Source organism: Eurytemora carolleeae, unplaced genomic scaffold, assembly GCF_000591075.1.
Source record: "Eurytemora carolleeae unplaced genomic scaffold, Eaff_2.0 scaffold145, whole genome shotgun sequence".
Taxonomy (NCBI): domain Eukaryota; kingdom Metazoa; phylum Arthropoda; class Copepoda; order Calanoida; family Temoridae; genus Eurytemora; species Eurytemora carolleeae.
Window position 1 is genome coordinate 184,774 of NW_019396195.1, and position 144,179 is coordinate 328,952.

The 144,179-nt window shown below is 31.6% G+C and overlaps 8 protein-coding genes across 18 annotated transcripts in view; 5 read left to right on the forward strand and 3 right to left on the reverse strand.

Annotated features, from left to right (window-relative positions):
* The first annotated feature begins 15,227 nt into the window (after nt 1-15,227).
* On the forward strand, nt 15,228-20,978 carry LOC111697834 (uncharacterized). Of its 3 annotated transcripts, XM_023467962.1 has the most exons (5): nt 15,229-15,351; nt 16,235-16,332; nt 17,659-17,718; nt 20,688-20,818; nt 20,962-20,978. In XM_023467962.1, the coding sequence occupies exons 1-4, from the start codon at nt 15,322-15,324 to the stop codon at nt 20,800-20,802; spliced, it is 303 nt and encodes a 100-aa protein (XP_023323730.1). In that variant the 5' UTR covers nt 15,229-15,321; the 3' UTR covers nt 20,803-20,818; nt 20,962-20,978. The 3 variants fall into 3 exon arrangements, with proteins under 3 accessions (XP_023323731.1, XP_023323730.1, XP_023323728.1); XM_023467963.1 differs by lacking the exon at nt 20,962-20,978 and having other exon boundaries at nt 15,228-15,351; nt 16,241-16,332; nt 20,688-20,876; XM_023467960.1 differs by lacking the exon at nt 20,962-20,978 and having other exon boundaries at nt 20,688-20,876.
* Nucleotides 20,979-22,531: 1,553 nt separating this feature from the next.
* Nucleotides 22,532-29,901, reverse strand: LOC111697846 (uncharacterized). Of its 3 annotated transcripts, XM_023467978.1 has the most exons (10): nt 29,752-29,901; nt 27,538-27,634; nt 27,362-27,474; nt 27,005-27,076; nt 26,247-26,360; nt 25,521-26,021; nt 24,448-25,125; nt 24,132-24,184; nt 23,615-23,868; nt 22,532-22,824 (listed from the first exon to the last, which is right to left on the reverse strand). In XM_023467978.1, exons 1-10 carry the CDS (start codon nt 29,863-29,865, stop codon nt 22,607-22,609), a joined length of 2,214 nt encoding a protein of 737 aa, XP_023323746.1. In that variant the 5' UTR covers nt 29,866-29,901; the 3' UTR covers nt 22,532-22,606. The 3 variants fall into 3 exon arrangements, with proteins under 3 accessions (XP_023323746.1, XP_023323745.1, XP_023323747.1); XM_023467977.1 differs by having other exon boundaries at nt 27,362-27,634; XM_023467979.1 differs by having other exon boundaries at nt 22,712-22,824; nt 23,568-23,868; nt 27,362-27,634; nt 29,752-29,900.
* A 4,982-nt stretch (nt 29,902-34,883) lies between these two features.
* On the reverse strand, nt 34,884-42,897 carry LOC111697856 (uncharacterized). Of its 2 annotated transcripts, none has more exons than XR_002764394.1 (5): nt 42,806-42,897; nt 40,102-40,211; nt 38,062-38,127; nt 37,297-37,491; nt 34,884-35,360 (listed from the first exon to the last, which is right to left on the reverse strand). XR_002764394.1 is itself a non-coding variant. In XM_023467991.1 (5 exons), the coding sequence occupies exons 1-5, from the start codon at nt 42,812-42,814 to the stop codon at nt 35,316-35,318; spliced, it is 429 nt and encodes a 142-aa protein (XP_023323759.1). In that variant the 5' UTR covers nt 42,815-42,897; the 3' UTR covers nt 34,884-35,315. The 2 variants fall into 2 exon arrangements, 1 of the variants encoding a protein (XP_023323759.1); XM_023467991.1 differs by having other exon boundaries at nt 38,062-38,131.
* A 3,336-nt stretch (nt 42,898-46,233) lies between these two features.
* On the forward strand, nt 46,234-50,707 carry LOC111697838 (nucleoporin GLE1). The gene is made up of 5 exons (XM_023467967.1): nt 46,234-46,343; nt 47,720-47,783; nt 47,947-48,036; nt 48,445-48,864; nt 50,642-50,707. Exons 1-5 carry the CDS (start codon nt 46,237-46,239, stop codon nt 50,705-50,707), a joined length of 747 nt encoding a protein of 248 aa, XP_023323735.1. The 5' UTR covers nt 46,234-46,236.
* A 3,847-nt stretch (nt 50,708-54,554) lies between these two features.
* On the forward strand, nt 54,555-66,221 carry LOC111697851 (cuticle protein 19.8). Of its 3 annotated transcripts, XM_023467987.1 has the most exons (11): nt 54,555-54,742; nt 55,642-55,670; nt 60,506-60,584; nt 61,460-61,522; nt 62,019-62,050; nt 63,539-63,645; nt 64,003-64,107; nt 64,288-64,347; nt 64,869-64,940; nt 65,240-65,631; nt 66,062-66,221. In XM_023467987.1, exons 2-10 carry the CDS (start codon nt 55,658-55,660, stop codon nt 65,315-65,317), a joined length of 609 nt encoding a protein of 202 aa, XP_023323755.1. In that variant the 5' UTR covers nt 54,555-54,742; nt 55,642-55,657; the 3' UTR covers nt 65,318-65,631; nt 66,062-66,221. The 3 variants fall into 3 exon arrangements, with proteins under 3 accessions (XP_023323755.1, XP_023323754.1, XP_023323753.1); XM_023467986.1 differs by lacking the exons at nt 54,555-54,742; nt 61,460-61,522; nt 62,019-62,050; ... (4 more) ...; nt 65,240-65,631; nt 66,062-66,221 and adding exons at nt 58,480-59,364; nt 61,073-61,106; XM_023467985.1 differs by lacking the exons at nt 54,555-54,742; nt 60,506-60,584; nt 61,460-61,522; ... (5 more) ...; nt 65,240-65,631; nt 66,062-66,221 and adding an exon at nt 58,480-59,444.
* A 1,742-nt stretch (nt 66,222-67,963) lies between these two features.
* On the forward strand, nt 67,964-106,800 carry LOC111697845 (synaptotagmin 1). Its single transcript, XM_023467976.1, has 14 exons — nt 67,964-68,048; nt 72,901-72,986; nt 74,287-74,414; nt 78,995-79,094; nt 80,404-80,490; nt 85,093-85,146; nt 88,402-88,494; nt 89,238-89,333; nt 96,379-96,513; nt 98,114-98,209; nt 100,856-100,963; nt 102,270-102,352; nt 102,811-102,889; nt 106,052-106,800. The coding sequence occupies exons 2-14, from the start codon at nt 72,912-72,914 to the stop codon at nt 106,178-106,180; spliced, it is 1,263 nt and encodes a 420-aa protein (XP_023323744.1). The 5' UTR covers nt 67,964-68,048; nt 72,901-72,911; the 3' UTR covers nt 106,181-106,800.
* A 5,126-nt stretch (nt 106,801-111,926) lies between these two features.
* Nucleotides 111,927-120,775, reverse strand: LOC111697853 (myb-like protein X). 3 transcript variants are annotated; one of them, XM_023467990.1, is made up of 7 exons: nt 120,630-120,775; nt 118,978-120,048; nt 118,403-118,461; nt 115,447-115,547; nt 114,336-114,540; nt 112,485-113,735; nt 111,927-112,078 (listed from the first exon to the last, which is right to left on the reverse strand). In XM_023467990.1, the coding sequence occupies exons 1-7, from the start codon at nt 120,680-120,682 to the stop codon at nt 111,978-111,980; spliced, it is 2,841 nt and encodes a 946-aa protein (XP_023323758.1). In that variant the 5' UTR covers nt 120,683-120,775; the 3' UTR covers nt 111,927-111,977. The 3 variants fall into 3 exon arrangements, with proteins under 3 accessions (XP_023323758.1, XP_023323756.1, XP_023323757.1); XM_023467988.1 differs by having other exon boundaries at nt 118,978-120,053; nt 120,629-120,775; XM_023467989.1 differs by having other exon boundaries at nt 120,624-120,775.
* Nucleotides 120,776-135,436: 14,661 nt separating this feature from the next.
* Nucleotides 135,437-144,179, forward strand: part of LOC111697843 (uncharacterized) — a 9,127-nt gene continuing 384 nt past the window's right edge. Inside the window, exons 1-10 of one of the 2 annotated variants that reach the window (XM_023467972.1) lie at nt 135,437-135,863; nt 136,412-136,483; nt 136,616-136,816; nt 137,151-137,183; nt 137,745-137,836; nt 138,347-138,416; nt 142,221-142,325; nt 143,016-143,123; nt 143,374-143,699; nt 143,908-144,179. The exon at nt 143,908-144,179 is cut by the window's right edge and continues 384 nt beyond it. In XM_023467972.1, the coding sequence (XP_023323740.1) occupies nt 135,459-135,863; nt 136,412-136,483; nt 136,616-136,816; nt 137,151-137,183; nt 137,745-137,836; nt 138,347-138,416; nt 142,221-142,325; nt 143,016-143,123; nt 143,374-143,699; nt 143,908-144,179 (1,684 nt within the window). In that variant the 5' untranslated portion in view covers nt 135,437-135,458. The remainder of the gene's footprint in view (nt 135,864-136,411; nt 136,484-136,615; nt 136,817-137,150; nt 137,184-137,744; nt 137,837-138,346; nt 138,417-142,220; nt 142,326-143,015; nt 143,124-143,373; nt 143,700-143,907) is intronic. The other variant, XM_023467973.1, reaches the window with a different exon arrangement.

Consider the following 144,179-nt stretch of genomic DNA (forward strand, 5'->3'; position numbering starts at 1 on the left):
TGGGAACTTTAGAATGGATTACCTTTAATCCCAACGGCGCCATGACAAACTCCGGAAAGACAAACTCCGGAAAGACAAACTCCTGACGAGACAAACTCCTGACGAGACAAACTTCTGACTAGACAAACTCCTGAAAATAAAATCTTCTGAAATACAAACTCCATAATATCAAATTTAAAAAAATGTTTCACAATTTATATTTAATCTAGCCGCAGCGCTCGGCCCAGAAAGTGTCTTAACTTAACCTAACCCTAAATTATAAAAAATAAATAATAATAAATTTGCTGGTTATTCTGATCATTGTAATACTTTGCTGCTTGAAGCATATTCAAATTACTAAAGATTAAGAATTTTTTCTAGGATATTTGCGGATTTTGTCTCCTAAAGTTTATGAATTTTATCATATTTCATTCAGAGAAAAATTTCATAATTTCAGGAGTTTGTCTTTCAAGAGTTTGTACTTTCAGGAGTTTGTCTCGTTAGGAGTTTGTCTTTCCGGAGTTTGTCTTTCCGGAGTTTGTCATGGCACCAATCCCAACTGCTTAATCCGAATATCCACTTTAGAAACTTTTAATTTTAGTCCTTAATCCACTCTTTTTCTCTCTCTTCGGATATCCGTACATTGTTTTCTCCCATGAGAGTGCAGGAATATAGTTCGTAAATTGTATTGACCAATGTGCAGCCTTAAAAATAAATTCTATCCCATGAGAGAAATACGCAATTTCTAACAAATAAAGAATTTGCTGTCGGCCATTTTGTAAATTAATCGATGAAGAAAAATATTTAATAATACGTTTGAGATTCTTTTTTAACCAATTTATCTAATGAAGTAATAAATAAATGGGTGAGAAATTAAGTGGAGGCCCTTCCAGTCAAGAAAACGAACAAATCTGGCGTTCATAGATTCAAATTTGTTGATCTAAATATTTAATCTGGAGACTGACATAATCTCGAGATTATGTTAATCTCGAGATTAGCAAAAAAAAGAGGATTAAGCATTAATCCTGAAATCCACCATTCTAAAGTTCCCAGCTCTGAACTCACAGAACACCTACATCCCGAACTTACAACATGGATTCAAGAAAACCCACTCTACTGTTTCTGCTCTCAATGACCTTAGTCAAGACATCACCACCAGAGGCTTCAATCGGAAAAAACCCTGCTAATAGAACTGCCCTTCTCCAAATTGACCTCTCAAAACCCTTCGACATGGTATCTCATGATAAACTCCTTAATGACCTGAACATGTCTACTCTCCCCTTTGTAAAACGCTGGTTAAGCAGCTACCTGAGAGGTAGACAATCCAAGGTTGATTTTAGGAACAAGCAGTCCAAATCAAGGAACGGCAGAACAGGTGTTCTTCAAGGAGTGGTAATCTCACCTATCCTCTTTAATTTCTCAAATAGATCTGCCCTCCCCCCCTCCAGGTATTAAAGTCATTCAATATGCGGATGCCATATCCATTTACTCATCTGGAAAAAAAGTCATAGATTATTTTTTATTCGTTTCAGTTAATATTTCATAATATTTGTTATTTTTTATATGTAATGCACATAAAACGACTTTTTGGGTTTGTATCGTCATTTAGAAATTGATGTTGCAGTATTGCAGATATACAGATATAATCATATGTTCCTAACAGTGCACTTCGTATTCTCCTTACCCCCCCCCCCCCACACTTTTGAAACCATTTGTTACCCATTTGCTTGATTATTCCAGTAATGTAAACATAACAATTATCAGAGAATGATAACAATCTTTACATTCAATGAAACAATAATAGATGCACTTGTACAAAAGCGAGCAGAGCTGGGAACTTAAGAATGCTGGATATCAGGATTAATGCTTAATCCTCTCTTTTTGCTAATCTCGAGACTAACATAATCTAGTCTCGAGATAAATTATTTAGGTCAACAAATTTGATTTTAGGAACGTCAGATTTGTTCGTTTTCTTGACTGGAAGGGCCTTCACTTAATTTCTCACACATATATTTATTAATTTATTAGTTAAAATTAGTTAAAAAGAATCTCAAATGAATTATTAGATATTTTTCTTAACCCATTAATTTACAAAATTGCGGAAGTCTCTCATTCAATAGAAATTATTTTCAAGTCTGTCATTGGTCAATACAATTTATGAACTATATTCCTGTACTCTCATTGGAGAAAACAATGTACGGATATTCAAAGAGAGAGAAAATGAGTGGATTAAGGACTAAAATTAAAAGTTTCCACAATGGATATTCGGATTAAGAAGTCGGGATTAAAGGTTATCCATTCTAAAGTTCCCAGCTCAATTCTCAACCATATCCCTTCTGGCGTTCTCCTCTACCTAAAATATCCTTTCTTTTAAAAACTTTAGTTTTAAAGAGTTAAATACAATCTTGAAATTCAACGATTGTGGGACTACATAAAGATTTAGTCTGGAATAGGTAAAATAAGGTATTCAAGCAGTTAAACCCCAACCTTTTATCCTGTAGAGTGAGGCTTATGTGTTTATTAGAAAAATCTACAAATTTGAACAGCCTTAGATCAATTCTTTTCGATATATTTAAGTCTTAAACCAGTCATGAGGAATGGGGGTTCCCTGTCCCAGGCCCTCACCCCGGGTATTAATAGAATTAAAGGACTCAAGAAAAATTGCCCGAATACCGGGCTTCGCACCCATCCTCTATTTTAACTTTTTATTGTGGCTCTATCTGTGTTTTGTACAGTATAAAACAACAAAAAAAGGATTTTAAATACTTTTTCGCACATTTTAAAATTTCACAAAAATTAATAGCTTTTGCATACGAATTTTTTTACGTTCTTCTGTCTGAGCATCGTTTAACATTCCTTGGGGTCATGCGAGATCCTACACAAAACTTTGGCCCGATCGGTTGACTTGAGCGTTTTGACGTTTATTGGATACTGCAAACAAGCAGACAAACAGAAGGACACCCAGACAAACAAAGTATACATATTCGTGAATGGATCTCACCAAAAAGGTGCCGCGGTGTCTTTGTATAATTGAGTCACTTTTGCCACAAACTCTAGTTTTAACATCTCTATATCTACACAACCGAAATGTCATAGACCTTAGATATTTGAAACTATAAATTCTATTAGTTCAAAGTTTTACAGCATTATATTGCCACAAGATATAGAAAATAGAAATGTTGTGTTTGTGGCACAGACTCTTAATTTCTTAGCATTACTCCGTCAATGAAACCACGAATTGAAGAAATAAAACTAAAAAAACTTGAAGAGTCGCCTCGACATGCATTAAAGTCTAAAGTGTCAACTTCTACCAGATTCTGATATCTGGATCATTGTACGATGTATTTTCATTTCTATCTTGAATCTTCTGCCAGAGATGGATTAATGAAGATTGTTACTTGTCATTCCTCACACTTACAGATAGATAGATAGATAGATAGATAGATAGATAGATAGATAGATAGATAGATAGATAGATAGATAGATAGATAGATAGATAGATAGATTTATAATGATTCAAAACGTACTTTTATATCCCCACTCCGTTTCTTTTTTCGATCATTATTAAAAATAAAATGAATAAGCGTTGTCAAATGTATTATTAGACTCTAACAAAATTCATTAATAAGACAAACTGTGCTCCCTTTTAGTTTGTTTAATCATTTCTGAAAACTCTATTTGAAAAGGCTAGAAGGTGTCCTCGATCTCTAGTTTCGCTCCACATTTTTCATGGAAGGGGGGGGGGGCGTTAACAACTCAATTACAGGCAAGCATGTAATGCAAGGAAAGTTAATTGCAGTAGCGTATACTCATATTGAAACTAGTTCTCTTTGGGCGGAATTTGCAAACAAGAATAGATGCCTTAGTGTTCGTTTAGTATCCGAGGAGGTTAAAAGCATTGAATTTTGATAATTTTGATAATTCACATAATAGTTTCCTATGACCAGAATATTTCATTGATTATTTATTTGAAAGATTGATCCCATGTCAGACTTCGACACCCGTCTTTTGTTTACATTACCGCCCAGTGACAGTACACTGCAGTACAAAAGATGCATACACCTCTGAAATAACTTTCCTTGCATCATATCCTTAATTACAGGTAAAGTATGAAGGAATTGAGTCTTTGCCACAAATCCCAATTTTCTAATACCTATATCTCTAAAACCAGATGGGGTAAACCTTTGATATTTCAAACTTTGATTATTTGATCCATCAGAATTCATAGTTTGAAATATCTAAGGTCTGCAACATTTGGTTGTAGAGGTAAAGGGATTAAGAAATCAGAGTTTGTGGCAATGACTCAATTCCTTTAAAGCAAAAATAATTACTAGAGTGACCAGGCCTGGTTTCTGTATAATTCCCTTCCAAATTGTTAAGGTTAGGAGGGGATAAAGATGCAAAAAGAATAAAAAGTATTGGACAGAAGATTGGCTTGTGTATGGATCTAGGTATAACTATAGGCCAACTTTTATACTTAGAAACAATACGTCTTTTCAATACTTTACTCATATCATATATGATAATATAATATATTTACAAAAATACAATACAATTGCGTTGTTCAAAACAATAACAGAGACCTCTATAAAAATAATGGTAAAACTGGTGAATATAGAATATGGTAAACCTGGTAAACCTGTTGAATATAGGATATGGTAAACCTGCTACACATGGTGAATATAGGATAGGGTAAACCTGGTAAACCTTGTAAACCTGGTGAATATATGATATAGTAAACCTGGTAAACCTAGTAAATATAGGATATGGTAAACCGGGTAACCCTGGTGAATATAGGACATGGTAAACCAGGTAAACCTGGTGAATATAATATATGGTAAGCCTAGTAAACCTGGTAAACCTGGTGAATATAGCATATGTTAAACCTGGTAAACCTGGTGAATATAGAATATGGTAAACCTGGTAAACCTTGTGAACATAGGATATTGTAAACCTGGTAAACCTGGTGAATATAGGATATGTTAAACATGGTAAACCTGGTGAATATAGGAAATGGTAAACCTGGTAAACCTGTTGAATATAAGATATGTTAAATTTGGTAAACCTGGTGAATATAAGATATGGTAAATCTGGAAAGGATATGTTAAACCTGGTAAGCCTGGTAAATCTAGGATATGATAAACCTGGTAAACCTGGTGAATATAGGATATGGTAAACCTGGTAAACCTAGTGAATATCAAATATGGTAAACCTGGTGAAAATATGATATGTAAACCTGGTAACCCTGTTAAATATGAGATATAGTAAACCTGGTGAATATAAGATACTAGGCTTTTAGGGCGCTTCGCGCCCATCTTCTATTTAAATTGTGAACATGTTCTTTTTGTTTACGATTTAAAACAAAGAAGAAAAAAATTTTGCGGATTTTTAAAAAAAATTTGCGGATTTTCAAGAATTTAAATTTTTTTACAAAATTAAAAACCTTTAAAACACATTTTTTTTATATCCCACACAAAATTTGGGCCCGATCGTTTCAGCCGTTTTGACGTTTATTGGTTACAAACAGACAGCCAAGCCAAATTTATACATAGATGGTAAACCTGGTGATTATAAGATATGGTAAATCTGGTGAATATAGGATATGGTAAACCTGAAAAACCTGGTGAACTTAGAATATGGTAAACCTGGTAAACCTGTTGAATACAGGATATGGAAAACCTGTTAAGCCTGGTGAATAGAAAATAAGATAAACCTGGTGAATATAGGACATTGTAAACTTGGTGAATATAGGATGTGGTAAACCTGGTAAACCTGATGAATAGAAGATATTGTTAAACGTGGCAAACCTGGTAAATATAGGATATTGTAAACCTGATGGACCTCTGGTGAGTATAGAATATGTTAAACCTGGAAAACCTGGTGATTATAGGATATGGTAAACCTAGTAAACCTGGTGAATATAGGATATGGTAAAACTGGTAAACCTCAAGTAAATATAGGATATGGTAAACCTGGTAAACCTGGTAAGCCTGGTGAATCTATGATATGGTAAAGACTGGTAAACCTGGTAAATCTGGTGAATATAGGATATTGTAACCTGATAAACCTGGTGAATATAGGATATTGTAACCTGATAAACTTGGTGAATATAGGATATTGTAAACCTGGTGAATATAGGATATGGTAAAAACTGGTAAACCTGGTGAATATAGGATATGGTAAAGACTGATAAACCTGGTAAACCTGGTGAATATAGGATATGGTAAAGACTGGTAAACCTGGTAAACCTGGTGAATATAGGATATGGTAAAGACTGATAAACCTGGTAAATCTGGTAAATATAGGATATTGTAAATTTGGTAAACAAGGTGAATATAGGATATGGTAAACCTGGTGAATATAAGATATGGTAAACCTGGGGAATAAGATATAGTAAACCTGGTGAATATAGGATATGTTAAACCTGGTAAACCTGGTGAATATAAGCTATGGTAAACCTGGTAAACCTGGTGGATATAGCATATGTTAAACCTGGTAAACCTGGTAAATATAGGATATTGTAAACCTGGTAAACAATGGAAACCTCTGGTGAATATGGGATATGTTAAACCTGGTAAACCTGGTGAATATAGCATATGTTAAACCTGGTAAACCTGGTAAATATAGAATATTGTAAACCTGGTAAACATTGGAAGCCTCTGGTGAATATGGGATATGTTAAACCTGGTAAACCTGGTGAATATAGCGTAAGTTAAACCTGGTAAATATAGGATATTGTAAACCTGGTAAACATTGGAAGCCTCTGGTGAATATGGGATATGTTAAACCTGGTAAACCTGGTGAATATAGCATATGTTAAACCTGGTAAACCTGGTAAATATAGGATACTGTAAACCTGGTAAACATTGGAAGCCTCTGGTGAATATGGGATATGTTAAACCTGGTAAACCTAGTGAAATGATTTATTTCTGACATCTCACTGCTCTCTGCTCAGTTTCTTCTTCTTGGTACGAGATATTTTTACAGAAGTATATTCTTTCAATCTTTTCCTTTTTATTGGCCTTACACTATTATTTCTTTTTTATTGTTATATTTTCTTTCATACTGTTATTTTGATTTCACGTTTTCTCTTCTGCTTTTTCATTTTTGTCTTTATTGTTTTTGTTCCTTATTTTTCATTTTCATATTTTTTCTACTTATTATAAGCCCCATTTTAACTTGTGAAGTGATTTTTATTGTGTATGTGGTAGAGGGTGAAATTCCCAAAAGAGGATTATAAAATCCGCAAATCAGTTGCGTCATGGATTCTGGACCCAGAGAAGACCTACTCGTCTTCCTTTCCTTTTATACACTCTGTATTCATCATGTATTTACATCTAGAGGCAATAAATAAACTTCTGAAAATGTGACTCCTCAGGGCCCAGACAGCAAATGAACCATGGCTGAAAATGCAGCCTCCTGATCAGAAACAGCTCAAGAATTGGACCAAGATGACAATCTCAAACTTTAACTTCTTAATCATAAATTCACTTTTCCTTCATCCTACAATCAGCTACTCCTGGAGCTAATAAGCTAAACCTCAGCTACTCCTGGAGCTACTAAGCTAAACCTTAGCTACTCCTGGAGCTAATAAGCTAAACCTCAGCTACTTCTGGAGCTAATAAGTTAAACCTCAGCTACTCCTGGAGCTAATAAGCTAAACCTCAGCTACTCCTGGAGCTAATAAGCTAAACCTAAGCTACGCCATGGAGACAATAGGCTAATCCTCAGCTACTCCTAGAGCTAATTAGACAAATTCTAAAAAGGGTTTCTGTTGTGAATCGAACTTGTTATGGAGGGTTGCCTAAAATTACGTCTACAGTCCCTTTAATAACGAGGACATAGAACCTTTTACAATAATCTGACGGCGAAACTTTTAATTAAGAAATCGCTTAGGTTAGGCGACTGAACTTTTGAATTAACGGTTTTAATCTTATTTCCATTGACTTAAAGAGGTATTTAGCATCTTAGACCAGTTAATTCGTTTGATGGAGTCTGGGAAGATATAGCATCATCAATGGAGACCCTATACTTTTCATCGGAGACACCAAACATTTCATTAGAGATTTCAGATATTCATTGGAGACCCCAAATTTTCATCGGAGACCGCCAAATATTAGTTCTTGGGGTATCCCATAAATATCAGGTGTCTCCGATGAAAATTCGGGAGTCTCCGAAGAAAATCTCCAATGAGATAGTCATAAGGGTCTCCGATAGTACTCCAATTGATGATGATTTCTTCCAAGACTCCGTTTGATGAAGATTAGAAACTGTCTACAGCGAATTCTGGAATAAAAGGAAATAATTCTTTTTAAAATATTTTTCTGATTGTAAAACTAATATTTATATAGCTGCTCTGTGAAAATATATGTTAAGGGGGAGAGAAGATAATATTTGTTCAAGATTCTTCAATTCAATAGATATCTCATTTACTTGTTCATATTAGATACAAGAGATAGAACATATATACTTGCCTTGTCTGTCTGTTTGTATCCAAGAAACGTCAAAACGGCTGAACCGATCGGGCCCAATTTTTTTGTGAAACCTTGCGTGACCCCAGTGAAGGTTTATGGATGATCGAACGAATTTTCAAAAATTTGCCTCTAAAGAAATCCAAAGAACCTGTCAAATCATTCGTTGGGATGTTTAGAAAGATGAAAATTTCCCTGTATGATAATTGAAGGACTGCAGTATGGTTTTGGTGAATTATATTGGCGTACAAAGCCTAGGGGTGTCAGAAATGATTTTTTTGCATATTTTTAAAAACTTCTATAAAACTTTTTAAGTTTAATTTTTGATACAATATAATTCACCAAAACCATACTGCAGTCCTTCAATTATCATACAGGGAAATTTTCATCTTTCTAAACATCCCAACGAATGATTTGACAGGTTCTTTGTGAAAATTTTGAAAATCCACGACATATAAAATCCGCGATTTTTTGTTTTTGTTTTACAATGTACACAAAGAGAACATATGTTCACAATTGAAATAAAAGATGGGCGCGACTAGTATTCAATTAAAATATATAACATTAGAAAAATTAGGAAACAGATAAAATACTTAAAATGTTATTTATATAGAAGACAAAAATTGAAAAAAAAGGATTTGAATGAAATTAGATATTTTAATGAAATAAGATAATCAAGAAATTATTCAACCAGAGCTGAAAACTTTAGAATGAAATATCCAGATATCCGATCGGTTAACTTTTCTGGAGTTTAAATTCATGTGGAGAACAAGCAATATTTAAACTGGATATTAAGAAACTCTCCTTAATCCTGATTATCCACCATTCTAAAGTTTTCAGCTCTGGGCTGATTGGATTGGACTAATATCCGATTGAACCAAAGTCAGCTGTTCACAAGCGGGCTTTTAGACCATTTAAACAAATATAAACTTATAATCATGTTAATATGAACTTATTAAAAAACATATTTTATCACATTTGAGGACTATAGTCATTTTGAACGTTAGTCTTAATAAAAATTAATCCAAAACTTACGTTCGTTCAATCAATCTTTAGTTCAATTGATATGACACCATCAACACCAAAAATGCGCAAAAAATAAAAACCGGTTTTTCAAAAGTTAAAAAGCGCATCTTAACATGACACGCTAATTGGTTGAATTTTAACCTTTTTTCTTGGATATCGAATGTGTATTAACCAAATCTCGGGTTTAGTAAAACCAGGAGATCAAGCATTGATCTCGATATCCACCATTCTACAGTTTTCAGCTCTGCTTAATTTTAATTTACTTGTTCCCAAAAAATTCAAAAAAAATAAAAAATTTGTTCAAAATTTTTTTATATCAAAACCATAAAAAGCTTAGTGAGTATTATACAAGCATAACAAATGTTAATCTTATTTTTAAAATTCCATTAATATTCCTATGAGTTGCTTTTTAAAGATCAGTTTATCATGCACAATGCACATTATTATAAGTCGTTTTTGCAAGTTTTAATTTACAATGCAGAATGTTATAGTCACATTTTGGCATAAAGAAGATTCATTCTTGCAACATATTAGAAGGAACGTTGGGAGAATATAAATCGGAGTGGAAGATGGAAGAAAACAGAAGAAAGAGAGAGGGGGAGGATAAAAATAACAATATTAGGGGTGATAACTTATAAATAACAAAATAAATCCGCAATTACCATAATTGTAGTACGATTTTTGTAAAGATGATTTCAATGTAAGGTTTACTGTCTCGCATTTCAACAAAATTAAAATTTTATTAAATTAACTATCTTCCATGTAAATATATGTTTATAATAATTTATTTTCTCTGCTCTTTCTGTGAATTGGAAAGATTCATAATTTTTCAGAGCTGTGTTGGTGAATACTCTTCCATTCTTCTCCCCATTTCTGTGACAAGCAAATATACTCACTAAAATCACAGTAACACATTCTTTATCTCTCTCCTCCTTTCCTTATTTCTTTGCTTCACATTTGTTGCCATTTTTTATGTAGGACCTGAAAATAAAAACAGCTTTTATCGGCTAGATAAGTCGTGACTATATAATGTATTGTATGTATGTATATAATAGTTTAAAAACATGTTTTCACTATTCATTGGTGTGAAAAAAGTAAGAAACAAAACATGAAATCACGATTTTATTTGTATAATAATACAAGACATTCATATATATGTTGCATTTAGCCGGCCGAACGGCTGGACCGATGAGGCTGACATTTTTTGTGGACACTCAGGGGTGGCCGGGGGATGTTTTAGGCTAAAAAATTTGACATTTTTTCTTTAATCATTTTTTTCAAATTTTTTTTGCTCCACGGGTAACGCCAGGCCCTTAAGCTAGTTTTTTATAAACATGGAATGTAAAAACTTATAGTTTCTTCCTAGTTTTTGGAATTTGCAGTTCATTTTCATAAACTTTATTTTCTACAGAACGATGCCCAGAGTTTTTTTTGTGTATTCAAGTTAGTTTAGTCGAACACTTTATATAGCTCAGACCTTGTGATACATATTTTTATATTTTTTTTTGAAAATTTATTATCATATTTTGTATTGTTCTTAAAGCGTATTAGTTAAATAACAATTAAGTCAATACGTCCAACAATTTCTTCATTTTCTTTTATTCTGTAAAGGATGAATCTATATTTTTTGCACAAAACGTTCTAAAGTTTTAGATTTTTTAATGTGGTCAATTTTTTATTATAACCTATTTACAAAATACAAAATAAAATTCAGTTATCAGGTAAGAAACCTGTTAGTGCTCGAAGGGTCAAACACACAGGACGACTTGTGAAGTTGTGTTACACGTGAGTCTATGTAAGAAAGTCCCATGAAACAAATTTATGGGGAAAAAACATGGAATTACAAACTTTGGTAAAATTGTCTCAATTTCCTAAAGTCCTAAGCCAAAATGTAACTTTAAATAAAGTCTTTGGTTTCGGATTTCTACTTTATTTCCTAAGACCTTTCATTTGGGGACTTTTTTCAACAGGAATTTCTTTGCGGTTATCGTTAAACGTACACATTCGGATAAAACATGCATCTTCCCTCCTTTATTTCTCATCTTCTATTTTAATCTCATAATTTCCACAGTCCCAACAAAAACAACAATAGTTTTTTCAAGAATTAATTTTCTTGAATTAAAATGATTTCTCTTTAAATTACGCGGAACTAACAGCAGAAACTTTCATCATAATGAAAACTTTTCCCATTTCAGGGGATATTAGTTCCAAACCTAACACTTGGCCTATTTCTAACACTGAGTGTTAGAAATGGGCCAAATCTGCACAGTTATCTTTTTCAAGTGTATATATCTTTAAAACCAAGACGAGTAGAACAAAATTACACCATATATTTATATTTTCATTTTCGAACATATTCCCATTTTGAAACAATTACCGGATTTCAGCTCATGTCGCGTTTTCCGAACATGTCCTGGTTTTGAGACAATTACCAGAATTCATATAAATGTCAATTTTTAAGCATTTACGCACTTACGTAACAAAACAAGATTTTTTCATAAGGTAAAATATAAACAAAGTAGAAAATAAAAACAAACTGTTCTTTTATAATTAAAAAATCATTACTGCATTGAGAAATCAGAATATTAATATCATTGTTCTTACACTTTAGATTTTACTAGAAATGTGGGTAATTGTTTGTTTAAATTGCTTGAAAATAATTTTTGTTTTCATTGATTGTTTTTGTAAGTTATTAAAGTAAGTTTTGATTTGACTTGCGCATTATACTCAAAAACGGGAAAGTGGGTTTTGTCTCGAAAAGGCGACAATGTTTGAAATTCAGGATATGTTCGAAAATGGAAAACCTGACATTGTCTAGAGAACGTTAAAGAGATTTAACATACTAAGAACTCCTATTATAGTTTTGATTTAAAAAAACGTTTAAAATTGGGAATTGTTGTTATAGCTCGTCATGTTTAATAAAATGTTGGTTATAGTTTTTATCATCGACTTTTAATCTGGATAGGGCCGGGATCCCAAAAACCCAGTCTTTCAATTTTTGCCCATTTCTAACACTCAGTGTTAGAAGTGGGCCAAGTGTTAATTTGGGAACTAACGTCCCCTGAATTCTTTCTTGCTAGAACTGGCAACTCATTTTTTTTCTTCTATTCTTCTATTCTTCTATTCTTCTATTCTTCATTCTTCTATTCTTCTATTTTTCTACTCTTCTATTCTTCTGTTCTTCTATTCTTCTTTTCTTCTCTTCTGCTCTTCTTCTATTCTTCAATTCTTCTATTCTTCTATTCTTTTATTCTTCCATTCTTCTATTCTTCTATTCTTCTATTCTTCTATTCTTCTATTCTTCTTTTCTTCTATTCTTCTATTCTTCTTTTAATCTATTATCCTATTCTTCTATTCTTCTATTCTTCTATTCTTTTACTCATCTTTTTTTCTGTTTTTCTATTCTTCTATTTTTCTATTCTTCTATACTTCTATTGTTTTTTTTTATTAGTTTTATATTTTTATATTCTTCTATAATTTTTCTATTTTTCTATTATTCTTTCATTTTTTCTTTTTGACGGTTTTTGTTAATTTAATTTGTCTCTAGCTGAAGCCGGTTTCTTTATTTATTTTAATCTAATATTTGTTTTAGTTTACTCAGAACAGAAACCCCTTACGTTCCTAGAACTTCTAGTTTAGCATATATTTATTGAGTTGTGTCCAAATGTCGTCTTCTCATATTCTTCTTTTTCCCCGAGATTACAGCTTTAACTAAAGGGTGTCCCACGAGACTTGACACTAGGTAAATACTTTTGTCTTCTTCCATACTCTTTATAAGATATTAAAGACTTTTTGCAGTTTATTTTATTTCAAAAATCATTTACTCAAACATGTTTTACTTTGAAATCAATTTTACTATAATCTGACAACCATATAATATTTTTCATTATTTTATTGGTATCAAAAAAATTAACAAATTCAGGAGGAAGACATTATAAAATATTCAGCAACTGTCATGTTTCGTGGGACACTTTGTAGTATTCATTCCGCCAGCTTTTCTTTTTTTGAGTGTTTAGTGCTCAAGGACGTAAATAAGGATTTTCTAGGGGTGGGTAAATTTTAACGTTCCCCTCCCCTGACCATTCATGATTTAAAAATCGATTTTTTGGTAAAATTTACCTGTGTTACTTTGTTTAAGTTGATTGAGTAAAATGATCTGCGCGCGAAGCGCCAAAAAGTTTATATTTTTCCTCTTCCTGATAATCATGGACATGGAGAATGCCAATGGAGATCAAGTTTCTAAACGGGGATATTTATGTCCCAAAGAATCTTAAGGGATAGGGGACTCCCAAAATTCTAGGGGGGGGGGGTAATCCCCAGGATTTTAAGGGGGGGGTACTTTACCCACAATAACCCCCCTTTTTTACGCCTCTGTTATTATTATTATCTACGAAGCAGTGTTCTGAATAAGAATGTACAGCATATTGTGAATAATGAATTCTTTAATCAAAACACTTATTAAATACAGGAAGTTCTGGCATTTCCAAAATGTGGTCTGCTTTTTTGTGATTTTCAAATTACTTGAGAATTTAGTTGCGGGGAGGGGATATCCTGCATTAGGAAGTTCAAAGCTGGAGTTTGTAAACATCTAAATATCAAGTAAACAATTAATTTAAAAATTTCATGCATTACAAATTGTACCATTTCTTTGAAAAACCCTATGTTTGTAAAGTGTATAGCTGTTGTAATTATTGTAAAATGAAAGATAATTGAAAAGTTCTTGATATTTGCAAAATGAAATAATAAAACCATAAATCCAATTTCAGAAATATTCATTGTTTTTTTATATTTCGACATCATCATGACGAAATTGACAAGTTGCAAGAGTTTGTTTGTTTACACAGCATATAGTTCCATGATGCGTGTTGACTGATCAGACTAAAATCTAATCTATCTGACGTAAATCGTAAATTAAAAATTAATTTCCTTTTTTAAAGTTTTTTTTTTGTCAAGAAATCAAATTAAAGGAATTGGTATATTCCTAGAGAACGATTTTTGGACCCCCCCCCTCCTATCAATTTTGTACATGGGTCTGACAGGAAGTGTTTTAACTTAACCTAACCCTTGGCCGCAGCGCTCGGCCCCCTAGCCTGTCCTAGCCGCAGCGCTCGGCCCAGAAAGTGTCTTAACTAACCTAACCCGTGGCCGCAGCGCTCGCCCCCTTAGCCCATCCTAGCCGCAGCGCTCGGCCCAGAAAGTGTCTTAACCTAACCTAACCCTAAATAAACTCTGAGAGTTTTTGTTTGTTTATCTTTATAAGAATAAGACTAATAAAATAACGGTTGAATCGTGTCTAAAAGGGTATTCTACAATTTAAAAGACGTGTTAAGCGTAGAAAGCTTTGACTCATTAAATATCAAAAATATGTTTTAAAAAATTTAACTTATCTTTGTGGACTTACATTTTTTTTTTGAGGGGTCGAGAGTATTCAACCCCACCCCCTTTCCAACGAATCCAACCCCACCAATTGCAAAAAGACAATTAATAATTTAAAACTATTGAAAATTTTGTAAGGATTCGTGAAAAATCTTTTAAGTTAGATTTCCCTGAAAATTGCCCTCAATATTGAATCATGAATTTCTAATCTTTATTAGTATTAGCAAACATATTTTCAAGAATCTACGAGATAACGATTATGAATAAAGGAAATAAAATCTGGATTTTGGGAAGAATAGAATTGCATTTTAGCATTTATTTGGTGACAAATCTTTAAATACATTATTTAATCATAATTCAGATTTTTGTGGTAACTATTAAACCCTGGAGCATTTTTTTCAGAAGAATACTAAAACTTGCATCAGTTGTAAACAAACTAAAGCGAGTTTAGTGAAATAAAACGAATAAAATGGGAGGAAAGGTTTCGTATGAACTGGAGGTAGTGTTAAGAAACTTAATTTTATTTCTTTTTTTACATTCCAGGATTTTAGACTTGTGTGTACATGGCTTTATAAAATTTAAAATTTCTTTCTCATCAGTTTCTTATTATTGCTTTTTGAAAATCTTGCCTCTGACAAAAGATATCGACATTAGACAAACCGGAATGAAAACACCAATATCGACTGTTCGGTAACAACTATGAAATATGAGAAGGAATGGATCGCTTTCACTTTTTTTTTAACTGATCGTTTCGTTTTGTTAACGACGTAGAAAAAACGATCGTTAAAGACCCTCTATAAAAAAAACCATGTCAGACGACAATCTTTAAAATTTCTTACTGTAAAAAAATGAAGTTAAAGTCGAAAACCCTTGGGTAATCGAAAAAATTACGTTCATTTCCCTCAACAAAAAACAAGTGAAAAAAATTGAAATTTTAAGTAAAAAACTCATATTAATGACAATATATTAAACGATAGTTTTTTCAAGAAAATGATCGTTTCGTTTTACGTTTATTTAATGTTTAAAACAAATGGTTCGTTCATTGTGACCCAACGTTTTTTAAAAAACGCCACGATCGTTATGAGAAAAAACTTTAAACTATCGTTTTTTCAAACTCTGTAAATATGAGACAAGATTTTAGTGAACGTGTACTACAAACAAAGAAACTGATGAAGTTTTATACTCCTTATAATTATCCTCTTATACACCTACGATATTTAAACCTTAGACTATTTAAAGTCTACGAAATCCATGGTTGCAAAAATATAAATAAAAAATCGGAATTTATGACAAAAACTCATTTTCTTTCTAAAGCCGATATTCTTAATCTTGTAATTGAACGCAAAATAAAAAAAATATAATGCTTAACACTATACCTGAAGCAACAGAAGAATGTAGAGACCGACGAAACTGAAGTTGAGGTTATTGAGTCAAATGGGTTTAAGTCAAAGACAAAAATCACTCGAAATCTGAGCTACAGGTGAGAAAGAACTGAAAGAGAAGCCAAAACAATTCTTCCCCCGAGCCACTTTCTTCTCAATATTTAATCCGAACCACCGCCTAGCGATATTCTTCTTATAAAGTAAACTGAATTCATAAGTTTTTAAGCTCTATTTAAAAAATCTGGTCACGTTACGATTATATTTATAAAAGGCATGAATATAAAAATTGATCTAAATATCATCCTTTAAATTATGTGTTCTCCTTAATTAGGCTTATACTACAGTAATGTTCTAAATAACCAGGAATAATATGAATTGATAACTTTAGAGTCATCTTTGACCTTAGAAATATTTTACAGCATTCATTGTAAATAACTAGATTTTATAAGTAATATTTTTTATAAAATAGTCTTAATCCTGCCATTTCTAAAATGTAGTCTGGCTCTCAAAAATACCAGAGATATCAAGAACTTTGTTTAAATTTCAATTTATTGAATAAAACCATGAAAAAACCTTTATTTAGAACGAAATCATTCCTATCTTTGCTAATTATAAAAGCACAAAAATGGCAGGATTAGTGTTATTTTGTGATTATTGTTAAAAAAAATATTGCTGAATCAGGAAGAATGCCGTAGACTATTTCTAAGATCAAAGACGACTCTAAAGTTATCAATCAATTAATATTATTCCTGGTTATTTAGAAAAACTGAGGGAATTTTTTAAACCCATAATTATAGATACATCCGTATTTCTGGTTACAATACATATACCATGGTTAACCTTACCAATAATTAACCCTAAATTAACCATACATCGAAAGAATTCATCAAATGTCGTATTCTTCACTTTCTGATAATGGAATGCTGCAGATATTTAGTTTTTAATAAATAATTATATGGAGCTCTTTAAAACTGTTCCCGCATATTCATCCCTATTTATTTATTTTCGCAAATATTGAGATTTACGTAAAATAGTATAAAGCCCATTGAAAAATTGTTAAGACGACATTTGATAAATTCTCTCGATGTATGGCTCATTTAGGGTTTAACTGTTCTTCAGAGACGATGCAGGGAATTTATACTGTCTGTTTTCTTGTATTACTGATTTCCTGCAAGTTGCAACTATATAACCGTCTTTCTTTCTTTGTTAAAACCCTTAAATAAACTCTTTAAATACATACACGGCCTAATTAGGGGGAAGATTATAATTAAAATGGAGATCTTGTTTCCGGGAAATTTTTTTCATCGTTAAACCTTTTCTGGGGTAATGTCACTGTAAGTTACCGCAAAAATAGGTTCAGTTGTATTGACGTTCTTTGGATACAAGTAAACAAACAACACCAAAACAGACATATATATATATAGATGTGGTGCTGGACGTGAGAGCTGGGGGGCAGGATTCAAGGATCCCAGTTTTAAATCCAGGTATAGGGTTAACAATATTTAAATCCAGGTATTGGGCTAACAATATTCAAATCCAGGTATAGGGTTAACAATATTTAAATCCAGGCATAGGGTTTACAATATTCAAGTCCAGGTATAGGGTTAACTATATTTAAATCCAGGTATAGGGTTAACAATATTCAAATCCAGGTATAGGGTTAACAATATTTAAATCCAGGTATAGAGTTAACAATATTTAAATCCAGGTATAGGGTTAACAATAATAATTTTGCATATTTTTTCTCTTTTCTTTTGGAAACCTGTATTTTCAAAAAAAATTATTTAAACAAATTTTAACTACACCATTTATATATGTATTTATATCTTTGTGTGTGAATAAATCTTTATAATAATAATAATATTTAAATCCAGGTATAGGGTTAACAATATTTAAATCCAGGTATAAGGTTAACAAAATTCAAATCCAGGTAGAGGGTAACTATATTTAAATCCAGGTATAGGGTTAACAATATTTAAATCCAGGTATAGGGTTAACGAAATTCAAATCCAGGTATAGGGTTAACAATATTTAAATCCAGGTATAGGGTTAACAATATTTATATCCAGGTATAGGGTTAGCAATATTTAAATCCAGGTAAAGGGTTAACAATATTTAAATCCAGGTATAGGGTTAACAATATTTAAATCCAGGTATAGGGTTAACAATATTTAAATCCAGGTATAAGGTTAACAAAATTCAAATCCAGGTAGAGGGTTAACTATATTTAAATCCAGGTAGAGGGTTAACTATATTTAAATCCAGGTATAGGGTTAGCAATATTCAAATCCAGGTATAGGGTTAACAATATTTAAATCCAGGTATAGGGTTAGCAATATTCAAATCCAGGTAGAGGGTTAACAAAATTCAAATCCAGGTAGAGGGTTAACAATATTTAAATCCAGGTATAAGGTTAACAATATTTAAATCCAGGTATAGGGTTAACAATATTCAAATCCAGGTATAGGGTTAACAATATTTAAATCCAGGTATAGGGTTAAAAAAATTCAAATCCAGGTAGAGGGTTAACAATATTTAAATCCAGGTATAGGGTTAGCAATATTCAAATCCAGGTATAGGGTTAACAAAATTCAAATCCAGGTATAGGGTTAACAATATTTAAATCCAGGTATAGGGTTAACAATATTTAAATCCAGGTATAAGGTTAACAATATTTAAATCCAGGTATAGGGTTAACAATATTTAAATCCAGATATAGAGTTAACAATATTCAAATCCAGGTATAAGGTTAACAATATTTAAATCCAGGTTTAGTGTTAACAAATTCAAATCCAGGTAGAGGGTTAACAATATTCAAATCCAGGTAGAGGGTTAACAATATTTAAATCCAGGTATAGGGTAACAATATTTTAAAATATGGGGGAAAAAAAAGAAAATATGGAGAATTTTTAAAATATCTCCGTCAATTTTCTAAATGGCAATTGAGAAATGACTGTTTAGAAATTTCAAGTTACCCTTCTTTTAAAGAAACCTTTTAAATTTTGTCTGATTAAGAATAACTTATAGTTCTGACATATTTATCTGCCAAAAACGCATTAATAGATAATTTTGTACGCAAAATGTTAATGTTTTAGTTATGTTATTATTTAATGTTACAGAGAAAAAATTAAAAAATTTTATTTGAATTTTTTCAATTCTCTTAGTTATAGTACAGGGTGTCCCACGAAACATGTCAGTTGGTGGATAATTTTGAATGTCATCTTCCACATACTTTATTAGATATTAAAGACATTTTTGCAGTTTATTTCTTTAAAAAAATGTTTAACTCATATTTATTTTACTGTGAAATCAATTCTACTATGATGTAACTGTCATAAAAAAAATGTTATTAGTCTCTTTAGCATTAAAGGGAGTGACCGGCTATGTACGGTAGTTGAACTGAGGACGCAGTGTTGTGGAAAACTTCTTTAGGATTCATTTGAGACATATTTCACTTTTTAAAAGTCTGTAAATCCTGAGAATCAGCGCAAATTCGACGTTCAAAACTCCTGATTTGGGGGTGGATACGCTTTCAGAATTAGTTTTTTTTAAATTATTAATTAACGACGACATACAATGTAAAAATATTCAACAATAAACTACAGACGTCATGTTTAGGAACATTTTGAGAAAATAAAAATTAATCTTATCATCGAAAATAAGTAATCTTATTCAATTATTAGTTTCTATTATCTCATTATTCTAGTTTCTCGTTATTCACAAAGATGTTCGCAGCTTTTCTATAATTATTATTGAAAAGACGACATTTAAAGAATTTGAAGAAATCTGCGAATAAATTCAACGAAAATTAGAAATTAAATTTAATAATGAAAACGAAATAATCGATTTTAGCATTGATTTATTGACAAATTTCTTTTGTGAAATATGTTCCTAGCCATCTAATTAGATTACGGTATAATTTTTACTTTATTTTTCGTTGTCGTTATTTAAAAATAAAAAAAAACTATTTCTGAAAGCGTATCCACCCCCAAATCAGGAGTTTTGAACGTCGAATTTGCGCTCAAACTCAGAATTTACAGATCTTTAAAAAGTGAAATATGTCTCTCAAATGAATCCAAAAGAAGTTTTCGACAACACTGCATACTCAGTTCAATTACCTTACATAGCCGGTCACTCCCTTTAAAAAACTTATCCGATTATGGAATAAGACATTTTAAACTATTCACAAACTGTCATGTTTCCTGGGACACCCTGTAGTACTGACATCTGGGAATACTTGACATAAGTTCACACTGAAATTTGAACTGTGTAAACTAAAGTAAACTCCAGTAAAAGCATGGATGCACCTATTTTTTAACGAGAAAATATTAGATTTCTCCAGTTTCTTTTCAACATTTTAAGGTCATTTTGTTTTAACATTTTGGAATCGTAATACTCTTAATAATATATCTGAGAAACCGAATAATATTTTATCTAAAAAATGTGTTTATAGAGGATTCGGAGACATTGATAAAAAAGAAATAAACCTGACAATTGAGATTCCTCCAGAAGCCGAGGGAACGGCGGGCAGAAAAGGAACTTTTGTTAGAAAAGAATATGTCTTGTAAAATAAATAATTTAGAAATATCGTATTTACTATTGTAAAACCATTCTGATTTAAAAATAAACATTTGAAGTCAAATTACTGATAATAATTCAAACTTACAACACTTCATTTTTTTTACAATAATGCTTGTTTTTTCACAAACATTTTAACATAATTTGAAATATAATTTTCTGTTGACAAAACCTAAGCAAAACAGCTTAAATGATAATTGTTCTTAAAGGGAGTGTTAGCGAAAAATGAAAGGGGGCTTACGGCGATAATTAATCGCTTCTGATCGATACTAATCTTACTTCTATCTGTTGGGTCTATAAGAAGAAAATTGTTACATACATTGTTTTTCGACGCATTTGTATATAGTTGATATTTCATAATATTTTTTTATTTTAGGTTTTTTAAAATTAATATTTCGCTTACAAATATTATGAAATATCAACTATATACGAATACGTCGAAATATAATCGATGACTATAGGTTGTAATATCTGAATGCTTTGTTTGGAATTAAATATCGATTTTCTTACGATCCGAGTTGTATGTTGCAACTTTTTCAATTTGTAAGGAATCTACGTTCTTCGCTACAAGATGTTTTTAACCATTTTCTCCTGACGCAACAGATAGAAGTAAGATTAGTAGCGATCAAAAGCGCTTCTTTTTCGCCGTAAGCCTATATTCACTTTCATTTTTTGCGAACACTTCATTGGACCCTTAAACTGCCCCTGCTGTTAGCACTCCTATCGCTTTGACTTTTTAAGAGTATCATTTGTATTTTTTACTTTGATTGTGTTGTGTACCTTTTTAAGCTGTGCAAAATGCGGTCTTCCTTCTCGTTGTATCTTTAAGACTGATGGAGATAACAAACATTTGAAATTTTTATTAATATTTAAAAAATTGAAATGGGGACACAATCCTCATAGATCGCAATCAATCTTAAAAGGACTGTAATTGGGTAATTTCAAGCGGCCATCTTGCTAATAAAAAGAAATGAAGAAACTCAAAGAAATAAACACTTTTCGAGTAAGAAAAACGACGGTATCTTCCACATTTTCGATCAGATTAAATTTTCAATGGTACCAATGTAAATCCGGCATTGCCATCTTTGCATAGAAGATCACTTGAAATTGCGCTTACATTCCCTTTAAAGGTGGAAAAATGGCACTTTTTGGAAATCCAGAGACTCCAGTGCAGTTAAGTGCTTTAAATAAAATACTTCTAAACAAAAATGTTGCTCATTGAACTAATTTCGTGTTGAACAAAGACTATGTTGTACAGTATAGAAGTAGTCACTAAATTCCTTTGTTTATTGGAACATAGAGTAAAAAATTTAAATCCATTTTCAAAACTCATTGAAAGTACAGCCAGTGTTTTTATCTGAAATTTTGTGTTATTTTTCGAGTTAAGAGGTTATTAATTTTCTGTAATGAAAACTCTGCATTCATTAAAAATCGGAAATCGAAGATTATGTTCATAAAGTCTCTTAATTCTTATGTTTTTTAAACCACATTTAAGAAAATCTCTAGTTTTAAACTATGCTTTTTCTCAGTATTCTTCCTACATTGGTGATATTATTACAGGGTTACACAAAAAAAGTAAAATTCAGAAAAGACTGATTTTGATGTTTCCGAATAGATTTAGATTTTGCTTTTTTATCAGGTTTCACGTAGTCTTTAAATTCTAGATTAAGTTGTTACACTAGAAATGACATATATGTGTATCGAAGAAAAACAATTATAAAAAAAATTATTAACAAGTTTTATGTACAATATAAATCTATATATACACAATAAACAATGTAATGGGCATTCCAATCATTTTACCGAACAAGAGATATCAATTAATAGTATATGATAGATGAGAAAACAGTTTAGAAATAATAGACTCCAGGATATGTTCTCCAGGTTCCAATATTCTACAACTCTCTGTGCACCAGGTAACCCTGGAGAGGCTCTAATGAGCAGAGAACCTGGAGCACCAGGATCTTCGGAACTCTTCTTTACTCTCGTCTTTGCGTTTATAGATCTCTTATCTGAAACAGTAATTTGAATAACTGCGGTATTAGTGTAAGAATTACTTTCCATTACTAAAGCCGATTAAATTAGCTAAATATACTTTGGTTGTATCAACATCGTTACGGCTAAACCTATAAGGACAAACAAAATTTTAGGCAGCTCGCACGACCCCAAGGAAGGTTTATGGAGGGGAAAGATGACACATTTTTTCCGCAAAAAGACTCGACATTTATCATTTTGAAAATGCACAAATTTTAACAGAATAACGACTTACAAAGAAAAACGGCAGCTTGAAATGCCCTAAAGGACAAGTTAAATCTTATTTAAAAAATCATAAATTAATACTGCTTTCGTAAGTCTGAGGCCGAAGTTGAAGAATTTGAGCCGCGGCTCAAATATAGTTGGTTCCACTTAAAATTTTATTCAATGTTTCAAGATTTAAGTCCCGGCGCTCAATTGAAACTGTTTTAGCGGATTTGAGACGCGGCTCAAATTTATTAATTTCGGACTCTGGACATATAAAAAGATGTAGTTTTGGCGTTATTTTTTTTGGATTAAGATATTAAACTTTAAAAGGGTACTTCAGTTCACTCTATAAACTTAATTCAATAGAATGCATGATTGCTATTTATATTCCACAGGATCAAACGTGAGAACTTTTTATAGAAATAAATTAGTTGAACTTTTTCCGTCCATTTAAAAATTGTTGGATTTTAGGTTAATCTATCTTCTATGTTTTTAAAATTGTTTTTGTCTAAACCTTTGAATATGATCGGGGAGAAGATTTAGAAGAATACGGTCTGGAACCTGAGTTTGAAGTCCCAATTCTAGTCCCTAAACCAGCTGTTAAAGTCCCTATCCTGGTTCCTAGACCGGAAGATGAAGTCCCTATCCTGTTCCCTGGACCAGAGGATGATGTCCCTATCCTCGTTCCTGAACCGGAGGATAAAGTCCCTATCCATGGACCTGCTCCTAAGGGTAAAGATGACCCTATCCTAGCTCCTAAACGCCGACGAGCAAATCTTTGTTCTGCATTAGATCTTGCCTTTTCTCGTACACAACTAGAAATAGAAATATTTAAAACTTTAAGGTTCAAGGAAACAAATTTAAATTTTTTAAATGTTTTTTTAATCATAACATTCAGCAGCAAGAAGTATTATTTGTATTTTATATAATTGGGGGAAGTTTATAAATATGTAATTTAAAGAAATGAACCAAAGGGTCCAACACATATATAGTCTGAGAACAAATTATAAATTGCGTGTGTGTCCAATTTTATTTCTAATTCATTAAACCATGTGAATTTATTGTTAAAAATGCTTACTTATATGCTGCTCTCCACAATACAAACTGGTGTAACCCATTCTTTTTAGCAACCTAGAACATAGGGCTTACTTTAGTTTATTTTGCATTAATGCTAAACCTGAGAATACATCAAGTAAGACGACTATAAGACTTCGAAAAATAATATAAATGTCGTCTTCTATAGATACGATTCTGTAATAAAAGTAGAATATTATTCTAGCGTAATTTGCTGAACAAAGCACAAGAAGATTTGGAAAGTAAAAAGTAAAAAGCAGTATTGAGGGGAGGGGAGGGGGGTTGCAACGTTTAATGATTGTTTTCTCTTTTGTCTTTACCTTTCTTTTTTTCTCTAGTAGTCTAAGCACCCTGCAAGGTTCAGCCAATTCAAACTTTCGAACTAGAGCCTGGTCTTTCACTCCAAGGATCGGAACTTCAGGAACCAGGAAATTGTTAAACTTTTCAGGAATTGGAACCTGCTCTTGTATTTCAGGAACCAGAACCTGAACCCCTCCTTCAGAAACCAGAATCTGCTCCTCTCCTCCAGGAACCAGAACCTGCTCCTCTCCTCCAGGAACCAGAACCTGCTCCTCCCCTTCAGAAACCAGAACCTGCTCCTCTCCTTTAAAAACCAGAACCTGCTCCTCTCCTTTAGAAACCAGAACCTGCTCCTCTCCTTTAGAAATCAGAACCTGCTCCGCTCCTTTAGAACCCAGAACCTGCTCCTCTCCTTCAGAAACCAGAACCTGCTCCTCTCCTTTAGAAACCAGGACCTGCTCCTCTCCTTTAGAAACCAGAACCTGCTCCTCTCCTTTAAAAACCAGAACCTGATCCTCTCCTTCAGAAATCAGAACCTGCTCCTCCCCTTTAGAAACTAGAACCTGCTCCTCTTCTCCAGGAACCAGAACCTGCTCCTGCTCCTCTCCTTCAGAAACCAGAACCTGCTCCTCTCCTTCAGAAACCAGAACCTGCTCCAGTACTCCAAGAACCAGAACCTGTTCTTGTTCCTGACAGGCCTGAACACAGTCAATTTTAAGAAAATTTGATTACAGAGATTGTTTTTCGCAGTTTTTTCCCGTTTTAAATGGTAAATTTCCAAAATCAAAATCAAATTGATTTTGAGATTAGATGTTCTTAAGTTGACCAGCCATAATTACCTCCCCTGAGGTTCATCATCATTTGAGTTGCCACAAAACATTTGACGGTTGTAAATCAAAAAGCAAGTTTAATTGCAATTTCTTACAAGATAAGTAAGTTTGGTATACTTGGTCTTACATTATTTCTAGTTTCAAACATCATTTCTACAATATTTGTTAATGTGATGTTTGTAAAATTTTATGTGTTTTTAAAGGTTTATAGTTATCCTTACTGTTTGTATTTGAAGAAATGAAAATATATTAGTAGTTTATACCTTAGTGATGTTATTTTCGCTCTTGGTTTGCAATAACAGCCATTTGGAGGGGATGTCACTGGAGTTGGTCGAGGAGGTGTTCATTGACATAATGGAGGGAGTCAATGGAACTGAAAAAGATCTCAATGACCTTCCAACCGACTTCTCTGGTGGAATATTTCGGAGAAACTTTGTACGAATCCGCTTTTTCTGTTGAACATTAAATCCAGTTCCAGGATTTAAATAACGTTTTCTAGATTTAAAAACAATCTCTCCCCGTTCCAATTGTTTTATCGGCATCTGTTCCAAAGCAGGTGGGACTATTTTGGCACATTTTACAATTCTGTCAGGTTCCATGTAATCTTTATCAACTGTTAACCCTGGAACAATGTCTAATCTGGAAGTAAAACTAGAACTTTTTGATAATGGTTTAGGGAACTCTGTTTGGTTGGATTCCATTTTGCTTCTGAAGGTTTTAAGATGTAATTCCAGACATCTTTTCTTAACTATACATCCTAATTTCTTAAATAAAACAGATGGAATAAAATATTAAACAAATTTGAACATATTATTAAAAGTATAAAAATGTGTATAAATAAAAGATGAATTAGATAAATTAAGAAATACATATATTTGCTGTCATTGTTTAAAAATTTTCTGATTTATTTTACAAATTACCCTTAATTACCCTTAATTACCCTTAATTACCCTTAATTTTGTAATATAAAAAATATTCAAGTTTTTTACCTTAATAAATGCAACGATATATTCGACCGCCTCGAAAAGTAAACTCTGAACATTTAAACAAGTTTTCGCCAGATTAACACTTCTCTCACTAGGCTCAATCTGTTCCTCCTCCAGCTTAATAAATAATAATAGTTAACTAGGTGTATTTTAGATTAACCAAAATGTTGTAGGGCAAATCTTTCTAGAAGTGACAATTTCAAAATGTGGTCTGTCATTTTTGTGTTTTCAAAATTACCCAAAGATAAACAGATTTTAATTTATTGAATAAACCCAAAATTTTCAAATTCTGAACAAAATCATTTTTATCTTTTGGAAAAGAACGGGACTAGGGTACGTTACTTTGTGATTATTGCTTCTAAAATTAGGTTTCAAAATGATCGCAAACTTTTTCAAGGATAAAAAACGCCTTTCAAGTCTTCTTTCAATTGTAAGAAATTCTGTTTTTTAAAGAATATCGCAGTCGTAAAATAAAAGATAAAAAATTTAAGGTAAAAAATGTAGGATGATAAATTTAAGATGAAAAATTTAAGATTGAAAACTTATAATAAAAAAATTAAAGTTGAAAAATGTGGGATGGAAAAAAGATGACAAATTTAAGTTGAAAAATGTAGGTTGAAAAGTTTAAGATAAAACATTTGAAATAAAAAATTTAAGTTGAAAAATTTAGACAAATTGTAAGATGAAAAATGTAAAAAAAAAATTAAGATAAACATACATATTAAGATGAAAAATTCAATTTTCTGTGAGCAGGTATTTACCTTGGTTCTAAATGTTTGAATTTCTTCCACAAGTTTAGAGACATCTTTACCAGAATTCTCAGCGAGATGAGACTGAAAAACATCAAAATAAATTTCAATTAAACAGAGTTTGAGGGGTATAGATGTGTGAGATATCTCTAACATTCTGCTCATAATTTCGGACAAAATGTTGGTTATTTCGAAGTGCCTTCTGTACTAGTTCGATATTATGAAGAGAATGTTAGGATTGATTCAACAGTGAACTTTTTGAACCGTTATGGAATTATTACAGTGTAATTTTGGAAACTTCCCTGATGATAATTGATTTTCCAGTATTTATAAAATGTAAAGATGATAATTTTGATAAAATATTTTTACTTGAAAATGTTTCTGAATAGATCTGATATTTTCAATAAGTTCCTTTTCTTTAGAACTTCCACTTCTCCAGTCTTGAGTAGGATACAAAGACTCTTGAGTAGGATACAGACAATCTTGAGAAGGATACAAACACTCTTGAGTAGGATACAAAGACTCTTGAGTAGGATACAGACAATCTTGAGAAGGATACAAACACTCTTGAGTAGGATACAAACACTCTTGAGTAGGATACAAACCACTTCGTTTTCTTCTATTCCCCCGAAGTTCCAGTCTCTAAACAAATTGTAAAATTAATTGTTCTGGGGTCGAAACTTTTGTAAGAAAAAGCGCTAATCTACAACGCTAGATCTCGTCATTAACTATGGCAGCTTTAAAATTTGAAAGATAAGGGCTTGATACCTCAACGTTAGTTGTCCCTACAGGGTTCCGGGAGATAAAGGATAAATAAAATTAACCACAAAAAAATGATTAACAGTACAAAAGTTCTAACCTCAGAGCCGTTCTTTCCCTAACAACGTATGAACAGAGCCCGTTCTTTCCCTAACAACGTTTGAACAGAGCCCGTTCTTTCCCTAACAACGTTTGAACAGAGCCCATTCTTTCCCTAACAATGTCTGGACAGAGCCCATTTTTCCCTAACAACGTATGAACAGAGCCCGTTCTTTCCCTAACAATGTGTGAACAGAGCCCGTTCTTTCCCTAACAACGTATGAACAGAGCCCGTTCTTTCTCTAACAACGTTTGAACAGAGCCCTTTCTTTCACTAACAACGTATGAACAGAGCCCGTTCTTTCCCTAACAACGTATGAACAGAGCTCGTTCTTTCCCTAACAACGTTTGAACAGAGCCCGTTCTTTCCCTAACAACGTATGAACAGAGCCCATTCTTTCCCTAACAATGCATGAACAGAGTCCATTCTTTCCCTAACAATGTCTGGACAGAGCCCATTTTTCCCTAACTACATATGAACAGAGCCCATTCTTTCCCTAACAATGTGTGAACAGAGCCCGTTCTTTTCCTAACAACGTATGAACAGAGCCTGTTCTTTCCCTAACAACGTATGAACAGAGCCCGTTCTTTCCCTAACAATGCACGAACAGAACCCATCCTAAAGACGTTCTTTGGGGGACGATAGTTTGATCGCTATAGTTAGAGACATAACGGGTTATGAACTTGATGAGAGTGTAAGAAATTTTTTGTTGAAAATTAATAGAAATATATTTACGTTCAAGTCACAGGAAAGAGATTAAATAAGTAGGGAAGGTGGAGGAAGGTTGGCTTGTTGAGCACTAATATTTTGATCCACAAATGATTCCAATTTCCAAATATAATCTATATATAAATTTGGCTTGTCTGTTTGTCTGTTTGTTTGTTTGTTTGTATCCAATAAACGTCAAAACGGCTGAACCGATCGGGCCCAAATTTTTTGTGTGACATCTAGGGACCCCAGGGAAGGTTTATGAAAAATCAAAATTTCAAATATTTGTCTCTATCAAAATTCGATCGTCATTAAATTTTTAAAAATTTTGAAAATCCGCGAAATTTTTTGTAAAAATCCGCGAATTATTTTTGTTTTGTTTTACGATGTACACAAAGAGAACATGTTCACAACTAATTTGGAAGATGGGCGCGAAGCGCCCTCTAAGGCTAGAAAGAAGGGCGCGAAGCGCCTTGAATTTCTAGTTTATTAAATTTGTTCATGCTACAAGAGCCGGAGGATATAAGTATAAAAAAAGAAAACTCTAGATTTAAAATTATAAACTCTTGAAAAAAGACCAAAATTAATCAAAATTTTTAAAATTTACAAATTTATAAAATGTCATTTTATTTCATATAAAGTATTTTTCTTCCAGATATCTAAGAACAGCCCAATAAAATGTACAACAAGAAAAAATGTAGGAAATGTTTCAGACAGCCCATAGTCTCCAGAAAGACAATTACCATTTTTTTTGGACAAAATGTAGAAATACGAAACTCATACAGGACAAAACTCTTGAAGGGATAAACTAATGAAAGACAAAACTCATGAAGGACAAACTTATGAAAAAAAAACTCTAAAGGACAAAACTCATTGAATACAAAACTCATAAGGGACAAACTTATGAAAAAAATTATTAAGGACAAAAGTCATTAAATACAAAACTCATGAAAGACAAAACTAATAAATGGCCAAAAATCATGTAGGACAAAACTTATAAAGGACACAACTCATATGGGACAAAATTCATGATGGAAAAAACTTATGAGCGACAAGACTCACAAGAAAATTCTCAAGAATCCTGCAGTAAAGATTCAACTTTAAAGATGGTTTTTTTATCTTTCCAATAGTTTTCATGGCATATTTTTAAGGTTCCATGAGAAATATTCAATCAAACATTGTTGCTTAACACCTGATTTAATGAAAAGACGACATCAATGAGACAAGCTACTGCAGTATCTAGACACTCAGATTTATTAGGCAGGTTTCTGGGTACTCCCATTATAAGTTCAGATTTCATCGCCATTTTAGAGATAATTTTTCTAGAGATAATTTTCTGTTATTGCTATAATTGAAACTGTGCAGTTGCAATCTATTTCAACAATGCAATTGTCCAAAACCCTCAAGTGGTAAACCCTGAATTGATAGGAGTTTCCGTAAATTTCTAATGCAGTTTTTAAAAGATTTATTGTTTAGTTTCAATAAAATTTTTAGGAGGGTTTCACAAAATTTGTCGCATTCGCGGGGTTTTAAGTTAAATTTTAAACAACATTTTCGGGTAGTTTTCACAAATTCACCTTGTAGTTTTAAGTTTTACTTAAACAACATTAAATTTTCGGGTAGTTTTCACAAATTCACCTTGTAGTTTTAAGTTTTACTTAAACAACATTAAATTTTCGGGTAGTTTTCATCAAATTGTTGTCTCGAAGAAAAAAATTAAAACCTATACTTTTAGAGAATTATGACTTCGATCAAAATTATTGAAAAAAACAGAAAAGTACTATTATTGGCCAGGAACATTTTGATTCTTCTTAATCTTTTTTATTGTTTTGTTTTGAATTTTGAGTTTTAAATTTCATACGGAACACAATTGTACGCAAAGTTCAGTTTAGAATGTCTACAATATACCCCTATGAAGTACAAAGATCAAAAAGTATCTGAAATATTTTCTGCAGTGTTCTATCTCTGGGCGGTAATGTAAACACAAGATGGATGTCGAAGCCTGACATGGGATCCATCTTTCACATAAATAATCAATGAAATATTCTGGTCATAGGAAACCATTATGTGAATTATCAAAATTATCAAAATTAATGCTTTTAACCTACTCGGATACTAAACGAACACTGAGGCATCTATTCTTGTTTACAAATTCCGCCCAGAGAGAACTGGTTTCAATATGTACGCAGAGTATACGCAACTTGGATTAACTTTCCTTGCATTACATTCTTGTCTCCAACTATCTCCGTGTACTGCATACTATTTTGAACTAGTTTTGGTTACTGTCCGTACCTCTTCAACTATCTCCGTGTACTGCATACTATTTTAAACAAGTTTTGAATTTGAAGTATACAGTTTCCCTTCCCACAGGCCACAAAGGATGAGACTGTAAAGACGACCTAACACTTTTGAAATATTTTTCAATAGGACTCCGTAATTGAACAACTCGGCTTTTATAATATAAAAATGGAAAAACCATGTTGTTATAGTAAGCTGTATGTACATTATAGTTTTACCTATTAATTCAGTTTTTCTGACAAGTATTTTCTAACTACATGTTAGTGTGACATGTATTAAGTAACTACCCCTCTACAACCGGGAGATCCACTCAAGACGGGTTAGCGGTCAATTTATCCGTCGGTCAAGTGAACCCAGATAAAGGAAACATATCGCGCATTTATCAGCATTCGTCAAAAACCTATCTTTCAAATAACATCCAAGAAACGTTCAAGAAAGCGAGGGTCTATACATCAGAGATTTAGAGAGTAGCAGAGATCAATTGAAACCTATGATATGCGATATTTTCAACAGCAGGTTCTTTTGTACACGACCAATCAGCAGATATCTGTATTCTGGGATCTTATTCCTTTGGATACGAAATACAAAATCTTCAAAAATAGACTATATTCATACATTTTATCTTTCATGTTAAAAATTGGAGTATTTCTTTAAAAGTTGTAAAACTTAACCCCTGAATGTGTATTATATGCAACAAGTGGCCGTTATATGGCAGTCAAAAACCTTGCATGAAACTGTAGCATGGCGTGCCGGTACACTTAAGGCCTGCTTATACTATCAAGGTAGAGCATATGTGCAGTCTCGTTAGTCTGTGGTTTACATAGTTAATAAAAATGGACCAAATTCGATAGCAACTTACGATTATCAATTGTGTATGCTCAGTGAGAACCGTATAAAACTCCGGAAGAGAAAGAAGAGTTTTAAACTCTATTTGTAACTTTATTTAGTCAAATAAACATGAGACCCACAGGTTAAACAGATTCATTTTACTTAAAGAGACTGATAGGAAAAATGAGAGGGTGGATAGTCTGAAACCTGAGAATCGATCAGAAGTTGATTGAGACCTATAAGAGTTCTATGTATTCCTGTCTCGAGAAATTGATATAAAACTGTGTCAAAATTATACCAAAACGTGTATATGTAAGATTTTGTATCAGAATCGTAGTATTTAATAATTTTTCATTTTTAATAGATATAATTGTTAATATTATTAACACGTCCGGAACATGGGACCAGAGGCCGTTCCTTCCATAAACTACATTGGTCGACAACTTGACGTCTCCTATATTGGTCGTCTATTGTACGGAGAAATATCTACCTATCACATACGAATTAAGCACTAGATTTAGAGTTCTAGCGGCCACCAGATCGTTCCAAAATTACGTGAACTACACGACCACTTTCAATGGAGAGAACGGGCTCAGAACTCCAACCGATGGCAGTGCAAAATTATTGTCACTTGTGTTGGTATAATTTTGACACAGTTTAATGTCAATTTCTCGAGACAGGAATATCAGATAGATGTCGTGTATAAGGTCCCGGCTCCTGAGTTTCTCAGGTTTCAGCCTAGACCCCCTTTCATTTTTTCTCTACATTCCCTTTAAGTAAATAATTTAATAAGTCACGAGCGTAAAACTGTTTTTTAACAACGTCAAATACAGTAATGCGTAAAATGTCGTCTTTTTATTCCACAGTTTTCTGGTTCTCACTGCAAGAACTAAAGTGACAAGCTGAAGATGTAATTTTAAGTGACATGTCCATGTCTATAGAGTTATACGTCTGATTTACATTGAAACCCTAAAAGGTTTGTATGATCAAGTACAGGGTGTCCCAAAAACATGGGAATTCATTGACGAATTGGATATCGTCTTTGTTATGAATTAGCATTGTAATACCTAATTTCAAAAGCCATATTATCATGTCTGCTAGAGTTTATTTTATGAAAAGGGGAAAAGAGTGTAAAGATGTGTCTATAATGTCTCCGCAAGATGAAAAGATGAACAGTGAAGACGGAAAAGTTTACTCTGTTTGTATATTGTAATTTTCTTGTTTTCCTAAGTACAACCGTATGCAGTTAAAACATAAACAAACAAAATGTGAACATAGCAGACGAAACTCTTACAGATTACAGCTTTCTCAGTAGGTATTACTATACTAAATCAAAGAATTATCTTAAAAGACGATATCGAATTCGTCACTGAATTCCCATGTTTATTGGGACACCCTATACAATAATACATGAGATATACCATCACCGTATTCTCTTTGAAAACTAGGCAATAAAGTGCCATTGGGAATTTGGCGTCAGCAACATTGGTGTAAATTGTTAGAATTAAACACTTTTCAAGCTCATTTCCACATTCTAATTGAAAAGATATAAATCGATATTATTTTTCTTTCTAAATTATAAAAATTATATCTTTACACTATCTGGACTATCTTTGACACTGCTGATAAATGGTGTACGGTTTAAATGAAAGTTATTGGTAATCAGTTGAAAAATACACTAATATCCGATCTATGATGTTCATCACTACGTCTTGGGAGTCAATTGGTTGTTACAAGTATTTGTAAAAAAAAACTTAGCCTCATATAAAGCATTTTATCTTAATATTAAGAAGACTATGCAGATCATTTGTAACCTATTCCGCAACTTTTAATTTTTTCTTTTTTGTAATTATTAAAACATTTTCCAACTAACTTTAAGCTATTTTGTTTTTAACTACAAATAGTTTCGAGTCTAAACTATGTTTAGAGCCCAAATAGTAGTATGTAGTATTATATGTCCATTATTCATAACCTTACTCGTAGCTCTTCCAGGATGTCCCAATAAACATGGGAATTCAGTGACGAATTCGATATAGTCTTTTTTAATTTTTTGATTTAGTATAGCGATACCTAATGAGAAAGCTGTAATCTGTGAGAGTTTCGTCTGCTATGTTTACATTTTGTTTGTTTATGTTTTAACTGCATACGGTTGTACTTAGTAAAACAAGAAAATTGCAGTATACAAACAGAGTAAACTTGTCCGCCTTCACTTTTCATCTTGTGGAGACATTATAGACACATCTTTACAGCCATTTACTGTTTTCATAAAATAAACTCTAGCAGACATAATAGTATTATGGCTTTTGAAATTAGGTATTACAATACTAATTCATAACAAAGACGATAACGAATTCGTCTCTGAGTTCCCATGTTTTTTAGATATCTTTAGTCTTTTATTGTTTCAGAGAAAACTAACTTTTCCTTTATTAAAATGCTCAACTTCGCTACTACTACTAGTTATTTGAAAACCAAACTTATAAACAATTTTTGTCATTTTCAGCCTAACGTGATCAGGACCTTTTCAGTCTAACGTGACCAGGACCTTTTCAGCCTACCGTGACAGGACCTTTTCAGCCTACCGTGACCAGGACCTTTTCAGTCTAACGTGACAGGACCTTTTCAGCCTAACGTGACAGGACCTTTTCAGCCTACCGTGACAGGACCTTTTTAGCCTAACGTGACAGGACCTTTTCAGCCTAACGTGACAGGACCTTTTCAGCCTACCGTGACCAGGACCTTTTCAGCCTACCGTGACATTACCTTTTCAGCCTACCGTGACCAGGACCATTTCAGTCTAACGTGACAGGACCTTTTCAGCCTAACGTGACAGGACCTTTTCAGCCTAACGTGACAGGACCTTTTCAGCCTACCCTGACAGGACCTTTTCAGCCTACCGTGACCAAGACCTTTTCATCCTACCGAGACCAGGACCTTTTCAGCCTACCGTGACCAGGACCTTTTCAGTCTAACGTGACGGGACCTTTTCAGCCTAACGTGACAGGACCTTTTCAGCCTAACGTGACAGGACCTTTTCAGCCTACCGTGACAGGAACTTTTCAGCCTAACGTGACAGGACCTTTTTAGCCTACCGTGACCAGGACCTTTTTTTACAGCAATTCGATAGGAAAAACTAATTGTTAATATTATTTCATAAATGTTGAATCACGACATAAATTACATCTAAAAATTGATAAGTCATTAGTTAAACATATATATTATAAGACATATTTAAAAATAGAGTCAATATACATTACATTCATTACATGTTATTATATAATTAAAGCATTTTAAGGACTTATGTATTACTTTTGTTATCATTATTCTGTAGATATTCAAAGATCTAAGAAGAGAAAATTCATCAAGAAAGTTATGGATGATTAAATAACTGAAGCAGATTACACTGACAATGTCCTGCAAAATCCGGATTTGGCAGCATAAAAAACATAAAATTTGGACTTTGATCACTTAACAGCTGATCTCTGAACAGCTAAGCACTGAAACACTGATCTCTGAACAGCTGATCACTAAAATACTGATCAAATAACAGCTGATCTTGAATAGCTAACAAAGTTGTTATTTATTGATTCATAAATCCTCACTAATGAAAAAAAGTCCTTTGAAAGGATGGTGTTAGAAAAACTTTTTGGTCCATAAAGAGTAAACTTCAAAAAGGTCCTGAAATTAAAGAATTATGATTAGCTAACATAAAGTTATTTGATAATAAGGTGAATGTCGTCTTTTTTCTAATATATAATATGGGAATCTTGGTTAGTTTTGTTAGTCAGTTTTTATATCCAACTAGGAACTGCCCTACGACCAAATAAACAATAAACTTTTCAGGTTTAAAAGAACGATGGAAGTAATTTTAAGTGTCCATTCATCTAGAGAGTTGCATGTCAGATCCATTAGGTTAGTTTTGCCTCATCAAAAATGAGAAGATATCCATGATTTTTGAAAATTGATTATTTTTATTTTCACTTGCTAGAATTTTGACACTTATGACCGATTTCTCCTGCAGAAGAACCGAGAAAAATTGTCCGAATTAAACCATTTAAGCAAGGTAAACAACAAAAGACAACATGGTCTAAATTATTAATCAGAAAATGGTAAAAATTGTAGCACTGGGAATACGGCATGCCTCTTTTTGAAATGAAGGGTTCCATACAAGGGCAGTCCTTTAAGGCCTTCAGAAATTATCAAAATTATACAATAAAATTGATTGGTAACATTATATGTACACTATTAAATTAACTCCAGTAATATCAAGAATGTAATGCAAGGAAAGTTAATTGCAGTTGCGTATACTCTACGCGGAATTTGTAAACAATGCATAAGTGTTCGTTTAATATCCGAAGAGGTTAAAAGCATTGAATTTTGATAATTTTGATAATGCACATAATAATGTCCTATAACCAGAATATTTCATTGATTATTTATGTGAAAGATGGATCCCATGTCAGGCTTCGACATCCGCCTTGTGTTTACATTACCGCCCAGTGACAGTACACTGCAGTACAAAAGATGCGTACACTTCTGAATTAACTTTCCTTGCATTAAATCCTTGAGCAATATAGTCAATGGTCAAGTGTGTGTACAAATGAGAATAAGATATCCAATTATTTTTAACAAATAAATCTGGGAAATCTCAACAGAATTATATTTATTATGAGAATACACGGAAATTTTGTTGTTGTTAAAAACATCGCTGTAGAACAAAAAAAATAAAATTCTTTAAAATTAATTAAAAATGTTGACCTCAAAACCAGCAAGTTTTAGAAAACTGTTTAATTGGCTCACCCAGTCACTTCACGCGTGTACACGTGTACATGTTATAGAATGATCTTGATAAATTTGAGTTCACAAAGAAATCGAAAAATTTTACACCTTTATTTAAACATTTTGGAGATGTTAATAATGGATGTTTTTGCTAGTGCCTTCACATACACATTTCTTTGGTTAACGTCAACGAACAGTTTTTTTTTCGTTGGCTTACATCTTCTACCAGGGCTAAACCATTACATTTTAAAATGTTTTTGATTTTACTTGGTTTTTGTAGAATTCTGGAAACCCTTGGTTATTATAGCATGCTACCATCAAAAACTGAAAAACTGAATAAAAAGGATTCCCAGCACTAATCTTGGCGAGGTTTATAATCATTAAAATATAAAAGAACTTCTCCCTCACATCAAATTTTCTATTTTCTATTTTCTAATCTCTCTATCTTGGCAACCTGATACTGTAAACTTTTGATTTTTCAAACATTATTTGATCACACTTTATTCATAGTTCTGAGTGTCAAAAGTCTCCGGCACCTGGTTTCAGGATATAAAATACAGAATTGTTTAGATTAGGGTCTCCAGCGAAACAAAAATTTCGGAAAAAAATTAAAAATGCGAAATTTCGCAATAATTATCTTTTTTCCCGTTTTGCAAACCTTTTCGTGAAAATTCATTTTGCGAAAGAAACTATACTAAATTTTGTGAGAAAAAAAGTACGAGACAATTTTGCGAAAAAACTGCGAAATTATTGAGAAAAATGCGAAATTTTCGCGATACCATTGCCCTATTTCGCTGAAAATCCTAGTTCAGATTGTTTGATTAGTTTTCTAGACCTGAATAACTGCCTCCACGATAATTACATCCTGAACGAGTAGCTCCCTGCCCAGGATCCAGGTTATCACGTCCAGGGGGATCAAGATGGAGAACCAGCTGACCAGCAGCTGCAGGATCTTTATTGCTCCGGTCACTGCTATACCTTTACCCAGCAGAGCTGTGGTTAGTCCGTTCACTACAGCATCAGCTAGATCCTAGACCAATAAACAAACATGAGAATGAGGAGATTACTTTTAATCGTCTTTGATACACGCAGCACACCATAAAACTTTTGTTTTATCACCAACAGAAAAAGTCTTAAGATTTCCAAAGGGTGGTCTCCCATTTGATTCCATTCAATGTGATTTTTTTACAGTTTACGGTTTAATTTCATTTGGAAAAATCGTTAGGACAGTTCAGTCACGGAATTAATCCGGAAAAAAAGTTTTCCCAAAACTGAAATCAAATTTGAGAAAAAAAAAATCATGAATCTAATAAAAAAGGGAAAGGAAAAGTGTCTCAAACTGCTTATACAATTATTTTAAACCCTCTCATTTTAAAGAACAGGATAGAAATAAAAATAACCAAATAATTCATTTCAGAAAGCACAGAATTTTTTCTTTAATTTGAAGAAAAATAATTCATCAAACATTTCGATTTTTTTTTGGCAATTTTCTTCCTTTTTTCCATTCTTTTGTTTCCTACTTTCCATTTTCTTTCTTTGTCTTAGACAATTTGCCCCCAAAACCCCTGGAAAAAAACTGTAAATCCAAATTACAAATCACCTGGACTGTTGCCTTCTCCTGTAGATTATTGTTTAGGTATTTATGAAGATAATCCGCCGGTAAATCCTTCCTCAAGTAATTATTGTATTATTGTTTCGGATTTTTATAGAAATAATAAAACTGAAAAGGGGATTTTTGTAAAAAACCGACTAAAAGGGAGTAATTCTTTAAAAATCTGACTAAAAGGGAGTAATTCTTTAAAAATCTGACTAAAGAGGAAGGAATTCTTTAAAAATCTGACTAAAGAGGAAGGAATTCTTAAAAAATCAGACTAAAGAGGAAGTAATTCTTAAATCAGACTGAAGAGGAAGGAATTCTTTAAAAATCTGACTAAAGATGAAGGAATTCTTTAAAAATCTGACTAAAGAGGAAGGAATTCTTAAAAAATCAGACTAAAGAGGAAGTAATTCTTAAATCAGACTGAAGAGGAAGTTATTCTTTAAAAATCGGATTAAAGAGGAAGGAATTCTTAAAAAATCAGACTAAAGAGGAAGGAATTCTAAAAATTCAGATTAAAGAGGATTTCTTTAAAAATCAGACCAAAGAGGAAGGAATTCTTTAAAAATCAGACTAAAGAGAAAGGAATTCTTTGAAAAAGAGGAAGTAATTCTTTAAAAATCGGATTAAAGAGGAAGGAATTCTTGAAAAATCAGACTAAAGAGGAAGGAATTCCCTAAAAATCGGATTAAAGAGGAAGGTATTCTTAAAAAATCAGACTAAAGAGGAAGAAATTCTTTAAAATTCGGATAAAAGGGGAAGGAATTCTTTAAAAATCAGACTAAAGAGGAAGGAATTTTTAAAAAATCAGACTAAAGAGGAAGGAATTTTTAAAAAATCAGACTGAAGAGAAAGGAATTCTTTAAAAATCGGATTAAAGAGGAAGGAATTCTTTGAAAATCAGACTAAAGATGAAGGAATTCTTAAATCAGACTATAGAGAAAGGAATTCTTTAAAAATTGGACTAAAGAGGAAGGAATTCTTAAACAATCAGATTAAAGAGGAATTCTTTAAAAATCTGACTAAAGAGAAAGGATTCTTAAAAAATCAGACAAAACAACGAGTATTTGTAAATATCAGAAAAACCCGGAATTATAATTACGAATAAAACAAAGGACTGAACAATCTAATTATATATATTTGATTAATGAAACCATAATCAATCAATACAAACTTTGGTTCTACCTTTTTTGAGAAAATAAAATTGCCAGAGATATATTTTAAATTCGCCTGATAAACTGTCAATTCATTTCGGATTTTTCGGATTATGACTGTATAGTTTTGGACAATGTTAGTCATATAAAATGACTGAATACGTTGCAGGAAGAGATTAAATGCATAAATTAAATAATTCTATTTTTATTTCTCCAATTAAATGAATATTTTTAATAATAATATTGAAAGAAGACCTAAGCGGAAAACGAGAAAACATCCAACAATAAAGTGTTGTAAAGAATTAGCTTTTTCTATTAACAATGTACAGTAATCCCCATATAGTTGTGAAATAGGAAGACGACATAAACACTCAACTTCCCATTCCACAGTTTGATGGGTCGCATTGTAGATGTGCTTAAGTTTAAAACATACTAAATATATTCAAGACAGTAATTGCATTCATCACATTTTCACCCAACTTTTAAAATATACTCTTGGTATATGTACTGCTACAGTAAGAACCAGAAAACAGTAGTATAGGAAGACGACATTAAAACAATGTTTTTGATGTTGTCCAAGCAAGTTGTTGTACCAGTCGCTAAAAAATCAATGTTTTTTATCAAATTGGTCTGTGTGCACTGCACAATTGATGTGTTTCATGTTTATTTGTATCACAACTTTAGTTCTACAATCACCCTCCTATTCAACAGTTTTAAGTATTTCACTGTATAAGAGTTAAACAATTTGTATGGAAATTATCAGTTATAAATCTGAAATAAAATGGTAACAGTTACAAATATAATGAAATAAAATGTTATATTTCAAACTCTTTGAATACTCTTAAAATTAGGTTATTTGATATCAATTTTGATTTGACAAAAAGCTCACCTCGTCTCAATTGCATCTTTAAGTTCTTGAGCTTTCTGTGGCGTCGTAACAGCAAGTATAGAGGCAGCAAACGCTTCATTTAGAACACACAGATATATCAGTATACAGATCTAAACATAGTATATACAGATATATCAGTATACAGATCTAAACATAGTACATACAGATATATCAGTGTACAGATCTAAAAACATAGTATACATAGATATACCTATACAGATCTAAACAAAGTATACACAGATATATCAGTATACAGATCTAAACATAGTACATACAGATATATCAGTATACAGATATAAACATAGTATACACAGATATACGTATACAGATATAAACATAGTATACACAGATATATCAGTATACAGATCTAAACACAGTACATACAGATATATCAGTATACAGATCTAAACATAGTACATACAGATAAATCAGTTTACAGATCTAAACATAGTATACACAGATATAAACACAGTATACCCAGATGTATCAGTATACAGATCTAAGAATAGTACATACAGATGTATCAGTAAACAAATCTAAACATAATGCATACAGATATATCAGTATACAGATCTAAACATAGTACATACAGATAAACCAGTATACAGATCTAAACATAGTACATACAGATTTATCTGTTTACAGATCTAAACATAGTATTGTTAAAATAAATTCGAAATATAAGGAAGACGATTTTTCCGACTCAAATGCCGACGTTAATTCTCAATGTTTGTGTACACAGGAAGCAAGCACACCACATGTGTCAAATCCCCGCTCACCTTAGATCCCCGCTTCAACCGGCAGTCAGTTACGAACACTCATATTCACAACTCCATCTCTACCCTGGCTCCTCCATGATGATGATGCAGATACTCAGCGCAACGCACCTGTAGATCTGCCCCACCAACATGAAGCTCTACATCACCCCCCCTGACTCCTCCATGATGATGATGCAGATACTCAGCGCAACGCACCTGTAGATCTGCCCCACCAACATGAAGCTCTACATCACCCCCCCTGACTCCTCCATGATGATGATGCAGATACTCAGCGCAACGCACCTGTAGATCTGCCCCACCAACATGAAGCTCTACATCACCCCGCCNAAACATAGTACATACAGATACATCAGTATACAGATCTAAACAAAGTACATACACATATATCAGTATACAGATCTAAACATAGTACATACAGATAAATAAGTTTACAGATCTAAAAATAGTATTCACAGATATACCAGTATACAGATCTATACATATTATACACAGATATGCCAGTATACAGATTTAAACATAGTATACACAGATATCAGTATACAGTTCTAAACATAGTATACACAGATATATCAGTATACAGATCTAAACATCTAAACAGATATATATACAGACCTAAACATAATTTGCATAGATATACCAGTATACAGATCTAAACATAGTACATACAGATAAATCAGTTTACATGATCTAAAAATAGTATTTACAGATATACCAGTATACAATAAAGGTGATCAATATTGGAATCAAGCCAACTGCCCGCCAGGGGTTGCTGAGTTTTCACTTAAAAATTATTGCAATCTAAAAAAAATTCCAAATCGTCGTTACGTTGCGAATTGACGATTTGATATTGGAGAAATCCCCGTAAACCCCCCAAAAAATAGTTTGAAAAATTTCATATTATACATCATTTACCTAGACATTTTATGCTAAATAAAAATCTAAAACGTGCTTTTAAAAATATTAAAAATTAAAGAACTAAATAACGGTCAAAAAATCTGTTTTATAACTTTTGAACGTTTTTGAGGAATTTTCCACCTCTAACTCATTCATTGTTTATTTTTAAAGCACAATTTACAAATTGGAATTCAGCATAAAATTTCCAAGAAAATTTCAAAATATTTTTTTGAGGCCTTTTCGGTTATTTCTCCGATATTAGATCATCAATTTGCAAACGTATGGATGATTTTTAAATAATCTTTTTTATGCCAATTTTTTTTAAGTGAAAACGCAGCAACCTCTGGTGGGCGGTGAGCTGATTTCTCAAAAAATCACAAATCAATCATATCAATGAAATCAATACAGATCTAAAACATACACATGAAGAAATTCATCTCTAATTTTGTTTCCTAACCCTTCACAACCTGATGGTGTAAACCATTCATATTTCAAACTTAATTCATAATCAACTTAATATCCCAAGGTCTCAGGATGTAAAGACTACGTGAAAAAAAATATCGGATTTGGTCAACTCTGCTCTGGATAATTGCTCTTTGACTCTTGGGGATGGAACTGATAAGCCAATGTGCAGAACTGGCTTAAAAATGACAAAGAAAGTGTGAAGTGTTTATATTATTTTATTTGGGCTTTAAAAGTTAGGATACATATTTTAAGGAATAAATGGTTGGGTCTGTACTATAAAACGATTTTTGGACCCCCCCCCCCTCCTATCAGTTTTGTACCTGACCACTTTTTGTTTCAGTAAAATATTATTATTTATTATTTATCATTTTAGAGTTTGGTTAGGCTAGGCTAGGGCTAGGCTAGGGGACCAGGACAGGCTATCCATGTGTTACATATGAGATCCATGTCCAGGGGGTGGGTCCAAAAATCGTTCTCCAGGAAATTACCAAATGGTTTGATTAATATTTCACAAAATTACACTGTTTGTATTTTAAAAACCATAGAATGAAAAAATTCCCACCTACCTTAAACATGTTTAAATCACTTTATTCAATACAGTCCAGCCCCGCGTCTTTTGATTAACTGTGATGGGTTTGTTTACATTTTAGAACCAGTTTCTAATAATTCATACTGCAAGATGACATAATAATTTCTAATCATATTTTAGAAAATAAAGATAATTAGAAGATTTCCACATTTTCTCGTTTTTGGTTACGAAAAAAATGCTTGGGATTGATACAGAGTGTCTGATTAAAACTGTAAAAGAAGACTGAAAATCGTCGTAAACTTTATGATACGTACTTAATTTAAAAGCCAACGAAGTATTTATAGTTTGTGGATTAATTAGACGTGTTAGAGTCTTTACTAGAGATTTTCTCTTAATGTGTATGTTTATTTGGACACCCTGTGTACTTGCAACCCCTATGTGGAAAAGACATTATATTACACCACAAAATGTAGAGGAAATGTTAGGAAGGGGTTTCCTTAACCCTATCCCTGCTGGGGTACTTGAAAACCAGGATATTCTGGGGGGGGAGGGTTAAACTTGAAAAGAAGTCTCCATCAAATTTGTCCAGCTTGCACAGTGCACACTGTTCGTCCTTAATTTTCCTGGGGGGACGACCCCTCCCTTTACCCGCCACTAAATAAAAAATTTGATATTTTAATTTTATTCCGTTTTCCCCTTTTCTTGCACCGATTCTTTTAGTTCTTATAATTCCTTCTCTAGTTCGTTTGATCAATACTCCTCCGTACTAAGTATATTGCTTGATTCAACACTTACTTCAGTAATAGTTGTTCGTGCTGAATACCGTGATAATTTTCAGAGTAGATTTTGGTTGATATTTTCTTTTAAGAGATAAGGAATTGAGTCTTTGCCACAAACTCAAATTTTCAAATCCCTATATCTATGGAACCTGATTTTGGGGACTTTTGATATTTCAAATTTGATGCCACAAAATTCACAGTTTGAAATATCTAAGGTCTACGACATTTGGTTGCACAATTATTGGTATGAATTCTAACTTGATTTTGGAAACATGATTTGTAGATTTTATTCATCACATCTTCTATCTAAATTCTTTGCTTTTCTATGTATATACGTATATTTATATATATTTATATCGGACACAAACTGTTTTGTGTGACCTCTGGGAATAATAAAAAATTTGTCTCTAAAATTTTTTATTTTTATAAAATTTTTAAAATCCACGTAAAACATTATTAAATCCGCAAACTTTTTTGTCATTGTTTTATATTGAAAAAGAGAAGATGGGCGTGAAGCGCCCTACAAGCCTAGTTTGGTATATTTTAAGGTGAAAAAAGGTATACTTATTTAACTCTATCCATGTCAATAACGAAATTTCTTACAAAGCTTATGTAATACGGAGATTTTCTTCTTATTTGAATTTTTAAAAAAAATGTTATATAATAAATATGTTTCTAAATATTGTGAATTTTCACAAATATTAAGTTTAATTTAATGAATAGTGAGCAGTAGTAGTTGAATTTAAAAGACCTTGGCGAACCTCTCTTGTGCGCTAGTTTAAGTTGAAAAGAAGTGGTTCAACTAAGCCTACGGAGTTCAACTAATTTTCTCTCGTTGTTTATTGAATTTGATCAAAAATTAAAAAAAAACAATCTTTTAATAACTATATTTGACAATTTACAGATAACTGGAATAAATATTTTGAATACTATATTTAATAATTAACAATGTTTGGTATTTTTGAAGATAAGAATGTAAAAATATTTTAGTACAAACTCAGTACAAGATTTCTTTCTAAATATTAATAATACAAACTCAGTGCAAGATTTTAAATCAATTTCTTTCTAAATATTAATAGTACAAACTCCGTACAAGATTTTAAATTAATTTCTTTCTAAATATTAATAGTACAAACTAAGTACAAGATTTTATATTTCTTTCTAAATATTAAGAGTACAAACTAAGTACAAGATTTTATATTTCTTTCTAAATATTAAGAGTACAAACTAAGTACGAGATTTTATATTTCTTTCTAAATATTAAGAGTACAAAATAAGTACAAGATTTTATATTTCTTTCTATAAGTACAAGATTTTATATTTCTTTCTAAATATTAAGAGTACAAACTAAGTACAAGATTTTATATTTCTTTCTAAATATTAAGAGTTCAAACTAAGTACATAGGGTTTCCACGAAATGGCTATATTTTTTGCGCGAAATTTGCGCTATTTTCGCACAAATGTTTTTCTGGCGAACTTTTGCGCAATTTTTGCGCATGAAAGACAATGAGTTTTGCGCTATTTTGCGCAATTTTTATTGTACAAATTGCGCAAAACCGCAAATATTTTTTTGCGAATTTTTTCGTATGAAACGAAAAGAGTTTTAAGCATTTTTTTTGCGCAATTTGCGCAAAACCGAAAATATTACGCAAAACGTAACTTTTTAAACAAATTGACGAAATTTGAAATTTTATGCACAGAATTAAACAACTTAAGAGTTATTCAACTATTACATACAAAAAAATGATTAACAAAAAAGTATGCTTAAAATACACTCAATTGGTTACTTCATTTTACAAAGTTTAAATTATTCAAATAGAAATTGAGAGACTGAGAAACTTGGCAATATTTAAATCCTATTAAATTAATTTCAAGTGACCCTAAATGCAAAGATGACAATTCACAACGGTACCCTTAAAAACATTGCCTGATCAAGTATGAATTGTATTCTTAAATTTCTGAAATCTTTTTAATCCCATATAAAATATGCAAGAAAGTAACCAGTGCCTGAAGAATCAACTTTAAAGAAGTAGGCGTGGCCAAAGCTAAAATTGTCCAGACTTTTGGGTTGCCAGGTTTGAAAAGGCTAAATTGAGGATTCTTAAAGGCAACTTTTAGTTCTCTTACTTTTTGATGCTTGAATTTACAGTTTATTTCCCAAGTAATACTAATTTTAATACTAATTTGATGCATTTATTTTAATACAAATTTAGTACTAATATCACTTATATCACATATTGAATGTACAACAAATAAAAATTGAACTATTAAGTTTTTTATTTAAATTAAATATTAAATATTATTTGTTGATTATATATCAAGCTAGTAATGTATATTACTAGGTTTATTATACATTAAATCTTTTCTTTGTACAATATAACAACAATGAAAAGGTCGCCGTCTTAATAATATTTTTTCTAGAGGATTTTCAAAATTTTACAAAAATCAAAAACTTTTGGATATACATTTTGTAATTTTGAGCATCAACAAACCTTCCCTGAGGTCACTAGAGTTGCATCAAAACATTTGGGTCCGATCGGTTCAGCCGTTTTGACGTTTATTGGAAACAAACGGACAGACAAACACACGATTAAGCAAAGTATATATATATATTTCATAGAACTTAGAAGATAAATTAATAACCTTAATAAACTTTCAATAATAAACCAAACTATGCAGGAACCCGAGAATGCCCGGACACCCTATTCTGTCCCCTCCTGATCTATCTACGGAGAAGTGGAATTTTCTATCTTTAGATCAGGAAATCGAGAGAACGGGGAAAAAGAAGACTTTTCGGTAAATATTGTTTGAAATGAAATTGTTTATGTTATTTTTATAAAATTATGGTCCTTTGCTCCACCTCTCAAATACAATCTTTTATAACAATGTCGTTGATTTGTAGAGTAACAATATAAATTTATTTATATAGGTCGCAAGATCTTTTTAAATATATTGGTTTTCATTATGACTAGAGATGGGCATCGTTTTTTAAACAAAATTTTTAAGATCGAACGAAATTTTTCGTTAAAAGGGGTGTCGTTGAGAAAAAACGAACGATGGATGAGCAAAATGGATTGTTCAGAAAAATGAAAAAAAATGAAAATTTTATAATAATATCGAACGAAAAAAAAAACAATTAAAAATTGTTCGAACGAACAAAAGATTTGTTTTTACTGGACTTAACAAACGATTTAATTGAACTATTTTTCAGGGAAAAAACAAACAAAATAGATGGAAAATTAACGATAATTTTGAGAACGAATGAAATCAATTTTTCTAAACGATTGAAAAAAACGAACGAAACGGGTCGTTCACAAACCATGAACGAACAATATTAGGCCCATCCCTAATCGTGACAGGCTATAACCCACAAAAATGAGACTTTATAGAGACGACTGTACACAATTTATTTCATTCATGGTTCCCTACAGCTGTTTGTTAATTTATCTATTTCTTTGCTAAATTATGATTTTCATATCATTAAAAGAAAATAAATGGTTCGTAATATTATTAGAGTTTTAGGGGTCAAATAAAATCTCATGGTTTGACACTTGTGAGTAGCTAACCATGTAGTTAGTGATGGGTATCAATAATTTGTTTTTTCCCCTAACACTTGTATGAGTTTTTGACTTTTAAAAGGCACCACGCAGGCACAAACATTGGGAGCTTGTGAAGGTTCCAACATTTCAAAACTGTATTCTGTAAAAGTTTCCTTTTTTAATTATCTCAAATTATAAGGAAAAAACACGAATTATAAAAATATAGTTTTTGATTAGCATTTATTTTCTCTCGGAAAGTAAATGTCTAAAATAACTAATTTTGAGTAAAACTTCTAGGCTATTCTGAAACCTATATGTGGAATTTTGAGTAAAACTTCTAGGCTATTCTGTAACCTATATGGAATTTTGAGTAAAACTTCTAGGCTATTGTAACCTATGTGGAGTTTTGAGTAAAACTTCTAGGCTATTCTGTAACCTATGTGGAATTTTGAGTAAAACTTCTAGGTTAATTTTGTAAACTATGTGGAATTTTGAGTAAAACTTCTAGGCTATTCTGTAAACTATGTGGACAAAGGAGTCCAACTTTTTTTTTAAAAACGAACCAAGTAATTAACTATGAAGTCTAAATTGAGAAAAAGAAAAGAGTATTGATAAACCTGTAGAATTATTTAGAGCAGTCATTCGTCAGATTGTTACATCAAAGAAGCTTAGCTATGGAATAGTGGCAACACTTAAGGTGATCCTAAAGGGACTGAGTCCAAATCTTAAGACAACACATCATTTTTTTTTATTTTTAAGTAAATTCGATGTTTTTTCAAAAAATATCGTTTAAATTTTTATAATTCTTTTTTTTTGTTTTCCTTTAATTTAAACTTTTCAAAATTCGTTTTTTTCTTCAGGGAAAGCTTTTACTAAAAACAGATCTTCCGAGAGAGCTGACTGAACAAGTTGGACAAGTTCTAGATTGGAGTTTACCTGAACCTAAACAGGTAGATTTTATACATCGTCGTTTTATCATATTCTAAATATTATTTAAAGGGACTGTTGGTCAAATGTAGAGTGATCAATTATTCATAAAGTGGAATTATCGATTTACAACTTTACTTTATCAGCTTTATCTGATCATGAATGAAAATGTAATCATGTTTTTCTTTTTTGAAAACTGATTGCTCTCAATTATCAATTGTGACTGGCAGATTTGTGCTGCAGAATGGAGGAATTGTCAGAATTAAACACTTTTCAGTCAAAAAACCCAATATATTTTCCAAATCATTGATTAGATAAGAATTGCAAGGGTACCGTTGTAAACCGGACATGCCCGTTTATTTCTTTTTAATGGAGTGTTGCCTAAACAATTAATTTAATTTTAGATTCTCTAAATGACTTTTTTTTTTTAGAGTATATTTGATCTAGAACTTATAAAACGAGAACAAGCTGATAAGGAGGGAAAAAATGAAGAAAAAAGAAAAAGAGAGAATCGCAAGAAGAACAAACAAACTAAAACTGAAAACAATGAAAAACTGGAAAAAGATTTATCCCCTGGAAATGGCGGGAAGGAAAGAAGAAAAGATAACGCGGAAACAAACGAGGAAAATATTGAAATAGAAAAGGATGGAAAAGGAGAGAAAGATGATAAAAAGAAGAATTTAAAGATTATCTTGAAGAAAGAGACTCCGGAAGCAGAACCCAAAAACCAGGAAGGAATTAGAAGTACAGAAGAGATCAGTTCTAATGAGAACATGGAAAACAGACCTAAACTAAAACATAAAGAAGAAACAACATTGAGAGAGAATTTGTATCAAGATTTCTTATCTAAGGTGACAGTAGGCCCCATAAAACTGTAAAAAAGTAAAGAAAATTTAAGCAATCTAATGTGTATTTTGTATTATTATTTTAAAAAAATGGTTTTACCAGTAACTCGAAACACATTTGCCTTTTTTTCGGTGTTAGGTACTTTCCCAAAGGAATTTACCCAAGGGTAACTTCCCAAGTGACAATTTTCCAAGTGGCAACTTCCCAAATGTGCAATTTCCCGAGCAGCAACTTGCCAAATGTACATTTTCCCAAATGACAATTTCCCAAGTGGCAACTTCTCCATGAAGGAAAAACGGCTTTTTATTTTAGAAAATACGTAAGTTTAAAAAAATTCTTTCAGTTTCTTGCAGTTAGTTAAGGCAAGAACATGTTGTTGGCCTACACCCTTTCTTCAAATGGTAAAAATTAAGCGATCCTTATTATTATTTACGGTTAGGTTAAGCCTTCTGAGGCTAGGATGGGACAGGGGGCCGAGCGCTGCAGCGATTACTTGTTAGAAAAATAAAGTACATTATTTAAGATTAAGTTAGGCGTCTGATCCGCCGCAGGCTACAATGAGGGACCGAGCGCTGCTGCTAGGATGGGCTGTGGGGGCCTAGCGCTGCGGCTAGGATGGGCGAGGGGGCCGATCGCTGCGGCTATTCCTTGGTTTAAAGAAAATATAGTAAATTATTTAAGGAAATTGTTACTTGGGAAGTACATTTGGGAAGTTGCCACTTTTCCTTCATGGGGAAGTTGCCATTTGGAAAATTGTCATTTGGAAAAATGTACATTTGACACGTTGCCGCTTGGGAAATTGCACATTTGGGAAGTTGCCACTTAGGAAAATATCCTTGGGAAGTTGACGAAAGGACTTTGGGTTAAGTCCCTAACAGCTTTTTTTCTTTATATTTATATTTGACTATTTAATTTCATAATTTAATTCTATCAATCGTCATTCAAATCCCATAGTTTTATGGGTCTCACTGTAACTAATGACTATTGCTTTTTAAGTGTGATTTCGTTTTTATTTATATTTTTATGAATTAGTTAAATCACCATTTTAACTATTCGATTTCGGTTTCCAATTTAAATCTCTATTTTCAGCATTAAATACTTTTTATGGCATGTCAGCGAACCGTATAACGCTTGATCTCGATAGCCACTGTTGCAACTTTTAAATTTGAGAAAATAAAAATATGCTTGATCCCAAAATTGATATTTATTCCTTCTGATTTCCGACCACCGGACAATCTAGAGAAATTGTTCCAATTATTAATAGACGAAAGAAGATACGGATACGGATAACTCCTTAATCAATTAAGGAAATAACAAAAGAAAAGTTTTGACCTGAATAAATATGATAACGGCATAATAATATCTAAAATGTCTATAAAGGGACTGTAAACGTGATTTTAAGTGACCTGCAACATGCAAAGATGGCAATACCCGATTTACAACGGTACCCTGGAATGCTTTGTCTGATCAAGTATGAAATAGATATCAATGTTTTAGTTTCTTAAGACTATTTATTTTCATTTGCGGTTTCTCTGTAAAAGTGACTCACAGAAGTAAACACTTTTCAAATCAGAAAACTGACGGTAACTACCAAAATTTGAGGAGATAAATGTTTCAAGGTTTCAAGGTTTCAAGGTTACCGTTTCAAATCAGACATTTCCATCTTTGTATAGAAGGTCACTTGATATTACGACTTCAGTCCCTTTAAGCACATATTCTTTGTGTATTACCTGTACGATCTATGTTAAAAAATACTTTTATGAGATTATTTCTTTATTTAAGGTGGAAGGTGTAGCGGTAGCTGGAGATGAACATGAATCAGATAAACTTATGTCTGGTCTTAGGTAAATACATATTTACATCTTGCAAAGTTGCACACATCCTATTAACTTACTGAACAAGTTATAGAATCACATCTGGGTTCCATCAAAACCCTGACACAAAGGAATTGAGTTTTTGCAACAAACTCTGATTTTCTAATCCTTACATTGTCCCAACCAAATGTCGTAGACCTTTGATATTTAAAACCATGAATTCTGTTAGCTCAACTTATCTAAGTTTGAAATATCAAATGTGTACAACATTAGGTCGCTAAGATATTGGAATTCGAACATTTAAGTTTGTGCCAAAAACTCAATTCCTTTAGTTTTTGTTCTAAAGAAATCGCAAAACTTTTACCAGAGATGGAATTTAAAGAATTTGAGCCGCGGTTTAAATCCGCCATGCAAAACCCGGTTTAAATTAAGAGCCGGCTTCAATCTTGAAACATTTGATACAATTTTAAGTGGAACCAACCATATTTAAACCGCGGCTTAAATTTAAACCGCCGCTCAAATTCTTTAAGTTTGGCCACTGGCCTAAGGCAATTTAGGAAAAAACATCATCCTGTGTCCGAATTTAATGAATTAAAGCCGCGTCTCAAATCCCCCAAAAACCGGTTTCAATTGAGCGCCGGCTTAAATCTTGAAAAATTTAATACAATTTTAAGTGGAACCAACCATATTTGAGCCGAGGCTTAGATTTAAGCCGCGCCTCAAATTCCTTAAATTCAGCCTCAGGTCTCAGGTTATTTTGGAGGGAAAAAAAAACTCTTAGGTTATCTCGAAGAAAACCCCAATTGGCAGTTAGACTCTCATCCAGCAAACTCACTCGTAGACGAAATGAATTGTATTAACAAACATTGCAAATTATAGCCGTTAATAAGATTAAAATAAGACAGAGTTTGTCGAATTTTAAAAAAAGATTTTGAAAAATCTTTTTTTTAAGATCTAGATATTTATTTATGTATCGGCATTTTATAAAAATTTTAAAAATTGTTTAACAGAAAAAAATCTATTTTACGATAGTTATCATGTACATTCATTTGTAACATAATTAAGGAGACAACTATTAGTTTTACGATACATTTTTTTCGTTTTTCCGTTTTTTTTGGACGGCATAAGTTCAGAAGTAAAGAAAAAAAACTACATTGTATAAAATAATTTAACATTCTTGCATGAATATAAACATTACTTTGTGAAGTAAACATTTGAAATACAGAGCATAAGTTCAAGTGAAAAAAACTGCATTATAAATTAGAGGGTAGCGTACTTTAGAGTTATTTGACAGTGTCTGTCGTTTCATAAATATAGAATGTTACAAGTAACAGTGTGCATGCCTTCGCATAAGGCATGCACACTAAAAAAAATGAAAAATCTTAATTTATAGTTAATATGCAGGGATTTGAGATATGATGTATTTATGTTACATGTAGCTGACCGAACTGTAACAATTGGAGAAATGAAACAAATAAAAAATCTAAAATTTTCTCCACACATAGTAAACATTTCGACGCAGACCGTTTTCTAAAATTCTACGGGCAAAGCCGGGTACAATAATCATGTTCTTGATTTAAACTATTTAAAAGATCAAGGTTAATCGCACACTTTTTGAAATGCTAATAACTTAGAACAAGTACAGATAGATGCAAAAATACTAAATGCATGCGAACTATATTCTCATAAACATTTCAAGCTTGTGTGCAAGACTTGTTTTTTTATCTTATTTCACGTAGGTTGAAAGAATTAGATGGTGGTCAGTTTTATCTAAAGCTGTTTTAAATTTTGCTTTGAGGGGTGGGGGAGGGTACGATTGCATACTTTAGAAAATTATATAGGTTTTATAATAGGTATTGTATACAAACACATAAGTTAGACATTTACAACTGTACTGTAGGAATAATTTGAGGAAAATTTGATAAGTTTGAGGAGGGCTTTTGACGTTTCGGAAAAATAAGCCAATGACAATCATGAAAAATGAGATGGGGGGGGGGGGGATAAGATATAGGCCAAATGAAGTCGGCCAGGGTAGTCGTTTTATTTTGGGATCGGTGGCAACCTAGAAACATTAGCAAGCTTCTATAGAGTGTCCGAGTAAACATGGGAATTGAGCAAAAATTTCAAAATGGTCTTTTTGTAAATGACTTTTAATTTAATACCTTTAACCCTTTTCATAATAAAACTTTAGCAGACATTCTCATATAATGACTTTAGAAATCAGGTATTAAACTGATCCTTCTTAACAAAGACGATCTCGTATTCTTCACTCAATTCTCATGTTTATTGGGACACCCTGTATATAATCTAGTGTGCAAATATGTTAAGAGTTTGAAGCATTGACAAATTAAACGTGTTGTCAGGAAAATATTTAAACACCTTGAAAAGCCGGTAATCACAAACTCAATCTAAAGTGTATTCAATGCAAATAAAATGGTGCAAATTATTCTTGACTCCGTTTATCTATGTTTTTAAAGTAGACAAAACAAAACATGAATTAGTGAAATAGTAGAAATGAATTTTTCAGGATTTATTCGGATGATACTAGAAAACCATATTAGTCATAAAACCATTATTACTTAAGCTCTTTAATCTTGAGAGGGGGATTGGGTGGTGAGTAAAACTAACTACAATGAAGTTATCGGAATATTCTTCGTCACTGAAGCCCAATAAAAAAGTATAGAATAGCAGAAACGAAAAATTTACATTTAAGGAGTGAACATGGCCGGGTTCTAAAGATAACTTTTAATCAGGACCTCTAGTTTATCGTGTGGGGGGATTTGATTGAAAATACGGGAAAGATGAATATTTTTGAATAAAGATTATCTGAAATGCATTTCTGAAGACTATCAGCTGCTGACAAATGCATTTTAGAGAAATATTACCTAAGAGGATTAGAATTACAAAGTTTGCAGCAACATCTGCTTAACCATTTTATTAACAGTGATAATAGGAATAGGAATGGGAATAATACCAAGTTCTTCCTTCAGATATTTATAAAGTTTTATCCACGAAAGATCAGACTGTAAATGCGACCAGAAACTCTTTAACAGTTTCAAGATTAAAATAAGTTTTTGCCTTGAATAAAGCTAGTGTTTTTTCATAGCTTTTTTATTGATTTTGCGAAAAAAGTAAGAAGCTTAAAGTAGCGGGGAATTATAAATGTAAAGAAACAGGCAGTTGATATTCCATTGCTGCCTTCACTAAAGTCTCATCCTTTGAGGGTAACCCTGTACTTCTTGGGGAAATATCCGCCTTTGAGTGTAACCATTGATGGTAATAGCTATGAATAGCTAATTATCAATAATTATCCATTACCCATATTTTTACTCTGAGGGGGGGGGGAAATTAGAAGTTTAAGCACTAAAGTATTCAACCTACGCTATTATACATTAAAAACCTAAGTATGCCATTTTGCAAATAGGCATCAGATAAGATTTCTCGTTGGAACAATTCTAAATTTGCAAATCCACACGTCGACATTGAAATGTCTCTTTGTTCCTGTTTGATTCTATCATAAACTTGTTTCACAGATATCCAGACTGCTATGAAAATTTGCTCCAATTTTCAAGACTGGGTCGAACTTAAAGTGTCGCATCACCTTGGTCTTTGAGATTACCTCACAACTCACTTATACTTTTTGACGGGCGAGACATTTACAATTTAAAACTATTAAACATTTTATCTCTAGTTGTAAAGAACCAATTGGAAAATTTCTCATCAATTTTTACGTAAAATCTCGACACCTTTAGGTCGGCGCTACGACATCTTCTCTATTTTCATTTGCTCTATAGCCATTTGCTCTAGTTCCATTTGCTCTATCAAGTCATTTGCTCTATACGTCATTTGCTCTATATTCAATCTGTTCTATACCTCATTTGCTCTATGACTAAACACGTCATTTGCTCTATAACCTAAAAATACACTATAAATTAGCGTTTATTGGAATTCCTGAGCGTAACTTGACTATGAAATACGGGAATTTTTTTGTTGGAAAATTCGCAAATTGCAGTTTTAATCAGTTCTTCAAAGTTCATCATGACAGAGAGACTACTCAATAATAAGAGGGGTAAAAAACCTAATATGTGGTGAAAACTACATTTATTCTACTCTAAAACAAACAGGCTGTCTATCCGTACTGGAGATGTCTTGAATATAGAAGGCAGAATTGTTCTGCCGTGGTTAAAACCTTCATAATAATAAAATAAAATCTCCAGGAAGTTGGCGGAAAAATGAAACTGTAGGAAGAATTGTAATATGTAAAATTGTAAAAATATGTTTATGGAGCAAATGACGTGCTTACTCATAGAGCAAATGTTGAGTAAAGCATTTAAACCATCACAGTCATAAAAATGTATATAGAGCAAATGACGTGTTATGTCATAGATCAATTGACGTATAGAGCAGATGACATATAGAGCAAACGTCGTAATCTATGAGCTATAGAGCAAATGGTTAATAGAGCAAATGGAACTAGAGCAAATGGCCATAGAGCAAATGGAATTAGAGCAGATGTCGTAGCGTCCTTTAGGTCACCATGATTTTACTTTGTTTTGAGATTTCCATGAAAACAGAGATAATTCATGTTGAACCGGAAAGTACTATTTTCTAAATGGGGTTCTTGGAGTACAACTTCCAAATATATAAATACACACAGACATATTTCTACGCATAAGAAAGCCAGACTACTATACTTACTACAAAACTACTGAAATTTACTTTTCTCTTCTTCCTTTTCCTAATCAAAGCAAGGAATAAACTGGATAATCATTTCTAATTTTTGTTGCCAATGATATTTTTTCCTCCATCAGAACAGTTTCATGTACATCCTGGTTTTGTAAAAATAATCTAAGTTATCTGTGATCAAATTTTGTCGTTTTCCTCCTTTCAAGAAAAATATCTTATTTAACCATTTAATCATTAAATTATTTATTTATTTAATTATTTAATATTTTTTATATTTTTCAGAAAAGCAGAAGAGAACATGAATAGAATAGGTGAGATAAATAAAGAAAAAGTTTTTAAAATATTAAATAATTAAACTGGACCCTGGAGGATCAAATAAGAAAATATTCTTATTTTGTTTTAAGGAAAACAAATATAAAGTTTCTTCTTAGTATACAGTGAGAATTAGAAAATTCTGGAAAAGGAGGAGAAATTTTATTATAGTGATTTTTATAAATAGACCCTAAAAGTGTTACACAACAATTTTGCAATGTAAAATCATTTTACTTAAAAAGTAATTTACTTACTGACTAATACAACAAATGTCGTCTTTCCATTCAGACATCTTTTGTTTCTCACTGAATATACACTAAAATACAGGCCTTTAGCAACATAATTCAGTACAGTTTGAATAGTAATTATAGGATAAAGATATGTATATTTGTTGAAACTTAGCGGGGCGTCGACAATTAGGTTGGCTAGTTAGTTAATTGATTACGTGGGGGGGGGGGGGTTAGAAGGTAGATTTATGGTCAACAATATTATTTACGTTTTTCAAGAAAAATTCAAATAATATAAAATAATTTAAAAGATAAAAAGGGGTAAACTGCAAAATAAACACTATCTTTTTATTTAACATTTTTTTAAAGCTACCACAACAAACAAACAAAAAATATTTGGTTATAAAAGTTTTTCTCCAGTTTTTCAGTTTTTATTTGTTGAAAATAATAAATGATTGCATCATTTTAGTCTGAAGGATGAAACTTTGTGGCTGCAACTGAAGCGGAATTTTTCTGTAATTCTTTTTCTTTCATTTTAGGTTCCCTCCAACTGTTGACCTTTATTTCAATCAATTGGTGAACCTTTACTCGATCAGAAATACTTGGTTTAAATAGATTACTAAATTCAATCCTTAAATCGTCATGTTCAATTCAATTCAATTCAATATAAGTTATATATTTCTGAAGGAAAATTAGTATAACAATTTTTACGATAACATATATAACATCATATAATAGCTCCTTCAGCAGGAGAGCTCAATAGCTCGGAGCTTCAACTTTCAGAACTGTTCAAAGGCTCGTCCTTTGTAGGTTACCCTGTATGATAGTAAACTACAAGGTACCACTGCAAACCACACAGAAGGGAAAGAAAAATGTATGCCATATCACTTTGTGACCTCGTAGCTCCTCTAGTTTCGTTCTTTTCCACAATTATGAGAAAAGCATATTTATTCGGTTACATTTAACAAATTAAAAACGTTATTGTTCTGTTAAAAACTCTTCAATTAAAGAAATTACTCGTAGTCGGCGTGGAACAGACGATCTCTTTGAGCCTGTTCTACGTTGACTACGCGTAACTCTTTTGGGCTTCTGTCTCAGGGTTATTGTGAACGAAGCACACATAAATCCTAAAAAGCCGACATCTAGTGTTCGGTCTGTTATTTTCATCTATGGTGTCCAACATTGGATTGCAAGCTATATTTTGATGGCATTGATTAAAAAAGTCGTTTTTTTAAAGCCTGCACACATCCAAAAAGATTTCAAAATATAAGTATTTTAGATTTTAGATTAAATCATTGTCCTTCATAAAAATTGCAATAAAAGTATTTCCTACTTTAGAACTATAGAGCTTATAAACAGTGTATGCAGGTGTAGGAGATAAATTACTCACTTAACCAGGAAACTGAGAAGGATATGTATGTGTAGATGCCATGTATTAATCTCAAGTGATATGTCTATATATCTATCTATCTATCTATTTCCATTCCAGACTCATTAAGCTTATCTATAAAAACTAATTCACGTCTACAGTATGAAGGATAAAATATAAAAATGAATGAATTTTTTATAACGATTAACCGGAATTGAATTATTGCAATCCCATTACCCCCCGCCCCAAAAACCTGTAGTTTCTATATTATTAGTCATTCTATGATTTTTAAACTCGAAGTACGTTTATTAAAGAGGAACAAGATTTGATATACAGAGTGTCCGGGAAAAAACGTTGTTAACGGTACAGGTTACTGCACAGCTTGGTTTTTATATTCTGGGATATCTTTATTTTAGAAATCTTTAAGTTCTGGCAGTATAAAGTGACAGTTTGGCTGAGTAAAGTTTGTAAATAGCTAAATTCGTAAATGTTTGTATGTCGACCATGTTGACAGTGCAGACCAAGATGTGCACCCTCTCATGCAAAATTCTAGCAGTATTTTGCCAGCTTCTAATTTAAACTTAAGCTTGAGAAAAGGCTAAAAAAAATATAAGTAAGTTGATAATGTTAAACCAAAGGCCAAGGAGTTGCGACACTTTAAAGTCCAACTTTTAATGTTGTCTATATTTCAGTGAATTTGATATCTTTAAAGTCTTAACAGAGTAAAATTCTTTAAAAATATCTAAATCCCAGTATAATTATACTAGAAAACCTAGAGAATCTGCTAAAGAGTAATATTGGATATATATTATAGAGTGAGAACCAGAAAATTGTAATGTAGGAAGACGACATTTAAGCATAAACGGAGAGCATTTGAATATAATAGAAGAAATAGACCTGTTTACACTGTACGTTTGCTAAGCCTCATGTTAATTAAACCATTTACAGTCATAACTTGAGTCTAAAAGTCTACTTCAGAGTTTTCTGGTTATCAGCTGAGTTAATGAAAAGTTTCCATTGACCTGAAGTGTTGCGTACATTTTGAAACTCTCCGAAAATATAAACCCAAATATTATCGGGAAATAACTAACAGTCCCTTTAAAGTATAAAGGTGTGACACCCTGTGTTGGCAAAGTGTTTAATTTAGAATTGCATTAGAGCGCCTTGAACTAGAAATTCCAGATTATTCTATAAATATCTCCATCTTTTCAGTTGTTGACCAGTGCCTGTTCACCAACCAACAATTAAACATGAATACAATGTTATCCTTGACTCTACTTTTTGGAGTAGTTTCTCAGTTACATGCAGCTCCTCAATATGCTGCTCCCCAGTATGCTGCTGCTGAATATCCTGATGAAAAACCGTTGTATCGTTATGAATACTCGGTAAACGATAATGAGAACGGACCACTGACCTTCAACGCTGTAGAGAACAGGGATGGGACAGATGCCTCCGGATCCTACTCCGTCTTACTTCCTGACTCCAGGATACAAACTGTAACCTATACAGTAGATCCTGTTAATGGGTTTCTAGCTCAAGTTACTTACTCCGGAGAAGCAAGATTTGATCCTGTCCCAGTATATAAACCAGCTGCTTCCTATTCTCCACCTCCGTCATATTCTGCAGCTCCGTCTTATCCCGCTGCTCCTTCTTATTCTTCTGCTCGTACTTATTCTGCTGCTCCTTCTTACACTTCAGCTCATTCCAATTTTGTTAGATCCTCATATTCCGCTGCTCCTACTTATTTAGCTGCTTCTGTTTATAAATCTAACATTGCTTATGCAACTCCTGAATCTGTTGAATCTCCTGCTCCTGAGGAGGTTGATTCTTCTGTAAATGTTGAATCTCTAGCTCCTGTCGAAGCTCCTGCTCCTACCGAAGCTCCTGCTGATGCCCCTGTTTCTGAATATCCCTCTGATCCAACCCAATTCTTAGAAAACATCCTATACAGAGAGAATTAGAGAGGAGATGTCATTCCTAGAAGATTTTATGTATGATTTAGTACTCCATTTCAACAGTTCAATAACACCGTATACAGTACAGCTGTTTGACATACTGTACCAGTCGGTAAGAAGAATAGTTCAGCTATACAACTATGTAAGATGTAATTTTTATTTATTTATTTATTTATTTATTTATTTATTCAGTCATTTATGTTTTTAATATTGTAAAAAAGTTACCATTTCAATAAAAATCCTTTTTCAAATTTTCAATTTTGTGACATAATTTATATTCATAAAGTCTTAGTATATCTGTTTGTTTGTTTGGTTGTCCGATCATAACTCATGATATCCCTCAGTCTGATTTTGAAATTCAATTAGTGGATTGACTTGTTTAAGTTGTAGAAAGAGAAGTCAAGACAAAGCTAGGTTCCCAAGATATTGTCTAAATAAACTTTAAGTTACTTCATAACATAATAACATCGGGCACAAGAATTAGATTCAACTTGTTTTATAGGTCTCACTGCAACATTATTTGTGCACTTAACCTGACACCATCACCGTGAATTTTTGTTTGCTTTTCATGAATAGTAATTTAAAGGATTTTTTGTCAACATTTTTTTTAAAATTTATTTGGTAGAATACAGGGCGAAAAAAAGTCTGGTATGTGAAAAAAAAATCTAAAATAGCCCATGAACACTTGTCACAAACTCTAATTTTAAAATCCCGACAGGAATTGATAAAAAATATATACATATACTATCTTTGGTTATTTTAAAACCAACCAGCTGTCTGACCGTTCTCTACGAAACTTTTTACGAAATTTTGTTTGTTAAATTTGTTCACAGCTAACGAAAAAGAATGGAGTGTGGATAAATTTTCAAGTGACACGCCATTTATATGTCCGATTTACGATGATATTCGTCAGAGTTTTCTTTGATCCAGAATAAATAAAATATCCTTGAGATATTAAAGATTAATAATTTCCAACTGTGTCTTTCGCAATTCTGTACAGAAACTGTGGGGAAAATTGTTAAAATTGAACACTTTCCCTAACCGCATGCAACTTCAAAAATTGTGTAATTACCCAAGCGGTAAGTCTTGGCCGAACCGCTTGGCCCTCATTGCAGCATGCAACGCCTCAGAAGGCCTTACCAACCTTTGATATGTTGCCGCTTGGTAAATTGTACATTTGGGAAGTTGCCGCTTGGTATATTGTCACTTTGGAATTCACCCTTTGGAAAATACTTTTGGGAAAATACCAAATGACTTTGAATATGATTTACAAAATGTTTAAGCTGGAGAGTTCTGTTCCTGGCTCCGTGAACTACCTGGAGAAGATCGAACTGTAAACAATATTGGAGAAGCACACCTTAGGTTGGTCAGATCAATACTTTAGAAATACAAGGACAGTCCCTTTAAAGGGAGTGTTTTCAACAAATGAAAGGGGATTGGCTGAATCTGAATAAAATTTGAATTTGATTGTTATTTATTTTGATACACTACACTTCTCTATTGCAGGGGATTATTTGATACAGCGCAATGTTCTAATCCTATAATTTAGGGGATTATTTGATACAGCATAATCTTCTAATCCTATAATTTAGGGGATTATGTGATACCGCGCAATCTTCTAATTCTATATTTTAGTGGATTATTTGATACCGCACAATGTTCTAATCCTATATTTTAGGGGATTATTTGATACAGTACAATCTTCTAATCCTATATTTTAGGGGATAATTTGATACAGCGCAATGTTCTAATCCTATAATTTAGGGGATTATTTGATACAACATAATCTTCTAATTCTATATTTTAGGGGATTATTTGATACCACGCAATCTTACAATTCTATATTTTAGGGGATTATTTGATACAGCACAATCTTCTAATCCTATATTTTAGGGGATTATTTGATACAGTACAATCTTCTAATCCTATATTTTAGGGGATTATTTGATACAGCACAATCTTCTAATCCTATATTTTAGGGGATTATTTGATACAGTACAAACTTCTAATCCTATATTTTAGGGGATTATTTGATACAGCGCAATCTTCTAATCCTATATTTTAGGGGATTATTTGATACAGTACAAACTTCTAATCCTATATTTTAGGGGATTATTTGATACAGCGCAATCTTCTAATCCTTTATTTTAGGGGATTATTTGATACAGCACAATCTTCTAATCCTATATTTTAGGGGATTATTTGATACAGTACAATCTTCTAATCCTCTATTTTAGGGGATTATTTGATACAGCACAATCTTCTAATCCTGGTCGAACCAAGCTAGCTGAAGGTCTTAGGTTAGCGGAAAAAATCAAAATATTTTCTTTATCTATGGTAAAAGTGTTTTTCTCAAGACTAGTATTCTAATAACATTATTTCTATCTTTTAATATCTTTAATAGTCAGTATTTTTTTTAAATTTTTATATAGCTTCAATCTACGAAATTTAAAAATGTATCTTTAATGAAAAAAAAAGAATGAAATGCGTTAAAAAATGTCTCATCTATAAATTTTTTTTATGAAAATTTCAATCAATTTTAAATCTCAAATAAATGAATTTAGTTCTGTCTCTGCAATGTTTTCTCTATGATTTTGTTTTCTATGAAATTTTGAACTTTACTATACTACACGACGACGACGACTTTCATTGCGTTTTTTACTAAATATGTCTGTAATTAAATGCTCATACGTTAAACCTTAAATATTCCAGTTCTATCATTTGCACAATCCTCATTACTTTAGATATCTTAATTTAAAAATAATTTACAATTTTATCAAATATATTTTTTCTTAGAGCTTGGGCCAAGTTCGGAGCAACTGTCACAGGTAAAATAAATTTTTAAAGAGTTAAACAACTTTATAAGGGGGCAATTTTTAACCTTGAACAGACGACGGTTTAACTAAATATCAGGAATGTCACTTCATGGAGGGGCACTTGAAAATACCTTTAAGTTTGTTTGTATATTTATGAATAGATAATAAGGAAGATTAAGAACTATTGGATTGGCAAAAACTTAAAGGTATTTTCAAGTGCCCCTCCATGAAGTGACATTCCTGATATTTAGTTAAACCGTCGTCTGTTCAAGGTTAAAAATTGCCCCCTTATAAAGTTGTTTAACTCTTTAAAAATGACTGGTTTAAGCTAATTACAGAAACAATGAGGAAAATAAACAGAATTCGACCCCTTGATAGCAAAACGTCGATATCTTTCTCGTTGTTATTCAGTCTAAGATTTCCAGGGTACTGCTGTGAATTAGACATGACACTTATGGTTAAATGGTTACTTAAGTTTCGTATTCTGCCCCTTTTTTTACACTGACCTACCATTTTTTACACTGACCTACCTTGTTTACACTGCACCTACCTTTTTAACACTGACCTACCTTTTTTACACTGACCTACCTTTTTACACTGACCTACCTTTTTTACACTGACCTACCTTTTTTACACTGACCTACCTTTTTTACACTGACCTACCTTATTTACACTGACCTACCTTTTTTCCACTGACCTACCTTTTTACACTGACCTACCTTTTTACACTTACCTACCTTTTTTACAATAACCTACCTTTTTACACTGACCTACTTTTTTACACCGACCTACCTTTTTACACTGACCTACCTTTTTACACTGACCTACCTTTTCACACTAACCTACCTTTTTTACACTAACCTATCTTTTTACACTGACCTATCTTTTTTACACTGACCTATCTTTTTTACACCGACCTACCTTTTTATACCGACCTGTTTTACACTGACCTACCTTTTTACACTGACCTAACTTTTTCACACTGACCTAACTTTTTACACTTGCCTACCTTTTAACATTGTCCTACTTTTTTTAAAATGACCTACCTTTTCACACTAACCTACCTTTTTTACACTAACCTACCTTTTTACACTGACCTACCTTTTAACATTGACCTACCTTTTTACATTAACCTACCTTTTTACATTGACCTACCTTTTTACATTGACCTACCTTTTTACATTGACCTACCTTTTTACATTGACCCACCTTTTTACATTGACCTACCTTTTTACATCAACCTACCTTTTTACATTGACCTACCTTTTTACATTGACCTACCTTTTTACATTGACCTACCTTTTTACACTGACCTACCTATGAACCTTGCCCTGCCCTATCCAATTAATCAAAAAAAATACTTCGAGGCGATAGTGTTAAAAAATAAGTATTCTAGGGCAAACAACTAGAGGGGTGTCAAACATCCACCTCCTCCCCCCCCCCTCCAGTCTGTTTAGGGATATGGTAGGTCTACTGCAACCTTGTCCCTGACTTGTTTAGGAGGAGGTGGTCCAGGAATAGCTGAGACAGTGTTGCCTCTGATAAACCAGAAAAGGTTTGCAGAGAAGATTCTAGGACGAAAAACTGGAAGTCTCTCAAGTAGAAAGGTATTGCACAATTTTTCAGATTAAAAAAATTTTTCAGATTAAAAAAACTTTTCAGATTAAAAAAAAATGAGTTTTTTTCGACAAGCTATACTTTTATAATATCTAAATCTTTACAACCAGAAGTGGTAAACCTTGATGTTTCAAACTCATGAATTCTGCTACATAAAAGTCTAATTTTGATATTTCAAAGTTTTACTTCATCAGACTGCAGGGATATATGGATTAGAACATTTGAGTTCGTAGCTAAAACAACGGAGTTTAGTTGTTTAAATGCAGAAAAGGGGAGGGGGCGAGTGCCTTTGAGGTTGTTTCCCCCCCACCCCCACCCTCCTGAAAAATTAATTTATCGTCAAACAGGCAGAAACAGGAGGCGGAGCAAGAAAACTAAAACGCAGGAAGGAAAGTAAAAGATCTCGAAGACTTCAGTATGGAATCTGGTATCTTCATCCGCAAAAATGGCAGGTTAGTTTATTCTATATTTTTAAAAGTGCTTTTTTGGTATCTTGAATCATTTTTATCCAGAGCTGGATTCTTTGAAGGATTATTGAGAAAATAAGTTGAACTCATTCTGTCAATTCAAAAGTTTCAGGCTCTTTTTATTGTCTTTCACACTATATACATAGAGTTGTTTCTTGTTTTAAGGAACGACACGTAAGGTTGATTGCTACCAGAGGAGGACTGAATATACAAGATAAATCAAAGGTATAATTAGTTATAGTTGTTAGTTATATTGGTTAAAATTCATCATGGACATTTTCATGTAAACAGATTTTATCAAAAGAATATTTCTATCCAAGACCTGCACCCAATCTATTTATTTTTCATTTTCAATAACTAAAAAACTTATGTATATTTGTATAAAAAAGGGAGGAATGAAGCTGTTAATGATAACTTGCCAAAATCTCTTATTTTCTAATCCCATTATCTTTTCTGCCTGTTGCAATAAACCTTTTATAAAATTTAGACTTTGTCCTGCAGCATTTTTGAAATTTTAATCCATAACATCAGGTTGCTTAGAAAGAAGAATATGAAAATCTGAGTTTTTGAGGAGTTCCTTTAAAAATAAAGTATCACAGGAGATGTATGTACTTTTATGTACTATCCTTTTTATCTCCTGAAATTTAAAGATAACCTCCCATCACTCGTGCAAGCCAATCCAACCCTTGTCATTTAATTAAATCCTTGTACCTACATTTAATGTTATACCTTTCTTAATCATTCAGATTGGCTTAAGAGCCTGTCTTCCTGGACCTGTTGATATGTTGGGAGGTACACAACCTGTACACCAACTACAGGTGAAGTACATTACAGTACAGTAAAGTACAGTACGGTAAAGAACAGTACAGTACAGTACAGTACAGTACAGTACAGTACAGTACAGTACAGTACAGTACAGTACCGTACAGTACAGTACAGTACAGTACAGTACAGTACAGTACAATAAAGTACAGTACAGTACAGTACATAAATATACGTTACTAGGAGGTGGAAGGTCATCAATAACTTCTTTATCTGATACAATCCGTGTTGTTTTTAACATTTGAGATATTGAGCCTACTATGATTGATTTTGGTTAAAATTAAACATTGTTTAGGCAACTGTTGCGTTTGGAGAATTCCTTGGGTTGAGAGGCATTCGGAAACCTAGATTTGTTCAGCATATTCTACAGTAATATGTGTTCGGAAACCTAGATATATTCTGCATATTTTATAGTAATATGTGTCCAGAAACCTAGATTGTTCAACATATTCTACAACTATGTTCAGAAACCTAAATTTGTTCAGGATATTCTATAGTAAAATGTTTTAAGAAACCTAAATTTGTTCAGCATATTCTACAGTAATATGTGTTCAGAAACCTAGATTGTTCAACATACTCTACAAATATGTTCAGAAGCCTAAATTTGTTCAGGATATTCTAAAGTAAAATGTTTTAAGAAACCTAAATTTGTTTAGCATTTTCTACAGTAATATATAAAGAACCAAAGTAGCAGAACAAAAACAATAATTGTCTAGTCCTACATAGAACTAAAGTAGCAGAACAAAAACAATAATTGTCTAGTCCTATATAGAACTAAAGTAGCAGAACAAAAACAACAATTGTCTAGTCCTATATAACTAAAGTAGCAGAACAAAAACAACAATTGTCTAGTCCTATATAGAACTAAAGTAGCAGAACAAAAACAATAATTGTCTAGTCCTACATAGAACAAAAATAATAATTGTCTAGTCCTATATATAGAACTAAAGTAGCAGAAGAAAAACAATAATTGTCAAGTCATATAATGATCTAAAGTAGCAGAACCAAAAACAATAATTGTCTAGCCTTATATATAACTAAAGTAGCAGAACAAAAACAATAATTGTCTAGTCTTATATAGAACTAAAGTAGCAGAACAAAACCAATAATTGTTTAGTCCTACATATAACTAAAGAGACAACTGTACAGAATTTATTCAGTTTTTTACTTTATCATAGTTTTCCGCAATTTCACACCACTTTTACTCTATGTAAAAACATTTGATGGACCATTTGTTTAACCTGTAAGTCGTCACATGAAATAAACTTAGATCGTCATTAAGTCTATAGTCCTTTCTGGGTATCCGTGTATGAATTATTTTGTGGTTTTAGAGAGAACTTATATCTAATATATATCCAATATATATCCAATATATATCCAATATATATCCAATATATATCCAATATATATCCAATATATATCCAATATATATCCAATATATATCCAATAAATATCTAATTTATATCCAATATATCCAGTAGAAATTTTAAGTTATTTAAAAAGGAAATAGAAAATTTCTGACATAAACATTTTAGTAAAAACCATTCTGTTTAACTGAAACACACGAAAAACTGTTTCAGCAGCAAAATGTTTTGTCCGTTCAATATATTGAATACTTCTCTTTTTCTAAGCTCCTTCAAGCATGTATACCATGTAAAACTTTTGAAGGATTGAAATAAACTGTTGTTGCTAATAGAATTTTAATTTTTTTATTAAATAAGTTTAAAAATAAAATAAGTATCTACGAAATTATGATTAAAATTGTTTTAACTACCTCGCATATGCGTGTTCTGCCGAAATAGCTGCATACTTCAGTATGCCCATTGACTACGGGTTTTCAGCAAAAGCAAAATTTTGCGCAAAAATGCGCAAATAAATTGAATCTTTGCAACAAACTCGAATGTTCTATTACTCATATCTGTGCAACCCAATATTGCAGACCTTTGATACAATTCAAACTATGAATTCTGTTAGATCAGATAATCTAAGTTTGAAATATCTGGATGCAAAGATTTAGGGATTCTAAATTTTGAGTTTGTGGCAAAACCTCAATTCTTTTAGTTTTACCATTTTGATAATTCTGCTGATATGGGACCATTTAGCATTAGAAGTTGTATTATATTAATATATTATTATATATTGATATAATAATAATTCTATGTTGATACCGACCTAGCACTAAATTTTTCTTGTTTGGAATTTTATTTTATTTTTACATACAAATATTTTTGCATTTTATCATTTTATAAATTAGCGATAAACATGAACCCTGCAAAAAATGGATTTTTGTAAAACAATGTTTAGCGCGGTTTTTTATATAAATAACCTTCATCTCAACTGAGCTGGGAACTATTGTACTGTGGGTATTGAGATCAGTGTTAATTTTCGATCTTTAGTTAATCTGCAGATTAATTTAATCTTTAATCGATATCCCGCATGGTAATTGAATTCAGTCGGGGGTTGATAGGAGCTTTGAGTTTATAAATAAGAATCCATAGTTTTTCATGCATAATTTTGATCCTCAAATTAAAACTGACCAAAATGGATATCGAGTTTAAGCTCTGATCTTCTTAAGTTATAACCCCGTCCCTCTTATTGAAATAATTGTGATAATTATAGCTATGCCTTACTGCTTTTGAATTTTTAATTCATAATTTTAAAATTTTGTTTCTATTCCTCAATTCTTCTTTCTTTCTAAAACCTCATCAGTTTTGTGTCTAAGTATTTTTCTTAGTGGATTCTTTACCCTTTTGTTTCTGCATCACCAATAAAAAGATTAATTGCATATGAAAATTCTGAATTCTTGTACAGTATGTCATAAGACCTGATTTTAGTCACGAGTGTAGAAACATAGATGAACGGAAGCTAAAGTGAAAGATAGTTTACAAGTGGATAGATAGATGAGGATAGATCGATAAATATACAGTGATAGATAGATAAATAGATGATGATAGATAGATAGGGGAGGATGGGAAAGATCCCGTGGTCTCGAGACCATCCCACGGACTCCGAACCTTGGACGGGACGGGTTGGTTCCGGTGGGACGGTTTAGTTCCCAATTCCTCGACAGAGGGGACACAGGTCGTCTGTACTGAAACGCACAGGTGATACATCTAAACAAAGATGGCCGACCATAATTAAAAACAAAATGCGACAGAGTTAATTACTTTATAACTTTATAAAATCAAAAATTTATTAAATTAACATTTGATTAACAAATTGTCTGAGCATCATTAAATGTAAGATTCACGTGAATATCTTGTTCTCAGATTAATATTAATATTAATAAATCGATATAGAGTTTTCTCGTTTATTATTAATCATACAGTACAGTAGACTTAATATTTTTATGTACTAGGCTTCCAGGGCGCTTCGTATCCATCTTTAATTTCGAGTGTGAACATGTTCTCTTTGTGTATCTAAATTGTAAAATATAAACAAACAAAAAAGTTCGTGAATTAAAAAATTTGGATATTTAAATCAAAGTCGAATTTTGTCGGAGGCTAATTTTTAAACTTTTGATCATCCATAAACCTTCCCTGGGGTCACGTGAGGTCCCACACAAAATTCGGGTCTGATCGATTTAGCCGTTTTGACGATTATTGGATACAAATAAACAAACGAACAAACAGACAAGCAAAGTATAAAGAGATTTGACTTGCTTGTAGGTTTGTCTGTCTTTCTATAGTCAGTAAACCTTAAAACGCCTGAACCAAACTCAAATATGTTGTTGTATCTCATATCAAGACAAGGTTTATGATTTGTATATTCAATTTTTCATAGCTCATAAATTAAACAGTTAACTTTTAAAGAGGAATATTAGTTTCCAGACAAAGTTGGGTTCCCAAGCTAGCATACACATATTTGGCTTTTATGTTGGGTTCTGAACCAAGTACAAAGCGCAAAGCGCCAAGGAAGCTTTTTAAAAAAATGTAATAATGGAAATTATTAAACCAAATGAAATAATCTTGATGTATTCTTTAACATAATTTTATAAAAGTAATCAATCATTGAATTTAAAGATTAGTTTATATTGGTAACCCTTTATCCTTCAATGCGTCTTTTCAATCAAGAAAATTAAATTTATTCTTATTTGATTTACGACACCGAACCCCCCATCTTGTTACATCACAACATGTATTCACCCTTTTTAAAACAGTGATATTCTAAATAATCAGAAATACAGTAAACTGATTGATGACTTCAAAGTCGTCTTTGACTTTAGAATTATATTGCGGCATTCGACATTGGTAACCTGATTTTACCAATATTTTCTTCATGAAACAATAATTACAGATTAGACCTATTTCTGCTATTTCCAAAATGCAGTCTGTCATTTTTTTGGTTTTCTGATTCCCGGAGATATTAAGGATTTTGTTCAGAATGAGACATTTCATGGTTTTATTTAGTTAATTGAAATTTGAAATTATTATTTATCTTTTTTATTTTTATTGAACATAAACTTTGTTAAAAATTCTATTGATCGAATATCTTCCTTTGTACTAAAAATTAATAACTTTATCAAATAAGTTTAATCAAAAATATTTATAATTTATTACCCTGTAAAGTTAAATTTTAAACATTTTTCTATTTCCCAAAAAGATATTTACAATTAAAAGGACAAATTAGTTTTTTTTCTCTAGATTTTGTACAATCATGAAATCAATTAAACTTTCGATTTTGTAATATTTTTAAAAATAATTTCTTTTATTATTTCTAAGTTTTTGTTGTCGCATGTTTTGGATTTTTTAACTCTTATATCTGGCTTTAATCTACTTAAATATAAATATCATTCAAATATTACACAAAACGTAATTTTAAAAAATATAATATCCTTGTTTGCATCTTCCTTATCTTCATTTGATCTTAAAATAATGACAATATAGGACATGCAAGTATTTAACATTACATCTTTTTTCTCTAAAAATACATGAGACCTTTTATATTTGGCTACGTCAAAATATAAACAATCAATTGTTTTTTTTCAGTTAATGTCAAAATCAAACAATTTATAATTTTATCCCGTACGTACTCTTATTTCCAATTATCATTATTCCTGGGATAACATTTTTTTTCTAGTTAAATTTTGCGGATTGGCATTATCGCGTTTGTCATCATAAACTACAGAACAATATGTTTTCACTACTTAGTTTGTCATCATACATAGAAACTTGATTATTTATGTTGTAACTTGAAAAAGAAGTTTTATAACATATTATTTAAATAAAATATATTGGAAATCTTAGTATGGCTTCGGAGGTACAAAACTTAGCTAATAGAATTATAATAAACACTTGAAAAAGAAAATTGAAGTACAGAAAAACCAATAAAAATTAATAACATTATAATAATCAGTTTGAAAATGCCATATCATTGGTTTATGTTTCCACTGAACAGAGCTTTTTTATAGGTTTTAACCCAGTTTTTGTAACAAACTGAATCGTTATCTTCCCTATATCTTTGCAACCTGATGGTGCAAACCTTTTATTTTAAAAAATAAGACCATTTGATCTAACTGAATATAACTAGTTTGAAATAGTAAAGGTATACAACATCGGGTTGCAAATATGTAAAGGTTATAAAATAAGAGTTTTTGCAAAACACCCTGGATCGGACTAAATCTTTTAAATTTAAGGATTATGTCGTTTTATACTTTTTCATTTAAAAAGTAAATGCAAACAAAAAAGGAAAAAAAGTATGTTTAAAAGATAACATTTCTCTTGATCCGGCCAACAGGCTGACCCAAGACCGGATTTTAAGAATTTGAGCCAGGTATAGACCTGGCTGAACTGCCTACCGCTGGTTCACCGATTTCCTTAATTTTTAACTTTATATCGGTACGTGGTTCAAATTTGAAACGGCAGACAGAATTTGTGTTGCTTACGAGTTGATGTTGGTCCAACCAGCAATAAAGTAAACAAAGCAAATCTTAATATTTTATTTTGAAAATATATTTATGACTGGTTTGACATACGAAGCTGAAAAGCAATATAAGATTAGAAAAGAAACAAACTCAAATCATGATATCCAAAAAAATTTCAATTTACTATTCAGCAAACAGAACTGTTATTAAAGTTGACTTTAAAAGTCGGATTTAATTACTAATCATGAACGTGTGGCATCCACAAATCGATAATAAAAAAATTGGTAGAAAAAGTGCTGGCCAAGTTTGAATTAGTTATAAACTTGAAACAAAAAGTCTACTTTTGCTTGCTGTGTAATTAAAGAATATTTAAAATTTACAAATACTGTTCTTTGAAACCTGTTTCTGTCATGAAGATTCAGAACGAACTATTTAAGTTTATGAATAAAAAGTAGGGTCTTGTTAACGAACTGATTTTCCAACAGATTAATAAAAAAACATTTGTCTTCTTTTTAAACGTTTTTTTTCCAAAGTAATTTTTTTAACAATATGTATAAAATAAAATAGATCATGGTCGAAGCAATTAACCAGGGTGCTCACACGTCTGCAGGCAGCCTGTCACAGTTCTTGCTTTACATCCTTTTCTCCACTACACTTCTTGTTCTCCAATTGTCTTCCTTGTGGTGCAATTTCCAACATACTTGGATTTCCTATAATAACCAAAATATTTCCTAGAATTTTGTTTGGACATATTTTTCCTAGTTCTAGTTTTGCACACATGGCTTGGTTTTATATTTCTATGAATTTTGTTTACATTTTGTCCTCTTTAACCCCCAAATATTGTATTCTGGTTTCTTACCAACAGTAAGCAGTTCTTGACCTAGCATGCAATAAAGAAATTAATACAAAACTTCTAGGAAAAAATGACATAATAAATATGTTTGGCAACTTTTCTTTTTCAGTTTAATTTAGTGAAAAAATAAAGTTCAAACGTTTTTCTAGATTAAAGTGGAATATAAATATTTTATCCTGGTATTGTTGAAAACCAGATTTTTATAGTTTTTCGATAACATTTAAAGAAAACAAAACCGTAATCATGCTTTTTCTCCTCAATATTTTGAACAAACAAAGTTGTCAATTAAAAAGAATATGATTCAAGAAAATATTATAAAACATAAAATATTTTTTAATCTAAAATACTAATTTTTCCAGTTTAAAATAAATAAATAAAAAATCTTGTAAAATCGGGCCTTTCCAGAGTTACTTGGGATCGAGCATTGATCTCCATGAAAGAAAATAGAATATATATTAGAGTGGAATTTACTAGAAAAAAGTGTAAAACGGCCATTTTGTTGTACTGTTTCCATACTGCAGGTGTACTTCACATATTTGTGCTATATAACCTTTTGGGCCCTGGAATATCATTTTATAGAAAATCTAAAATTAATGTTAAAAGAAAACCAAATTATGAATTCATAATTGACCAATGATCATTTCACATAGACTCTATGCCTTTTACTTTACAAACGATGATTTTCCGTTATAACTATAAATCAAATGATGTTTTTTATTCACAACAGCTTTAAAAACAGCTTTAAAAAATTCCAAATTGAAATGGATAGTCTAGGGAACATGCTGTATTAATGTACTCTACTGCATATAATTTGTGAACATTTACATGATTTGTACACTTTGAACTCCCTTTCAGGCTGAAAGGGACTGACAAAATTAATACCGAGGGATTTTCTAAATTAACTCTAATATATATTCTATTCTCTTTGATCTCCATATTATTGATGTAATTCATGTACGGCCTGGTTGTCATGCCCGGCCCTGCAGAGGAAACTTAAATGAAGGGATTAAACATCGATCTTCATTTTTAAAAGAGCCCATTTTAGATATCGATATCAAGCGTTCGAGATTAACAATACTCCAAACAAAAGTTCAGACATCAAGACTTCAAAATTATTAAAAAGTTTTTTATCTAAAGCTTTAATCAGATATATCTACAAACTTTTATTTAAAGAAGAGCGTGAAGAACCTGTGCACTTGTGCTTCAAATTCTAGTTTTTAAATACATAAAATGTGAACAGGTTGACCCAGGATGGGGGCTGAATCTATTCTGAGAGAGCGTCAACGTAGGAGCGACGAAAGTGTTCTCGCTAAAATAGAACATGAGGTTTGTAAATATTTGAAAATGTGCTTATGTACCAATATTAGAAACTAAAGATAAATGTACATTAAAATAGAACATGAGGTTTGTAAATATTTGAAAATGTGCTGATGTACCAATATTAGAAACTTAGATAAAATGTACATTAAAATAGAACATGAGGTTTGTAAATATTTAAGAATGTGCTGATGTACCAATATTAGAAACTTAGATAAAATGTACATTAAAATAGAACATGAGGTTTGTAAATATTTAAGAATGTGCTGATGTACCAATATTAGAAACTTAAGATAAAATGTACATTAAAATAGAACATGAGGTTTGTAAATATTTGAAAATGTGCTTATGTACCAATATTAGAAACTTAAGATAAATGTACATTAAAATAGAACATGAGGTTTGTAAATATTTGAAGATGTGCTTATGTACCAATATTAGAAACTTAAGATAAATGTACATTAAAATGAAACTGTAGATTTTATTTCTAAAGACTTTTTCTAAAGAAACTAATTCACATTATACGCTTATATTAAAATTTACTATTCTAATTGAGTTTCTCTATGAAAATGAAAATGATTTATCCATCAGACGGGCAAGATGAAAGTTGTTAGAATTAAACACTTTTCAAAGGAAAAAAAAATACGATATCTCACTTTTAATTGCTCGGATAAAGTTTTAAATTGTACCGTAGCGACTCTGACCTTTAACTATGTAAATGGTGGGTAACTTTATATTAAATCTACAGAAGGGACAATGCTCTCCGTGCTTTGGTTGTGTGCGGGATATGTGCGCCTAAATATTAAAAGAACATCGAAAAATGAATATTCCAAAATATTTTAAAAGACGAACTATTTGAAGAAAACAAAATTGATGAAACATATGTCACTCTTAAGACCGAAAAAAAGATCCTGCTGTTTTTTTGTGTAGAAAATTTAGCGTCCTGTAAAAACTCGTTTTTTGGCTTTAACTGAAAATAAATAAGAATAAACGTGGAAAGTATTCAGCGGCTTGAAATGCATCTTTTGAGAACTATATCGATATATGTTGGAAAATTCGATCCTACTAGTGATTTTTTTGATACATTCTTTCCTTAAATGACTTTCATTACTTTTTTTTTGCGAAGTTCTTAAAATATATAAACTCAGGTGTATCTCTAGGACCCTAAGGTTGGTTTCAAAATTGACCCTCCCTAAATTTTACAGTCACTCTGAGCTGTGCTAGATTTGTATAATAATTATATGCTTCTTAATTAAAAAATCTTTTTTTTCCAAAAAACAAATTTTATAATTAAAAACCCTGTGTCTAGGTTAAGAAGGACATCAAGCTGATGTCGAAGGAGACTGGGTTAAAACCCTGGATGATCATGTCAATCATTGGGTTGGTCGTCGTCGTTGCTGCAGCCGCCGCAGCCTTCTGTGTCTGGAGGTTTCTCAGGTATTATTATCATCTTTGTTATTGTTATCATCATTATTACTATACTTTAATTATTACTATTATCAATGTAATTAATTTTACTGTCATTATTATTTGTAAGAGTGCTAGAAATAGTATAGTATTATTATTTTAATTATTTATATCATTATTAATCAGTAATTTTAGTAATTAGAGTAGCATTTTTCTTGTTGAGATCAATATTTTTGTACAGAAGAACACTTTCTTCACATTTTTTAATAGTTTGAGTTAAACTCTGATCTCTGAAATCTGAACCTGTATTAATTCTTGACTAATAAGAAGCTCCGTCCTTATAAAGGTTATCATGCAGCGTTGGCGACAAATGAATTGAGTATTTGCCATAAACTCAAATTTTCTTATTCTTATTTCTGTGTAACTTACATTATTTGTTCTAACAATATTCATATTTTGAAATATCTAAAGTCAATGACATTGGGCTGCAAAGATGTAGTGATTAGAAACACAAAGTTTATGGCAAAGACTAAATTTTTTTGGTTTTAGAAAGAACCATTTTTTTTATTTTACGAAGTGCAACATCAAAATAGACTTCATGACTGTTAAATAGTTTAGAAAAAGATACAAATAAAGCAAAATTGTGTCGTTTTTGTTAAAACTATTTTAATATGGGGGGGGGGGAGAGGACTATATAGAACAAATAAATGAAAATAGGGATTTTTATTAAACCATAAAAACATATTTATTCATGTTTATTACAGTGTACACTGCAGAGAGATATGTTTATAATTCACACTGTAAATATTAATTCATTAAAATATATTTCTACACTGTAAATATGAATTCATAAATTTATATGTCTACACAGTAAATATGAATTCATAAATTTATATGTCTACACTGTAAATATGAGTTCATAAATTTATATGTCTACACTGTAAATATGAATTCATAAATCTAAATGTCTACACTGTAAATATGAATTCATAAATCTATGTCTACACTGTAAATATGAATTCATAAATCTATATGTCTACACTGTAAATGTGAATTCATAAATCTATATGTCTACACTGTAAATGTGAATTCATAAATCTATATGTCTACACTGTAAATATGAATTCATAAATCAATATGTCTACACTGTAAATATGAATTCATAAATCTATATGTCTACACTGTAAATGTGAATTCATAAATCTATATGTCTACACTGTAAATATGAATTCATAAATCTATATGTCTACACTGTAAATATGAATTCATAAATCTATATGTCTACACTGCAAATATGAATTCATAAATCTATATGTCTACACTGTAAATGTGAATTCATAAATCTATATGTCTACACTGTAAACATGAATTTATAAATCTATATGTCTACACTGTAAATGTGAATTCATAAATCTATATGTCTACACTGTAAACATGAATTCATAAATCTATATGTCTACACTGTAAATGTGAATTCATAAATCTATATGTCTACACTGTAAACATGAATTTATAAATCTACATCTACATACACTATAATTTTTTAATCCCTATATCTTTGCAACCTGATTTCGTAGACCTTTCATATTTTAATTGAATACTTTAGTTCAATAATTCTACGTTTGGAATATCACCATCAGATTGCAAGGATATAGGGATTGTACAATTTTAGAACTCAGTTTCTTAATCACCTTTTTATAATAAGTTATCTACAAATTGAAATGTCACGTTTGACGTAACAACTGTACTAAATGTATCTCCATTAGTACCATCTATTGTACTTTATAATCTGTTTGATCAGTACAAAATATTACAAAGTTGGGAGATTTTTTTTGGATGAGTTTTTGTTTACCGAGAAGTTTAAACGAATATGAATTTTCTTGATTTAAAAATTATTCAATTTTTCGTTTATCCACGCTGGGATTATATGATGAACCAATTTTAATCCTATCCCTGCTGGGGTAATTGAAAACCAGGATACACTGGGGGCCGGGGGGTTCAATTTAACCCCCCATCCCTCTAAATCCCGTGTTTGATGTCCAAATATGACAAATGATACATCATTGGAAAGATTTTATGCTTTACTTTAAGAATCTGCCAAAAAATTGCAAATTTAAAAAAAAAATTTGCAAAATACATTTTTTTAAATGTTTGCAAAAAAAATGTCCAAAAAAATGTAAAAAATACATTTTGAAAAGCCCTTGCGAGCCATGCCATTGTAAATATGCAAAAAAGTTAGCAAAATTTTAAATAACCTGATGTGTAGTAATTAAGAAAAACTAAAAATGTGAAAATTTCTTTTGACGGGTTGTATGCAAATTATTTGGAAAAATTTCTTGGCAAAACTTGTGCAATCTAAAAATCAAAATCTAAAAACTAAAAGTGGGTCAAAACAAAGATTTAGTTTGCTACAAGAAAAATAGTTTTTCAGGATATGTGCCTGAGAACTCGTGCAGTTCGTATAAAAGCCCGGTTTAAGACTTAAAGGGAGGGCTATGGGTATTTAGGAAAAGTCAGCCTCAGACCAGAGCTGGGAACTTTTGAATGGCGGATATCGGGATTAATGCTTAATCCACTCTTTTTCTTAATCTCGAGATTAAATTATGCTTGTTCTCTTCTTGTTATTAATCTCCAGATTAATTATGCGGTCGGGATTAAGGATATCTCATTCTAAAGTTTTCAGCTCAGTACTTTTTGAGTTATGTTAAAAAAAACTACAGGGGGGTCAAATTGACCCTCCCCCCCCCCCAGCAGGAATATTGTTAAATCAGAAAATAAATAAAGTTCATGCCTCGGGTTAGGAATATATATTGCTTCTATTTGGGATTTGCAAATATACGAAATATATATCTCACAGTAAGGAAAATAAGTTTTTACTTGAAGATTTATTTTTCCACAAATTTGAGGAAAAATCTTCCTTTTTCTTTTTTTAAATGTAAAGTATGTTTTAATCATAGAAAACATTTTACATTAAATTCTCTTTAATCTTAATTTTATTATGAATCAATCTTTTCGTCGAATGTCTAAAAATGCAAAATTATTCTGTATGCCTTGTGACGCCAAAGATTCCTTCAATTCAATTCTTTTTTATTATGGTTAATAAAAATTCAGGAATTCATTCTTCAGATTAATATTTCCTCAAACTTTTCAATTTCATTTCTACTCAACCTACAGGGTTCTTTTAATATTCTCCATTTTAAAAATTATGGTAAGCTCAAAAAAACATTACTTCTCCATTTTTGTTTTAATATTTTAAAATCGAAGTTTGAGATGAACAGCCTATCAGCAAATATTCAAATTTTATTCAGGGTTTCTGTCATATCTTTAAATTTAGAATTTGAAGTATAAATAACCCTGTATTTTTGGGTTAAGTAATTTAAACTTTTTCTAAGATTTAATGCGATTGAACGTTTTTATTTTCGATTGAAAATTTCTCTGAATCTTTCAATTAAGTTTGAGAGTGTACAGAAGGAGGATTTTTATTGAGAGATTCAAAAACATCCCAATAAACTTCTAGAATAGAATATGTCACACAAAGTCTTGTCTTTAGATTGTTAAAGAACATATTATTGATTCTAAACGGTGAACCCGGACCCCTGATTTTCTAAAGTAAAGTAAACCCAATTCCTGTTTTTTTTGCACACTTAAACCCGGATCCCGGATTCTAAACAGTGAACCCGGATCCTGCTCAGTCATTACTGGAACCCGGATTCTGTACATTTTATTTGTATTCTAGATAAGACGTTGAAAAAGATACAAATACTATTAACCATTTGAAAAATTTTAAAATGAATGTAAAAGGTATTCTGCTGATTATGTCTCAACGTCAAAGTGCATTTGTGTACTGTGGAGTTGGTGTTTGTATTATTTGTGTACTGTGGAGTTGGTTTTGGTAATATTTATGTACTGTGGAGTTGGTGTTTGTATTTGTTTACTGTGGAGTTGGTGTTAGTATTTGTGTACTGTGGAGTTGGTGTTAGTATTTGTGTACTGTGGAGTTGGTTTTTGTATTTGTGTACTGTGGAGTTGGTGTTAGTATTTGTGTACAGTAGTGTTGGTGTTTGTATTTGTGTACTGTGGAGTTGGTGTTTGTATTTGTGTACTGTGGAGTTGGTGTTAATATTTGTGTACTGTGGAGTTGGTGTTAGTATTTGTGTACTGTGGAGTTGGTTTTTGTAATTGTGTACTGTGGAGTTGGTGTTAGTATTTGTGTACTGTAGTGTTGGTGTTTGTATTTGTGTACTCTGGAGTTGGTGTTTGTATTTGTGTACTGTGGAGTTGGTTTTTAAACTTAAATTCCGTTTAATTAAAACTGAAATCCAGTTTTTTATAGCTTCAAACCTAGTTTTAAAGCTTTAAACCCAGTTTTTAAAGCATTATATCCAGTGTTTTTAGGCTTTAAATCAAGTTTTTAAAGCTTTGAATTCAGTTTTTAGGCTTTAAAACCCGTTTTTAAGGGTATAAATCCAGTTTTAAAATAAACTTTTAGTGTACAAGAAGAATAAATCTACTCTGTATTATCAATGTATATATATATTTATGTATGTATATACAGGAAGAATAGCTGATTGTGGTCTGTATATTGTATGCATAAATGTATTTATGTACAGGAAGAAGAGGAAGAATGAGAAGGACAAGCAGAGGGAGCTGGACGAGCAGAAGTTGGTTGACGAGGAGGAGGATATGGCGAATGAAGACGACGCTGCCAAGGTATTGAACCATCCCTTTAATATTTGTTAGAACATCAGGTCCTTTAATATTTGGAAGTATATTATTTATAACACTATTATTTTGGTTAGCGTTGCCCGTGAAATTAAAAAAATCAAACTTTGAAAAAAAATTTGATCTAAAAAAAATTCTATATCTAATATTTTAGCCTCAAATAATTTCAGACAATTTGGTCCAGCCGTTTGGCCAGCTATAGCTAACATATATATACAAATGTATATATGTGAATATGAGCAAAGAGCTTTATTATATAGAGATAGATAGATGACATAATCTAAAAAGCATAAGAAAAGCACATAGAGCCATAACAATAGTGCTATAGGTAATTTCATAAAATGTTTGTTTTTTTTTGTCTTGACGCAATCGTTTTTTTTTGGCTTTTTAGCAAGGTAAACATAAAAATGAAAAGTTAATTTAGATTTTATCTTTATTTAAACTGGAAACGATTTTCTAGAAATGATTTTTTGAGAAAATCTAGGAACCAATAAACCTTTATAGCACCGTGCTATAATATGCAGCTAGCCAATGTAACATTATTGCACGAAGATTATTTTTGGCAAGTCATTATGAAATTTACAATGAAGTGGCCATGAGTGATAAATTCCACAATAGTTTCATAAAATTAGTTTTTAGGAAACTCAGTTATACAATAATTACTATCTATCTTAGAATTTCAAAATAAAGGATTATCAGGATTATTTTTAAAAGTAATGTTTTTAAACGTGGAATTGAAAACAGATAAAGTAAATGGTGTAGGACGGATATTTTCATAATATATCCTTGCCAAGAATTTCTTCTCAAACGACGATGCATCAAAACCTTTTCTCAAGACTTTTAACGTTGTCGAACATTTTCTCTCAGCCAAGAACCGTAGACAAAGATAATTTTAGCTTCATGAAATGTAAAATTCAAAAACCTGAAAAATCTAAGCATCGCTATTCTTTTTCGTTAGATAAAAACTTTAATTTTGTATTTATTTGAAATCCAGAACGTTCTGGCAAATATAGAATTAATGTTGAAACATATGAAGGACTCGTTGAATGTTTTTAATCTGGTAAGAATACATGTAAAATAAGTATAAAACCTTATTCCACTCTCTATCCACGAAACAGAAAGAAAAAGTCAAATTTATGGAATATTATTGGTTCAACTCTGTGATCTTGTGGCTCCTATAGTTTTAGTTTTGTTTTACACAGAAAAGCAAATTTATTTGGTTACATATTAAAAAGACATTTAAGATCGTAAAATTTACTTTATTTTGACGTGAAGACTTAATGTAAACAATATTCAGGGTCCTGCTAAAGAATACCTGGGAAAACTTCAATACGAACTCAAATATGATTTTAACACACAAACCCTCTCCGTTACAGTTTGCCAGGTAATACAAGTAATGAAAAAGGACTTTAGATTGACCCCTGATTTAAAGATTGGCATGACCGATTACCAATGGTACCCTTTAAACCTTTGATTTATTTACTTAATCTAAAAATTGTGATTGGCGAATTTGTGCATCACAGATACTGGGCTGGAGAAAATACAACGATATCTTCCACGTCATTATTCAGATAAGGAAAATTAAAGTGTACATTGTAAACGGAGCATATGTCAACCTTTTAATCAAAAGTAACTTGAAATTACGTCTGCAATTCCTTTAGACAAACTAGGCTTATATCAATAGGTTTTGTTGTTGTAATACTTATACCGCTCTTGTTCTTAGTTCATTTTATCGAAGGGTTTTCGATTAAATGCACTAAAATATTACCATAAGCTCTAATTTTAATTGTGATCTTGCCAGGCTAAATATACTGAATACATATACCAGAGATAAGAGTGTTGTCGGAAAGCAGCATGATTCTCAATAACGAACAAATAGACAACAGAATAACCCACAAATCAAAACTGATAATGCAGAGAAACTCTTTATTTCCTAAAAAATGAAATGGATAATAACATATAAATTATTACATTGTTTTATAATTTTATAATGAAAAGATTCTTACGATCTATTAAATGATAAGTAGGTTAAAACCGTCGGGGAGTCCTAAGACGTTTTTTATATATTGAAACTTCTGAAAAGAATGACAATTAATTATTAACAAAAGTCACTAATTCTTTATATGAAAATATTCTGTTCACAATAATAAAAGTGTTTAGACTCCGTTACCGGAGAACAAAGAAAACGGGGCTAAAAATTATTTGGTTTGGTGTCTCCGAGAGGGGATTTTAAGTTAAAGACGACATTACACGGATGGACGGAGAGATCCTATGGTTAATGGTTGACAAAGAGAGTTACAGAGATCGATTAACACCTATAATATGCGATATTTTCCATAGCATTGTACAAGTACTGTACACGGACCAATCAGGAGACATCTGTATTCAGGGATATTTAAGGATCCTTTGAATAGGAAATGCAAAATCTTTGAAAATATACAATATTCATAAACGTTAAGTTTTATGTTTAAAATTGGAGTATTTCTTTAAAAGTTATAAAACTTAACCCCTGAATTTAACAAGAGCCGTCAGATGTCAGTCAAAAAAACATTACATGGAACCGTAGCATGGCGTGGCGAGACACTATAGGCCTGCTCAGCCTATCCAGGTAGAGTGTATGAGCAGTCTGTGTAGTCTGTTGTATATACTGTACGCGTTGTACCGGCACGGATAATGCAACTGTTAGACAAGCTTATGCTGTGCATGCAATTGAAAAAAACTGATCTAACAAAAATGCAATTCATAGTTTAAACTTTTTAAGAGGTCCACAAATAAGAGGTTCAACGATAAAAGAATTAGAATTTAGAATTTCTGTTTCAAGCTAAATTAATTTATAATTAGAAATAAAAATGTGTTAGTTCATAAAGGCTTATAGGGTGTAAAATGGTCGGAAAGGTGGTTTTAAACAAATTATATACATTGGTCCCTTTTATAATAGTATAGCACTACAACAAGATTTTTAAGTACAATATTACTACTCTGCCTGTGTTCTTTGATAAGATTGTACAGTTTTCACTTTTAATCCCATTTAATTAAAAAATTTTATTCTCATATTTTGACATATTTAAACATATTATAAAATAATAGATACCACCTGCAGTACCGAGATGATAATCATATTTGTAAATAATTTGATATGTACTTATATATTGATAAAGATATATACAGATACATATATTTATATATTAATATATATATATATATATATATATATATTGATATTCAATATAAGATGCGGAATTTTTATTCAATATTATTTTTATATTTGGTCAGGATATAGATAATATATATATACATCTATAAAAAAGGAAGAAAAAGTATTTAGATTTGAAAAAAATATGAGACATGCTATTCACTTCATATACTTCAGATATTAAAGTTTTCTTTTCTTTTTTCTAAAATTTGCTGACATATGAAATATTGTAATCTGGTCTGATATAAAGAATCTACCAAATATTATAATCTGGTCTGGTGTAAAGAGTCTACAAAATATTATATTCTGGTCTGGTGTAAAAAGTCTACCAAATGTTGTAATCTGGTCTGGTGTGAAGAATCTACCAAATGTTATAATCTGGTCTGGTATAAAGAATCTACCAAATATAATAATCTGGTCTGGTATAAAGAATCTACCAAATATTATAATCTGGTCTGGTGTAAAGAATCTACCAAATGTTATAATCTGGTCTGGTTTAAAGAATCTACCAAATATAATAATCTGGTCTGGTGTAAAGAGTCTACCAAATATTATAGTCTGGTCTGGTGTGAAGAATCTACCAAATGTTATAATCTGGTCTGGTGTAAAGAATCTACCAAATGTTATAATCTGGTCTGGTGTAAAGAATCTACCAAATATAATAATCTGGTCTGGTGTGAAGAATCTACCTAATATAATGATCTGGTCTGGTGTAAAGAGTCTACCAAATATTTTAATCTGGTCTGGGGTGAAGAATCTACCAAATGTTATAATCTGGTCTGGTTTAAAGAATCTACCAAATATAATAATCTGGTCTGGTGTAAAGAGTCTACCAAATATTTTAATCTGGTCTGGTTTAAAGAATCTACCAAATGTTATAATCTGGTCTGGTGTGAAGAATCTACCAAATATTATAATCTGGTCTGGTGTAAAGAATCTACCAAATATTATAATCTGGTCTGGTGTAAAGAATCTACCAAATATAATAATCTGGTCTGGTGTGAAGAATCTACCAAATGTTATAATCTGGTCTGGTGTGAAGAATCTACCAAATGTTATAATCTGGTCTGGTGTGAAGAATCTACCAAATGTTATATTCTGGTCTGTTGTAAAGAATCTACCAAATATAATAATCTGGTCTGGTGTAAAATAAAAAGAGTATAAAATATTGTAATCTGATCTGGTGTGAAGAATCTAAAAAATGTTATAATCTGGTCTGATGTAAAGAATCTACCAATTTATAATAATCTGGTCTGGTGTAAAGAGTCTATGAAATATTATAATCTGATCTTGTGTAAAGAATCTACAAATATTATAATCTGGTCTGGTGTAAAGAATATTGTCCAGTGGGCGCAATGAATCTATCAAATTGTAGTCTGGTATATTCTGGTGTTTGAAATCTAACAAATAGTATAATCTGGTATGATTTGGTCTGGTCAAGTCTGGTCTGGTCTGGTTCTGTCTATAAAATATTATAATCTGGTCTGGTCTGGTCTGGTCTGGTTTGGTCTGGTTTGGTCTGGTTGGGTCTGATCTGATCTGATCTGGTCTGGTCTGGTCTGGTCTAGTTTGGTCTGGTTTGGTCTGGCCTGGTCTGGTGTTGTATAAGGAATCTATGAAGGTTAAAGGGAAAGCTGAAGTGTTCTTATTCTACTTATCTACTTACGTTGCAACATACTTACCACCATACTTTAGGATATACCCACGGAAGGGAAATCTGAGGGAAAGGGAAAAATAGAAATGGGAAAACGGGGGGGGGGGGGATAAAAAACATTCAGCATTTAGATTTATAACCAGGGGTCTGAAAATAATTATCTGATTGAACAAAAAATAACCATGAGAATAAAAACAAAGATATTATGAACTATAATTATAATTATATTATAATTAATTATAATAGGATTCAGAAACCTACATACCTTTTATAATAGAACCTGCTGTGGAAAATATCGCGTATCATAGGTTTCAGTTGATCTCTGTTCAGGGAGAATCTTTTTGCTAAAAATACAAACAAAGGTTGTTTTATTTCTGCAGTTCAATCTGCAGTACAAAATAAGGTACACGACTAAACTCAAAGAATTTTAATGTAAAGATTGATATTCAAGAGGTGTACGCATTTTTAGTACTCCAGCATACTCTGGGCGGTAAAGTAAACACAAGACGGATGTTAAAGCCGGACATGGGAACCATCTTTCACATTAAAAATCAATGAAATATTCTGGTCATAAGAAACTATTATGTGAATTAACAAAATTTTAAAATACTTTTATCCTCCTCGGATACTAAAGTAACACTGATGCATTCATTTTTGTTTACAAACACAGCCCAGAGAGAACTGGTTTCAATATATACGCAATATGTACAGCAATTAACTTTCCTTGCCTTATTAGCTTGATTAAATTTATGGTTTTTTCACACTTCTAAATTTCTGATTGCAATCAAGGCTCGAATTTTTGGAAAAGAATTGAATAAAAAATATAAAAAAGAATAAAAGAAATAAAATTGTGTCTGGCATCCAGCAGAATACAATGGGGAAAAAAATTACTACATTACATCGTACAAAAGAATAAAATAGAAAAAGTCAGACCAAAAAATAGAATATTGACGGGACTGTAGTCGTACTTTCAAATCCATAGTAAATCCTTGTTTCGCCCCTTATTTTAATATTTTTTTGAATTTTTATTACTATTTTAGGAGACAATAGTTCCAAACCGCGATTTGGCCCAATTTCAACCCTCAGTGTTATTAATTGGGCTATACATCTATTTTGAAACTAACGACCCCTGTATTTAGGCAATGGAGCTTCCTGCTATGGACATGGGAGGGGTGTCGGATCCTTACGTCAAGGTAAGCAAACTTCATGAATATATTTCAAAGTTTGAATTTATAAAATTAAATATTTCTGATCGTTTCTGTTGCTGTTTTTATTTTTTGCAATTTGAATATTATTTCTGCATCTTTTACTTCGAAGATTTGTGGCTTTTATCATAATTTCAATAATTAACTTTTCTTGTTTCTTTAAACTACATTTTGCTTTAATTTTTTAATTTAATTTGAATTTGAATATTATTACTGCCTCTTATACTCTAGATATTGGCAGATTTTTTTCATATATTTAATAACTGCAATGTAAGCATTTTTTCTCATTTTGTATCTGCCTTAAGGAATCTTTTTTTTAGATTATCCTATAGCATTAGCTGGATAAATATGTTGCATGTAACAATTTTTAAAACAAAATTTAAAAATAAACTTTATTATTCATGAACAGTTTAATTTTGGCACAAAACCATTAACATCTAATGGGACTGTAAGCATAAAGTGGCCCGCATGCAAAAATGGCAATTTCCGATTCACAGCGATACCATTGAAACCTTTATCTATCCTATAATAATGTGGAAGCTGTTGTCTATATTTTAGTATTTAACTTTGATAATTCTTATGTTTCTCTGCAGTAAAAATGCGCAAGTCACTTTTGTAGGGAAGACACATTAGAAAATAATCAGATTTCAAAAAACTTTAACATGGATATCTCTAATTCATACTTGATCTGACAAAGCTTTTAAGGCAAGGTAGTAGGTACTGTTGTGAATCGGGCATTATCATCTTTGCATGGAGGCTCACTTTAAATTACTCTTACAGTCCCTTTTAAAATTAAATAATTTAGCAATCTTGAGCTGAAAAAAGTATGGCTGGCTAACTCAGTGCTGATTGTAAAAAAGTATTCAAAGCCTGCTATTCTTTTATTGAAGAAACCGGTTCTTAAACATTTCTGCAATGATCGAGTTGATAAAAAGTTTAAGAAACTAAATCAGCTGATTAAACTAAATATTTCTTATGGTTTAATGGAATAAAAGAATAAAGATGAATAATGTCACAGAGAACTTTTTATTTATCTCGAAAATAATTTACACGATTAACCTCAGTTGAATAGATTACGAGATTAATTATCCTATAATAATCTATCTCAGATCAACTATAAACCACCAGAATTCATCGTAAAATAAATATTTTTTAGAGATTTTGTGGAAATTATATTTATTTTGGAATTAAGAAATGAACTTTTTGATTATTGTCTATGTCTTCTGATTTAATTAACCCTATCCCCGCTGGGGTACTTGAAAACCAGGATACGCTGGGGGGGGGTCAATTTGACCCCCCCCTCTAAATCCCATGTTTTATGTCCAAATATGACAAATGATACATCATTAGAAAGCTCTTGTGCTCTACTTTTAGAATCTGCAAAAAAATTTGCAAATTTGCGAAAATTGAATTTTTTATCGCAAAATCCAGTTCTATAGTAAAAATGTTTGCAAAAAAAAATTTGTCCAAAAAATGACAAATTATACATTTTTGAAAAGCCCTTGACCATGCCATTTCAAATATGCAAAAATTTTTGCAAAATTTTAAATAACCTGATTTTTAATCAAGAAAAACTAAAAATGTGCAAATTTCCTTTGACAGGTTTTTTGCAAAAAATTTGCAATTTTTTTTTCGCAAAACTTGTGCAATCCGTTTCCTTATGTCATAGGCTTTCCAAAAAGCTAAATTTTATCAAAATCTGAAAAATGAAAGTGGGTCAAAACAAAGATTTAGTTTGCTACAGGCAAAAGCAGTCATTCAGGCAGTGTGCCTGAGGACTCAGGCAGTTAGTTTTAAAGCCCGGTTCTAGGCCTAAAGGGAGGGCTTTGGGTATGTAAGAAAAGTCAGAAAATTTCAACAGCCTCAGACCAATACTTTTTGAGTTATGTAAAAAAAACTACAGGGGGGGGTCAAATTGACCCCCCCCCAGCGGGAATAGGGTTAAATATATTTTGTTTTTCTTGTAAAAACTTTTTTATCACAAAATGATTCCTGTTAATGTCTCTTTTTTCCTATTCAGTCCAATTACTGGTTCGTGAGTTAAGTACCCCCTGACTCTACTATATTAGTACTTGATATTTTCTCTTTTATCTATGTATCTATTCCTTTTTATTTTTTATAACAGAATTCTTATAGCTAGAAATTTTTCGAGAATATAATTTATTACTCATATTTAGCTGCGTCAGTAGTAGTACCCATTAATAGAATGAGATAACCGGAGTTAAACTATAATATTTTCACAATTAGTTAAGCAATGCCCGATTCACTGAGGTATTTTTGAATCCTTTATCTGATCAATAAAGTAGAAGATACTTTTGTTTTTTAGGTTTAAAAGCGTCTAAATCTGATATTTCTTACATGTTTTCCTGCAGTAGAAATACGCAAGTGACTTTTGCTTTAGAGAAACCACAATTTAGAATAATCATTTTTAAACATTGATCTGATCGTATTTAATTAGACAAAGCTTTTAAGGGTACCGTGGTTAATCGGACATTGCCTTCTTTGTCTGGAGGGGTCACTTAACAAACTACGCTTACAGTCCCTTTAATAGAAAATCACTAATAATTCAATATTATCCAAGATGTGTAGGCTCTGACGCTAAAATCGAGCAGCAATTTGCTAATTACTCTTTTTAAACTTACGCACGAAACAAATTTTGAAATGTACATGTCTATAAGACTAAACAAATGTTGGTGAGGTAAAACCAAAGACCAAGTCGTTGTCTAGATTTCAAGGCGACCTTGATATAAGATTTTATTAACAAATAAACTTTTATCGTGGAAAACTTTGTAAATCAAAGTTTTCTCTGTCTGCTTTTCTCATCTTACTTTTTCAGTTGAATTATCTTTTTTCTTTAAATCCCAAACTCAATTATTTATCATAAAAACAATCTCACGAAATATAAAAAAGTAGGGGGGGGGGGGAAAGTAAGATTTAATGCTTTAAAATCAAAATATGTTTTTTATAACTTTATTATTTCTTTAGCATGGAAAATAGAAATAGATAATTTATTAATAGTCAAACTATGTATTGAGTAATCTCTAATTGTTCGATCATAACTCTGAGACCCCTTTATCACTTGACTCACATTTTGATTGAGGAACTTAATTGAACCACAGAAGTGCTGCTCTGTTGAGTGATTTTTTTTAATGTAGAAAGTCTCCCTTAGATTTTTTAAAAATAACTAAAAACATTTATCACTTGAATTTCTTCGCTTGTTGTTAGTAAAATTATATTTTTTAGGTGTTCCTTGTTCCAGAGATAAAGGGAATGAAGAAGTTTGAGACTAAAGTTCACAGAAAAACTCTGAACCCATTTTTCAACGAAACTTTTCAGGTTGGTGTCAGACACATATAAACTCAATTTTCCAACTTTCATTTGTACATTTCGGCAATTTTTTTCTCATGTCAATGTCAAAAAATATTCCTTGATTTGAAGTTAATTTTGTTTGTTTCTATCTTTAAAGGGATGTTTTCAGATTTGATAATTTGTTTAAATTATACATTCCGATAAATGTACCACCGCTTAATTTCTTCTGGAATTTTAGGGCTTAGGACTATCAACCCTTATGCATCTAGTACATGCAATGTACAGGATTTTTCTGCAGATATATTAACAACATCCTAAGCTAATCAGTGACAGAAACTTCCAGAGTTCATATTAAACCTTTATATTTCAAAGATTGTTTTCTAGTTGTTCTATAAATCAATGCTCAGTTAGAATTACCTAAAATGGCCATCTTAGAATTTCTCGAGATAAAATAAACGATTAAAAATTAACAATCCTTTCCTGTTAAACTTTTGCTTTCCTTGTGTTTAAGGCACAAACCCTGAAACAATTAAAATGGTAAATTTAAATAAAGAATAAAAGTTTTAAAAAAATAATTATTTTATATCAATGTGGAAAAATTGTATCTTTATTGAACGAAAATCCATGTTTTGGTTTTTGAAACTATATTGATCAGATTAATGTTTCAAGGGTATAGTTATAGATCGGACACTTCAAGTTAAGAGGAGAGTCCCTTTGAATTCTATGAATTTAAAACAAAATATGGAAATGTTTTAACAATTTATTTTTAGTTTAAGAATCTACCATATGCTGATACTTTCGATAAGACTCTGATGTTCACTATATTTGACTATGACAGGTTCTCTAAGCACGACCGTATAGGGGAGGTGAGACAGTTTTTATAAAAAAAATAAGATTATTTTGTATATACAGTATACACACACACAACACGCAAAATATATAAATTCATTTCGCACTTATTCACATAGTATCTTAATTATCTTTTTTTTTACTTTCTCCAAGGCCGGGATAATTAACTATTTTCCTACAGAACATATAAAGGATGAACCTTCAATTAGTTTTTGAAAAAATCTAAAATTCTGATTATATAGAAATTTTTATATTCTACAAAAAATCATTGAACATTTTAGTGTTTAAAGAAAAAGCAAAGCAAAGCTGGATAAAATTTATTATGTTTCAAATTGTCCTAAAGCCCTGATTTATTGCCCTCTCTTCACCTTGCTCACCACAAAATCAAGAAAATATTTTTCAGAAAAAAAATGTTGAAAAAAAGTTTGATTCTAATTTATACAATTCTTTTGTAACAAATTCTTAACAAAGGAACTGATCATTCGCCACAAACTCTATTTTCTGATTTCTATATCTTTGCAACTTGGTGGTGTCAAGCTTTGATATTTCCAAGGTTATAATGTTATTGAAAACGGTTCTCTCTGGGCGGAATTTGTAAACAAGAATAGATGCGTCAGTGTTCGTTTAGTATCCGAGGAGGCTAAAAGCATTAAATTTTGATAATTCACATAATGGTTTCCTATGACTAGAATATTTCATTGATTTTTTTGGTGAAAGATGGATCCCATGTCAGGCTTCGACATCCGTCTTGTGTTTACCTTTCCGCTAAGAGACAGTACACTGCAGTACAAATTATGTGTACACTTCTGAAATAACTTTCCTTGCCTTACAATCCTTGAATATTTCAAGCTTTGATAGTTTAGTTTTTATGTATTAAAGGTCTGTGTCGTCAGGTTGCCAGGATATAATGACTAGAAAAATGATGCGTGTGACAAGTGCTTGGTTCCTTATATATCAAAATAGTGAAGGAACAATATTTCAATAAGTCAAAATTTTCAAAAATACAGAAATAATACATTTCAAATTAAATAACCATTGACAAATTTTATTGCAGTTTTTTTATTTATTCATTCATTGATTCACAAGCATCTACAATAATTTAATTTCAAAAAATTGTATTCTACCTAAAAGAATTGAGTCTTTGCCACAAACTCTGGATTTTAAATCCCTAAATCAAAGCAATGTTGTAGACCTTAGATATTTCAAACTATGACTTCTGTTATATCAAACATATTAGAAAATTGGGATTTGTTGCAAAGACTCAATTCCTTTCTGATCACTTGCTTTGAAGGTCTCAGAGACAGATGGACATTTTTATCAATAATTTATAATTAATTTTATTTTAAACCCCCCCCCCCTAACCAAATTGTTGGAATTTCATTATTTTCCTTAATAAAATAAGTATATTAATCCTTATTCTTAATATATTTGATGAATACCCAAAATATCATTTATTACTTTAGTTAATCTGAAATGTCAGCAGTGCATTTTCTGATTTATATTACCAATCTATCTTGATCAAAAAACAAGTATTTTTTGGAAGAACCCGTAGAGTCTTTCTTTAAAAGGATTAAAAAATAAACATAATTCTCTTCTTTTGAATAAATGAGTTTAATGTATAAAAAGTTCAGAAAAGACTACATTTGTTTATTGTACAAAATGTTATATTTGATATCTTGAATATGTTTCTTGAGCTTGGACCAGGCAAGATATAAGAACTGAAAGAAATCATCGAGGAGGAAAGATATGTTTTATACATTTTTCTTAATCTTACTTCCTATTTATTAATATAAGAAATGTTGGGAATGTTTTTTGATCAAACACAATATCCATAAATCTTATCAGTTGGGAAATATGATTATTGCCTATTGTAAAAAAAAGAAAAAAGTGAGTGAGGGATTTGAATAAAGTCACTAAATATTATTTCACTTTTTTTACTTCACACTTTATTCTAGGTTGAAGAAGATGGTTTAAGTGAGTCAATTTATTATCTTATCTTATTTTTCTTTAACAAGGATCATCAAGACAATTTCGCATGAAAAAAAGAAACAAAGAATGGTAAAATACAGAAAATATTTGCACAGACAAAAATATTTCTGTATTTTAAGCATTCTAAGTTACCCTCTGACCCTCTAACGTCAGTGTGAACTTGTGAACTGATGCCATGGTTAAAGAAGCTTGAACTAGTTTTAGGGCCACGTGCACGGGAGCCTTCAGTGACTGGATGCCGCACTTTATTTCAATATTTCTGTTTTTGAGACACGCTGAAATATTGAAGACGACCCTTTTCTATGATATTTAGACATTTCAGTTTAAAGAAGAATGATAAGACACAACTTCTTTAGTTTTTACAATTTTTTGTTAAAATTATGATAAAATAATTCAAATATAATTAATCTTGAAAGATGCGAAGTGTAAAGTCCTGTATTGTGCTGCATGCTTTTATATCAAACAGTTTTATCCAAAATCAATGCAGTTTGCCATGGTTAAAAAGATTATAATTCCCCTCTCCCATTGCATTATACTTTTGGCATTATTATTTTATGACTTGCGCATCGAGTTATCATCTGCATGTTTATTTTGAGCATGATTTATACTCCGGCTTTTTGCCCTCCCCACCCCTTCTTAAGCATTGATCCACATTTTATGCAGACATTCGGGTTATAAAAATTGCTTTCAATGGATATCAAGATCAAGCAATTGTGTTATCTCAACTGGAATTGACAGGTTTGAGACGAACTCTGATATCCGGCTGGATCAATCAGATTCTTTTCCACAAATATCAGATACAGACGTATCTAAAATATTTGATTGACGGTTATAGATATTTGTTTTTAATGTGAAAACTTTTAATTTTATTTCCATATTACGAATAAAAATTAAACTGAAGTCTTGATTTCAATTAACCCTTGATTTGAAGTATCTTGTCGGGTTAACAATAGCAAACCCATTACAACTTTGCCCGAATTAGGGTAAAAACTTTATCCATATCATCCATATATGTGTAGCTTAAAATCGAATGTTTTCAATTATAATTTCTTTATATAAAAGTCGTAAAGAATAAAACAAGAAAGATTACGAGCATTGTTACTCAAATAATGCTGCTCTTGCTAAAAACGCATTTTCTGCGAAATCCATCATTACTATCTTTATTATTAGGTTGCTTTTGTCTTTTTGTAAACAATTCGATTCTGAGTGATCAAAGACATCATTAGTTCCGGAAAGAAAATACAATTTCTTATAATTAGAGAAGTAACAAGTTCATTATGGAAAGGATACAAAATATAAACAGTAAGGCGGAAGTAGGAAGATGACATGTGTCTCATGTTCATTTGACAAATTATTTAACTTGAGTTTTCTGTTTGTAACGCGTATAATATTTTATAAAAATTATATTAATAAACGAATGGGGAAAACAATTAAATTTAATTTTTAAGTAATTATACATTTTTTATTTTGGAATGTAATTTATAATATTTTTCAAATTCCCTAGCGTTCAAACTTTCGCACAATCAAACTGTGTACAGTGTACTGTGTACAGTGTACTGTGCACTGTATACTGTGTACTGTGTACAGTGTACTGTGCACTGTATACTGTGTACAGTGTAATGTGTACTGTATACTGTGTACAGTGTACTGTATGCAGTGTACTGTGTACAGTGTACTGTGTACAGTGTACTGTGTACAGTGTACTGTGTACAGTGTACTGTGTACAGTGTACTGTGTACAGTGTATTGTGTACAGTGTACTGTGTACAGTGTACTGTGTACTGTGTACTGTGTACAGTGTACTGTGTACTGTGTAATGTGTACAATGTAATGAAGTGGGAGGTTCTAAGGATAATTTATCTCCTGCTGCTTGATGAAGAAAAGTATTAGGAACTAATAGAGAAGAAAATCCATTAGAGGACTCCAGCTGGAGTTCTAAACCTTTCAAGATCAAACTTTTCTACATTTTCTACTAGTTGGAGTTAACCCGGGCACAACAAAAACAATAATAATACTAATAATAATAATAGTACTGATTATTTCAAACTAGGCAACAGACTACCGACAAACAATTAGTAGTCTGTAAAAGGAGCTGTAGCGTAATTTCAAGGGATCCTTAATACAAAGATGGCAAAGCCCAATTCACAACAGTACCCTTACAAGTTGTGGCTGAACAAAAGTGCCTTGCGCATTTCTACTGCAGGAAAACAAATAGGAACTTTTAAACCTAGAAAAACGAATCTTCCACATCATTAAACAGATGACGATTTTAAGAACGTAAGTGTTTTTTATAAACATCATAGATCATCAAAAATGGTTTTTTAATGTAGGGACTAAAATCTTTTTTTATGTGGAGATTTCCTTACAAATCTCTTGTTTAACGCTTTAAATTTACTCATTTTCAAACAGAATATTATAACGTTTTAAGTTCTTCGCTTCAAGTCAGTTTGATATTATTTAAGAAATCTGCTGCAAAGTTTCTCTATTGATGAAGAAAAATATAAAAAAAAATTGAAAGAGAGACCCCTGGATTATTACTTGATCTAATTATCACATTCTATAGAAATATAGTAAAGAAAGTAGAAAGAAGAGAAGGGGGGGGGGATAGTCAGAAAAATTGAATTAATCATGTGTTTTATATAAGAGATGATAAAAAATAGTTTATAAAAGGTCAAATTTACAGGTTTTTTTCCAACGTTTTTTTATTGAAAATTCTTGTAATTTAAATAATAACATAATTAACTTTATTCCCCAAGACACCCAGAAAATGAACAAGAATGATAAAGAGTGAGTTTTAATACAAGGATGAGAAATAAGTTTTTACTAAAGAAGATTGTATGTACAGTGATAACCAGAAAACTATGGAATATGAAGACGACATTAAATCAATACTAAAGTGCATTCGATGTTGTTACAAAGCGAATACCTTAACTAGTTAGTTATTAAATCACTTATTATATGAACTAGGTCTGTTTACACTGCACAATTATTGTGTCTCATGTTCATTGAAATGTTATAATAAATGGAGTCTAAAAGTCGACTTCCTATTTCAGAGTTTTCTTGTTATCACTGTAGGATTCTAGATAAATGGATGTATGCAATAAATTCCCTGTCATGTTTCATTCTCCAGATTCTAAAACCCTTCTCATTCTATACTTTTCCTCATTCAAATCTCATTTTCCTATTCTATAGTCCCCTTCCCATTCTATTTTCTTTCCCCATTCTTATCCCCTCTTCCCATTCTATTTTCTTTTCCAATTCTTATCTCCTCTTCCCATTCTATTTTCTTTCCCCACTTAAATCTCACTTTCCCATTCTATTGTCCTCTTCACATTCTATTTTCTTTTCCCATTCTTATCTCCCCTTCCCATCCTTTTTTCTTTTCCCATTCTAATCTCCTCTTTTTATTCTAATCTCTTCTCCCCAATCTAATCTCCTCTCTCCAATCTAATCTCCTCTCTCCAATCTAATCTCTTCTCCCCATTCTAATCTCATCTTCCCATTATAATCTCATTTTAACATTCTAATCTCTTCTTCCATTCTAATCTCCTCTTTTCATTCTAATCTCATTTTATCATTCTAATCTCATATTATCATTCTAATCTCATTTTATCATTCTAATTTCCTCTTTTCAGTATAATCTCATCTTATCATTCTATTCTCCTCTTCTCATTCTAATCTCATCTTCCCATTATAATCTCACTTTAACGTTTTAACCTCTTCTTCCATTCTAATTTACTCTTTCCATTATAATCTCATCTTATCATTCTAATCTCCTCTTTTCATTCTAATCTTATCTTTCCTTGCTAATCTCATCTTATTATTCTAGTCTCATCTTATTATTCTATTCTAATCTCATCCTATTATTCTAATCTCATCTTATTATTCTAATATAATCCTATTAATCTATAATCTCATCTTATTATTCTAACATCTCCTTCATATTCCATTCTCCTCCTAACATTCTAATCTCTTTTGTTCATTCTAATCTCCTCAAACTCGAATCTCTTATTCCTCTCGTAATAATCTCATCTCACCATTCTAATCTCTTCTGTTCATTCTAATCTCCTTAAACTCGAATATTTCTTATTCCTCTTGTAATAATCTCATCTCACCATTCTAATCTCTGTTCAATTAAATTACAAATTTATAATTAATCAAATAAAAAAACGATTTGCAGAAGCCGTCTAAGTTTTCAAAGCTGATTTCCTTTACTGCTGTTTTTAGAGAGAAAACAAGTTCATGAATGTTATATTTTTATCTATATTCTTTCCAGCTGACTAGATATTTAGTAGATCGTTATTCTATTTTATATTGTTTTTTTTGCTTCTCATAAATCTCCAGAGCTGGGAACTTTTGAATGGTGGATATTCTTAATCTCCAGATTAAATAATGCTTGTTCTCCTCTTGTTATTAATCTCCTGATCAACTAATCGACCTAACCGACCGGGAGTTAGGATATCCTATACTACAATTTTAAGCTCTGATCACTTAAATACTTTTTATATTTCGCAATTTTTATGAAAGATTTTTAGTATGACAATGATTTGAATTGAAATTTGTATGCATTCCTAAACCGTTACATTATCTATATTTGATTTTGTAATTATTAATTTTTATTGATGAATTTTTAATATTACTACTTAACTTGATCCAGCTCAAGCAATAAGTCCGTTAGTTCTAATACAGAATGAATATTCTTTTTACTCTTTTTAATCTATTTTTTTAGCATGCTTTTAGAGATATAATACAGGATTTTATACTATCGTATTCATTCATTAGTTTTACATTTTATGCGCGCTTTTTTCCCAAGATCATTTAAATAAACAAATTTTTCAGAGGCGTATACAGGAATTTCTCCAGTGGGGGCTTAATTTTTTTTCTCTTTCAGTGGGAAGGCGTCCCCTGGAAATAATATATGTCATTGATTCCGAGGGTCTGAGCCCTCAAAGCCCCCCTCTATGTATATGCCTCTGATCTTCTTTAAAAATGGTTCAAATCAATTTGAAAGAATTTTTAAAATTGTCTGAATGAAAATGTACAGCAAAGCATATTTGAATGAATAAATGTTTAGATAAAGCTGCCACTATGCCAAGTGGATCTAGCCCAGCCGGTCAATGAGTGGAAGGATGTTGAATCTAACAAGGAAGACGACCAATATCTCGGAGATATTTGCTTCTCTCTGAGATACGTGCCAACCAGCGGGAAGGTAGAGTACAGATCGTGCTTTGGAGACGATTTTGATCAGATTTTATTAGATTTTGTTTCCATTTTTGGCTTCTAGAGCTTAACAATAGATTAATCTGTAGAAGACAATGTATGAAGTTGCAGAAAATTAAAATTGAATCTGGAGAAAACCGAGTGGAACATCTTTTTAATTCTTACAGTAGTTGTTTTGTTATAAAAAAAACATTTATAGGACTAAATAAACAATTGTCTGGCTTTGCATTGGATGAAATTAAAACTTAACATGGATATTCATAAGACTTTGTAACAAAAAACAAACAGTTATTTTAGTTTAGATTCAAGAATATGGTGAAAAAAATTCTTGTTATGTTGTTGACGATCTAGGAAAGTTATTTTATTTGTTATCAGAAATCGGTATTTTAGTTGACTATTGAAATCCCTATTCTAGTTGACATTGAAATCCTTAATCTAGTTGATAATTGGAATCCCTATTCTAGTTTACAATTCAAATCCTTAATCTAGTTTACAATTGAAATCCTTAATCTAGTTAACAATTGGAATCCTTAATCTAGTTTACAATTGAAATCCTTAATCTAGTTTACAATTGGAATCCTTAATCTAGTTTACAATTGGAATCCTTAATCTAGTTTACAATTGGAATCCTTAATCTAGTTAACAATTGAAATCCTTAATCTAGTTTACAATTGAAATCCTTAATCTAGTTTACAATTGGAATCCAAATCCTAGTGTACAATTGAAATCCTTAATCTAGTTTACAATTAAAATCCTTAATCTAGTTTACAATTGGAATCCCAATTCTAGTTGACTATTGGAATCCCTAATCTAGTTTACAATTGGAATCCTTAATCTAGTTTACAATTGGAATCCTTAATCTAGTTAACATTTGAAATCCTTAATCTAGTTTACAATTGAAATCCTTAATCTAGTTTACAATTGGAATCCAAATCCTAGTGTACAATTGAAATCCTTAATCTAGTTTACAATTAAAATCCTTAATCTAGTTTACAATTGGAATCCCAATTCTAGTTGACTATTGGAATCCCTAATCTAGTTTACAATTGGAATCCTTAATCTAGTTTACAATTGGAATCCTTAATCTAGTTAACATTTGAAATCCTTAATCTAGTTTACAATTGAAATCCTTAATCTAGTTTACAATTGGAATCCAAATCCTAGTGTATAATTGAAATCCTTAATCTAGTTTACAATTGAAATCCTTAATCTAATTTACAATTGGAATCCCAATCCTAGTTTACAATTAAAATCCTTAATCTAGTTGACAATTGGAATCCCAATCCTAGTTGACTATTGCAATCCCTATAGAAGTTGACTATTTAAATCCCTTTTCTAAGTGACCATTTAAATCCTTATTCTAGTTGACTATTGGAATATATATTCTAGTTGACTATTGGAATATATATTCTTGTTGACTATTGGAATTCTCATTCTAGTTGACTATTGGAATATATATTTTAGTTGACTATTGGAATCCCTATTCTAGTTGACTATTGGAATTTATATTCTAGTTGACTATTGGAATATATATTCTAGTTGACTAATGGAATATATATTCTAGCTAGCTATTGGAATCCCTATTCTAGTTGACTATTGGAATCCTGGAATGCAAACGATTGAAGAAAATGGACATTACTGGAGCTTCGGATCCCTATGTTAAAATAAAACTACTTGATTCAAAGGTAGGGCTCAAGCCTCAAACTATTCGTAAGGTAAGGATCAAAATATTCGATACTAAAGTAGGGGACAAAACTTTTTTATTCAAAGGTATAGAATTAAACTACTCGATTTAAAATTAATGATCTAACTTCTAGATTCAACAGGTAGAAATAAAAATACTCGATTCAAAAGTAGGAATCAAACTACTCGATTCAAAAGTAGGAATCAAACTACTCGATTCAAAAGTAGGAATTAAACTAATCGATTCTAAAGTAGGAATCAATACTACTCTTTTAAAAGTAGGAATCAAACGACTCGATTCAAAAATAGGGACCAAACTTCTCGATTCAAAATTAGGAATCAAATTACTCGATTCAAAATTAGGGATCAAACTTCTTAATTCAAAATTAGGAATCAAACATCTCGATTTAAAAGTTAGGAATCAAAATACTCGATTCCAAGGTATAGAATCAAACTACTCAATTCCAAAGTATAGAAACAACTACTCGATTCAAAGTATTGAATCAAACTACTCGATTCAAAGGTATAAAATCAAACTACTCGATTCCAAGGTAAAAAATCAAACTATCCGATTCCAAGGTTTAAAATCAAACTACTTGATTCAAAGGTACAGAATCAAACTACTTGATTCAAAGGTACAGAATTAAACTACTATATTACAAGATTTGATTATAAGATAGGGATAAAACCACTCAATTAAAATGTATAAACTACTCGATTGAAAGGTAGGGATTTCTCTATTGAAGTTGAAATAAACTAAAGTTTACAATGCACTGAATAAATTATGAATTTAGTTTTCACAATCTGAAGAGTGAAGTTTGACTGAAAACTACTAAATTTTAATCATTCATGAATTTTCAACAATTTCCCGAGGAATCCCGGCTAATTGAGTCTAAATCTGAATAGGATGAAAATCAAAACTTTATCAGAATTTTACAAGGATAAAAGAGTATTTTTTTTATTATCTACCTTTTTCATTGAACTTAACTAAAATTAAACATCACATTAGTTGATTTATTAGCAATTGAAAATAATGAATTTTAAAGAGTTAAACATACAGTGATAACCAGAAAACTCTAGAAGAGGAAGAAGACTTTTAGACTCAATTTATGACTTAATATAGTGAAAATGAACATGAAAACCCCAATTGAGCAATGTGAAATGGCCCAATTCACTTAAAAAGTAATTTTATTAGTTCCTAATAAAATTATTTGCTTTGTAACCACATAAATCACAATTATTTGTTGCTTAAATGTCGTCTTCCTATTCTACAGTTTTCTTATTATCACTGTAGTAATTTTTTCTTGGTTAAACAAAGCTTTTATAAATCAGTCGGACAAACAAACGCCCAAACATACGGACATCTCAACAACTATTGCCAATGTTTTTGCTTAAAAAATGCACCTTGAGATTGAGATTTGTAATTGCTCCATTTCATTAAAGCAGCACATTTTTCTTAAGAATTAGTGTTATATGGAAAGTTCTTAAAATCTAAAATTTCAAATTGCAGTTTTGATGAAAATTAATGGATATATTTATTATAAACAAGCCTGGGAACCCAGCTTTGACTGGAATATAAGTCGACCGACCAACTCAACTTAGAATTTTTAAACCAAGCCAAGAACATTCCCGTGGTTTTATTGAGTTCCTTGATCAAAATTTGAGGCAATTCGGACAATGGGTTATGATCGGACTTACAAACGAAGAGACAGAGAGACAAATAGAGATCACAATTTTAATATTATCATACATCTATAGTTATACTTGGTAAGCAAGCCCCCCCCCCATGTGGGATATTTTCTTCTCTTCAAAAAAGAAACCCAATTCTAAATCTGGACGACCACAAATAAAAAGAATTATCTTCACTCAAACTAAAATATATTCTTCCATGTCTACACAAACCAAACTTTTAGATAAAATAAGATTGTGCTTTCCTGCAGAGAGTTTATTCTAGTTCTAATCTCTACCCGGAGAACTTTGAAGAGAAACTTGGTCCTGTTAACTTTTTGAGTAAACTATTTAAAACTCAGGTCCAGGAGAAAGGACAGCTTCGTCATAACATTCTCCTTATTTTCTATTGTAAAGTCAGCACTTTTTCTTGACCTTTAATTTTGGAAGTTACTTAACTTTATTTTCACTGTGACTATAGGTGTTGCTATAACTTCAACATATTAAACTAATTATCATGATAGGCAGTTTAAAGCCTAACTTAGTGAAGGTGCCAAACTTAGAAGATGCAAGTTTTATAATGAAGAGGTGGCTCGGAAGAGAAAATGAGAACGTGGCTCAGATGCAGTAATTTTGCATAATCATGAGACTGATTATAATGATAATTATGTACAGTCCTTCCTTCCGTCACATACAAAACTCTAAACATTTTCTAGATTCGACAATTTAACAAATTTTATTTTCAGTTTTCAAAAAAATGATATATTGAGATTCTGCTATCAGGGTTGCAAAGAGACTGAATTATTTATGTACTAATGCATTAATTGTACGTCAATTGTTATTTTAGAATTTATATTTTTATCAGCTCTAGTTTCTAACGTATCATTTCAGAATTTATATTTTTATCAGCTCTAGCTTCTAACGTATCATTTTAGAATTTATATTTCTATCTGCTCTAGTTTCTAATGTGTGAACTTTAGGGGAAAAGGATTGGAAAGAAGAAGAAGACGACCGTGAAGACCGCGAATTTGAACCCATACTACAATGAGTCCTTTGTCTTCGTCGTGGAAGAGAATACTCTAAAAAAGGTATTTTAGATCATGAGTAGATTGGTTAGCTCAGGTGTAGATTGGTTAGCTCATGAGTAGATTGGTTAGTTCATGAGTAGATTGGTTAGCTCATGAGTAGATTGGTTAGCTCAGGTGTAGATTGGTTAGCTCAGGAGTAGATTGGTTAGCTCATGAGTAGATTGGTTAGCTCATGAGTAGATTGGTTAGTTCATGAGTAGATTGGTTAGCTCATGAGTAGATTGGTTAGCTCAGATGTAGATTGGTTAGCTCAGGAGTAGATTGGTTGGCTCAGGTGTAGATTGGTTAGCTCATGAGTAGATTGGTTAGCTCATGAGTAGATTGGTTAGCTCAGTTGTAGATTGGTTAGCTCAGGTGTAGATTGGTTAGCTCAGGAGTAGATTGGTTAGCTCAGGAGTAGATTGGTTAGTTCATGAGTAGATTGGTTAGCTCATGAGTAGATTGGTAAGTTCATGAGTAGATTGGTTAGCTCATTAGTAGATAGGTTAGTTCATGGGTAGGTTGGTATGTTCGTGAGTAGATTGGTTAGTTCATGAGTAGATTGGTTAGCTCAGGAGTACATTGGTTAGCTCAGGTGTAGATTGGTTAGCTCAGGAGTAGATTGGTTAGCTCAGGTGTAGATTGGTTAGCTCATGAGTAGATTGTAGATTGGTTAGCTCAGGTGTAGATTGGTTAGCTCAGGAGTAGATTGGTTAGCTCATGAGTAGATTGGTTGACTCAGGAGTAGATTGGTTAACTCAGGAGTAGATTGGTAAGCTCAGGAGTAGATTGGTTAGCTCAGGAGTAGATTGGTTGACTCAGGAGTAGATTGGTTAGCTCAGGAGTAGATTGGTAAGCTCTGGAGTAGATTGGTTAGCTCAGGAGTAGATTGGTTAGCTCAGGATTAGATTGGTTAGCTCAGGAGTAGACTGGTTAGCTCAGGAGTAGATTGGTTAGCTCAGGAGAAGAATATTGATTAATATTTGTATATTCAGGTATATCTAGGAGAAGACTATTGGTTAATATTTCAGTATCTATGTATATCTAGGAGAAGAATATTGGTTAATATTTGAGTATCTATGTATATCTAAGAGAAGAATATTGGATAAATATTGTATATCTAGGTATATCTAGGAGAAGAATATTGGTTAATATTTGAGTATCAATGTATATCTAGGAGAAGAATATTGGTTAATATTTGAGTATCTATGTATATCTAGGAGAAGACTATTGGTTAATATTGTATATCTAGGAGAAGAATATTGGTTAATATTGTATATCTAGGTATATCTAGGAGAAGAATATATAAATATATTTGTATATCTAGGTTAACCTGGATATAACAGTATTGGATTATGACAGGATCGGAGGATCGGATCCTATTGGAAAAGTTACTTTAGGACACAATAGGTCAGTTGAAAATTACAAATCTAACTTATTTCTAACATTTCAGTTTAAGACTATATTGTCTAATGATAAAAACTGGATTTAAATGATAAAATTTAGGAAAAAACGGGATCAAAATGTTTATGTCTAGGAAAAGCTGGAAAAGCACAACTGGGTCAAAATAAAAATGTTTATAAATAATGTGGATAAATGGATTAAAATTTAAATGTTTATGGAAAACACTGGATTAAAATAATAATGTTTATGAAAAAACTGGGTTAAAATAATAATCTTTATGAAAAAACTGGATAAAAATAATAATGTTTCGGAAAAAACTGGATTAAAATAATGTTTATGAAAAAATTGGAAAAAAACTTACTTAAAATAATAATGATTAGGAAAAAACTAGAAAAGAACTGGATCTAAATATTAATGTTTAGGAAAAAACTGGAAAAGAACTAGATCAAAATATTAATGTTTAGGAAAAAACTGGAAAAGAAACACTGGATTGAGATGATTGAGAATCCCCGCAGACCGATCATTCACTGGCACGTTCTGAAGGTAACAAATTATTCCATAAATTTATAAAATATTTTTGAAATTTGTGTTCAATATTTTAGTGACTGTAAGGTTTCTTAATTGTTGCTAAAACCAGATTTATTATTTAATCAAAAATAATACAGTTGAGACACATTCTATTTACATACTTTCTATAGGCATTACAAGAAATCTGTGGAATAAATATAGTCTTTTTCATTTCTTTTAATTAAGAAATGTCGGTATGCAATCTCTTAAAATGTTCAGAACATTGAACTCTTGTATTGTATTATGAATATTGAGATCAAGAAGATCTCTATCTTTTGTTAATCTGCAGATTATTTTAATCTTTATGCGATATGGCATATGGTAATGGTACTTGGGAAAAAAATGAACTGAAGAGATTAAGCATTGATTCTCAATTTAAAAGTTTTTACAGCAATTGCTTACCGCCCTCAGGAGAGAATGGACCTCTCTCACAGCGGTCCCGGCTTTACAGTTTGTAGAATAAAACAAGATTCCATCTTCAGCCTGGTGCAACTGAAAGAAGGAATTTAACCCCTGAAGGGTAAACAAGCCATGCACAACAATACCGGTTTTTACTCGACCAGCTGTAAGGACTGGACTGCTGTGGAAGATTCCTCTCAATTTAATAATCAAAAAAAAAATTTTCTGGATCTCACTGTACTCACTGTATAAAAAATGAAGAAAAAATATGAATCTAGAGAAATATATTATTTTCTTTGTGTATAAAATGTTGTGAATGTACGTGTACACTGCAATAGTGTAGGGAGATGGAATCTGTCAATATTTCTTCCACCTAATTTACATATTCCACAGAGTTGCCAGAATAAACAGAAAAAATAAGAAAATTAATGATTATTATGAATTATGTATTAATGAAAGGTGGGCTAGGGGTTAGGATTTTGTTTTTTGAAAAACATTACAAAACTGACAACCTTTTTGAACCTGTCTGTTTTTTTACTCACAGATGTAAAATAAGCTCCCGTAGTACATTTGAATTTCCGAGCCGGTCAACCTTTCCGGTCACAGTTTGTACTGTATCGCCTGGACATTGGGTAAATAAAGCAGACACTCAATAGGACTAGCCGGTGCAACAAGGTCGACGCGGTCAGAGTTTAGGTTGAGTTTACTTTTACTAAAGGGTCAGAGGTGCGTGAGGGCAAAAGGTCGCAAAGTATAAATTACTCTCTTTCTGAAAATAAATTTCATGTCGACATGCAAAATTCTTTGAATAAGAAGTGCCGTAGGCGTAGCTTTAAGTGCTCTTTCATTTATTGAGTGTCATGTTCCATTCATCATATTTTTAAATTGATAAAATTATCCATTTTTTCCATCTTAAAATTCAGTATTTTCAATTGTGGTTCCCTAGCGTATTTATTCCTGTTTTCTATATAATACAATTCCTTTAATCCCTGTACAAGAACGGTAAAAGATTAAGAACTGGTTTATCGTATTTTGAATGAACAGAAATGAAGATTGAATTAGTCCAAATTTGAATAACAAATTATGATAATAAGGTTCTAAAAATAAAACTTTCCCCCCTCGCCGACTGGTACCAAGGGGAGGGGGATTGATTAGAGAGGGAAACCTTGGCAAATGACGCTTGGTACCAAATTAGTTTGTCTTCGGCCAAAGAATATATAAAAATATATCAATTTCACAATATTATCTTTCAACAAAGAACAGATAAAAATATGTAAATTTAACAGTATTATCTTTCAACTAAAGAAAAGATAAAAATATATTAATTTAACAGTATTATCTTTCAACTAAAGAATAGATAAAATATATCAATTTAACAATATTATCTTTCAACAAAGAACAGATAAAAATATGTAAATTTAACAGTATTATCTTTCAACTAAAGAAAAGATAAAAATATATTAATTTAACAGTATTATCTTTCAACTAAAGAATAGATAAAAATATATTAATTTAACAGTATTATCTTTAAACTAAAGAATAGATGAAAATATATCAATTTATCAGTATTATCTTTCAACTAAAGAATAGATGAAAATATATTAATTTACCAGTATTATCTTTCAACTAAAGAATAAATGAAAATATATTAATTTACCAGTATTATCTTTCAACTAAAGAATAGATGAAAATATATTAATTTACTTGTATTATCTTTCAACTAAAGAATAGATGAAAATATATTAATTTACTTGAATTATCTTTCAACTAAAGAATAGATAAAAATATATTAATTTACCATTATTATCTTTCAACTAAAGAATATATGAAAATATATTAATTTACTAGTATTATCTTATAGCTGAAGAAACTAATATACACCCCCGGGCCTGAGTAAGTGGGTAAAAAGTGTTGCAAAAATTAAAGATAACAATGAAGTTAAGTGATGCAAAATTACTTCAAATATGGTAAAATAAGTGATTTAGCGGCAAAAATAACTGGTTTGCGATAAAAGTCCAAAAAAATGTCCCTACGGAAGGAAATTCAGCACAATAATGACATTGGTTGGGAAAATAATTCATTGGATTTCTCAAAATCATAACAAAATTTAGCCGTCTTCTTATATTTCACAGGTTTTTTCGGTCTTATAGCTTCATATCCCCCCCCCTCCTCCCCTCCTTAATGTTGCCAGCGTGAGCTGAGTTCTCATTGTGCAGAACTTTTCAAACTTAAATTAAATCTAACTTCTGGTTTCGTCATTTTAAAAAAATCTTAAAGCTGAGTTTTCTCTTTTTAAAGGGACAGTCTACGTCAACATTAATTCGGACTCGATTTAAAGAGAAACAATGAAAATATTTAAACTCATCACAATCAGAATGAAATCGTCGTGTTCATATAAATCTATTAAATTCTGTCAATTTTCTCCCTTGTATCTGCTGCTTGTCACTTTTATAGCACATTAATCTCATCGAAGGAGATTATTCATTTGGTGAACCGTCTTGGTTTGCCGTCTGTTTATTCTGTACAAATATCATGTACATTGTACAACTTGCCATGGCTACCTTAAAGCCAGTACGGTACTTCAAAGAATAGCTACATCTGTTTTTGCTTAAAAAGGTATAACGTGTACTGTTTAATATAATTAGGCGTGTAATTCTATATAAAAGAGGAAACATTTTGTAGAAAGTCCCTTTAAAATGTTTAATTCGAAATAACGTTAACAGTCCCTTTATTATTTAGGATCCTGAACCAGGTGAGGAGGATGATGAGGATGAGAAGAAAAAGAAGGACGGGAAGAAGGACGGGAAGAAAGAACCGAAAAAGGAAGATAGCAAGGGAGAGAAGGAAGAGAAGGAGGAGAAGAAATAAAGAGATGTTAACGCAAGCTTATCAATCCAAGTGCCGAACCTTACCAAACGTTGATCTGATCAGGACTAAAAAATACCAACCTTGACAAAATCTGAAATTAAAACCTAAGATCATTCTGAAATCAGGAGAAAAGAAAAAAATCTAAAAAGGCCAAACTCAAACTTGGGCCAAAACCATATAAATGGCTTGTCAGTTGTCTGAGCTTATCTCGTCCAAAAAAGAATATGCCAAAGAACTAAACCAAAAAGCTTGTATTGGCTTATCTTAATGTGTATACTCACAATTCACAGGTTTTCATAAATATCTTTATTTAGAAGACATAGAGACTATTAAACTACAGAACCAACTTATATATTCTTCTGTGTTAAAAAGACAACAAAAAAACAGGGAAGCCTAAAATATTCCTCTCTGCCACTTTGACCAAATAAATTAGTAAAATAGTAGATAATTTATGAACAATTGAACAGGTAAAAAATAGGGAATATTGTTACAAAAGAAAACTCCAGGCACCCTTTCCCAGGAGTAAAAAGAGATGCCAGGGCCCAAACATTGCTCATCTCCCTAATTATAAACCTGTAAATGCAATTAAAAAAACAAACAATAGAAATGATTTTTAAAAAGATGAAAAAGAAAAATGAGTAATGATTTTTTTTTGTAAGATCTGTTTTATTTGTGTATGCTCTAGATATTACTGATATTTAGTTACAGTTACCTAGATTGGTGAAGAGGATAAAAATAATTAGCTATTTATTTTGAAAACATCAAATGTTAAGTTTTAAACATCTTTTTACAGTTAATTTACAATTTTTATTCTTATATTCCTTTTTCATTTTTGGAAACAAAATCATAACTATTTGTTGGTCAAATACTTAATGATGTCTCTACATTTAAAAAGTGTTATTTTTACTGTACAATGCTTAAAATGATTCAAACAAAAAACGTTGTTAAACATGCTAAAAATGCTTTATCATAAAAGTAGTTGATTTTAAAGATTTTTGTATGAGACTGGTATTTATGAATGCGAACATAAAGATTAATTTTTCTTAGAATATTGCGGATCAGCTTTCAGTGAAAGCTAAGGAATAACAATTATTCCTCCACACTTCTTATTAAATTTTATTTTGTCCTTGTTGATGTTTATTTTCAAGCTAATACCGGCAAATTGGTGTGGACAAATGTATTTAAAGAACTCTTTCTTGCTATAAATATAAAAATATAGAAGTTTTGTATTTTCCATCACCTTTTTTTAACAAAAGTTTCTAAATAATTAAAAATAGCCCCCCCCCNTGTGATCATTTTGTGTGGATGTAAATGATAATTGTTGAATTTTGCGACTGAATTTAAGTAAAAAAATCCAAACTTAAAACTGGAAAGTTGACAGTTATAAAGTTTAAACTCCGAGCTCTAGGCTGAATTTGTATGTTTTTTAATAGAATTTATCTGCAGAAACTTCTTATTGTTAGTTTATGAAAAAATTTCTTTCTTTCATGTTGTAACGCAAACACGACATAGTTTACTATATATATAAATATTATAGAATAGAAACATTTTGTATTATTTAATTAATTCCATTCATCCTGGACGAAGAAATTTTATTCATCAGAGATTATTTGCATGTTATTGGAGACCAGCATGATCTTGAATATATCATTAGAGACCTACATTTACAAATCTCATTGGAGAACAAACCAATGTAAAAAATATGGTTCTTTAACAGGGTGTACAAGAAAATCTATCGGGGCTGGATAAAAGAATGTTTATATTAATACCGGATATATTATAAAAACAGGACCGTGGATATAGAAAACATGTATGGATGCTTAAAGGATATTTATTAATAGACTTACTGGGCAATGATAAGGCACCTGAGCTGAAAACTTTAGAATTGTGGATATCGATATCGATGCTTAATCTTCTAAGTTTATTTATCTAAGCTGCAACCAATCAGGCGTCGATTTTTGAAACCAAACCGCCAATCAGAAGCGCGTGCCAATTTTTGGAATTTTGCGCGCGCAATCAATGAGAGAACTCCTATTGGTTTGTAGACAGCTCTGGACAAATAAATATCTCAACTGCAAAATATTCACATTTTAGGCTGAAAGGAATTGAGTTTTAGCCACAAATTCAAATGTTCTAGTCCCTATATCTTTGCAATTCGATGGTGTAAACCTGTGATATTTCTAACTACAACTATTTGATCAAACAGAATTCATAGTTTGAAATATCAAAGATCTACGACATCGAGTCACAAAGATATAGGGGTTAGAAAATCAGAGTTTGTGGCAAAAACTCAATTCCTTTGTCATAACCTAACTTTAGTAACTCAAGATATTTATAAACAGTAAATAAACAGCTGAAGGGGGGAGGTCATAAAATCCCATTCTCAGATCAAGCTAAATTCAATAACTCGTCCTCTTTGATTAAGGAATAGGGCCTTTGCAAACTCTAATTTATTAATCCCTTTTTGCTTTCAACTCAATGCCGTAAACCTCTTAGCTATTAAACTATGAGTTATGTTGGATCTAGTATAATCTAAGATTGAAATATCAAAGGTTTACACCATCAGGTTGCATAGATATATGTATTAGAATATTTGAGTTTGTAGCAAAGACTAAATTCCTTAGTCATCATGCATCTATTCTCTGCTCTGTAAGTATTGATAATTTCTTAGTGTCCGTCCAGGTCTTTGAACGGAAACTTGTATAGCTATTATGTATTAGCTAGTCTAAGACATTTTGAAATAAATATTATAGGAATTCTTTTGTAATTCAACAGAGGTAAGAAGAGAAGATTTAAAATAAATTTAAGTTTTTAACGATTAATGTTAACGACGAAAAAAATAGTTTGAAAGGGATAAAATCATAGATAAAGATAGATTGCGCATAAGACGATATTTTTCATCTTGAAAGATATAAATGTACAGAGATGTTTTAAAGATATAGATTAACTAGGCCGGTTGTGAACATTGGCTGTTCTTATGTCATTGAGTACTTGTGGTGTACATGAGTTCTGTAGAAAGAAATTTAAGTTAGTTTAGTCCTTCTCATGTCCTTCTTCAGTTCTCGTCAATATGATATATTGCTCAGTGAAATATTGTTGTTCAAAAAGTTCCATTCCCGGAGTTATTTTACACTCTATTATGAAATCCATTAAACACCATTTGATTTTAGTTAATTCTTGTTAGCAGTCAGTAAACCAAAAAATATGTTGAAGTTTTTTTTATTTTAATTTATTTTTTATTTTTCAGAATACATTTGATTTTTCTGGAAAAGATTCCAATATTTTACATTTTGATAAATTATGAAAAAAATCAAATATTTATGCAAATTAAAAATTCGAAAGTGCATTCTCTTCTTGCATTTTTAAGGAAAGACTGGTTTACCTTATGTGTTTTATTACTTTTAAGAAAGAGAATATATTGAAATATTAAGGGTAAACTGAAAAAATATCTTTAAGTTTGTTGATTTATAATTTTTGTTTCTGTTTTGTGTTTTCAATAATTCTAAACTTGAAGGGCCGGCTCTATGCATATCCAAGTCAAACCCCTTTTATTTAGCTTTAAATTGTTGCTTTTCAAGTCGTCATTTTTTTGCACTTCTTTAAAAGCTAAACCTTTCGTGGATTTTGCTATTTGAATTGACGGATTTTTAAAATCGAATAATTCGAGATTTTTTCATAAACCTTCCCTGGGCTCTGGTGGTAATGTCATTTTAGGGGCCGATTGGTTCAGCCGTTTTGACGTTCCTTGGATAAAAAAAACAGGCAAATAGGCAAGGCTGATTTACATTTTTAGATTACCTTGATGTTAAAACTTTTGTTAAAAGCTTCTAAATTTAACTTTGAGACTAATCAAAGATTTGATTTGTCCTAAAATAGGAATTTTATTAAAAAGTTTTTCCTAAATCTGAAAATATTTTAAAAGTCAGTCGACCAAACTCAATCTTTTTCTAGAATAAGAGGAGTTTGTGTTAAAATTTAAGATTGCGGGGATCTTGGTGGCACAGGCTTTCTAGAAAGAAAAAACCACTTCTTTTAACTGACGTTTTTTTCTGAACAATTTAAAATTATAAAATTAAACCACCAATCCCAAGATTTCTTTTTCATTTTCTTGGCATTTTCTGGGTGGTTTTTATCTTCAAATTTCAAAAAAGCTGAGCCGATCTGGCCTAAGTTTTGTGAGGAGATGATTATGGCAAGAAAGTAACTGAGTTTTTGCCACAGCAAACTATGATTTTCTAATCCCAATATATTTCCAACTGAAGTCCTTTGGTATTTCAAACAATGAATTCTGTTAGAAAAAAGTTTTATATATCAAAGGTTTACAACATCAGGTTACAGATATAGGGACTAGAAAGTTTGAGTTTTTGACAAAACTTGAGTTTCTTTTCGCCCAAAAAAAAAACACTTTCCATATTATTTTTAAATTTCCCATTTCTAAGAGACTATAACCGTTTCATCTCTCAAACTTTCTGTCTCCCTAACCTTTATTTGAATAGCATCATAAATACAGCGAAAATTTAAGTTTTCCTTCTTTTATCTTTTGAATGGATGAACCTTCATCCCTCACAGCATAAATTTCCCCGCCTTTCATATCTGAAATTCCCCCTGCAGAGCTTGAATAGAGCTGAAACCCCAGTGTTAATCTACTCTAACCACCATTATTATTATTATTTTGTCCTCTTCTAGCTAATGTGTTATAAATCTGGGTCAGTTCGATAGTTTGATAGTCTGATAGTCTGATAGTCCGATAGTCTGATAGTATGGTAGGCTGATAGTATGATAGTCTATATCCGCAAAATTTGAATAAAGAAGCCAATTCAATTTTTCAAATAAAGATGTTTTATTGTATTTAATAGTTTTCTAATTTGCATAAAATATGATGATGAAAACTGAGTTTATGTATTTAATTTATTAGCACTTTATTAGCAGCGATTTTTAAGTAAATTCAGTTTCATTCAATTTATGCAAAATGAACATATATTTTTTACATTAACAATGTTCAATGTAAACTATGCCTTCACTTATGTTGTTAAAGGGACTGTAGGACTAAATTCAAGCTATTTACCGTGCCAGACTATTTTATGTATTTTTTGCATAAATAACTATTAAAAATTACTATAGTTTCTGTGAATAAAATACAAGCTCATGCATTTACTCATCCTTGATCAGGAACAAGTTTCAGGGGAACCATTATCATGTAAATACCACTCAATAATTGTAGTTTAAGAGGAACCATTATCATGTAAATATCACTCAANAACCATTCTCACGTAAATACCACTCAATAATTGATGGGTCACTTAGAAATAACTCTTCATTCACTTTCACAGAAACAGAAGCAACCCCTCGTAATTATCGGTATCACCCTCTACCCCCGTTTCCCTGTCCTAGTTTATATAGCGATTTTAATTTATAGATTGATAGAAAAAAGCTCAAGCTATATATCTAGTCGACGCTGGTAGACGTAGTTCTCTTAAACTTAAACCGGAGCGCAAAAGAAGTGGTTCAGCTACGTCTTCGCAGTTGAACTACTTCTCTCTATTCATTAAATCTAGTCCCTGTTTACTGAGGATTAGAGATTGTATAAAATGAGGAAAAGTTGGCAACTTTTCCACTTTGCCTGGGTACTCTTCCCTAGTATATATACATTATACAAATTCTTATATAACCTTTTACTCCACCCCTCCCTTCCCCATACAATATCCAAGTTACGGATAATATCGGTATTTTTCCAAAAATGAAGAGATTTTAGTATGTTAAATATTATTTTTAGATATATCATTTTATAAAACAGAGTTCAAATGTATCTATTGCTGTTTCTCTTGTTTCTAGTTCTTTTTATCTGCTTGTTTTTAATCATCAAATTGGAATCATCTGCAGATTTAGATTTACTTTTTCCTAGCGTAAAGAAATTTAGATGAAATTAAATTATCATGCAGGTTGAAATAATAAACGATTAGAATTTTCATACAGGATTGTAAAATTAAAACTTTCAAGCCGCCCAAATCTAAATTTTTTGTAACTTAGAACATGCTCAAAAGAGTAAAAAAAATCTTTTTCTATGACAAAAAGTTGCTCAAGAGAGTTAATTTTTTTATCTCAAAATCTGCTTTTATCCCCATATCTTTACAACCCAATGTCGTAGACCTATGACTTATGATTTCTGTTAGATCAATTAATCTAAGTTTGAAATATCAAAAGTATACAATTTTAGGTTACAAATATACAATCTTCATTCCTAATATATTCTTTTCACCCCCCCTTTGAGTCTTTTCCTTTACTATTTGTTTTCTTATTTCTTTTCCTATATCAGTAGCAGTTTCTAACTTGGAGTCTAAATTTAGAAACATCGCCAAATTATCATTCTTCTTTGTGCCGACTTTAACTTTTCCTGGGTTTTTTTCTTCGATCTTCTTTTTGTTTCCTGATCTTCGAATAATCTTATTATCAATTTCAAAGTCAAAATTACCACTTTTATTTTTGTTAGATTTATTTTTATCTTTCTGATCGTCTTTTTTCACATTAGGCAGTATGCTTTCTTCATCTTTTTCTGATGTTTGTTTTTTCTTATTTCCGGATTTTTCGTCGTTGTTCTTTTTCTTTCCTTGTTCTTTTTCACTTTCATTTTCTTTCTCTTTTTCATCAGTATTTTCAATCTGGTTTTTCTTAGGAGTTTCTTCCTTCTTTTTGTCTATATCCGAAATTTTGCTGTCTTTGTCTTTTTCTTTTTTGTAAGGATTTCTTTCTTTCTCGTTTTCATTAGGATTTATTCTTTCTTTCTCGTCTTTATTGGGATCAGAACTTTTTATATTGTCTTTATTAGGACCAGAACTTTCTTTCTTTTCTTGATTTGGATCAGAACTTTCTTTATCGTCTTTATTGGGATCAGAATTTTCTTTATCGTCTTTGTTGGGACCAAAACTTTCTTTCTCGTTTTTATTGGTATCAGAACTTTCTTTCTTGTCTTCATTGGCATCAGAACTATCTCTCTCATTTTTATTGGGATCAGAACTTTCTTTCTCTATTTCATTTGGATCTGAACTTTCTTTCTCGTCTTTTTTGGGATCAGAACTTTCTTTCTCGTTTTTTTTAGGATTCAAACTTTCTTTCTCGTTTTTATTGGGATCAGAACTTGCTCTGTTCTTTTCTTCCTCTTTTTTACTTTCTTTTGTCTTTTCATTCGGATCTAAACTTTGTGTCTCTTTTCCATCTTTTTCAGTTTTTTCTTCTTCTTTTTCGTTATCAGAACTTTCTTTCTCAGTTTCTGCTGTATCCAAATTTTGTTCAACCTGTTCCTTCGGAATTTCTTTCTCCATTTCTCCTTGATCATTTCCATCATCATTGGTTTCCTCCTTTGTTTCTTTCTTTTCTACATCGAACTTAGAACCTTCTGTGTCAAGAAGAGGAAATCCATTTTCGTCTTCTTCATTTCTTCCTTCTTCTGTGTTAGTGGTATCTCCAGTTGTATTTCCAGGAGCAGATTTGGTTACGTTTTCATCAGGTTCAGTTGTAGTCATTATTGGAGAAGTATCGTCAGCAATCTCAGTTTTAGATTCTAAAATTGGTAAAAAAATTATTTACAATTTTTTCTGTAGTTGCGGACGTTAATGTCAATACACACCTATCTAATTAAGTTTTGATTTCTTACAAGATTTCTTCAAATTAATTAGAAGCCGTAAATTGACAACTTCTCTTTATTTCTATGTTTATGTGTTTTCATGCTGTTTGAAAGCTTGGTAGAAATCAAAAATTGGAATCGAAAGTCGTCTTTATTTATATACGATGACGACTGTGTGTTATTAAAAGTTTGTCAGAACAAGCATGATATCTATGAGTCATGATTGTTCGTAACAAAAAATATCCTATTAATCCCATAATGTTAAAAAAGTGGATTAATAAATTGTATTCTAAAAGTATAAATTTAAGATCTTTTAAGTCATTTTAATATAATCCTCTGAAAGTTTTCCATCTAATCTTTGGAGCTTGCATTTACAAATATGGGGGAAGATCAGCGAACTGGACATAGCAATCAAATTATTTCTAAATATAAATTACCCAATACAATTTTGAATTGCTTTTGAAAACTTTATTTTTTGGAAACTTTACTGTAATTTTTTTTTAAACCTTATCGATTTTTTTTATGTATTTATTTTACCTTTTAAAATACTAGGTTCTGGTGTGGTTTCGTTTGAGGTTTCGTTTGAAATGATAAATTTACCATCAACCACTTCATCCACATTATTACCGATCAACATCCTGTTAAATACGGGTAGATTTGTGGTAGGTAGACTAAGTTCAGGTTGATTCGTGGTAGGTAGATTAGCTTTAGGTAGACTTTTAAGGGGTTGAGTATACTCTTCCTGTTCAGAAGTTCATATTAATATTAATTTTAGGTCGACTGAATGAATTGAATTGATTCAAGGAATACCTTTTAAATAAAGGTTTTCCTTGGCATTCCTCTAAAAACTTTTAAAGAACTGTTTTTTATCCTAACTACATACAGGGTTTATCACAAAGGATGAAACTTCAGACACGATTGTACGGAGTGTATTTACCGTCTTTTCCATGATTCCCTGCAACTGTAAAAAAAAATTGTCTTTGCGTATTCATTAAATAAACCATTTAAAGACCGCATTCTAATCAGAAGACTCTATTCAACTTAATCAAGTAATTTTTAAAGAGTTTCAAACACCTTTACTTTTCTTTGGAATTAATGAATGATAAGTTTCTTAAAATATTTGTACACAGTAAAAGCACTTATTTCACCTTGAATTTACTCTTGCAGGGGGGGGGGGGGGCACAGCCATTAATCAAATTAATATTAATCGATTCACATCGTAATTTTTCCAGATATTACACATCAAAGTGTTTACAAATATAATAGTTATATAAATAAACCTAAACTGCCTAACATTAAAAAGTTTTTACTTAAGGCCCCAAAATCTTTGGAGCTTATAGGCTTCATCATAATTTTTCTCCGTAAGAAGACAATATTGTATTAATTTAAATCGAAACTCTATTAGAATTTAGGAATATGTTTGGAATTTCAAAATTTCACACAACAAATGGAAAATTTACTAATTCCATCATCTTGGAATATTTTAGAGTATATTTTAAAGTAAAAAAATTACGACTCGTTGGCTAATATTTATAATTTATATAGTCTGCATACATAAAAAGATTTAAATTTTTCCTTTCATCTATTCGAATTTATCAAATTTTTATATTTTTTATAATTTATATTATTGAAAATATGAGCTTCTGTCCTGTTCTCCTTTTGTATCATTTCCCTTAACAGATGTCCCTGTTTCGGAGAAATTTTCCTGTTTCCTCTGTCTTTCCTGTTTCTCTTCATCTGTTTTCTCTCCTGTATACACATGGCCGGGTAAAACATAAGGTGTTAGGTACTTTCCCGAAAGCATTTTCCCAAGGCGACTTTCCAAGTGGCAACATACCCAATGTGCAATATCCCAAGTAGCAACTTTTTTACTTATCCTGCTTTTATAAATGGAACTGGAACTTATCTGTTCTTAAAAATGGATTGCTGCGGAATATCGAATCCAGAGTTGGATATAAAAAGGATATTTGTACTCCTCATATGCATAATGTCGTGCAAAATTTTGAAAATATTGTCGTTTCCTAGGTTCTGAATGGTTTGATATTGATAACATATTTTTATATTGCTGCAGTAGAAACGAGCAAGTAATTTTTGGAAATATTAATTTTCAAAATTTAAAAACATATTTGATTTATGCTTCATCGGACCAAGGTTGTAAGGCGAGGAAAGTTAATTGCAGTTGCGTATACTCTGCGTACATATTGAAACCTGTTCTCTCTGGGCGGTGTTTGTATACAAGAATAGATGCATCAGTGTTACATTAGTATCCGAGGAGGTTAAAAGCATTACATTTTAATAATTTTGATAATTCACATAACAGTTTCCTATAAACAGAATATTTCATTGATTTTTTATGTGAAAGATCGATCCAATGTCAGGCTTCCACATCCGTCTTGTAATTGCATGAACGCCCAGAGACAGTACACTGCAGTACAAAAGACGCGTACACCTCTGAAATAGCTTTCCTTGCATTAACACCTTGCATCGAACAAAGTTCATTAAGTACGGTGTTTAACATTTTTATACAACACGGGCAGCCGTAATACATTTGAATTTCCGAGTCGGGTCGACCTTTCCGGTCCCAGTTTGTACTGTATCTCCCGGACATTGGATAAATGAAGACACTCAATAGGACTAGCCGATGCAACAAGATTGACGCGGTCAGACTTTAGGTTGAATTTACTTTTACTTAAGGGTCAGGGGTGCGTGACAAGGAAGTTGAGTTTTTAGGTAGTGGTTATTTGATAGTTGCTCTCACGATATACTGTCAAATGGCCCTATAGTACCTTGGAACTAAACATTCCTTACTTTTTTAAATAAGAAATATATACGAGGAAGTTTGGTTTTGGCTGGTAGAAATACAGTGTATAAGAGCCGGGTTGCATGAGTTTGGCTGAGTTGACAATTAAAATGCAAAGTTTTGTAAACATTAATTATAATATCTGGCTCAGAGAGCTTCTTCAACTCTTCTATCTTCTTCCCAGAGTTTACAAACTTCAGATTTATGATACAGGGTGTCCCGATAAACATGAAATTCAAAAGACGACATAAAATTGTCGTTGAGTTCCGGCTGAAAAGCTAATAAATGGCATGCGCCTTGATATCATTGCATGGGATACGTCAAAAACTGGAATAGGCCTCAAAGCCTCATTGACTTTTTAAACATGGTCTATCCTTTCTGTATCTTTAAAAATGACTGAGATTTTAGGCAATTGGAAAGTTTTGATTTTATTTAACAAATTGAAACCGTGTTGTGTATCTCGGGACAAATCAGAAAAAAAAACTGTGGACAAAACCAGAAGAAAAACTGTGGACAAAATCAGAAGAAAAAACTGTGGACAAAATCAGAAGAAAAACTGTGGACAAAATCAGAAGAAAAAACTGTGGACAAAACCAGAAAAAAACGTGGACAAAATCAAAAGAAAAACCTGTGGACAAAACCAGAAAAAAAACTGTGGACAAAATCAGAAGGAAAAGTTGTGGACGAAATCAGAAGAAAAAACTGTGGACAAAATCAGAAGAAAAACTGTGGACAAAATCAGAAGAAAACACAGTGGACAAAACCAGAAAAAACGTGGACAAAACCAGAAGAAAAAACCGTGGACAAAATCAGAAGAAAAACTGTGGACAAACCCAGAAAAAAACGTGGACAAAATCAGAAGAAAAAACTGTGGACAAAACCAGAAGAAAAGCTGTGGACAAAATCAGAAGAAAAAACTGTGGACAAAATCAGAAGAAAAACTGTGGACAAAATCAGAAGAAAATACTGTGGACAAAACCAGAAAAAAACGTGGACAAAATCAAAAGAAAAACTGTGGACAAAACCAGAAAAAAAACTGTGGACAAAATCAGAAGGAAAAGTTGTGGACAAAACCAGAAGAAAAAACCGTGGACAAAACCAGAAGAAAAAACCGTGGACAAAATCAGAAGAAAAACTGTGGAGAAAAATCAAAAGAAAAAACTGTGGACAAAACCAGAAGAAAAAACCGTGGACAAAACCAGAAGAAAAAACGTGGAGAAAAATCAGAAGAAAAAACTGTGGACAAAACCAGAAGAAAAAACGGTGGACAAAACCAGAAGAAAAACTGTGGACAAAATCAGATAAAAAACTCTGGAAAAAATCAGAAGAAAAAATTGTGGACAAAATCAGAAGAAAAACTGTGGACAAAATCAGAAGAAAAACTGTGGACAAAATCAGAGGAAAAATCTGTGGACAGCATCAAAAGAAAAAACTGTGGACAAAACCAGAAAAAAAACTGTGGACAAAATCAGAAGAAAAACTGTGGTCAAAATCAGAAGAAAAAACTGTGGACAAAATCAGAAGAAAAAATTGTGGACAAAATCAGAAGAAAAAACTGTGGACAAAATCAGAAGAAAAAACCGTTGACAAAATCAGAAGAAAACACAGTGGACAAAACCAGAAAAAAACGTGGACAAAATCAGAAGAAAAAACCGAGGACAAAACCAGATAAAAACCGTGGAGAAAAATCAGAAGAAAAAAAGCAGGGAAACATATGAAAAAAAACGTGGAATAGAAATCAGAATAACAAAGGTGAGGGAAAATCAGAAGAAAAAACTTCGGGAAAAAAGCATTAAATATTTACCTGCGGAAGAAAAATTCTTTGGGATAAAATTCACTTGATCCGATTTCATCATACTTTTCCTAAATATATATATATTCAATACAATAAATAGTTGTTAATATTTCTTCATATATTATTTAAAAAAAGATAAATTAACTAGGTATTTATGCAATTTCTATAAATTATTCGATCAAGCTTGTGATTGTTTCTCTTTAACAATAATATAACGTTATCTTTTTGTTTGTTGATGTCACAGAATTTTAATTCGGCTAAATGCCCTGTACTGGGAAGGGGTCCAGTCGGCTACCACGCTGGAATTATACTGAATGGATACAACAAAGATCAAAAGGATCAAAGAAACAAGACACACATTGAAACACAATTCGCACTTCACAAAGACAAATATCAGCTTTATAATCTTAATTTGGTGCAAAGTAAGTCTATATATAGAGTGCTGATATATTGGAGCTTGAAATTTGCATATATATTGCAGAAAAGTTTTTGCAATTACAGAGCAGAAAAGCAGTTGAAAACTTTAGTTTATTTTCAGTAAAATCAAAGAGTTCTTGTTTTACAGAAAACTTTTAGGAGATTACCTATTGTTTTGCTCTTGCTCAGAATCTTCTAGTCTAGATTTTTTATGAGCAGGTGGTTTAAAATCAAGTGATGGCGTTTGTGGAGAATCAAATGTTTTTAAACCAGTTTGTGGTGCACTAGCTGTCTGTAGATCAACTTGTGGTATATCTGCTGTTAGTAGACTAACTTGTGGTAAAACAGCTGTTTGTAAAACAGACTGTAGTGCACTAGGTGTTTGTAAACCATCTTGTGGTAAACCAGCTGTTTGTAAAACAGTTTGTGGTGCACTAGAACCAGCTGTTTGTAAAACAGTTTGTGGTGAATTAGCTGTTTGAAGAACAGTTTGTGGTAAACCAGCTGTTTGTAAAACAGTGTATGGTAAACCAGCTGTTTGTAAAATAGTTAGTGGTAAACCAGCTGTTTGTAGAACAGGGTGTGGTAGATCAGCTGTTTGTGCAACGACCTGGAGTCCAGTTTGTTGGAAGCTGACTGGCATCACAGCTGTAGAAAGTCTTGTCGGAAACGATGGTTGAATGCCAGATGTATGTAAGCTTACTGGTTGAAAACCAACTGGGTATTGGATGCCAGTATTTTGTACTCCTTGGATGGCATTTACCTCACCAGTATCTATGTTGCTGGTTACTGGTTGAGTGTCAAGTACTTTAAGTCCTGCCTGTTGATCAGAATAAGTCTGAAACCCAACCATGTTAAGTCCAGGAACTGATTGAACTCCTGTCTGCAGGTTGTTGACCTGCAGGCCAGTCTGAAGGCCTGCTGTTGGAACTGAAACAACCTGGGGGCTTTTAATCACTGGGAAACCAATTGTAACTATTTTAGCGGCTTGTCCAGGGATTTCTACATTGCCATTTTTAATAAGTAGATTTTTATGGTTTACAGCTGTCAGGTTTTCTACTGACAAATTTCCAACTGTGAGGTTGTCAATTGTCAATTTGTCAACTGACAGGTTTCCAGCTGTCAGGTGTCCAGCTGACAGGTTTCCAGCTGTCAGGTTGCCAGCTGTAAAATTTCCAGATGTTAGGTTCCCATCTGTCAGGTTTCCAACTGTTTGGTTTCCAACTGAAGAAACAGATCTATACTAAAGAAAATGTTCAACTTTTTAAGAAAAGGAAAAAACAATTATTTGAAAAAGACTCAGGGTGATCAAACTTTTTCATTTATGCAATTCTTTGTAAAGAATTTAACAGAGATGTACAACCTTCCAATCCTTGATTATATACTAGTGTTCCAATCCTGGATTGTATACTAGTGTTCCAATCCTGGATTGTAGACTAGTGTTCCAATCCTGGATTGTAGACTAGTATTCCATCCTGGATTGTAGACTAGTATTCCAATCCTGAATTGTATACTAGTGTTCCAATCCTGGATTGTAGACTAAGGTTCCAATCCTGGATTGTAGACTAGTGTTCCAATCCTGGATTGTAGACTAGTGTTCCAATCCTTCCAATCCTGGATTGTATACTAGTGTTCCAATCCTTGATTATATACTAGTGTTCCAATCCTGGATTGTAGACTAGTGTTCCAATCCTGGATTGTAGACTAGTGTTCCAATCCTGGATTGTATACTAGTGTTACATTAATGAAATAAAATAAAAACAAAAGTTTAAATGTGATATCAATGTTTCATTGCTTAAATCAGAATATTTTCTTTAACTCTGAAAGCGAAACTGTTTCACTAAATACAAAGAAAATTAGCAAAATTAACATTTTGGCATTCACTTTAACTTTAACATATGAATCCTGCTAAAACTGCTTTTCTTTATTCTTGAAAACAATGCTTTGATGATACCATTATAACTGTAGGGCTTTTCTAATTGGCTGCAATACATTTGTTTTTCCAGGAAAAAAATATTTTTTCTATAAAACAAACAGAATAATAGTTGATATTCGTATAAAATAAATTTTGAATGAAGAAAAGTAGAAGTTTATAACTTTTCTGTCCAAACATTATAAATAAATAATGATGAAAAAACTTTTTCCATCCTCCGTTGTAAAAGGTTCAGATTACAACACAATGAACGTTTATGACACTTAATAGTTTTCTGTTTAAATAAGTTTATATTTTAATATTAATAAATCAATATCAGTTTTTCAGGAGTAATAATAAAGCTGTAAAAGTAAATAAAACATTATAATGATTAAAGAAAATATTCCCAGCAAAATATTATTTATCATTCTTACTTCATTGATTTTAAATAGAATTTGAATTTTACCATCTCTATATAATTTGTACTTCTTGAACCCAAGGCGCAAATATGGGGGGGGGGGCTATAGAGTTTAAGGGAAATGGTATTTACACAATTCAAAGTTTATCCATAAAGTGGAAAGAACTTGATTACTCGCTTCGAATTATAATTTTCCATGCTTTTATCTTGGTGTCGTTAGTAGATTTTAAATTACAAATTCTTCCAGATGTAAGATTAAACTATTTTCATTTTTGCAAGTTCAGGTTGCAAAGATAAAGGCATAGGAAAGTTGTTGGGAATTTATGGAGGAATCGAAAATTTTGTTAGATCAAATAATATAGGTTGCAAAGATACACAAATTTAAGAAAACTTGTGTTTGTGGCAAAGATTCAATAACTTTCCAGTATAAATATAAGCACATAGTAACTCTGATTATATTTACAGATTAAGCGGAGGATTATTGTGAACAGTGTACATCTGTAATCTATATATACAATATTAGAGTCTATGAAAGAAAGTCGCCGGAAAAAAAGTTTCTGAAAAAAAACCTCGAAATAAAAACTTTGGTCAAAATTCCCAATTTTCTTTTGTGAAAAAATGCACAAACAATTCTTCTTGTAAATATGTGAGTTTTTTTCAAAATACCAAAACATTGTGCATGGCTAGAGCTTTTAAAGTTGGGAGACTCCGCCATATCCCTCAAGTTGTATTTGCTCAAACCATTTTTAAAAATATAAAAAGATAAGTGGAAAAGACCAAGTTTGAAGAAAAATACAACACCATTGCTTTCAACTTTAGGTGGGTATAAAAATTAATTTAGACTATTGTTTAATCTATAATAAATATTTAACGTGATTGTTAACAAAGGAGTCGCAATTAGAGAGTCGTGACGCATTGTTTTTTTCAGTTCATTTGTTTATCATTTGTTAACTACCCATCCAGTTTGTGTTTGAGCAAATACAACTTGAGGAGTATACGATGGAGTCTCCCAACCTTAAAACCTTTATAAATAGTTAAACGATGGTCCCTTTAAATGGCATGTATCACATTTTGAAATCACCAACATAAAAAATTATTAAGTTATCTTTTCAGGATAATATTATTTTCACTATTGTTCAAAAAAAAAATGCGGCGTTAATAAAAAGATTGATTCCCATGTTACTTAGGTTGTTTATAAATATTTAGAAAAGAATTAAAATACAATTATTCTGAACGATTAAATCTGATTCAAAATAGCTTGCAGAATTTTTCCTTAAAAATATTATTCTAAAAAATTTCTGGAAAAATAATCTACCATTATTAGGAGATAAATATCATTCATACTTTTTGTGTAAGTTAATATAGACCTCTAAGTGGTGTTTTTTCATGTGGATAAAAACATTATTCACATCCTAATAACTACATATTAAATATTAAATGTAAAAAGATCGTTATAATCTATTTCTAATTCTATCTGCAGGATTGTTAATAAAAAAATAAGAATCCATACATGGCATATATCTTTAATTCTATTTATACAAAATATTTTTTAATTGTATTGATCATAGATAAGTTGTTGAAATACGGGTTTTATTTAGATGTATTAAACAAAAATAGAGGTTTATGTGTTTAAATTTTTAATTTTTAAAGTGCAAAGCTGTAGTCTCTGTTTGTCTGTTTGTTTGTTTTCCCGATCATAACTCAGGAACCCACTTGACCGAGTTGCCTCAAATTTTGATCGGGGAACTCGGGAAAACCACGGGGAATGTTCTTAGCTTAGTTTAAGATGCTAAGTTGAGTGGATCGACTTTTAAAGCGAAAATTTAATTTCCTGTAAAATCGACCCATTGTGCGGGTAAACGGCGGGAGTAATTTTGACTACCATGGCCAACGCTGGGTTCCCAAGCTAGTATTAAATAAAACGTACTTTTCTAGTTTTCTCTCGTGTTTTCTGAATGTCTCTGTATTATAATCAACGATGTGCCTTTAAGTGAATATGCACTCTAGCTTCACCTAACTATTTATTCATCCTCAGCCGATATATCATGTACCTAATTATGTATAAAATATATAATGTATAAAAGCAACAGATGTGTGGCAATCAGAATTATTAAATATATACATATTAAAGGGGTTGGAAATATATATTTTCAATAAACGTAAAACTATTTTCTTAACTCTACAGGGGTTTGGTCCATCACCATCACCGAATTTGAAAAAGTTTAGTTTGAATTAAATGTTATAAAATATGTAGTTGCATAATTTTCCTGTTCTAATGTACTTAATGTACTTTAAAAACAAATGGTGAAAACATATTTTTCTCCAGCTAAAGAGAGCCTTCTAGTTTCCATTTTTAAGTGAAAAATATAAATACTTTTTATTTTAAAAGATAGATAATTTATTATGTGGAAATACAATATACATTATACATACAATATACATTATACATACAATATACATTATACATACAATATACATTATACATACAATATCTGAGACATCTGAGAACAATTTTAATGCAGCACATAAAAGCTAGAATTGTTAAAAGAAAAGGGGCCGTGTTACCGTGTAGCGCCCAAAAAGTAAACTTATAATAAAAAACATTAACAATGTTAACCTTTTTCTTATAAAAGTTTGAAAAGAACGTGGCCGACTTGTAAAAACTCACTTAAATAATAAATATCTAAGTCTACCAATAAAATTTAATTTTCTCAACAAAAAGAGCAGTTCTTTTCTCAATCTCATACTTATACTTTTAATTGTGATTCAAAAATAAAGGTATTCAAAAATGGAAGCGTTCAAACGATAGGTTAAAGAAACTGAGTTATTGCCACAAACTCAAATGTTTTCATCCCAATATATTTGTGACCGGTAAACCTTTGATATTTCAAACGTTGACTATTTTATCCAACAGAATTCATAGTTTGAAATATCAAATCAAAATCGGGATGCAAAGATAAAGGGATTAAAAAATCAGAGCTTGTGGCAAAAACTCAAACTTGGAGAGGATCCAATTTTGAAATATGATATAGTCGTTGTTGTAAATACACAACATGTCAACAAAGAGTAGGTCTCAAATGACAGCTTTTCTTTGTTTGCTTGTAAACTCTTACTTTAAAAGTGCTTGTTCGGGATCAAAGCAAATTAATAAAAAGTTTTCTTCATTATATTGATATAATCGCTAACCACTGTACACATATCACAGATTAGTGTTGAGCCTGTAAAAAGTAAAAAAAAATCTTTAATTGTATAATCCGCCTTTGAAAAAAAAGCTCAATGGGAGGTCCTTTTATAATTGGATTAAAGTTTATAATTTAGTTTAAACACAAGATCATTATAATTTTTAATATACTTATTACTTATGTCTTATAAAAGTATAAACTATTTTAGATTTAGATTAGAGCGTCGTATAGTACTTTAAAAATACTTTGTTTCTTGGATCGTCATTTTAGATATTTAAAACGACATTTTTAAACAGAGTTTTTAATCTTTTCAGAATCATGATTTCTAGTCGAAAACGTGCTAGATTATCACAAGCTTAATTAACATTAGTTCTGATAATTTATTATATTATAATACTCTAACCTTTCTCCGATTAAAACAAATACAGAGTCAATTAGTGGCCTCCATCTATTTCTATCTTTATCCTTTGTTTGTTTGTTTGTATCCGATAAACATCAAAACGGCTGAACCGATCGGGCTCAAATTTTTTGTGGGACCTCACATTACCCAGGGAAGGTTTATGAGCCGTGAAAATTGAAAAAAGGCACGAAATTTTTATGGACGTTTATTTGTTTAAAAAATGCTCAATATTAAATTGAAAAATCGGCGAAAGATTGAGTTGTAAAAGAATTTAGAAAAAAGACAACTTGAAGAGCAACATTTAAACGATAAAGAAATTTAGTCTTTGCCACAATATCTGATTTTATAGTTTCTTTATTTTTGCAAACCCATGTAGTATGTCCAGATATTTCAAACTATGAATTCTGTTAGATCAAATAATATAAACCATCAATTTGCAAAAATAATAATAAAAGTTTGTGTCAAAGACGAAGTTCCATGGTTAATAAAAAAAGCCTAATATAAATAAATATGAAAAAATTCCACTCTATAAATATTCTATATTTTGTTGGTTTTATGGAATATTCTTAGATGCCATCTAAAATTTAGCGTTCAAGAGAAGGTTTGGGACGTCGGGAGAAGTTTACTTGAAGAACGAGAATCTAAATACTTTAGAGATTTTATGACTGAACTCCGAGGAATGAACAGAGTTTTTATTGAATTGTGAACTGCAATTCAGTATTTTTTTTAAACAGAGTTTATGTTCAATTCTTTAAAAGGTCTAAATACTCCTCATTGAACAATTTTTTTTCATAAATTATCTTTATTGTTTTTTTATTTTCTTGTGGTTTTTAACAATTTCTTTTATCGATTTTGATGGTTATTATATCGTTAGAACTGACAAGGGTCAACCCAGACCGAAATATATTTTCAATAAATGTGGAACTAACATCTACTTTTTTTACTCTACAGAGGTTTGACCCATCACCAATCACCATCACCGAATTTTAGATGTAAATAAACAATTATTTAGTGTACACTAAAAAAATAATAAGTTTTTTGGAATTATAAAAAAGGATTGAAAAATTCAACTCTAAAAAGAAAGAAAAAAAACATTCTAACTTTAAAAGCTTTTAATTGTAGCTTTTCAAGATTTTCTGTTCTGTTTTTTCAAGTCGTCATATTCGTCGCAAAAACAACAATGTTCGCAAATTAGTCTGTTTAAATATTTTCAATTTAAATCAACTTTTTTTTTGATCAAGACTTCAACCAAACATAAACCTTCCATGGCCATATGGGGGCATGTGAGTTGCCCCACCGGGCACCCTGTGTTCTTAAAAATATATTTTCCATGGATTAAAATTTTTAAAAATCAAAGATTTAAATTTGTCTAAATATATCGATATGTGAGTCCAAAAAGCAATATTTATTTGTCATAATTTACTATTGATCAAGTTTTCTTTATTTTTATTTTATTAACTACATCCTTCACATCCAAACTTTCTTTTTTCCCAGTTTAATAACACTGTGCCAGGCAGGCCAGATTCCAAGAATGACCTTAACAATATTTTTCAAAACTTTGCAAATTTTCACTTTTCTCGCGGAGCTGGGTTGCAAAATATTTGCATAGCAACAATAAAAATAAAAATAAAAACTTTCAACAATTAAACTTAAATGGTCAACGTGACAAATAGTTTCCTATAATCCTCAACAAGACGTTTGCGTCAGCTGATCTGTAGATGCGTTGGTTTGGAATGGTTAGATGCATCAGTGGTCCACGGCGTCCGGTCCTGACAACATCTGCGTCAAATTATTGCGTAAATATTTGTACGCATGGTTTCTGTATAGTGTGTGTGATGTGAAATTTTTAATAATGAATCAAGTAAAGCGCCTCGAACATTTCACGCTTGCGTAGATAGATAAACGCCCTGATTTTTCAAGCGTTTTAGTCACAAATATTATTATTTTATATTTAAAAGTGGTTTCAAGACCAGATTTGAACACCTTGCTCCTAACATATTAACATTCTTCGTTTATATAATAAAGCTTTTCGCTCATATATATATATATTTACTTGTCAGCTATAGCTGACCAAACGGCTGGACCAAATGGGCTGAATTTTTTTGAGGTACCCGGGCACATCAGTGAGTTGTACTAGATCGGAAACATCTTTTTTGGACATGTTAAACTTACACGGAACGTTTTAAGTAAAAATTGTTCTGTCGTGTATTATTGATTTATCTAAATATTGTAAATTGAAATCTGTAATATTGCTAAGACAAGCCGTTCATCTGGTATATAAGTAAGAAAAATGGAAAGAAAATGAATTATTCTGTACTTTTAAAATATGTCATTTAAGAAAAGGAGATAATATTTTATTTGTATTGACTTAAGATTAGTTTATTTTAATCGCATTGTATTGTTTTGTATATATATATATATATATATATATATATATATAAAATTCAGCTAAAAGTTTTTACATTTTCAACTTTATTCACATTTCCAGACATTGCAATTAATTGTCTTGTTAAGAAAAATACGCCCCCCCCCCCTTAACTCAGGCTCATCACAAATAATGTTTTCTAATCTTGGCTTTTGAAGCTTTTTTTCAGCAAGTCTTTACTTGACATAGACAAATACACATAAGACTTAAATTATAGCAAAGTTTTGTTGAGTTTTCAACAGTCATCAAAAGTGGAACTAGCCTTGAATTCATATTGAAGTTAGATTTGTTGTTGTTGTGAATCTCTGGATCTTGCATTGATCTTTATCTTTATTTACTCCTCGATATCCTATGGACTCAGGGGCGGCAGGACCTTTGCATCCCCCTGACGGATTCAGGGGAGGGGAGGCGTATCCCCCCGGAGATTTCAGAATAGCTTTTCAATATCACATAAGGGAAAGAAAACCTAGTTTAAATTTTTTTTTAAATTTTCGCCTCCGGCACTTTTTTGTTCCTAAATCTGGATTTTTTGTTCCTAAATAAATCTAGCACACCCCTCACTTAAATCTGTATCCGCCCCTGCCTATTGTGATCGCAAAACTCCTCACAAGAGTTCTAACCTCAAAAAAGTGTGAATGAAAATCATGCAGAAATTATTCAATGTAGATATTTTTAAATGGGTGAAAACAGGTTCGAAAGTGAATCCAGAACGTCTGAAGCAAGGTAGTTAGTTTTCAGATTGTCTGTTTGTTTGTATCCAATTAACGGCTGAACCGATCGGGCCCAAATTTTGTGTTGGACCTCAAATGACCCCAGCCAGGGAAGGTCGAATGATCAAAATTTTTACGAATTAACCTCCAAAGAAATTAGATTTTCATTAAATTTTTGAATTCCACGAAATTCTTTTATCAAATTCGCGAACTTTTTGTTTGTTTTACAGTGTATGAAAAGAGAACATGTTCAATTGAAATAGAAGATGGCCGCAAAGCGCGAAGCCCTGTATGTAATATTGGGCAACTTTGTATCAGATGGCTGCCCCCCCCCCCCCGGCTCTCTTAGATGGAAGGCAATGAAGAATGAAATTTAATCAAAGAAATCATGGTTGTAACGACCCTTGCAAAGTTGGCAGTATGACCTTAATAAACTGCAATCTGCTTGAACAAGCAACTCATTGAACAATTTTTTTTCATAAATTATCTTTATTGTTTTTTTATTTTCTTGTGGTTTTTAACAATTTCTTTATATATTTTCAATAAACGTAAAACTATTTTCTTAACTCTACAGGGGTTTGGTCCATCACCATCACCGAATTTGAAAAAGTTTAGTTTGAATTAAATGCTGAAATTAGTCTGCACTGCACAAATACCTATATTATGATACTTCAATCAAAATTAAAATCAAATTTTCTGTTAAGGGAGGGAAGTAGAGGAATTCCGGAATTAAATCACGAAGAGGTCGGAATTACAAGTAGCGAGAAGCATTGAATAACTTCTTTAGTGATGGCCGATGGAAGAAGTTAAGGGTGTACACTGTACATTAAAGGTTCCCACTTCTCTCTAATTAATGTAAATCTACGAATTGAAAACTAAATATTTTCTGAATCTTGGATATACACATAAGGAAGAAGATTACATAACTAATATGGATCCTGTATTAAAAACTAAGTTTGAATAGTTTGGGCGTAAAATAAAAACTAGCTTAGTTACGATACGAGGTCTCAAAGTCGAATCACAGATTTGGCAGAAAATGAACGTCTTTCTCCTTGAGATTTCCGGTCTAAATTAAAATTTTAAAATTAATAGAAAAAATCGTTTGAAATAACATGTTTGACATAAGCAGGCCTCCGACCCAAGAAAAAATTGGATTCATTCAAAATGGGCACGCACACACACAATATTTAATTTTCAAATAATGTATTGATCGTGTAGCTCCGAAACCCAGCATTGTCTGAAAACCAAACAAAAAATCATCTTACTTAACTTTGAACTTTTAAACCATATTTAGTTAATATTTCTGCGGTCTTGCCGTGTTTTAGAGGCAAATCGATTAAAGGGTTCAAGGTTATGATCGTACATTCAGACATCCAGAGATCAATGCTTTATGTATCCATAGTTAAACTTTACACTCATGTATATGTATATCTATATAATAGCTATACCTGGCCAAACGGCTGGACCGAATTCGCTGAAAATAAAAATTTATTTAGTTTTTTTAGTTCACGCGGAGCGCCAAGTATTTAAGCTATTATAGAATAATTGATATTTTATATATTTTATATCTAAATAATGTGTTTAATGATACACATGATTCTATTATAACTAAGCAAAGAAACAAGCTGAACACCTTTATGCAACACAACTCTAAAGGATATTGTTTATTATTGAGTCTCTCTATACATGTGACCTAGATACTGATCAATTACTTGGATATATAAAAAACACAATTTTCTGTCTCGTAATTATTTTATCAACGGAACTAAATTGTATTGTAATAATGTTAAAAAAGAACGTGAATGAGAAACCGATTTTTGATTGGCTTTATAGTAATTTGTTAAAAAGGAATCATGATAGATTGTGTAGATTGGCTTTTTGGTTTGATAATCAAGAACCACTAGTTAATATTCTTAGCCTTTTGTATAGTTCCAAGTTGGGTGGGTTGACTTTTATAGGAAAAACTACAGACGAAGCTAGTGTAAGAATTGATTGTTTTAAGGTTTTTAAATGACCCTTAAAATGGATCATTGCATCTTGTATAATATAGGTTGAATATAAGATTTTAAAACCCAGTTTATTCTAAAATGGTACGGGTAAACTTAACTCTGGTTTGTTTCACATGAGAGTAATAATTAAGTTGAACTATGTATTATTAATAAGTGTTGTATGTAGTTCATCGTTAATATCTCGTATCATCGATTTGGTATGCGTGAGTTTTATAATGGTATTTTGCTATAATATGTAGAATATGAAAGATACATTTATATTCATTAAAGCGGTAAAATAGCTCTTATGCCTCCATAAAACCTCCTTTACACACATATACAATATACATATTCATAATTGAAACTACACTTTACGTTTATCTTTTTTCATTTCAAAATTTTACTTTGCACTATATACTCTACACTGTACACTCTGTACTCTACACTGTACACTCTATACTCTACACTCTACACTCTACTCTCTACACTCTACAGTCTACACTCTACACTCTACACTCTACACTCTACACTCTACACTCTACATTGTGCACTCTGTACTCTACACTGTACACTCTATACTCTACACTCTATACTCTACGCTCTACATTCTACACTCTACACTCTTCACTCTACACTCTACACTCTACATTCTACACTCTAAACCCTACATTCTTCACTTTACACTCTACACTCTACACTCCACACTCTACACTCTGCACCCTACACTTTACACTCCACACTCTACACTCTACATTCTACACTCTAAACTCTGCACTCTACAGTCTACATTTTACACTCTACACGCTACACGCTACACTCTACACTATACACTCTACACTCTATACTCTACATTTTACACTCTACACTTTATACTCTACACTCTACACTCTACACCCTACACTCTATACTCTGCACTCTGCACCCTACACTTTACACTCCACACTCCACACTCTACACTCTACACTCTACACTCTACATTTTACACTCTACACTCTATACTCTACGCTCTACATTCTACACTCTACACTCTACACTCTACACTCTACACTCTGCACTCTGCACTCTACACTCTACACTCCACACTTTACTTTCTACACTCTACACTCTACACTCTACACTCTACACTCTACACTCTACACTCTACACTCTACACTCTACACTCTGCACTCTACTCTCTTCATCCTACACTTTACACTCTACACTCTACACTCTACACTCTGCACTCTACACTCTACACTCTACACTCTACACTCTGCACTCTACATTCCACACTCTACTCTCTTCATCCTACACTTTACACTCTAAACTCTACACTCTCCATTCCATGCTAGTGGGTTAATCTTAAACTTAATTATTAACTTGAATAACAATGATTTTAATTTGTCTTTGTTCCTCTGTATTCTTATACTTGTTTATAACACGGTTAAAGTATTGTAATTAAACGTTAATTTTATTCTCCCCGTGGCATTATTCGGACGTTTCTTTTAAAATTTGCACAGACACTGCGAATAAATTGACTTCATGATTTTTATTGAAATATATGATATATTTGTAAATTTTGGGAAAGAATGACTTGGTCATCTTTTGTCTTTTATGGTATCCCCAACGCAATTGATTTCACAATAATCCAAACTGTGCATATGTGCATAAAATCTATCAGCATTTTACCAACTACTCCGTTTAAACTAAAGTTAAAGACTCAGTCAAGCGTGTCAAAGTCTTAAAATGTACATGTCTAGGACTACAAAAAAAATATAATTTGGTTTGTAATGTCAAACTAAAAGCCAATAGGTTACAATGCAACCCAGTCCAGAAAATTGATGCATGATTTTCATAGCTCTCTTGATCTCTGCCTCGCGCAATTCAATTAATCACAAATAAGATAGAAATTCCAGCCTCTGTTTTATTTTAACATGATGCTCAAAACCTATACGATTTATTCACCTCCCCATTCAAACATTTAAAACATTTCAACCGTCGATTTAAAACATTTGAAATATGGTAAACATTTGAAATATTTGAATTATTCTCAAAAAGCTTTTTAAATGTCTAAAACAATTGAAATATTTAATACATTTAGAAAATTTGAAATATACCTTTATATATAATACAAACCTATTGGAAACATTTAAAACATTAAAAGAATTCAAAACATATGAATATTATTTTAAACATTTGAAATATTTGAACACTATTCAAAAACATTTTGATCATTTAGAATCATGTGAAAAAATAAAGCTTATTTTATAAAGACAGAAGTTGGTTTGAAATTGCTGCCTCGATTGTTTCTTTTTTTCTGAGATATTGTTTTAAAATGTATGATTTTATTTCTAGACCATATGCAGGCTATAAGGAAGCTATAAATGCATTTTTAATATTTTGGTCTAGCTTCGTTGCTTCAACTTTCATGGAACAAATTCTTCCAATTTACTATATAATCTTAAATGTGTTTTGCAAATCGCACAATAGTTATTAATTTAATCATATTTTAAATGTGCCAATCTATTATTTAAAATACTAATTTTGACAAAAGTACAAAATATATTTTAGCTTGAATGCATAACCAGGATTTAAAAGAATAAATGTTGTCAGTATTACTTAATGATTATTTCGAATTAAAATTCTAACGATGTACATTCGCGTGTCAAAATCTATATTTAAATGATGATAAAACAATCAAAACAAACGTACAGGGTGTCCCACATCATATTAGACCGAGAACGGGCCTAAATTACGATTTTCGGGACTAATTAGAAAATTTCATTAGAGTGAATCATTTTGGAAAATAACATAAGGCTAATATAAGAATTTTCTTGCGTAAAATGATAAGTTTTTCGAGTATTAAGGGTTTATTTTGGTGTTAAAGATTGGAGATAATCTAATATGATATGGGACGCTCTGTAAAATAGGGTTAAGGGTAATGCATTTGATTAAATCAAAGTTGATTACTGAGAGTTCAACACATTACATTTGATCATATCATATTTTTTAAAAATCTCGCATAGTCGTATTTTTTCATCAACTGGTTTTTAAGAAATAAAATCGATTTTTTTTAATAATTCTTTTCATGAGATTAACTTTTTAGTTTTTTCATTGTATTCTATATTCATGAATATACTTTCACGTTTTTCCTGAAAGGAGGAAATTCTATATTTTCAACGACCAAAAGGTCAAATCATTTAATATCTATAATAAGGTTGTAGGGGCGTGAAAACGATGTACATTAGCCTTCAAAGGAACACGTTTTAGGGGGGTGAGGGGTTAGGGTCGATGAGGACCACTGTAAGTAAACTTAAATAGACTGTAATCATAATTTCAAGTGACCCTCATGCAAAGATTGCAATGCCTTTTTTACAACTGTATACCTTGAAACCTTAATCTGATGACAAAAAATATGGAAATAACCATCGTTTTGCCTGACTCGATAAGTGTTTAGTTCAGATAATTTCTCCATTGCTTTTTATAAAAAAGAAATGCGCATTTCCCTTTTGTAGAGAAAAAAAAACATGGATATCTAATTCTGAGATACTTGATCAGGCAAACATTTTTATGGGTAGAGTTGTAAATTGGATTGAATAGAGGATTACTTGAAACTATACTTACAGTCCCTTTAATAATGATATTAAGCTTTTGGGTGTGTGAGACAATTGTGTCATTTTCCTGTAATCAAAGCCTTTATAAAGAAAAAGAACTTAGTTAGATATACAACAAAGTTTAGTGTGCAATGAGCCTACTGGGAAAGCAAACAGATTGCACAAAATGTTTGTAGGATACAGGAGATTAGGCTTTTATACGTACTATCTAACTTTGCAGATACAGGGATAACCATAAAGAATGTGACTTTAATTTCGACCTTAAAACTTTAAAAACCTAACTATCTTACTGTTAAATCAAGTTTTCTATTTCAAACATAGTCCTTGAAATGATTTAACAAAGATGGAAAGAAGATTTAAGCTGGTGACAGTCAGGTCAGCTAAATAAATTCTGAACAGTCGTATCTGGAGTCTCATCCATTCTGGGTAACTCTGAATAAAGAGGTAGAGATCAACTTGTTATGGGTAGAATTTAAAAATCAACTATTTAACTGCGAAATTTGCAAATTAACTATTTAAGAGTAAAACTTGCAAATCAAAATATTAAAGGGTAAATCTGGGAATCAACTTGTAAAGGGTAGAATTTGTATATGATCAATTTTAACCAGAAAAACTAAAATATCTCAATCATCCTTAAACATATAACGGCTGAAAAGGTTGTGAACTGGTTATTGAAATTACTTTTTTTGACCATTTGAAGGGTTTAGTCCAAGGTAAAAGTAAAGTTTACAAATATTATATTCTTGTTGATACAGAGCAATCAAGGAACCCAAGGGGACAGCTAGTTATTAACGCTTCAACGCCCCCCCCTTCATCTACGTCGGTTCAAAGATATTTCAAATCAAATATTTATTACATGAAGATTTCATATGATTTCATATAGTTTCACAATATAAACATCATAAGACAAATCCTCATGAGTGATAGAGAAACAGATTAAGATATATCTGTAGATCTAGTATAAAAAGTATATTTACAGAATACACTTGATTAACTAGTTTGTTTATAATTAAGAAATATTAAAACCACAGTTCTGCCTTATTTATAAACTATTATTATATTTCCCCCTTCTTTCCTTTTATCTGCTCTAATTAGACCAAGATTCCCCAACTTCTGGTCCTCTGATTAGATCTTAATATCCCCCTCCCCCTCGTTTTTCCCCATCATCCCCACCTCATAGTTTAACCCCCCCCCCCATATTAATCCGTTTATCTGTTAAGGGATTTATTAAATAGAATAAATTATTCAATTAATCTCTTCTTCCAGCCCGGGAAATCTAATTTCCAACCCATTATAAAACCAATCTCTTATTGGTGAACAATAAGAAATTCGACCAACAAGATGGCAAGTTATAGTTAAAATTCTTATCCTCTGAATTTAACATGTAAAGCTAATGCATGTAAGAATTTTAATAACAAAAATGACCACACCTCACTTTAAAAAATCCCGATTTTGCAAGGAATTTTAGGTAGACGAATTCTGTACTAATTCTTTTATTCATCTATTCAAAAACATTTAATTAGTACATCATTTTATATTAACCTTTTCTTTGTGAATAAAATAAATCTAAATAATAAAAATTTTAAATTATATTAAATTGTATTTTTTTATAGACATTGCTTTGTTGCTCTCTTAAAAATTTTGTTTATTTTAATTATTCTTTTTTGTTACGTATTCATTTTTTTCAACTTTAAACTTAACAACTATTATGATTTTTTTTAAATTATTGGGTACAAATCATACAGAAATATTCTATTATACTTCTTCTTATTTTACTTTTCTTCTTTTGTTGACTGTCCCTTCCAACAATTTTGTTAAAAAAAGGATTTTACTTGAATAAGTGCTGTCTAAGTCTAGCTCAGATCTATCTATACTCTTGACTAACTAGCTCGTCCCTGCCAGGTTTTCTTTCATCTAAACTCCGCAGTCAGCATTATTGTGTTATTCTAATCATTCTTAAAACCAAGAAACTGGATCTATAAATTTCATTAATTTCAGAAAAAATGAGAGAATTTTTCTAATGTTACGAACTTGGACATGCATGATCACTAGTTTAAGCATGATTTTCTCCGTCCTTCCTAGAAACCTTCTCCGGGTTCTCCTGTTCCTACCGATCTGTTCAGGGCAAAATTTCTCTGAGTTTACTCCGAGTCCTATTCCTCTTCATCCTGAACCTCCAGCTCCTCCATCTATCCCTGATCTGCCAAGCTTCCAGTCCTTGCTCGGAGCAGAATTCACTAACTTTGGAGAAAATCTAGATTTCAATCCTTCTCCTGCACAATCTCCACAAGAATGGGATGTTCCAACATCCACCTCCTCCACCCCCTCCGCCTCTACAATAGAAACAGCATCTGCCGCGGCAGATGTTGTTAGAGGAGAACGAGGAATAAGCAGTACAGGAGATATCGTTCTCGAACCTTTTAAGGTAAATTAAATAATAATTCAAAACTGATCATAATCATTGGTTATGATGACTAATTATAATGATAGTAGTAATGATCACGACAACGACGAGAATGATAATGATTTTGTTGGCGACGAAAAGGAAAAAGACACTGAGGGTGTTGATTATGATTATGATGATATTGAAAATATGATTGGGATTTATATAATACGATGATGATGATGTTGATAAAGAAGATAAAAAAGATAATAATGATGGTGATGTTGATGATGATGATAATATTAACGATGATGATTTTTTTGGTCCTGATGATCATGTTGAGCATGATATAATGATGATGATGATGATGATGATGATGATGATGATGATGATGATGATGATGATGATGATGATGATAATGATGATGATGATGATGATGATGATGATGATACTCCGAATATGAATGATGATGCTCGTGTTGATTAATGATTAAGATGATGATGATGATGATGATGATAATACTCCGAATATGAATGATGATGCTCGTGTTGATTAATGATGAAGATGATAATGATCATGATGATGATCAGGTTGATGGTGAGGAAGAGCTTGAAGCAGCTGGGAGTCATGAAGTTGAATCTCTTCACGCTTATGTTCCAAAGGTTTGCACCCCCCACCCCTCCCCCCGCCCGTTCATTTCGATGAAATTATGTCCGTTTTATATTGTCCTTCCTCATAATTAGTTCAGGTCAAACAAAAAATTGTCTAAAAATTCCAAATTTTTTTTTTTGCAGAGTCAAGATTATGATTCGTATGAAAAAGAAAGCAGAGACTATGGGTATGGCGGAGGTGGTGGATACGGCGGAGGTGGTGGATATGGCGGAGGTGGCGGATATGGAGGAGACGATCATAGTAGCGGAGGGTATGAAGACGATCATGGCGGAGGATATTCCGGCGGACACGAGAGTGGCGGATATGGGGATACCGGATATAAGGTATTTTACAAGAAGTTGAGTTTTTTTGCAATTTTTTTTTAATGACATTTTTAAATTATAACGCTCGGAAGAAAGCTTTACACTAATATTTCTGAACAGATTCTAAAAACTTTTCAAACTAAATCTTTCATTAACCCTGGAACCTGTTTTTTTTATTCGTCATCCTTTTATTTTATTCTTGCTGACAGGAAATATATATTTTTTTAAAGCACTGAGTCAGATATCTTGGTAACCACATTTAAAGTTCTTATTTTTCGTTCATTACACATTGGTTAGGAATACATGTTTAAAGATCTTTTTTGAGGTTTTTATAATTTAAACCCTCTTACTTCAGGGTGATAGAAAACAACATCCGCGACCAAAAAAGGTGAAAAATCGGGTGACAGATTTCTTTTTTTTTTCAAAATCCATTTCGGACTAAATTCAATTTTTTAGCATGAAATGGATTCAGAAAAAAACACTTAATATTAATGATCGCACACAACACAAACGCCGCTATAATGTACAAAATAACAAATCACCAAAATCGCAAAATTAATCACATTTCTTAAAGTAATGCCTTGTACCTTGTAGAATATTTACCACCAAAATCACTAATCAGCAACTGTAGATCGCTTCAATGCTAGGTGTATATTCTAGGTTAAACCCCGTAAACCTAGATATCTTACTCCTAGCTATGTATTATAGGTTCAACCCCGTAAACCTAGATATCCTACTCCTAGCTATGTATTATAGGTTCAACCCCGTAAACCTGGATATTCTACTCCTAGCTATGTATTCTAGGTTCAACCCCGTAAAACTGGATATTCTACTCCTAGCTATGTATTCTAGGTTCAACCCCATAAACCTTGATATTCTACTCCTAGCTATATATTCTAGGTTCAACCCCGTAAACCCTGGATATCCTACTCCTAGCTATGTATTCTAGGTTCAACCCCGTAAACCTGGACCTTTCGGATATCCTACTCCAAACTTCAAGTGTGAGAAATCAAGCGAAACACTGTATGTGACAGAAACAAGGTTTGAATATTAACAGTCTGTGTTCAACAAACTCAAATTTTCCAATCCCTTTATCTATCGAACCTGATGGTGTAAATCTTAAATATTTTAAACTTAAATTATAAGATCTAGCAGAATTAATATCAAAGGTCTACGACATTGAGTTGCAAAGATATAGAAGTTAGAAAATCCGAGTTTGTGGCAAAGACTCAATTCCTTTGCTGAATTCGAATGTTAAAGGAACTGTGGCATTTTTAACTTTTTTAATAACAAAGAAGATTTAATTGTACAAAATTGTAAAAGTTTTTAGGTCTGAAATCAATAAAATTGTACAATACTATAATATGTTTATAATTTACAATGCAAGGTTTGTCGCAAGTGAGTTACTTGTACAATACTGCAGTACCTTTGTAGTTTGCACATTACAATGCTTAGGTTTTTACACGAATTTGTATGTACAATACTGGCAGTACGTTTGTTTGATATATACATTCTTTCATATATCAATGGTTTGTACATAAAAATGTTTAGGTGGACGTACGAGAATAAATGCTTTACAGTGTACAAGGTTCAGTGCTCCGAAGGATATGATACTGGAAAGGTAAAATTGCGCATTTTCTTCGAGTCGTATATATTCATCTCTTATTTAAAATTTGTCAAAAAATCGTAAAAACTTTCTATGGACCCATCAAATGTATTAATATTAAAGCAAATAATGAAAATAATTAAATGCTTAAAAAGGAAATGATAAAAACTTACACATAATAGCGGTGTGGGAATATGTCACCCATTTATAATCCTAATTTTAAATTATGTTTTTTCCAAAAAGAATCATTTTCATTTTTGATGTTATGGATTTTCTTTGACAATAAACTCATAATTTAAACAAATTGGTTTGTTAGTCTTTAAGATTTGGACAAAGAAATCAGGTTTCATTAAAAACTATTTAAGTTATATGTTATTAATAATAATTCGCAAAAAACCTAAATTCACGTTGGGAACTATTATTCATTATATTATATATTATTAATCGTGAATTTGGGAGAACTTTTATTGTGAATTGTGAAGTTAAGAAAAACTCTTTCGTAGACTGGGACTTTGGGGAAAGCTTTATTGTAAATCGTGAAATTGCAAGAAAGCTCTGAAATGCAATTTAAAGAAAAAAGAGAGCTCAACCTTAATTGATGAATTTGGAACCTTATTTACGATTATGAAAAATTACTTATTTCCTTATTCCCACCCCTTTTATGCCACCTCCCCCCCACTTCTGAAATCAATGTCACAGCTGCTTTGTATGTCGTGACATGACTTGAGAATTATTAGTTTTAAATCATCTTCGACCTTCAGTCTGCACTCAGTGTTACATACCTTATTTGTCATTTAATATAAAGCGACGCGGTCTTCAAACTTCATCGGGTTTCTGAGTAAAGGGGTGTAGTTATTTATCAGGGTTTCTGAGTACAGGAGTGTAGTAGTTAATCAGGGTTTCTGAGTACAGGGGTGCAGTAGTTAATCAGGGTTTCTGAGTACAGGGGTGTAGTAGTTAATCAGGGTTTCTGAGTACAGGGGTGTAGTAGTTAATCAGGGTTTCTGAGTACAGGGGTGTAGTAGTTAATCAGGGTTTCTAAATACAGGGGTGTAGTAATTAATCAGGGTTTCTTAGTACAGGGGTGTAGTAGTTAATCAGGGGTTCTGAGTACAGGGGTGTAGTAGTTAATCTGGGTTTCTGAGTACAGGGGTGTAGTAGTTAATCAGGGTTTCTGAGCACAGGGGTGTAGTAGTTAATCAGGGTTTCTGAGCACAGGGGTGTAGTATTTAATCAGGGTTTCTGAGTACAGGGGTGTAGTATTTAATCAGGGTTTCTGAGTACAGGGGTGTAGTAGTTAATCAGGGTTTCTGAGTACAGGGTTGTAGAAGTTAAAAAGGGTTTCTGAGTACAGGGGAGAAGTAGTTAATCAGGGTTTCTGAGTACAGGGGTGTAGTAGTTAATCAGGGTTTCCGAGCACAGGGGTGTAGTAGTTCATCAGGGTTTCTGAGTACAGGGGTGTAGTAGTTAAACAGGGGGCACTTAAAACAAAGATGTGCACGCTCTTACAAAAATTGAGCGGTATTTCGCCAATTACTCGCTTTTCACTTGAGCTAGGAACAAGGCCTTTGCTTCCTATAATGTATTTATCTAGGGCTACAAAAAGTATTTAAGTGAGTTGGTAAGTTTAAACCTAAGGCCAAGGCATTGCGACGCTTTAAAATCGAGGCTGTCTCAAAATTTCATGACTAATTTTGAGAATTTTCTATAACTCAGTGGGGGGGGGCTTACCCAGCATAGCCCCCCCCCCTGTTTACACCCTTTAGAAATATTAGTTCTCACTTTTTAAGAGAATGGGCTGTGCCGCTGTACCCCCTATTTACACCCTGTCTGAGTGATATAGTAGAGTAAACAGGAAACTGTTCTAATTACTCATATCATGATTTTATGAGTTTGAAAAGTTAAACTCCATGACAAACTTATGAAAATATTAAATACTTCCTCAGAGGTTCGTGTTCGGTTTAAGGCACTGATTTAACAAACATATTAATTTTAATCCTCTCCCCTTTATATTTTTTAATAATCATTCTCCTTTCTCTCTCCCCTTCTACTGAAAAATATAAGTTCTCCACATTGTTTTTCTCTTCAACTCTCGTTTCAATAAGCGTCAATTCTCAAACTCTTCAAGTCAGTTTTGTCCATTTTTTGTTGTAATTTAATTTAGATTTTGTTTGTAATAAAACAATTTAATATTCTACACAAAAATCTTATTATACTGAATTCATGAATTGAAAGAATAATTGCCCTGCTATGAAAAGATGGTTGTTTAGTAAACAGCTAATTGTGGGAAACAGTTTAAATAATTATGTCAGGTTAAATATTTTATTCATAGATTAATATATTTTACAGATTTGACAGGAAATACGTAAAGTACATTTCAAACAGCTTCTAATTGTAAAGTAATGACAACATGGTGTCCTTTATTCATACCTTCGCTCACAATATGATTAATAAAACATAAGTTTTCAGCTTTTCTTCTTTTATACTTTTTTGTTGGCCGAGTTTAAAGATTTTTTAAACGCGACTGACTTCAAATAGCAGAAACCGAATCCTTCTCGCCCTGGATAGTTCAGGGTGACATAATTGAAAATACACCTCATACTTCAATTTTGGAAATACGGAACACAACTTAATCAATATCTCGTCGCTCTAAGATGTTTCTGAGAGCCTAAAAGGTCAAAATAGCAATCGTATTTTCGCCAGCAAACCAGGGTTTCTAAAATACTTCAAAGATTCTTAAAAACATTTCATTACAATATTAATACAGATTATTTTAAATTATTAATTTTAAAATCATGAATTGATTAAGTTCTGTAGTTCAACAGATGATCAGATTTGTGAAGGTCTAATCAAATTTGTTAAATCTTTGTATTGATTAATCTATGGTATAGACATTCTATAAAGCATATGGAGGAATATAACTTTAAATAAGGAAACCAGGCTTATTCAAACAAAAAGTTATAAAATGCCTTTAATTTAGCCTAGACATGTTTGAAAGATTTAAATTATTATATTGAAACTAAATATGTCGATCCTGTGAATGTCTTCCAATTTTTCACATTATGAAATTTGTCCTGAAAAATCAATCCAATAGATTAAAACCATAATTCAACAAATCAAATCATTCTTTGACTTGTTTTCTTTCAGGTCTTGTGTCTTAATACAAGACACCTTAGGAACGCCATCATCTTTATCTAAAAAGTATCATGTTGCCGTCAAATTATTTTCCTCTTTTTAGCCTATCATCTCTTAGATGTTGAATTATTAATAGGAAGATTTGTAATTTTTCGACAGTTTTTTTTATTTGGAACTTTAGAAATGTCTTTAGGGAGTTATTACTTTTCAAAATGTAAATGTGACGGTAAACATTCACATAGCTTCTAAATCATTGTTTTTTTTTTATGAATATGTCAATTTGATGTTATAGCTGTTCCCATTATGGAATAGGGAGGATAAATGTTGTATTAGGGTTCATTTGAAGTTTTTTTTGACGCAAAGTGCGTCAGAGACAATTAGAGAAGTAAAATTTTAATTCAAAACTTTCGGAATATTAAAAGTGTTCTTGTTGGTCACTTTGGCCATTGTAACCCCCGAAAAGTAAAAAAAATACTTTCCCTGAAGAATTATAAATAATTTATAAGCTTCCTTTCAAGAAGACGACATCAAACCATATCATTCATTCCACAAAAATATAAAAGTTTTTAATAAAAAGATGAAAATTGGATGTTTTTTTAATGTTTACCTTGGAAAGAGGAAGAGGGTATAAGCAGCCCCCCTCCCTATCCAAATGGTAATTAGTAATTACATATTTTTATTTAGGATATTGGGTACCAGAAGCACTGTAACGAGTTTACTGAGACGAAATGTAGAACAGTTTATGATACAAGCAGTGAGGAGAGATGTTGGACTATTTATAAAAAGGAGGTATAACAGAAGCGTGTTTCATCTTTAAATCAAATGAAAATTTCAAAATTATAAAGTGTATAAAGGGGATTATAGGTTTAAAAAATTCACTAAAAATGACACTTGTTTACTTTTAAGCTATTTTAGGGCTATTCAAATGCAGGTTTTATACGATTTTAATGAAACCAGTTCTAATTCTGAAGAGCCCTACTTGAAACAATCATCTGTTTGTATGAAAAGTGGTATAGTATTTTGACGATCTTTGGTTTTTAAATAACATTTGTTTTCAAACCTCAATTCTCCCTTTCAACAGCTCTGTGAACCAAAAATTAAATGATCAAAATTTGGCTTACAATTTTTCAAAATCCACTCAAAAATATTGTTTAAAGATTATAGGATTTTTAATAAAAAAATGAGACTAAGAAAGAATGAATTTACAAAAACCCAAGGATGAACGAAACTAGATCAATGAATGAATGAATAAATGAATGAAAGGATATCTAAGACTAAGTAAGGATGAATAGGAGAAAATAAATTCTAAGAATAAAAAAGATAGGATGAATGAATGAATAAATGAATGAAAGGATATCTAAGACTAAGTAAGGATGAATAGGAGAAAATAAATTCTAAGAATAAAAAAGATAGGATGAATGAATGAATAAATGAATGAAAATCTAGTGTGATATGGTAAATAAATGAATCAATATCTAGTGTGATATGGTGTATGAGACTAAGGTAGACTGGGAGTATGAGCAGAAATGTACAACAAGCTACGAGGAGGAGTGTCATGGATATGGATACCACCAGGAGTGTGATCAGGTATCATTATTATTATTATCATTATTATTATTATTATTATTATTATTATTATTATTATTATTATTATTATTATTACAATCATTATTATTATTATTATTATTATCATTATCAACATTGTTTTGATTGTTATAATTTTAATGCTATTATTATTGTTAATGCTAGCATCACTGCTTTTTCTATTATAATTTTTATCATCAGCATTAGCATCATAATTATTTCTAAATCTGGTTTTATTATGCCCATGTTTCAGGTTCCTAAAGAGCATTGCAAACAGGTTCCCAAGAAAGTAGAGAAGCAGGTTCCAAGAACCAAATGTAAACAGGTTCCAGACAAGAGATGCCAGGATTTCCCAATAAATGTTCCAAGAAAGGAATGCAAGGAGTTCCCTAAAACAGTTTGCACCCAGGACCCAGTTAACGTTCCCAAGAAGATTCCTAAGAAGACCTGTATCCAGGTTCCAAAAGAGGTGTGCAACAAGGTTCCCAAGCAAATAGTTGAAGAGGTTCCTAAGAAGGTTGGGAAGAAGGTTTGTGTGAGCACTAAACCAACTTCATCCTACTCAGAACCATCATATAGGAAAGCAAAAACAACAAATTTTTAGATTTTTTAACGCACGGGAATTTTGCCAGGGGGTTTATCTTTTTTAATCGGAGGGGAGGTTTTTTTTCACTATTTCCTCACTTTCCTAATATTGACATAAAAACAATGAATAGTTGCGACTTGAATTTGTATTTCATCTATACTTTTTGCTCGAATACATTACAATTTCTTGTTTTGCTCCCAGTCCTCCGTCATCTGGATACGAAAGTAGCTATTCTGCTCCAGATAGTTATGGAGCCCCGGCCCCAAGCTACTCTGCTCCCAGCTACTCAGCTCCGGCTCCCAGCTACTCCGCTCCATCACCAAGCTACAGTGCTCCTGCTCCCCCCAGCTACAGTGCCCCTGCTCCCACCTACAGTGCTCCAAGTAGTAGTTATGGAGCTCCAAGTTATGACTACAAGAGGAGTGCTACATATGCAGTTGTGGCTCCGTCAGATCACGGCGGTATTACAATCG

Bases quoted from the DNA above. Each gene is read 5' to 3' on its own strand.
- LOC111697838 (XM_023467967.1), top strand. From the start codon at position 46,237: ATGCCCGGACACCCTATTCTGTCCCCTCCTGATCTATCTACGGAGAAG. The intron at 46,344-47,719 runs GTAAATATTGTT...AGAATTATTTAG, and splicing joins GGGAAAAAGAAGACTTTTCG to AGCAGTCATTCGTCAGATTG. The intron at 48,865-50,641 runs GTGACAGTAGGC...TCTTTATTTAAG, and splicing joins ATCAAGATTTCTTATCTAAG to GTGGAAGGTGTAGCGGTAGC.
- LOC111697846 (XM_023467977.1), bottom strand. From the start codon at position 29,865: ATGGCGATGAAATCTGAACTTATAATGGGAGTACCCAGAAACCTGCCT. The intron at 25,126-25,520 runs GTATAAACTACT...GACTGTGTTCAG, and splicing joins GCGAAAATAACATCACTAAG to GCCTGTCAGGAACAAGAACA. The intron at 22,825-23,614 runs GTTCCAGACCGT...TTACTGTTTCAG, and splicing joins AATTGGGACTTCAAACTCAG to ATAAGAGATCTATAAACGCA.
- LOC111697834 (XM_023467962.1), top strand. From the start codon at position 15,322: ATGGGAGGAAAGGTTTCGTATGAACTGGAG. The intron at 15,352-16,234 runs GTAGTGTTAAGA...CTATACCTGAAG, and splicing joins AGGTTTCGTATGAACTGGAG to CAACAGAAGAATGTAGAGAC. The intron at 16,333-17,658 runs GTGAGAAAGAAC...ATATATATATAG, and splicing joins ACTCGAAATCTGAGCTACAG to ATGTGGTGCTGGACGTGAGA.
- LOC111697845 (XM_023467976.1), top strand. From the start codon at position 72,912: ATGGGGGCTGAATCTATTCTGAGAGAGCGTCAACGTAGGAGCGACGAA. The intron at 72,987-74,286 runs GTTTGTAAATAT...CCCTGTGTCTAG, and splicing joins TCGCTAAAATAGAACATGAG to GTTAAGAAGGACATCAAGCT. The intron at 96,514-98,113 runs GTAGAGTACAGA...TCCCTATTCTAG, and splicing joins ACGTGCCAACCAGCGGGAAG to TTGACTATTGGAATCCTGGA.
- LOC111697856 (XM_023467991.1), bottom strand. The intron at 38,132-40,101 runs GTGAGCTTTTTG...TAATTACTTGAG, and splicing joins AAAGATGCAATTGAGACGAG to GAAGGATTTACCGGCGGATT. The intron at 37,492-38,061 runs GTGATTTGTAAT...TTATTGGTCTAG, and splicing joins AGGAGAAGGCAACAGTCCAG to GATCTAGCTGATGCTGTAGT.
- LOC111697853 (XM_023467988.1), bottom strand. From the start codon at position 120,682: ATGTTAATTTTGCTAATTTTCTTTGTATTTAGTGAAACAGTTTCGCTT. The intron at 118,462-118,977 runs GTAATCTCCTAA...ATATATATTTAG, and splicing joins GAGCAAGAGCAAAACAATAG to GAAAAGTATGATGAAATCGG. The intron at 114,541-115,446 runs GACAGAAGCTCA...ACTTCTGAACAG, and splicing joins ATGATACAAAAGGAGAACAG to GAAGAGTATACTCAACCCCT.